General features: G+C 43.9%; 8 protein-coding genes across 17 annotated transcripts in view; 5 read left to right on the plus strand and 3 right to left on the minus strand.

Annotated features, from left to right (window-relative positions):
- LOC139385673 (BCAS3 microtubule associated cell migration factor-like) overlaps positions 1 to 16,104 on the minus strand; it is a 342,007-nt gene extending 325,903 nt beyond the window's left edge. For 7 of the 8 annotated variants that reach the window (XM_071130934.1, XM_071130935.1, XM_071130933.1 and 4 more), the window contains exons 1-7: positions 15,980 to 16,083; positions 14,065 to 14,155; positions 13,663 to 13,717; positions 13,328 to 13,403; positions 12,079 to 12,185; positions 6,426 to 6,507; positions 2,609 to 2,681 (exon numbers count right to left, since the gene is read on the minus strand). In XM_071130934.1, coding sequence (XP_070987035.1) covers positions 2,609 to 2,681; positions 6,426 to 6,507; positions 12,079 to 12,185; positions 13,328 to 13,403; positions 13,663 to 13,717; positions 14,065 to 14,135 — 464 coding nt within the window. In that variant the 5' untranslated portion in view covers positions 14,136 to 14,155; positions 15,980 to 16,083. Of the gene's footprint in view, positions 1 to 2,608; positions 2,682 to 6,425; positions 6,508 to 12,078; positions 12,186 to 13,327; positions 13,404 to 13,662; positions 13,718 to 14,064; positions 14,156 to 15,979 lie in introns of all 8 variants that reach the window. The other variant, XM_071130936.1, reaches the window with a different exon arrangement.
- Positions 16,105 to 18,720: 2,616 nt separating this feature from the next.
- On the minus strand, positions 18,721 to 24,707 carry LOC139385829 (arsenite methyltransferase). 2 transcript variants are annotated; one of them, XM_071131078.1, is made up of 11 exons: positions 24,499 to 24,559; positions 23,014 to 23,125; positions 22,480 to 22,610; positions 21,982 to 22,132; positions 21,619 to 21,755; positions 21,406 to 21,475; positions 21,167 to 21,248; positions 20,807 to 20,938; positions 20,521 to 20,663; positions 19,677 to 19,760; positions 18,721 to 19,481 (listed from the first exon to the last, which is right to left on the minus strand). In XM_071131078.1, exons 3-11 carry the CDS (start codon positions 22,533 to 22,535, stop codon positions 19,380 to 19,382), a joined length of 957 nt encoding a protein of 318 aa, XP_070987179.1. In that variant the 5' UTR covers positions 22,536 to 22,610; positions 23,014 to 23,125; positions 24,499 to 24,559; the 3' UTR covers positions 18,721 to 19,379. The 2 variants fall into 2 exon arrangements, with proteins under 2 accessions (XP_070987179.1, XP_070987178.1); XM_071131077.1 differs by lacking the exon at positions 23,014 to 23,125 and having other exon boundaries at positions 24,499 to 24,707.
- Positions 24,708 to 31,737: 7,030 nt separating this feature from the next.
- Positions 31,738 to 54,575, plus strand: LOC139386353 (pre-mRNA-processing-splicing factor 8). The gene is made up of 43 exons (XM_071131888.1): positions 31,738 to 31,941; positions 32,531 to 32,651; positions 32,867 to 33,035; positions 35,352 to 35,516; positions 35,731 to 35,949; positions 36,275 to 36,487; positions 36,648 to 36,773; positions 36,917 to 37,022; positions 37,449 to 37,639; positions 37,934 to 38,053; positions 38,231 to 38,420; positions 38,796 to 38,915; positions 39,056 to 39,190; positions 39,397 to 39,526; positions 39,831 to 40,027; positions 40,363 to 40,569; positions 40,956 to 41,119; positions 41,243 to 41,369; positions 41,577 to 41,769; positions 41,977 to 42,164; positions 42,409 to 42,647; positions 42,863 to 43,009; positions 43,789 to 43,999; positions 44,267 to 44,383; positions 44,588 to 44,835; positions 45,137 to 45,316; positions 45,605 to 45,740; positions 45,894 to 46,063; positions 46,235 to 46,364; positions 46,478 to 46,624; positions 46,887 to 47,047; positions 47,303 to 47,494; positions 47,788 to 48,025; positions 48,289 to 48,417; positions 48,584 to 48,697; positions 48,947 to 49,120; positions 49,490 to 49,683; positions 49,933 to 50,172; positions 50,796 to 50,937; positions 51,175 to 51,315; positions 51,605 to 51,744; positions 52,071 to 52,273; positions 53,723 to 54,575. The coding sequence occupies exons 2-43, from the start codon at positions 32,543 to 32,545 to the stop codon at positions 53,875 to 53,877; spliced, it is 7,017 nt and encodes a 2,338-aa protein (XP_070987989.1). The 5' UTR covers positions 31,738 to 31,941; positions 32,531 to 32,542; the 3' UTR covers positions 53,878 to 54,575.
- A 759-nt stretch (positions 54,576 to 55,334) lies between these two features.
- LOC139386354 (RILP-like protein 1) lies at positions 55,335 to 74,007 on the plus strand. 2 transcript variants are annotated; one of them, XM_071131891.1, is made up of 8 exons: positions 55,335 to 56,059; positions 57,425 to 57,548; positions 65,465 to 65,586; positions 68,870 to 69,058; positions 70,010 to 70,179; positions 70,308 to 70,430; positions 70,579 to 70,677; positions 72,418 to 74,007. In XM_071131891.1, the coding sequence occupies exons 1-8, from the start codon at positions 55,709 to 55,711 to the stop codon at positions 72,548 to 72,550; spliced, it is 1,311 nt and encodes a 436-aa protein (XP_070987992.1). In that variant the 5' UTR covers positions 55,335 to 55,708; the 3' UTR covers positions 72,551 to 74,007. The 2 variants fall into 2 exon arrangements, with proteins under 2 accessions (XP_070987992.1, XP_070987991.1); XM_071131890.1 differs by having other exon boundaries at positions 55,350 to 56,059; positions 57,422 to 57,548.
- Positions 74,008 to 74,341: 334 nt separating this feature from the next.
- Positions 74,342 to 81,437, plus strand: LOC139386319 (scavenger receptor class F member 1-like). The gene is made up of 13 exons (XM_071131841.1): positions 74,342 to 74,786; positions 74,998 to 75,059; positions 76,943 to 77,044; positions 77,224 to 77,491; positions 77,669 to 77,932; positions 78,024 to 78,242; positions 78,415 to 78,543; positions 78,738 to 78,844; positions 79,000 to 79,108; positions 79,191 to 79,315; positions 79,496 to 79,633; positions 79,740 to 79,929; positions 80,090 to 81,437. The coding sequence occupies exons 1-13, from the start codon at positions 74,686 to 74,688 to the stop codon at positions 81,123 to 81,125; spliced, it is 2,850 nt and encodes a 949-aa protein (XP_070987942.1). The 5' UTR covers positions 74,342 to 74,685; the 3' UTR covers positions 81,126 to 81,437.
- Positions 81,438 to 82,926: 1,489 nt separating this feature from the next.
- LOC139386320 (vitronectin-like) lies at positions 82,927 to 87,893 on the minus strand. Its single transcript, XM_071131842.1, has 8 exons — positions 87,495 to 87,893; positions 87,143 to 87,262; positions 86,426 to 86,941; positions 85,392 to 85,531; positions 85,004 to 85,160; positions 84,611 to 84,763; positions 83,639 to 84,331; positions 82,927 to 83,516 (listed from the first exon to the last, which is right to left on the minus strand). The coding sequence occupies exons 1-8, from the start codon at positions 87,550 to 87,552 to the stop codon at positions 83,392 to 83,394; spliced, it is 1,962 nt and encodes a 653-aa protein (XP_070987943.1). The 5' UTR covers positions 87,553 to 87,893; the 3' UTR covers positions 82,927 to 83,391.
- On the plus strand, positions 85,541 to 86,485 carry LOC139386321 (zonadhesin-like). Its single transcript, XM_071131844.1, has 2 exons — positions 85,541 to 86,326; positions 86,395 to 86,485. Exons 1-2 carry the CDS (start codon positions 85,642 to 85,644, stop codon positions 86,463 to 86,465), a joined length of 756 nt encoding a protein of 251 aa, XP_070987945.1. The 5' UTR covers positions 85,541 to 85,641; the 3' UTR covers positions 86,466 to 86,485.
- A 2,719-nt stretch (positions 87,894 to 90,612) lies between the features above and the next one.
- LOC139385866 (NAD(+) hydrolase SARM1) lies at positions 90,613 to 105,344 on the plus strand. Its single transcript, XM_071131145.1, has 10 exons — positions 90,613 to 91,803; positions 91,981 to 92,368; positions 92,526 to 92,756; positions 97,163 to 97,375; positions 98,191 to 98,282; positions 98,369 to 98,562; positions 98,808 to 98,940; positions 99,665 to 99,854; positions 102,968 to 103,089; positions 103,319 to 105,344. The coding sequence occupies exons 1-10, from the start codon at positions 91,325 to 91,327 to the stop codon at positions 103,449 to 103,451; spliced, it is 2,175 nt and encodes a 724-aa protein (XP_070987246.1). The 5' UTR covers positions 90,613 to 91,324; the 3' UTR covers positions 103,452 to 105,344.
- The last annotated feature ends 17,433 nt before the right edge of the window (positions 105,345 to 122,777 follow it).

Here is a 122,777-nt window from a genome sequence, read left to right on the forward strand (position 1 = left end):
GTCTCCATGGTGACAGAACACTTTATTTGTCAAAAATAAATAATAAAATCATGCCCACATCCTCTGTGCATCTGGAGATTTTGGGGGTGGGTGTACAGGGTAGGAAGATTGGGGGGTTGTAAATGTCAGGGGCTCTGCTGGACAAGAGCTTTTTGCCTGCCCAGACACTTCATCCACAGTTCCCAAACTCAGAGGTGGGCCCTGGTCAAAAGTAGTGCACTAATCAGGGAATAGGGTGCCATTTGGGACAGACAAGTGAGAACAAAAGCAGGCTTCTTCTTCACTGCTGAACTTTTACCCTGGGAGTGTGTGTATGCTCCCACTCCGAAAAACACCCACAAACAATTAAGATGCCTCCGCCCTCCACCCCCTGCCTCTGTGATTTGCATTCATTGACAAAGAGCAGTCTTAAATGTTCTGAATGTTAATACCAGCGGACCTAATTAAATACATTTATATAATAACAACGACCAGCAGCAGCAGGGGCTGGAAACACAAATCCTTTCCAGACACTATGTGAGGAGAGGAGGAGCAGGAAGACCAGAGCCCAGGGGCGGATACAGTATGGCACACAGGCATTCTTCACTAATTCCCCCACCAACCCAACTGGCACTGGCACAGTGCGTGAAGGGACACACATGTACTTTGCTGTCAGGAAAATCACTAGATCCATACATTGTTTTGGCTTAACGCATAATCCTTTCCATTGATAAAATGATGTTGAGTGGGTCTGGCTAGAAGCCCACAAATACAAGGATAGGCACACATGCTTTTCCCCCTTTCTGGTTTTCCTTTAATTTGCAAATCTTGTAATCTAAGCCTCGAGCTGACTGAACCAACTTCTAAACCAGCGCTGCTCTCTCGGCCAAGACTCCAATCTGTTTTCCATTTAAGTGTCAAGCCGGCATCCTTTTTGCTGGTTGACAAAAGCTGTTATTTTAAAATGATTATATGCTAAAAATTGAGTGAGGACCTTAATAAGTTTACGAATGTCCTGAATGGAAAAACTGTTCTGTGGCCATAGGGTAGTCCTCTCTTCTTTTAATGTAGTGTTATTTACCAAACACCTCTGTCGGTCGGGAGTCAGGACGGCCCCAGCCTGGCTGTGCCATTCAGCCAGAGGTCAGGGTTTGGTCTTTTAAGCATCAAGCATGTTTTCAGCATTACTGCTGAGCGTCAGTCACCAGGCCAAGCAGCCAAAACCTCCCCGTCTGTAGCTCTCTCTCCGTGTCAGCCAGGACACAGCCAGAGCAGTGGTAGAGGCAGTACGGAGGTAGACGAGGCAGTAGAGAATCGGTGGCAGAGGCAGTAGAGGAGGAGGCAGCTTTACTTTGAAAACTTGGGGAAGGTGGTCTCCATCAAAGCCCAGCCGAAGACAGACTTCCTTATTTCATTTCCCAGGAAGGAAATATCGAGTTAAATGTTTCGATGTTCTGGAAGAGGAGCAGGGACAAGGGGAGGGGAAAAAGGGAGGTCATGGCAACGTATGGAGAACAGACGCCTGGGGTTCTCTCTCTTCACCAGGGGGGCTTTGATGGCTCTTATTACGTAGGACAAATTATAGGCTTTCAAATGTACTTAAGATTTGTACCTTGTAACGTCTGAACGTCACGCAGTACAACTAAGGGCCCTAGCCTGTCTTTCCCTTCCCACACATTTTAATAAAGATCGACTCTGGTGACAGAGAAAGGACATTCCATTACCACAAGGAAGTTTCACATCTTCTCCTCTCATCTCCTCCTCCTGCTCCTCTAACCTCTCCTCCCATCTCCTCGCTCCTTTTCTGCCTCGCCATGCAGCCAGATTGGCTTATCCAAGTCTGGTAAATTAGCAAGGAGAGTCAATCTAAAATCACCCAAAATGAATTACTAATGCGCTGCCTTGTGTCAGTTCTTGCAGACCTGATTATTTCTAGTAAAAGATCAAAACAACTATTTTACTTGTTGCTCCCTTGTTAACCAGGCATGTGACGTGACTGGAAGGAAGGAAGGATGGGGAAAGGGAACTCATGTTAAGGCGTTGTATGAAATGACAGCCTGATCTATATATAGTGCACTACTAAATAGGGTGTCATTGCAGACGTGGTCTGAGTATGCAAGTCACGTTGACATGTTGTGCAATCTGGTGCCACTGTGAGTCTGTCTGAGTGACCAATCAGTGAGATGGAGGCCAGAGAAATAGAACGACTAGACCAGAAATGAGTCCATCATCATACATATACTAACTTCTGAGACGTTCGAAAACTGGGGGCGCCCAATAAAATAAAACTATGCCTGGTCGCCAACTGACGCACATCACTCCTACCAGTGGTCATGGTTACCAGCAGCCATGGTTAGCACATGTGGAAACTGGATTACAAGTGTGTGTGGCGTAGTTCAACTTTGACCCAACCAGAGAAAGGCTTTAGAGCTAATGGACTGTAACTCTAATGATGTCATCAGGAAAAATCAACTCTTTCAACATGGGAAAGACTTGGGCTTGTACATAGAATCACATTATCGGATCTCTAGGGGCTTGTACTGTAAAAAGCAGTTTGTGGATTCAGTCAGATACCACCCTCCTAAGCATATCTCCCAGCGATGTCATGAGAAATGTGTACTGTACTCACCCCGAGGACCCGGTACTCTTGCACACCCCCAGGAGAGGCCTTTTGTCCGCAAAACTATCAATCATCAGCGGACCTAGAAGAAGAAGGGGGAGAAGAAGAAGAAGAAGGAGAAGAAGGGGGAGAAGAAGAAGAAGAAGAAGAAAGAGAAGAAGGGGGAGAAGAAGAAGAAGAAGAAGAAGGAGAAGAAGGGGGAGAAGAAGAAGAAGAAGAAGAAGGAGAAGAAGGGGGAGAAGAAGAAGAAGAAGAAGGAGAAGAAGGGGGAGAAGAAGAAGAAGAAGAAGGAGAAGAAGGGGGAGAAGAAGAAGAAGAAGAAGGAGAAGAAGGGGGAGAAGAAGAAGAAAAGGGAGAAGGAGAAGAAAAGGGAGAAGGAGAAGGGAAAAAAGGGGGAGGTGAAGGAGAGAGAGAGAGAAGATGATGATGAGGGACTGGCAGAGAGCAGTGATCATTCATCATTAGGGGGCCCTATGCATGTGAGACAGGCCTGTTGTGTATTGTGCCCAGTCCAGCCGGCCAGAGCCACCCACTCCACTTAACTAGCACTACTGTAGCAGGATGCGTGTTGATTACATTACTACAGCAGCTCTGTAATCAAATGATACCCCCTAAAAAAATCTGAAGAGATGGACTCCCGAGTGGCGCAGTGGTCTAAGGACACTAGAGATCCTGGTTCGAGTCCAGGCTATGTCACAGCCGGCTGCGACCGGGAGAGCCATGGGACGATGCACAATTGGCCCAGCGTTGTCCGGGTTAGGGGAGGGTTTGGCTGGCAGGGATGTCCTTGTCCCATCACACTCTAGCGACTCCTGTGGCGGGCCAGGCGCATGCATGCTAACGCGGTTGCCAGGTGTATGGTGTTTCCTCCGACACATTGGTGCTGCTGGCTTCCGGGTCAAGTGGGCATTGTGTCAAGAAGCAGTGCGGCTTGGCTGGGTTGTGTGTCGGAGGACGCACGGCTCTCGACCTTCATCTCTCCCGAGTCCGTACGGTAGTTGCAGAGAGACAATTGGACACCACGAAATTTGGGATAAAAAGGGGTAAAAAAATAAAAATAAAAATTACACAAAATTCTGAAGAGGAAAAGGAGACAATATATTAAATAGAACATTACAGAAGTTGGACCATCTCATTCCTGGCAACATGGAGAGGACTCATCCCTGCTGACCACAGAATAATGCCCAGGTTAACATGAAGAGTTATGGGGATCAAATAGATTAACAAACCAGCATGCAAGACATTAAGAAGAAAGGAGAGGAGGGAGACGGAGGAACAGAAACAGCACTCTGCGCAACGTGCTGAACTCAAACTATCTTTCCTCTCCGTATGGAGGAGAGGATAGAGCGAGATAGATTGACAGAGAACCCCTTCAAAGCTGAGTAGGGTTCTTTTGTCTGCCTCTGTTTAATTCTTTGGGTTTGGGGCGAAATTACAGTATGGTAAAAGCCCAGCGGGCATATTTAGTTTCTTTCCCATAGGGCTCTGATCAAAGTAGTGCACTATGTAGGGAATAGGGTGCCATTTTCCCCTAATTGTCCCATTCCTAAAGATGGCGAGGGAGGGATGTGGTGTGTGTGCGTGCGTGTGTAGTGGGGGTCCAGATTGAAGAAGCTGTTAGGCCTGTGGAGGGGAGTAATTTAGCCCTGACAGTAATCAGTGCGAGTTCCTGTGGTGTGACCGTGCCGTGTGGGAGAGCCAATGTGCCGTCCTCAAACCCCTAACACTCCCAAACACAGCCTTTCTTCTGCACTCATATTTCTGTCATCAAACATCACAACGGGTCACCATATTGAGCTGTAGGCAAATATGATTTCCCCAAAAGACCAAAGGGTTTCATTTGAACAATGCATTTAGGAAAATAAACAGTTTCTGTAAATACAGTCAGGGGGAAAATGATCTAAGATTCCTTCATGACTAGTGTTGACTATGCTTTGATTATGAGTAGACTGTAATTTCAGAGATATAATATAGCTCCATTTCAAACTCGACATTTGTATGTTTGACTGTTGAGTGTGTGTTTATATCATTTATAGAGGAAGGCAAGTCTGTACTGAAGCAAACATGTTTGCTGTTATAAATGATATAATTTCCAGAGCCATTTTAGTAATTAGTCCCTTTACATGGAGGCTGGGCCTCTGGGTCATCTGAGTTCAGGTCCAACACAATACTATTACTACATCCATTCTACTGTTCAAGAGACCAACAGAAGGCTCATACTGTACATATTAGGATGACTTGTCATCAATGCTCATCTATTGTACTGTGAATCCCTTTGGTAGGCGTATATATGGCCTATACCAGAAGACGGAAGAAAAGAGCATAGGTTACAAACTCTGGGATGCTGGACAGATAAACGGATCGCTCTCTTCGGAAAAACACCACTTCCTCCTCTATTCCAGGAAGGGGCCTTTTGACTTATTTGAACCGACACCTATTTTCAGGACTTTCCAAACCCGCCCACCCAGGATCCCGACTGAAACAATTGGTCTTTTAACAGCTGCTACAGAGCAACAGTGTTTGCGCCGGCTGCGTCTAACAGATTGCAATCAGTGTCTCTCGCTCTCTCCCCCCGCTACTCTGGTAGTACAATTCATTTTTATTTTAGCAGTCAGAGAATCGTTCCCCTCATGTGTTGGGTATCTGCTGCTTCTTATTACTGTTGGTGGCTTTCATCCTTGTCCAGGGCCCTTTCAATGCTGTCATTGTGCATTGTTGAAATCTGCCAAAGGACCGGAACACAGAGCGAGAACAAAAAGCTGATTTTCTCACCAGAACGCCACATGCTAGCGTTTTGTGCTTTTCACTTAATTTCTGAATTATACCTGCAGTGACAGCAAATTCAAACTTCATGCCTAGAGAATAACGAATTGGCAGAACGAGGGAAATCCAATTGTATATGGGTTTAAGAGGATGTGAATGCTTACGGTCTTATATTAGATACAACGGTGTGTCTGTGAGGGTGGTCCATAGGCAACCTAGAGGTGATATGTCCCCTCTGCTTTCCATTGAAGTCTCTGATTGAACATGATTAGATCAGAACTTTGGACATGTTTTTCCCTGGCCTGCTTCTCTTCCATACCTAACCTTTAGAAATGCTATTACCCCTGTAATACAATGGGGCCAATGAGTGACTTGAGAGAGGGAGAGAAATAAATGGTAGGGGGGGGGGGGGGGGGGGGGGGCTCACCAGAGCTCTGTCACTTCATTCTGAACCAGTGGGGGCCAGGCCAACAGTATGATTGAGGCCAGGACTGCCTTTAATATTAGGATAGGAACAGGAAGAGAGGGGACGCTGGCATGGGGTTTCTGACTATTAACAAACAGGTAGTCTTTAATTAATCCATGACATATCACAGCAAACACACACACGCCACATCCTCAAACGACAAATTGTGCCACACTTAACTTAGTTTCAAGAGCGGTCCTTGAGCACTGGCGAGAACTGATTTGAGCTATAAGTGATTTAATTTTTCGGGGGAGGAGAGGCCGTGTTGAAAACCCACATCAGAGGAATAACAAGACCAATGTGCTTCAAAAACGCATACATTTAACTTGCAGATTGGGTGGATACATATTGACTGAAGTGGACAGAGAGGAGGTTCATGTGGCATGACAAGCTGAAAACAGCCAAGCTTTTCTACTGATTTCTAGAACGAAAGCATCTTGAGGACCTGAGTCCCTGGGAACAATCGCTTACAATGTGCATCACACTCAGATGGTCTGATGTGAACGCGTAGAACGACAGAAATACAAGACTGGGAAACGTTAGGGTAGAAGTAAAAGGTGAAAAATGGTAGAGGTAGGCAGGTTGATAGATACTCACTGATATGGGGCGCTGGCAGGATGTGGGCAGCTCTCACAGGTCCGTGGCGCACAGAGAAAAGCTCCTGGGCCTCCCCACCCAGCTACAACAGAGAGGGGGGAAAAAAGAGAGTAGAGCAAGTTCAACAACAATGTAAGAACAAGTAAATGTAACAAGTCAAAGGTAGTGTCACCAGTGAAAAGTCAAACGCTTTGAGACTATTTTACAGTGGCTGGCCAGCTTTCTCTCGCCGTCCTTCTGACATAAATGCATACAATGAACGCTCAGTCTAAGACCACTCTCATTTACTCTGATTTCTTATAAATAAAGGAAATGTAACAAATGAATTTAAAAGAGGACATTGTTGTTTTACGGTTGTTGCGGTATAGTTCCGTCAAAAACACTTGGCCAAGCAAACACCAGCTGAACAGAGGAAATAGAGCTAGGCAGGGGGACAAGCCCACCTATACAATGCTAGAACCGTTAACATTTTGCCATAGTCAACAGGGCTGGAGTTGTTCTTTCTGATGATAATAAACTCCATGCGTTCGGTGAGGTGACCGCTAGTTCTTTACGAGGCGGCCATACTTCTGATTAAGCCTCAGCGTAATGATAAGAATGATCAACGCTACACAACCACAAACTTAAAGCTCCAGTTTGGATGGAGGCTAAAGGGCTAAGAAGTCGGCAGCAGGGCAAAGTCAAAAGACAATGTGGGGGCCCCTAGCTGGAACAAAGAGAGATTTGTTCACGCTGGGAAAAAAATACAAAAATCTATTCCAACTGCGTGGAAAGGGGCTTGTCAAGGAGGAAGGGGGCCCTAGAGGGAGATTGGGGGGGTGGCCTAGAGGGAGAGGAAGGGGAGCACTAAAGGGAGTGGAGGAGGGGCTGGTGGTTGAAGTGCCAACCAAACCGTAGTGAAAGCTACCAACAAAGGTCCCCAAAGCATTCCGATGCAAACGAGCAGCCTACTCTTTCTTTCTGTGACTGAGCCAACGGGACAGAGCGGGCTGCGGTGTCGCCTGGCTGGCAAGACCAGCAGTCTGATAACCAGACAGCTCAGCTAATTGGTTTCAAAAGCGCTATGACTGATGCCAAAAATACTTTTAAAATGCTTTGAACAGAACTGAAATCAAACATAGCCTACATACAGTATCTGAAGAAAAGAATAACAGGTTAGCAGCTGGATAGTGTTCAGGAAATAGTGTTCCCACATTGACATGTTGAAAATGGCCGCCACACCTGTTGTTCACCCAGCGTGTACTCTGACGCCTGTAATAGTCAGGTCAGAACCCGTGCGTGGTACGTGGTGGCTCTGACGCCTGTAATAGTCAGGTCAGAACCCGTGCGTGGTCCGTGGTGGCTCTGACGCCTGTAATAGTCAGGTCAGAACCCGTGCGTGGTCCGTGGTGGCTCTGACGCCTGTAATAGTCAGGTCAGAACCCGTGCGTGGTCCATGGTGGCTCTGACGCCTGTAATAGTCAGGTCAGAACCCGTGCGTGGTCCGTGGTGGCTCTGACGCCTGTAATAGTCGGGTCAGAACCTGTGCGTGGTCCGTGGTGGCTCTGACGCCTGTAATAGTCAGGTCAGAACCCGTGCGTGGTCCGTGGTGGCTCTGACGCCTGTAATAGTCAGGTCAGAACCCGTGCGTGGTCCGTGGTGGCTCTGACGCCTGTAATAGTCAGGTCAGAACCCGTGCGTGGTCCGTGGTGGCTCTGACGCCTGTAATAGTCAGGTCAGAACCCGTGCGTGGTCCGTGGTGGCTCTGACGCCTGTAATGGTGCATTGTTTTAAGCTCTAAGCTCCACTTTTGTGATGTTTTTTGTGTTAAATTACAGCGAAACGTGCATTATCACATTACTGTCACCATAATCCACGTGTCTTAAGTAGATAAGCACATCCGAGGATGAATGCTCTTTTGCGCAATTAGTAGCCTCTTTTCAAAGTGGTGGATCAGGCCATTGTTTTTATTAAAAGTGCAGCTCGGTCCAGTGGCATTAAACTAGAGCATCATAAACCACTAGCAGGTTAAAGGAGCACAGAGAGGGAATAAGTGGGACTATGGTGGGAGGATGGAGGATGGGTGGGATTCCTACGGCAAATGGAGTTGGAGAATAATGGAATTTGCTGGATTGTGTGTGGTGGGTGGGCGGGGGGGTTAGGATAATGACAATACGGTGGGCATTGTGCATTACCCCACAGCTCATCCTTGCTTTACATGGCTCTGTGTGACAAGACAGCCAGCCAGGCATCAACAACATCCGTCTCTGCTTTCTGCCATTACATTAGCCGCCTGTCTACGCAGCAGCAATATGCCCAATTGCTTCTTTCTGTGTGTGTCTTTTTTTAAAAATATATCATAAAATTTTTTCAATTCAATTCTGGGTCTGGGTGGGATGTTATTTGTGGAAACTAGTGTTGTACACTGTGTTTAAATCTCTGTATTACCCCTCAGTTGTAGACAGACAGACATGCATTCAGACAGGACACACGGCAAGGGCATATTGATGGTGGATGAATATGATCAATGAATAATTTTCAACAAAATTAAGTGCTTTTGGGGATCCTAAAACAACAGCTCATTTCAATTTTACCTTCCACCATGAGAGAGACATAACACTTGGTACTAAGGCCACAAGCGGGGGCCGTTTTCACTGTTGAGCTTCCAAGCAGGCGGTGGACCAGCAGTGATAACTTTTCTCCCTCTTGGAAGCACATGAAGACAGGCTGATATTGTCCCTATCTGGGACTGTACTTCATTAATAACAGCGCCCACACAGACACCTCTCTTCAAAGATGGTAATTTCCCCCAACACCTCTTCAGGCCAACAACTTGCCCACGGTAGTATGGGCCTCATCTGTCTGGGACAGGGCAGGCGACACCAATCCAGTCAAAGATCCCTCGCTGTCTGAGGGGACAGTAATGCACACACACGGACGGTTGATATGCACATACACACTCTGTAGGGCGTCTGATGAGGAGTGTGTGTGTGTGTGTGTCTCTCCATGCAGTCAGTGCCATTACAGAGGGTGTAGGCTTAGCGACTGTCAAAAAAACTTCACAGCTACTCAGGGTTCGAGACCGAGGTGCTATCATAACTTAATATGAACCCAGTGAAATAACACGTCCCGGAAACATGCCAAAACCACAGAAAAACTACAAGAGGGGTAAGAGTGTGATATAAAGAGGAGCAACACCGCAACAGTATCGAGTGTATCGCCCAGTTGGGGCCAATTCCAATTCTACTCCTTGGTTGACTGGTATTGAAATGGAACTATACTGTACCCAACTCGAGATGGTACTAGAATACTCTATATGTAGTGCAGCAGCACATCTGTAGCTAGCTGGCTATGGCCCTTCTCCTCTCCTCATTTATTCTGGATGGTATTATGTAGGCTGGCTATGGCCCTTCTCCTCTCCTCATTTATTCTGGATGGTATTATGTAGGCTGGCTATGGCCCTTCTCCTTTCCTCATTTATTCTGGATGGTATTATGTAGGCTGGCTATGACCCTTCTCTCCTCATTTATTCTGGATGGTATTATGTAGGCTGGCTATGGCCCTTCTCCTTTCCTCATTTATTCTGGATGGTATTATGTAGGCTGGCTATGACCCTTCTCTCCTCATTTATTCTGGATGGTATTATGTAGGCTGGCTATGGCCCTTCTCCTTTCCTCATTTATTCTGGATGGTATTATGTAGGCTGGCTATGGCCCTTCTCCTCTCCTCATTTATTCTGGATGGTATTATGTAGACTGGCTAGTGTAGCACATCTGTAGCTAGCTGGCTATGGTCCTTCTCTCCTCATTTATTCTGGATGGTATTATGTAGGCTGGATAGTGTAGCACATCTGTAGCTAGCTGCATATAGTTCCTCTCTTCTTTAAGAGAGAAGAGGTGCGCTAACAACAGAGACGTTGTTCACAGCCACATCCCACCAGTGTGTGTGTGTCAGTCAGCCCCAGTGTGTGGAGGGGGAAGTGTGTCATTTTCTTGGTGGCCTGTGGATGTTTAGAAAGGACTGATTAAGGATTTAGGCTGTTTAGATCTCACAGGATGCATGTTAAGTTAGCATGTTTCTGTGACAGCTTGCACGTGGAACCTGATAGTCCTAAATAGAGGCCTTTGCAGAATTGCAGGTTATTTGTTAAGTTGTAGAGCTGACAAAATTGTCTAATGATTTTACTAGAGAATATCTCAGTTATTATTTTCAGATAATCCTGGAAATGACTTTACTGTAGTTGAAAAATGAGTCAAAAGAACAGCTCTTTCAAATAGCCTTTACATTGAAATTAAAATCAAAAGAATACAAATCTGGAAAAACATTAATGCTATTTCCACTATTAGGTTTTTCCATGAGTGGTTTCTTACTTTATTTCAATCCATATTCCTCCTTAAATATTTGACCCTGGGATGATACCAGTCACAACACAAACCACCTTAAAAGAATATCAAAAGTCCTCCATCTTGTTGGCTAAGTCTACCTCCTCAGTGACAGATGAGGAGAGAAGGAAATCAGTGGCCCTTCTCTCACCTCCATGATTCTCCTCACATTGTGGAGGCCTGCGCATGTCTCTCTATTGTTCAAGTCTACTCACTGTGGGTGCACAATAGTGATGGGTCAAAGAAAATCGATACAGTTCCACATCGGGATATTGTTTTTGATGATATCACAATATTATTTGTCTTAGTCGGCTGTACCAAAACGCCAGTATTTACTATCAAAGTTTGTTCTCCATCTTCTTTTTAAACAGGGAACAATTTGTTTCAGCACTTTTATTGTCATACCTAATAAAAATGTTGATGTCTCCCTCTTGTCCCTCTGCAGCAGACATATGGTGCTCAATTTGTTTGGAACATCGAATTGCAATAAAATCACAGTATCGAACACATATAGAATCGCAACATATCGTATCGGCACCTAAGTATTGTGATAATATCGTATCGTGAGGTCCCTTGCAATTCCCAGCCGGAGTGCACAATAGGTGCTATGGTTCCTGTAATTATGGGACCTGGATAGAGTAGTGTCTTGTGTGACCCACCCAAACTGCTCATCAAATGTAAACAGCTCTTTATTTAAAATGAATTATTTCAACACCAAAAACACAAAGATCTGTATTTCATATGTTAACAACCACAACACAGATCATAGAGAAACTGTTGGTGCAGAAGTTGTCAAGACTTGTAATTGACTGGAGCATTTTATAAAGAAAATAACTGTTAACACCCTGGTCTATCCTGACATCTAGTGGGGGACAAGGGGTACTGCAAATGAGAAACAATAATGTCTGGGGTTTTTGACCTTTATTTAACGAGGCAAGTCAGTTAAGAACAGATTCTTATTTACAATGACGGCCACCACTGGCCAAAACCGGACGACGCTGGGCCAATTGTGTGTCGCCCTATTGGACTCCTAATCACGGCCTGGTTGTGATACAGCCTGGATTCGAACCAGGGTGTCTGTAGTGACGCCTCAAGCACTGAGATGCAGTGTCTTAGAGAGCAGCGCCACTCATGTCTGTTGTTGTTCAACATCTTTCTATTCAAAATGTATTTATAAAGCCCTTCATCAGCAGATGTCACAAAGTGCTTATTCAGAAACCCAGCCTAAAACCCCAAACAGTAAGCTTCAACACCAACACCAACAACAGCACAGTAACAACAAAAACACTCACGGATATGCTCCAGATCTGCATCCCGTCTGCATAACCAATCATGAGGCAGAGGGGAGGGTCACTGCTGCCACTGTGCATCTCCAGGAACTCTGGGGAGCGGGACGTATCTGATGGACACACAGGGAAGTTAGACATTTATATTCAGTCAACTCTGTAGACTTAATCAAACTTATTTTGATTTCAATTCATATGATGAATTGACAATCAAACTACAACTGCCTGACATAGATAAATAGATCATCAGAATCAGTGAAGACGGGGAGGGGGGTCTAATCAGAACCAGTAAAGACAGGGGGAGGGGGGGTCTAATCAGAACCAGTGAAGACAGGGGGAGGGGGGGTCTAATCAGAACCAGTGAAGACAGGGGGGGGGGGTCTAATCAGAACCAGTGAAGACAGGGGGGGGGTCTAATCAGAACCAGTGAAGACGGGGGGGGGGGGGGGGGTCTAATCAGAACCAGTGAAGACGGGGGGGGGTCTAATCAGAACCAGTGAAGACGGGGGGGTCTAATCAGAACCAGTGAAGACGACGGGGTGGGGGGGGGTCTAATCAGAACCAGTGAAGACGGGGGGGGGGGTCTAATCAGAACCAGTGAAGACAGGGGGGGGTCTAATCAGAACCAGTGAAGGGGGGGGGGGGGGGGGGGGGGGGGGGGGGCGGTTTTTTAATGTATAGGAGCCATTGCTTCCGTATAAAACAATTTGCTTTACATTGAGCATGCAAAGAAGCAGGGCTGGAACAGTGAAGCTCTAAATTGAACGCCAAACAGAAGTCCTCTTCAAAAGGTTTGCGTAAATAACATTAAAGTGGTCGAAATTTTTATAAACACAGACAAAACGCTGTGTCTAATCAACACAGCTGTTGTCAGATTGAGGGAGAGATCTGGCGCACACACACACACACACACACAGACTTGTGCCATTGAGATACATCAGACCTGTCACTCAAAGTCCTTACAGGAAATGAACCATCAAATGGTTCGCAAACAACGCCTGCCAAAGGAACTACTCATGTGTCACATTTAAACAGTTTTCTACCCAGGAATTCTAACAAGAGGCCACTTATCAGCATATTTCAGGAAACTCATAATACTCAAGAACCTGTTTATATATGGTTTAATCTAATCTGTGGATTTAAAATACCAGATAATATGAAGCAAGTTATCACTTGTTATCAAAATGTGTATGCCCTCCAAGGTTGAACACAACACAGTCAAGGGGGGAAGCTTTGAAACTGTTCTTGGACTTACCATTGATGTCAGCTTTCTCAAATCTGACCCAAACTATTTTCTCTTTTTCATCAGTTGGGGGTGCGCCAGTGTATGCCTTGAATTTGGACAAAAGACAAGTAGGAGATGAGGACAACAATTTATCAGATTAAATTACTGCACTCTGTTAATGTCATAGAATTACCTATTAAAACTTTAATAAGATAAATTGTGATTCAGTTAATCCTATACTTCAACTCTCTCCGCCGTATAAAAACACCATTGACAGCCTGAGTAAGTCAATCTGAATAAGGGTAACATGTAATACACATTTCTGTTACTGTAGAAAAGATGACAATCAATGGAAACAATCTTACCTGAGGGACCACATCTTGGAGGAAGGTCACAACACTCTCCATATACGACTGCTCACTGTAACACAAGAGTATACCTATGAGGAGAATATTTGTAGTGTATGCATAGGTATAAGTATTGTCTTTGCACTTAATTCAGCTAAATTGGTTGTAGTTAACACTTTCTGTTATGCACTCCCCACCTCAAAAAGTAGCCAAGGAAATATACTGAACCAGATCATATTGATCCATAGCACTGAAGCATATGTCTGAAACGGATGGTCAATAACAACCATCATGGGACTAGCTGTTAGGCAATGTCATGTCTTTGAAAGGGGAAACTTGTGTAAGTAGGTAGACCAGACACCTCAGGTGCAATAGCTGAAAGCCTATTATTCTGTGTGTTTATTGTGTGTGTGTCCTTACGTGGCAGCTTGTGCTCGCACCACAACCCCTCCAGCACAGCGGCTTGGTCTGCGCGGAGATTCTGATGCCATTCTGTCTCCAAGTCTTTATTCTACAGAGGAAAGAACATGACGATTACAATCCGGTAATAGCTAGGTTTCATTTATGTCTCTGTCTCCATAAAGGTCGAGTCTAGTAGACTTTCATATAGGATGTAGAATGGTCATGAAAGATCTTGAACAGATTCCTACCACTTTTGGTTGTACTAATATAACATTTTGTACTACAAAATGTAGGCCTAACGGTACACCTGATAGTCAACACAGTAAACCACGCCCGGCCCCAACAAACCTGCCTAATATAACCATGATTAGGACCAAATCATTACATTCAGTAACTAGGATGAAAGTCTGTTTCTTATTTTCAATACATTTGCTGTATCACATATCAATTTGAGCTTGATTACCATTGCTACATTAAATTATCTGAAAGTTATTAAAGCAACAAAAAAAAATGAGAATTCTGTTAATTGTCTACAGCTCAGTGTTCAACACCATAGTCCCCTCCAAGCCCATCACCAAGCTAAGGTCCCTGGGACTGAACACCTCTCTCTGCAACTGGATCCTGGACTTGCTGACGGGCTGCCCCCAGTTGGTGAGGGTAGGCAACAACACATCCGCCATGCTGACCCTCAACACGGGGGCCCCTCATGGGAGTCTGCTTAGTCCCCTTCTGTACTCCCTATTCACCCACGACTGCGTGGCCAAGCACAACACCATCATTAATTTTTCAGATGACACAACGGTGGTAGGCCTGATCACCGACAACGATGAGACAGCCTATAAGTAGGTAAGTTTTGCTACAGGACAGGGTAAGTTAAGACGCCTACACATTTCTGTACTGAATGAAATTTAAAGACTACCTTTTTAAAACCATGTTTTTTATTTCCCAAACACAATTCAAAAAAAATGCTTTTTGTCTTATTTTTAAGCATATTTTAACACAGGCTTAACACCTAACAAACTGTACATTTCTAAAACACTTTAAACATAGGCCAGACCACGTTTTTACCTTATATCCCAGCCTTGCATTACACCTTGGAAGAAACATTTCAATTTGTTCAACTTGCCATTGGTTGAACTTACCCCAAGGCAAACATTTGTAATAAATTAGCCCATATAGCTACAAGGATGCACTTTCATGCTAGGTGTTGGACCCCAAATGATGTATAGAACAATCTTAAAATGATATATTTTGGTTAAGATACAAGCATTATGAAACCTCTAACAATAAATGAATTTGACTTGGTGAAAATATGGTTTCTTCCTTCAGACTACATTAAATTATGACCTCTTCCTAAATATGTGGTCAAATTATACATTTTGTGTATGGTTTCCTAGAAGGATGGCTCAATTTACCCATTTGGCGCAACTTACTCCACTCTTCTCTAGTAGCTAACATACTAACTAGAGCCATCTTAGAGTTTTAAAAAATATATAAGTTTAACTACAAATGGATCTAGAAACTTGGGTTAAAGTAACTAACAAATATATGATTAGGTACACATACACGAAATACTGTTAGCCTTAACAATGATTGCAACATTTGGTAACACTGACAGCTAACTGGCTAGCTAGCTACTCTATCTAGCTCAAATTGGTTCTTCCAACTAGCTGGTCAGCTTCAAATCACAAACTAAAGATGACTTAGTTAGCTAACAATATTTTTTTTTAAGTCAAAATTGTTTGATAAATATAGCTAGCTAACTTAGATGTCAAGAACTAACGTTAGTCTCCAGTCCTATTCTTTCTGTGACAGCAGCTAACGTTAACCACCACCAGACAAGTTATTTAATCAAACACCAGTAGCTACACCTATTTACTAAACATCATTCGCGAAGTATCACCAACTAATGTATATGTTATTCAATACGTACCTAGTGTGTTGTCTAGCTAGCTTGTTAGTTCAACGAATCTCCTAAACAATTGCCATAAAACAGTAGGAAAGACGTGGAGAGTTAAAGACCAATGGTAGCACCCTCGCTGCGTTCACCAAGCCAATCAGTGTACGACAGAGGCGGGTGTTGTAGGTCCTCGACCAATCAGAGTGAATAATAATACCCTGTTTGTCCCAGGATAATTTTGAGGAATCTCGCAGATTATTTTGGGGGTGATTGTAATATTTGATCAACAGCTACATGTTATTTGCATGAGTCACAACAACAGATAATGACCCTGTCGTGAATTTGCTCACCATGACACAAAGCCCGACTTCGAACCACACAGATTTGTTTGTTTACATCGAGTTCTCGCGTGATACTGCTTCGCATGTGTCTGAGGCAGTTTCAGCGAGAACTCTGGGCCCAGTTGCATGAAACATATTTACTTTTCTCATCTTTTAATTAAAGTTTCCTTCAATTGAATCAAATATTATGGATATACTGGGAAGATACATGTCTCTCCGCCCTAACAATGGGAGTCGTTGTCCACAAAGCGGCATGTCGGCCTGTCCAGCTCCCTACTATCCTTTCTTTGGATTGGTGGATACATTTAAATTTAAGGGGTTTTATTGGCATGGGAAACATGTTAACATTGCCAAAGCAAGTGAAGTAGATAATAAACAAAAGTGAAATTAACAGTAAACATTGTACTCACAGAAGTTCCAAAAGAATGAAGACATTTCAAATGTCATATTATGTATTTATAGTGTTGTAAACTATGTGCAAATAGTGAAAGTTCAAAAGGGAAAATAAACATAAAAATGGGTTGTATTTACAATGGTGTTTGTTCTTCACTAGTTGCCCATTTCTTGCAGCAACAGGTCACAAATCTTGCTGCTGTGATGGCACACTGTGGTATTTCACCCAGTATATATGGGAGTTTATCAAAATCGGGTATGTTTTCAAATTCTTTGTGGATCTATGTAATCTGAAGGACATATGTGTCTATAATATGGTCATACATTTTGCAGGAGGTTAGGAAGTGCAGCTCAGTTTCCACCTAATTTTGTGGGCAGTGTGCACATAGTCTTCTCTGTCTTCTCTTGAGAGCCAGGTCTGTATAACCCGGCCTTCGCAATAGCAAGGCTATGCTCACCGAGTCTGTACATAGTCAAAGCTTTCCTTAAGTTTGGGTACATCTCATTATTGTAAGACATTTTTGAATATTCGATAAGAGTGCTTCTTCAATGAGGTTTAACGGCGGTTGGCATCCAATATGTTGCATTACCGCCACATACTAGACTCCCTTATACTTTGCTTGAAATAATAAATAAACAAATACCCTACCATCAAATCTAACAAATAAAATAAAAATAACACCACCCTACTCCACTATTTAGATATATTTAGTCCTACCTCATGCCACCAACCTAAAAGGATGGGACATCACCACTTAAACACAACCTGTAACTCTTCTCACACAACCAAATACTTCTCTGCAGCTGCCACCACAATCTAAATTTTCTGCGACTTATGTCCATCCCTGCAGTAGTTGATAACCATTACTATAAATGCTAAAAATCCAATCTTACTGAAACACATATCACTTGTTGGCCTATCCCTCTGTACTGGTACAGATCTACTATTCACACCACTCCTCTTAGGCTCCCTCCCCTTGACCCATCTTCCTCTACTTTCTTCACTGCCTCAGCATATGACAACTTCTGCACTACTCTAACCTTAAACCCTTAAATGATTACCTTATCTTCAGAAATGTTTGAGGGACTATATGCAATACCCTTAAACAATTCCCTTAGGTAAGGTAACATTATTATTAAGGTAAGCCTTTAAGGGAAACACATAAAGTTGCACTTTGCAGAAATTCCTGCCATTTCCTGGTTGCTAAGATTTTAAACATAACCTTAACCACACTACTAACCCTAACATTAAGACCAAAAAGCTAATTTTAGTTTTCATACATTTTTACGACAGCGACTATTTAATCTCAGGATGCTGAAGAAATTCAGCATGTCCCGAGGGCCCTCACAGTGTTCCACAGGAACACCATCGAGAGCAAACTGTCTGGCTGCAACTCCACCACCAGGGAACGTAAGGCGCTGCAGTGGGTGGTACACTCAACCTGCCCTCCAGGACACCTAAACCAAGTGTTGCAGGAAGGCCAAGAAGATTCTCAGGGACCCCAGCCACCCGAGCTATGGCCTGTTCTCCCCGTTTCAATCACTCAGACGAGGACAGAATATGAGCATCATGGCAAAAACTGTAAGACTGGCCAATAGTTTCTACCCCCAGACCTTCAGGCTGCTGAATAGCCAACACTAAATCAGCTATCTTCTCCCCCTTTCACTATAGCCTGTAATTACATCTGCAACCCTGTACATGTGACTATTAAACTAATCTAAAATATAATCTAATCATGACTAAAGATGGCTGTGGTAACTAGTGGAAACTCTGCTAGTCTGGCTACTGCCGCATTCAAAACAACTGTGAACTAGGAAATCTCTGACTTCTGAGCTTTCAAGACAACTGGGAACTCGGAATGGTCATCCAACTCGGAATTCCAAGTCGGACACTCAGCATCTTTCTAGGACTCCGACCTGAAGATCACTGACGTCATGATTTGACCTTGTTTTAAGTATTGTGGGTCACATCAGCCAGGCCCAAAATCGCCACCACACACAGAATACTCCTAGATACAAATAAATATCTGAAACTGGCAGTTTTGTTGAATTATTTATCTTCTCTTTTGTGCGTTTGTCAAGTGATCTATGTGTATGGGCTGGTGGGACCTTCAGCCTGTGTGCATGTCATTTGAGAATTTAACAAGACAAGTATTTTTTTACAAATGTAATTTTTACATTGAATGACTGGGCGGGCCTTAGGCGTCCACATCAGTGTGTAAATAAGTTAGTATATAGGCAACAGTCTCATGTATTATCCAGGTAATGCTCCAAATGTCACATAATAAAATAACCATTGCCATTTAAATCTATGAGCTGGACATGGGAGGAAAAATATAGTATTTCAAGGCATAGTAGGCTTTTCAGTCTGAAAAGAAACACTACAACCCTTTTTATATCATTTGTGCTACATAGGTACAGACATCAAAATGTTTGTCTTTTCTGTCACATTGGGTGATCCAAATAACCTCTCCTTCAAGTGCACTTGTTCACATCCCTACACTGTTATGAAATGACTGGTATAAGAAATATGGTGGAAACTCCCAATAGCCCAGGCCAACAACAATCCAATGATTTTAAATTTGTGGAAAGTAATGAATGAGTGCACACTTCAGGAGGAAGGAGAGACTATTGGGACATACACCCTGTCATTCTGAGGAGGGTCTTTCATGGATATGATGTCATCCAGGTGTAGTGAGTTAGGTCTCCCCACAGCCTCCTGCAGCTTTGCCTGTTTTGGAGCACTGCTTCACCGAGGAGCCCAGGTTATCGGCCAGCAGAAACGGGCTGAGGTGGCCGTACTGAAAAGTGACAGTTCAAGATTCAAATGATCATCAGTAAATGCCAGTTGAGGTATTTGCAGAGTAGCTTTATTTCCTATAATAATTTTTAAAATAATAATACAGTCCCTGATTGCTTTTGGGTACCATGTTACTATTGTAATTACATGGCTATTACAGAGCTATAAGGTGTTACCTTTGTAAAGTGGTACCTACCTTCTGGATGCAGAAGTCCGGGGAGAAGCGAGAGCACTGAAGGATAGCAGCCATCTCCCCATCCACCTGCAGCGCCACGTCCTTCTGCACAGCACAACATCACAGGGTTTATTATACATCCACTTAACATATTAGGCAACCCACACAATTTGTGCATTGACCTAAAGTAGTGTGGAATCCATTTGTATGTATAAAAGGTGTGTGTATCAGTGGTCCATACCAACTACTGTATTAGTATGCATACACAAGTAAAACAATTGTTCATAAAATAAGGGAACAACATGACCTTGCTACTTAATCAAAATGCTGCCTTTATGAGAATTGCTTAGGTGAGGGTAGTCCTATTATGCTGTGTTTCAGGGCTCTCCAACCCTGTTCCTAGAGAGATACCCTCCTGTAGGCTCGCTCCAACCCTGCTCCTAGAGAGCTACCCTCCTATAGGTTCACCCCAACCCTGCTCCTAGAGAGCTATCCTCCTGTAGGTTCACTCCAACCCTGCTCCTAGAGCGCTACCCTCCTGTAGGTTCACTCCAACCTTGCTCCTAGAGAGCTACCCTCCTGTAGGTTCACTCCAACCCTGCTCCTAGAGAGCTACCCATCTGTAGGTTCACTCCAACCCTGCTCCTAGAGAGCTACCCTCCTGTAGGTTCACTCCAACCCTGCTCCTAGAGAGCTACCCTCCTGTAGGTTCACTCCAACCCCTGTTGTAACTAACGTGATTCAGCTCATCAACCAGCTAATTATTAGAATCAGGTGAGCGAGATTGAGGTTGGAGCAAAAACTACAGAACAGTAGTTCTCCAGGAAAAGGTTTGGAGAGCCCTGCCGTGTTTGCACCAACATACCTTGAAGCAGTGGGAGGAGTCAAACTCCAGCTGACACGGGTAGTCAGGCACTGTCCCCTTGTAGGTCACTATTGCACTTGACATCTCAAGCTTTTTGGGCAACTTGAAGAGCCGGTAAGTGCCAGACGCATAGCTAATATCACCTGCAACACATTGGAAATGGAAGTGACTGACTAGGCTTACATTTTTTATACTAAATGCTTCTAGACCACATTAATAAATGTGCTATTAGTTAGGTTAGCGTGAGAAGTGTATACTTTTTCCATCCTACAGTAAGCAGCCTTACCTGCTTTCTTTTTGAGCTCGCAGTTGTGGACCTCAATGTGACTGGCTGAGATGAGGTGAGGCGTGCTGAAGCCCACCTCCTGGACCAATGAGATAAAGTCGCGCCAATAGAGGGAACCGCCCATTCCCTCACCTATCACAAAACACAAAAGAAAAGAGAACATCATCAGTGTGAAGTGCAGTTCTACAATTTGCACGGCACACTCGGGTCAAGCGAAACCACTTAAGGGTATATTGAGATGTTACCAATGAGACCGAATCTGAAAAATATTTAAGATAAGAGATAGGCTTTTCTACAGAAGCAGAATATGCATTACCAAACATTCTTTGTCTGCTAGGAAGGTGCAACTTGATCACTTACCCCACAGAACTGAATCCTCTTTTAAGTGGTCAGGAACAACATTGCTGGCATACATGTCACTGTAGTACAATTCACCACCCTCCTATATCACACAGGAGAGATGGGAGAGAGACACGGGCAAAGAAAGGAGTACTTTTCAGGATACACAGTCACTGCCATCTGTATTTTAAAAGCCCAGGGATACTCTTTTTAATAATCATGTTATGCAATGATAATAGGCAGTGTGGTGGACTATTTACCTTGAGGACCTTATAGGCTTCACGTAGAACCGTTTTCTTATCAGGGCATAAACAGATGACACAGTTTGACCTGGAAGAAACAGTAGATAAAATAAGGGGATTTTTGTTCACTTTCCCAACAGATCATGACACAGTAAAACAGATAAACGATCAAAAGAGAAAGAAGGACTCATTGTTTTGATAGCAAATTAACATGATTGTTCCTCAACTTACACTATGATATCCATAGAGTCATTCTCAACGCCAGCTGCAGTTAGCTTCTCCATATACCCCTGGAGGAAGGTAGTGTTGGGTTTCTCAAAGCCAAACTTCTCCTGGTGGTATGGGATGTATTTACGGGACACTAGAATCTGAGCACAAAAAATACATTTAGTAGCCGATTTTACACATTCATTTTTGTATTGATGACCCCAGCCTGAATTTAATCCATGATGCTGGCATTGCAAGGACCATGCTCTACCAACTGAGCCATACCACAGCAGAAAGCAGAGTATCGCACACCAATGTAATAGAATGATTGTTATATTACTGAAAATATAGGGTGAGTGGATATATTGGTCTAGGTGCTATACATACCAGTTCCTCAGTCATATCAATGCCTGTGACATGGCCAGTCTCGCCAACTAGTTTACTGAGGGCATAGCAGTCTCTGCCGGAACCGCTGCCCAGGTCCAAGATTCTGCAGCCCTGAAGTTTCTCTGGAACAGGAAGACCACAGCCAAAAAACCTAGAACAAAATTATATATATAGCCTTTCGTGAACGAACACTATTCCCTTTTGCTAGCACTGACTTTGCTGATAGCTACTTTATTGAGGAAAAATGTACTTACTATGACTGTGATATGTTGTTGGCTCACCTAGCTATCTTAAGATGACTGCACTAACTAAGTCGCTCTGGATAAGAGTGTCTGCTAAATCTGGAACAAAGAGTGTGTCCTAACCAGTTTCACATTTGCTGCAATATTAGTCTTTATTCATGTATATTGGTTGGAAATTAATGTATTCTACTTCTCTATCATTATACAAATAGATACATTCTCAACAGAAGCAGTCGAATCATTGTCATCCTCATACCGTTTGGTTACTTCAGGGTGAACGAGATTGAGGGCCTCTATAGCACTCTTGGGCATTGGCCTGCAGGGTAGAGAGCAGGCAGCACTAGTCTGCAGATCACAGGTGGACTCCAGGCGAGAACCATAATATTGCTGAGGAAGAGATCAAAATATATAAATGTCACTATTAAAATACTTGGTACCAGTGTTTCCCAAACCTCTCTGTCCTTAGGTGTCCCCAACAACTGTTCCACTGATCTTGAACAAGCACACCCATTTAATTGGACATGATCATCAATGCCCTGATGTAATTTATATGCAGACCTCAAGCACTACCCTGATTGTACTTGATTCCATGTATCATGCAGCTCTTAGGTTTATTACCAACCAAAAGCATCTGACACACTGTTGGCTAGTCTTCATTGACTCTACATAGGCTTAAACATTGCTATACTATATGAATTATGATCTAAGGCAGTTTTGGTAAAACTGACACTATTTTTATTCTTAATAAAGTCTGAAAATAAATACCAGATATGGTCTCACTCCTACTTACTTTTAGCGGTTCCTAAAATCAGAACAGATCATGTCAAAAAGTGTTTTAGCTAATCAGCTCCGTGGTCTTGGAATTCTCTCCAGACCAGCTTGAAACCCCAGAATCTTGTTTCCTGGGAGGAGTTTAAAACTTTTGTTGACTCACATGTTACTGAGGAATGTGATTGTCATTAGGACTTGATGCGGTGGTACATATGATAGATTTTTTATGACATTTGTATGTTTCTGTACAGACATGTACAGTATATCTGATATTTGTCTCAAACATTGTTCCCCCAGCAGGTGTCTTGGTTGAACAAGGTCTCTCTTGAAAAATAGATTTTTATCTCAATGAGACTAACCTGGATATATAAAGGTTAAATAAATCAAAATAATAATAAATCAAGCCCTTGACGAGCTGAATATGGGGGTAGTCTCCGGACACAGATTAAACCTAGTCGTGGACTAAAAATCACTTTCAATATTGAGTTTGGTTGTTAGTTCAGGACTAGGCTTTATCTGTTTCAAAGAAATCACCCAAGACCATGTGGAATACGTTTCCAATTTCTAAATTCACCTGTCTGCTCCCCAGGCAACGTGATATGATATTGTTGCGAATTGGAACCCGTGTCCTGGGACTGGAGAGCCAATCCCCTAACCCAGAGGTAGGCAACCCTGGTCCTGGAGTGCCTCAGACACTTCATGTTTTTGATTTAACCGACCTGGATGACCAGGTGTGTTGAATTTAGGCAATCACTGAACTGATCAATTAGCTCAGCTGGGCAGGTGTGGTGCCTAGTTGGACCCAAATCCTGCAGTATACCAGGATAAGGGTTGCCTGCCCTAATCATTATTCTGATAGCAAATATGATAATACCCTTACAAAAGAAGATTGCAGTTTTGAAACTGCAGTCAACTGGAGTGTCTTGGACGCAGTAATTGCTGAATAAATTACTGTAGCCAAAAACAGTTATTTTGGACGCAGTATTTGCAGCATACTGCACTCTAACTACAGTTACTGCACTGTGAAGGCATCTTTTTTTCGTAAGGATAAACCTACCGTGACATTGTCATGCACTTGTTTTGTTGACATAATGACCGGAGGAGTCACGGAGGAAATGGTTATTTGAAGCCTGATTTGACCATGTTAATGTTGATTACTTTTGGTCTGGACACAGCAATGCGGACAGAGTGGTGGGGTAATGTCCGGGGAAAGTACTGTAGCTGTCCACTCCTCTGTTAGCGCTAAAATACGTAATATTTTGAACCCTTTTGCTTTCTTTTCAAAATGTGTAGAACAATTACTGCAAGACAATGGCGACAACATGTTGCGCGGTGTTGTGTTGAAAGATCGGTGCAGGGAACAAGGTGCAACACTTATTACACATACCTAGGCTGAGGGTAGGTACCATGGTAGGTACTCTAGGAGATCAAAACAACGTCTTTCTTTAGCTACCTTTAATAATGTGTAGCTACATGCATGGTTGGGGTCTCAAAACAAACCTACCTTGACATTGTCATGGACTTGTGTTGACATGTTGACAAAAATATTTTTTAGAGGCAGACTCAGGATGAACTTTGAAATCCTTCTTCTTCGAGGTTTAACGGCGGTTGGCATTGAATAAATGTTGCATTACCGCTACCTACTAGACTGGAGTATTAACTCTCTTATACTTTGCTGATCTATTTTTTCTACAAATAAAATACCCTACCATCTAACACTACACTCACAAATAATAATGAATACCATACTCCACTATTTAAATGTATTTAGTCCTACCTCGTGACAACAACCTGAAAGGATGGGACATCACCACTTAAACACACCCTGTAACTCTTCTGATGTCACGTCTCACGCACCCAAATACCTCTCTGCAGCTGCCACCACAACCTCTATTTTCTGCAACTTACATTCCATTCCTGCAGTACAGTTTTTTATATTTTTTATTTCACCTTTATTTAACCAGGTAGGCAAGTTGAGAACAAGTTCTCATTTACAATTGCGACCTGGCCAAGATAAAGCAAAGCAGTTCGACACAGAGTTACACATGGAGTAAAACAAACAGAGTCAATAATACAGTAGAAACAAGTCTATATACGATGTGAGCAAATGAGGTGAGATAAGGGAGGTAAAGGCAAAAAAGGCCATGATGGCAAAGTAAATACAATATAGCAAGTAAAACACTGGAATGGTAGATTTGCAGTGGAAGAATGTGCGAAGTAGAAATAAAAAGAATGGGGTGCAAAGGAGCAAAATAAATAAAATAAAATAAATACAATAGGGAAAGAGGTAGTTGTTTGGGCTAAATTATAGATGGGCTATGTTCAGGTGCAGTAATATGTGAGCTGCTCTGACAGCTGGTGCTTAAAGCTAGTGAGGGAGATAAGTGTTTCCAGTTTCATAGATTTTACTCTCTCCAGAAATAAGTCTCTCACTGTTGCCGCCTGCTACCGACCCCACTCAGCTCCCAGCTGTGCCCTGGACACCATTTGTGAATTGATTGCCCCCCATCTAGCTTCAGAGTTTGTTCTGTTAGGTGACCTAAACTGGGATATGCTTAACACCCCGGCAGTCCTACAATCTAAGCTAGATGCCCTCAATCTCACACAAATCATCAAGGAACCACCAGGTACAACCCTAAATCTGTCAACAAGGGCACCCTCATAGACGTCATCCTGACCAACTGGCCCTCCAAATACACCTCCGCTGTCTTCAACCAGGATCTCAGCCATCACTGCCTCATTGCCTGCATCCGCTACGGATCCGCAGTCAAACGACCACCCCTCATCACTGTCAAATGCTCCCTAAAACACTTCTGTGAGCAGGCCTTTCTAATCGACCTGGCCCGGGTATCCTGGAAGGACATTGACCTCATCCCGTCAGTTGAGGATGCCTGGTCATTCTTTAAAAGTAACTTCCTCACCATTTTAGATAAGCATGCTCCGTTCAAAAAAATGCAGAACTAAGAACAGATATAGCCCTTGGTTCACTCCAGACCTGACTGCCCTCGACCAGCACAAAAACATCCTGTGGCAGACTGCAATAGCATCGAATAGTCCCCGCGATATGCAACTGTTCAGGGAAGTCAGGAACCAATACACGCAGTCAGTCAGGAAAGCAAAGGCCAGCTTCTTCAGGCAGAAATTTGCATCCTGTAAATCTGCTATCTGAGCAGCTAACCGATCGCTGCAGCTGTACATAGTCTATCGGTAAATAGCCCACCCAATTTTACCTACCTCTTCCCCATACTGTTTATAGTTATTTACGTTTCTGCTCTTTTGCACACCAATATCTCTACCTGTACATGACCATCTGATCATTTATCACTCCAGTGTTAATCTGCAAAATTGTAATTATTTGCCTACCTCCTCATGCCTTTTGCACACAATGTATATAGACTCTTTTTTTTTTCTTTTTTTTCTACTGTGTTATTGACTTGTTAATTGTTTACTCCATGTGTAACTCTGTGTTGTCTGTTCACACTGCTATGCTTTATCTTGGCCAGGTCGCAGTTGTAAATGAGAACTTGTTCTCAACTAGCCTACCTGGTTAAATAAAGGTGAAATAAAATTTAAAAATTAAAAAAGTCCATTGAGAACGCACGATTATACCACGTAGCTAAGCTAAACATGACGGGAATAATCAAGTCAATTAACGTTGGGTAGTTAGTTAGATAGCCTATAGTTAATATACTGGCAAGTTTGACGTATAAGTAGCCAGCTAACGTTAGGTAGCTAGAAAACATACCGATACATACTGCTATGTGGTTCATAAGGACAGCGTAGCAAACAAATTGTCAGCCAACATAAGGTGTAAGGTAACTTAATTGAAAAGCCATTACTTTATTAAATTGCTCAACCTTTTCTAAACATTTGTCATAATTAGTTAAAGCAATGAATTTGTATGCGCTCTCGTAAATCGGCTGCATATTTTCTGCCATTTTCTTCAAATCTGAAAACGATGTAAAGCCACGCCAATTTACTGAACAATTGCATTTTGGGCCCCAAAGTACGGAAATAGTGTTTTTCTTTATTTTTATTAACAACAAATCAATACATAAAGCCCATGAGGGAACACAAGCATACATAGATTACAAACAATGGACAATCGAGCTAGGGGGTACAATATCACATTACAATTACACAAGGACCTTAAGGGACATGCATATACTTACAATTGTAACAGCTTTTTTGTTAGTAGAGCATTTAACCGTCTTAAAATACAGTTCAATTTCTTTTTGTAGGGTACGAAAATGTGGTTTTATGTTTGTAAATTTACATTTGTGTATATGAAATTTGGCCAAAAGAATAATGAAATTAATTACGTAAAAATGTTTCAGCTTATTTCTATTGTATGTAAAGAATCCAAACAGTACATCTCTCCACAATAGTGTAAAATCTTCATAAATGTGTTCAATTATAAACCTACTGATGTCTTCCCACAGTTTTCTTACACGCATACAATGCCAAAAAAGATGCAACACTGTTTCTGGGTGGTCATTACAAAAGGAGCAATTTGAGTTTATGTTTTCCTTAAACTTCTTCATATAGTGGTTGGTAGGATAATATTTATGAATAATTTTAAAGGAAACTTCCTTAATTTTGTTAACAAGTAGGTATGTGTGTGGCAACATCCAAACTTTTTTCCAACAGATATTATCAATAAATCCATTCCAATAAGGCATGACATAAGGTATAGATAGATACAACAACCTGCTGAAACAAGGTTCATATCTCTCTGTTGTTGAATGGACCAAAAGAGAAACAAATTTTTCCTACTGATGAGTCAACAGGGTCAATTGAAGGTAGGCTCTGAGGGCCAGGTCTTGACACGTTCCTGAATAATAAAGAACACCTGAGGGAATGGCACCTAAAACAATTGCAAAATCATTAGGTGTTACAGAGACCTTGTAAAGTGATAAGAACTCTTTATAACTGAGTAAAAGACCCTCTGCAGTTGGCTCACCAATAGGATATTATTTCGGAACCAATATTCTAAAAACAAAGAGGTATTTTTATACAATATATCCCGATTATTCCATATATAATATCTGTGTGGAGAAAAATTGTGTTTATAAATTAAGGACCATGACAAGAAAACCTGCCGATGAAAATCAGAAAGTTTCACTGGAACTTTGTCAATATTATAATTGTAAAACAACATGAAGTTAAGGCCACCAAAAGTAGAGAAGACATGATGAGGAATAAAATTCCACATAGAAGTGGGTCTTCTTAGGAATTGTTCTATCCAATTAGAAACCTAAAAGTATTATTTAAAGTAGTTAAGTCCAGAAAATTCAGTCCACCATTCTCATCAGTGTTCATGACAACAGTTTTCCTAATGTAATGGGTACGGTTTCTCCAAAGAAAGTTGAAAAGCATCTGGTCTATCTCCTTGCTTATTTTACTGTCAAGATATAAAGATAGAGCACCATATGTCTAGAGATACCTTCAGCCTTGGTTATTAGGACTCTACCTTTTAAAGATAAGTCCCTCTGTAGCCATTGATTTAGTTTCTTCTGGGGTTTTTTAATAAGAGGGCTAACATTTAGTAAGCCTCTAGACTTCTGATCCTTTGTAATGGTTATGCCTAAATATGTAAGTTCTTCTTTTACTGGAATACCATAATATGAAAGTGTCACACAATCTTTGACAGCCATGAGTTCACATTTATTAATGTTTAGATATAGACCAGACGCTTTGGAAAAGGATTGTATCACATTGATCGATATGGGAATTTGGTTAGTGTCTTTCAGAAAAAGTGTAGTATCGTCAGCCAGCTGGCTTATAATAATTTCTTTACCAGCTATGGAAATACCTTGTACAGGACTATTATTTAAAGAATTTGCAAGAAGTTGGGTGATAGGACAACCTTGCCTAATTCCTCTCTTTGACTCTCTGGGGCGGCAGGGTAGCCTAGTGGTTAGAGTGTTGGACTAGTAACCGGATAGTTGCAAGTTCAAACCCCCGAGCTGACAAGGTACATCATTGAAAATAAGAATTTGTTCATAACTGACATGCCTAGAGGTAAAAACAATTCAACTCAAATCTAGGTGAGGTGCCATATTTCAATTTGATAGAGCTGTTACCATTTGCAAAGCGTCTTAATAGCCTTACAGAAACTCAGTAAAACTGATGCTCTGTGTCAAATGCTTTATAAAAATGCTTTATAAAAATCTAAAGATAATATTAGGTCTGAGCAGTCAAGTATGTCTGACATTGTTAGAAATATGTATCTTCCTCATGAAGCCAGACTGTGGACTTCTTTAATTATTTTTGCAAGTAGTAAATCTTATAGTCATTATTAAGAAGACAAATTGGACACCAGTTATCAATGAGTAGCACTTATTTTTTAGGCTTAGGTATCAGTGTTATTAACCCCTGGCTCATTGTAGGAGGGAGAACATTGTTTTTAATACTCTCTAAAAAAGACTTCAAATAGGAAGGGAGCTACTTGTTCAGAAAATAATTTGTAAAATTCTGATGTAATTCCATCAACACCTGGTGATTTATTGTTCTTTAGATGTTTGATAGACTATAATCTCTTCAACTTTGATGGATTCATCATACTGTTTAGATTCTATATCACTGATAGAGTGAACAGTATTCAGTGAGTTAAAAAACATATCTGTGGATTCCTGACAGTACGTAGCGCTATACAATTTTCTGTATAAATTGCTAAAGTATTTAGCGATTAATTTTTGGTCATCTGTAATAACACCATCAATGTTTAACTTATGGATAGTGTTATTTTTAGAGTTAAATTCCTCAAGTCTAAAGAAATAGGATGAATTCTGTTCTCCCTCATCAATCAATTTTTTCCTAGATCTAATAAAGGCTCATTCTGCTTTTAATTTCTATATATTTTCCAGTTTAATTTTGTAACTCAATTAGTTCCATCTTCTCCTCCCCCAAGAGGTCGGCTGGGGACCTCTGAGAAAGGGAAGTTATCTTAATGATCACCTTTTCCTCCTCAGCTCTTCTGGTCTTAGCAAGATTACTACCATATTTTCTAAGGTATTTGGACACCTCAAATTTAAAGACCTCCCAGTTCTTGCAATATAATTTTTCTTCACAAGCCCTTCCCCAAAAGTGTGAGAGCAGATCTTTAACCTCAAATTTAACTATATAATTATTTAATAATGAGCTATTTAGCTTCCAGTAGGATGCTCTACCAAGGTTCGTATCAGGGGTAAATATTTTGATATCAATGTAAATAGCCATATGGTCTGTGAGGGGAGTAGTGCAAATATTTGTAGTAACACACTCACTATCAATACATTTGGATATAAGCCAAAAATCTATTCTGGATTGTCTGGAACCTGTTTTGTTACTCCAAGTGAATGATCTATCGACCGGAAACCTCTCTCTCCATATATCAGTAAGATACAATTTTTCCATAAAAAGTATTAAACCCAAATTCTGATTGGTTGGCCTACCTGGGGGCCATCTATCAGTTGAATTATCTATTGTAATGTTAAAGTCCCCTCCTATCAATAATAACGAATTGGGAAATTTAGATAACCAATGAAGTATATGTTACTCTATAGATTCAAGCAACTCATCATTCTCATGTTTGGTGTTGTACCCGTAGAAGTTTACAGTAATGAGCATAATGTCATTGTAACGGATCACAAGACAAATAAAGTGACCAAAGGGGTCACATTCCGAGTGTAGAATATAACCAAAGTTATTTTTCATTGTAGTGACACTGAGTTGAAATTCAACTCAACTGAAAATTATGTTCAAGACCAAACCAAGGGTTCTTGTAGTAAGAGAGACTAAAAACCCTCTTTAGTGTAATCAATAACTATTCTGAGAAATAAAACAACAAATAATCATTTAAATAAAAGGGTACCTACTATTTTAAGTACATATGAAAACTGATCATAAAATAATTGAATAAAAAATGTTTTACATATAAACGTTCCTAAGACCTTTTTTGGAAATAAGTATTAATAACTAAATAGAGCAATAACCGTGTAAAGTTAGAGCAGACCTGTATGCCCTTTAAAACAGTATCTTAGTTACTGTATACATAAAAAATAAATATAGCTTTCAATCTTCTTCGTAAGTTTGTACACAAAATAGGTATTCATTCTGGTCATACAAGAACAAACTAATAAATTGAAATACCTGAGTATTCCTGAAAAATAGTCACCTGATGCTCGTTAGGTAAACAACATAAGGAAAATGAGAATACCATGGCTGAAACCATCAACCTGTTCCTTCTGGTGAGATTTTAGGGAGGAATATGGATTTCTGAACCGTTGATGAAGCCTCGTCCTCCGACGAAGTAAGCAGCCTTCCCCTCATTTCGTGCCATCTTGATCGTTGGCCACAACTTGTTCCTTCTTTCTATGTCTTCCGGGCTGAGATGCTCGGCGAAACGCATACCATGGCTCTGAAGGAAGGCGTTCTTCCTAGCAGCTTTCCAGACAGCATCCCTGTAGAATCTGGCAGTGAATAGGATGATGTGAATAGTGAATAGGATGATGAATCGATCTTGAATCGTTTTGCTGTTGCTTCTTGTATATCCATACTATGACCAATAAGCATACGATTTACTAAACCCACGTCACAAATAGTACGGTTAGTATGAGTATCCGAACACAGCAATCCTGTCCAACTGACGAGACTTCCGTTTCTTCATCCGGGGACTTTGAATTAGTGCGCATGTCTTTTACGTTTGCGCATCTTCTTGCGTAGCTCCTTTGTTTGTGTTGGTCGAAATCCATCAAACAGCGTACTGTACGTTCGTGAATTCAAGCGAAGTGCAACGTGCGGTGTCGTTCACACTGCATGCTTTGGACAGGAGGAAGGCTAATCAATACAATCGTGAAAAGCGGGGAAAAGTTCATTTAATTTTTACAGAGAGATGTTGTTATAATCGTGTGCAAACCAAGGCAATTTTCATTACAAAGCAGTTATCCTGGACGTGGAACAGGAGGTATGGTTTGGTAGACCCTCTGGTTGTGTAATTGAGCTGGTTAGCATTAGCAGACTAACGTTAGCTAGTGCTTTCATTTTGGGCCTTCACAAAAAAGTTGTCGCCCAACCAATAACAATTACTAACCAACTAGTTGTTTAAATCAGACCATAGGTTAGTAGTTTGTTAATCTATTGGTGAACAAATTTGACCACTTTTTTTTATCTCCCCAATGAGTGTGCTAACGACGCACTTGAAATTGTACGCGTGCTACAACTAAGTTACAAAGCATTCGCACATTGGCTAAGATAATTTAGCTAGCCAGCGAACTAACGTTGGCTAGCTTTCCAGACTTTGCACTGCTAAAGAGTTCACCTACTAACGTTAACTAACATTAGGAATAATTTACCAGAAAGCAAGCAGCAGCCATGCCTTAACATGTTGGTAAATCGAAAAATGTCGTGATGAATTTGGTAGGAGCACAATAAGCTGATGCGTTACTTGTTATTGACATGCATGGACTATGTACGTTGCTGAAGTCCTAGTTAACTAATAATACATTATTCTAGTTTGCCCAATTTTTCTGTTTTTTTTGTTTACATCTTTCAAGTTGTGAGTCGCCATGGCAGCTGCCTTCCCATATAGAGGGGTACCAGGTGGAATGCCCCCAGGTATCCATCCCCCAGCCCAGGTTCCAGACTACATGTCTGAGGAAAAACTGCAAGAGAAAGGTGGGTTAAGCTCAATGGAGAACTTTTGAACCATGTGTTTTATCTAATGCACAGCTACTGGACTGGCTTCATGGAGCTGTCATCTAATAAAATGCATAACATTTCATTGCCCCTTTGGCTATGATTTCCATGGTTGTTATTCGATTCATAAAATGGAAAATTCCTTTGAATGAACATATCATATAACCATTATTGTTCTCTTCCCAATCCGACAGCCAGAAAATGGCAGCAGTTGCAGGCAAAGCGCTACTCTGAGAAGAGGAAGTTTGGGTTTGTTGACGCCCAGAAGGAGGACATGCCACCTGAGCACGTCCGTAAGATCATCAGGGACCACGGTGACATGACCAACAGGAAATTCCGTCACGACAAGAGGGTATACCTGGGGTAAGAAGCAACTTCCCAGTGTCTCTATGGAACTCTGGTGATTTGGATTAGAATTGAGAAAATGTTGTTTATGATACCCAGGGGTGAATGTAAAGCGGTACGGTGTCCTGGGCAAGATAAATAATGTGATACGCAGTACGTATAGAACATGAACCTATCGCAATAATTAAAACAAAATGGCAAGAAAACTGTAGGCTATTACACCACTATTTATCATTACTGCTTGTCAGAGGCATGGAGAATTTAGCGAATGGACTTTAACTATATATTCATGTACATACTACCTCAATTGGGCCGACCAACCAGTGCTCCAGCGCATTGGCTAACTGGGCTTATCTGCATTCTGACCCGCCACCCCCTCTTTTACGCTACTGCTACTCTCTGTTCATCATATATGCATAGTCACTTTAACCATATCTACATGTACATACTACCTCAATCAGCCTGACTAACTGGTGTCTGTATGTAGCCTCGCTACTTTTATAGCCTCGCTACTGTAGGTCTACCTACACCTGTTGTATTTGGCGCACGTGACAAATAAACTTTGATTTGAATGGACCTGAAAACGGGTGGTATAGCCTATGGTTAGATGAGAACACTGACATTTTGCTAAGGTAGCAATGAGTGGCTGCATAAATTCTGGCCTAATGACAATTGCCAAATGTTAAGTTTTGGGATGTTTTGTGTGACTTATGCCTCTTAACATTCACCATTGTTTGGAGGCTGGAAATATGTTTAGAGTGGATGAACATGCGCGGGTAGCCTAGTAAATGAGCCCTTTTGAAGTGTTTATTTGACAGAGGTCCCGTACAGGGAATACATTAATCTTACTGCTGATGAAATCTCACATTGTTTGGTTACCATTTTGAACCTGGTTGTTTTAGATGTTTAATTTCATGTGGAGAATACAATGGTGAAATCTTCAGTGAATATTTGATCAATTATTGCATGAGAGCACAAGCTGTTCTGGATGACTGTGATCTCGCTCTTTGTAGCCGATGTAAGACCTTTAAACATGTTAACATTCACAAGACCGCAGGGCCAGACGGGATACCAGGATGTGTACTCAGAACATGCGCTGACCAGCTGGCAAGTGTCTTAACCAACATTTTCAACCTATCCTTGATCCGGTCTGTAATACCAACTTGTTTCAAGCAGACCTCTATACACCCCGTGCACATGAACGCCAAGGTAACCTGCACTCACATTTACAGCGATGAAATGCTTTGAAGCTATGGTCATGGCTCACATCAACACCATCAGAAACCCTGGACCCACTCAAATTCAGATACCGCCCCAACAGATCCACAGATGACGCAATCTCTATTGCGCTCCACATTGCTCTCGCCCACCTGGACAAAAGGAATACCTATGTAAGAATGAGTTTCATTGACTTCAGCTCAGGACCCTGGGAATTAATACCTCCCTCTGCAACTGGATCCTTGACTTCCCGATGGGCAGCCCCCAGGCATTGAGGGTAGGCTACAGCGCTTCCGCCACGCTGCCCATCAACACGTGTGCTTAGTCCTCTCCTGTTCTCAGAGTGGCCGTGTACAACTCCAACACCGTCAAGTTTGCTGAGGACACGACTGCTCAACTTGAGCAAGACAAAGGAGCTGATCGTGGACTACAGGAAATGGAGGGGCAAGCATTCCCCCACCCACATCGGTTGTACTTTAGTGGAGCGGGTAAAGAGCTTCAATTCCCCGGTGTTCACATCACTAAGGAATTAACATGGTCCACCCACACCCACACAGTTGTGAAGAGGGCATGACAGCGCCTCTTTCCCTTTAGGAGGCTGAAAAGATTTGGCATGGGTTCTTAGATCCTCAGTTACACCATTGAGAGCATCTTGACGGGCTGCATCTCTGCTCAGTACGGCAACTGTAAGGCACCTGATTGCAAGGTGTTGAGTACGGCCATGTACATCACTGTGGCCAAGCTCACTGCCATCCAAAAATGGTCAGTCTCCAGCCACCCAAGTCATAGATTGTTCTCTCTGCTACCACACAGCAAGCGGTGCCAGTGCAGCTGTGTCTGGAACCAACAGGACCCGGCATACACGCATACTTACACTGACATTCTAACACACACACGACATGCGCACACATGCATACGGAAGCCACACAAAAGGAGAGGAAAGTAAGCATTTCACTGTTAGCCTATACCTGTTGTTTACGAAGCATTTGATAAATAAAATGTTTTGTGGTTTGCTAACTATGCCCCCCGTCCTCCTCTTTTCAACCAATGCTCACACCACTTCCTCTGTCTCCACTAATCTTCCCATCTCTCCTTTTTGTGCGGTCTTCTCCACAGAGCTCTGAAGTACATGCCCCACGCGGTGCTGAAGCTACTGGAGAACATGCCCATGCCCTGGGAGCAGATCAGAGACGTGCCTGTCCTATACCACATCACTGGAGCCATCTCCTTCGTCAACGAGATCCCCTGGGTCATAGAGCCTGTCTACATCGCCCAGTGGGGGTAAGACGGACTAATATTCTGTTCGTGCATGTTTTTATTTCTGTTTTGGTGTAATTTTTAGAGTGAATGAACAATTGAGGACTGTTTATGGATTTAAGCATGCCTAGTTTCCATTAAAGTCCTATTTAGAATTTTTTTAAACTAGAGTTAGCCATAGATGCCTCAAACCACCTAGATTATCCTCGTTCGCTTGCTAGTTAAATTCTCTCCGTAGCGCCATGTGGATCATGATGCGTCGTGAGAAGAGGGACCGTCGTCACTTCAAGCGTATGCGCTTCCCTCCTTTTGACGATGAGGAACCTCCGCTGGACTACGCTGATAACATCCTGGACGTGGAGCCACTGGAGGCCATCCAGATGGAGCTGGATGCAGAAGAGGACTCCTCCGTGGCTGAGTGGCTCTACGAACACCAGCCCCTCAAGGACGCCAACAAGTGAGTCACAGCAAAGCCTGTTTTGGTTTCTCTCTGGGCAGTCCTGATGTGTAAAGGACACCTGCTCACTGAGTTTCATTTTATTTTCAAATTGCACAGTTTAAACTATTGCCTGGTGGTCATCAGAATATTATCACAGCGTACCAAAGACCTGAAACCTCTTAATGTAAGCCACAATATTTAAACACAAGTCTTGGTTGGTTTAGCACAAGTTCTGAGTAAGTTGAAATCAGTCTTCTTCAAGCTAAAACACGACTAGATTGGTTGTCTATTTTCTTTTTGTCCTTGTATGAACCTGCCTTTCTCACCTTCCCTTCAACCCCAGGTATGTGAACGGGACCACGTACAGGCGTTGGCAGTTCACCCTGCCCATGATGTCCACGCTGTACCGTCTGGCCAACCAGCTGCTGACTGACCTGGTGGACTACAACTATTTCTACCTGTTTGACCTGAAGGCCTTCTTCACCTCCAAGGCCCTCAACATGGCCATCCCCGGGGGACCTAAGTTTGAACCCCTAGTTAGGGACATCAACCTCCAGTAAGAGCTGGGGTATTTAGTCTGTTACTCCTTAGTGGGGACTCTTAAGTACATTGCTGAATCGCTCAAATAAATATTTTTAGTGCTGTCTAACTTGTGGTGGCTTTTGGGCATTACACTGTGGAAGTATCTGTTCCTGAACTCTCTTCTCCCATCTCAGAGATGAAGACTGGAACGAGTTCAACGACATCAACAAGATCATCATCAGACAGCCAATCAGGACGGAGTACAAGATTGCCTTCCCATACCTGTACAACAACCTTCCCCACCACGTTCACCTCACCTGGTGAGAAAGATGCCCTCTACTGACATTACTGTCTATCTCATACAGGCCCCAGAACATCCTCCTAGATTCTACAAATGGAAACCTCCTATTGACATGCACACATTTGGGTGATATGCCACCAATGCTGACAAGTGTTTCTGTAGGTACCACACTCCCAATGTGGTGTTCATCAAGACTGAGGATCCTGATTTGCCAGCGTTTTACTTTGACCCCCTGATCAACCCCATCTCTCACAGACACTCAGTCAAGGTATGTGTTGTTTTTAATGGACAGTACGTTATGCACTGCAACCAAATTGCCCTTCACAGACAAATCCCTCTTGAATTGTAATGAACCCTGCCCAAGCAGCTCCTTTAACTCAGTCTAGCCTAGGGCACAGAAATGTTTTCTCAAATTGTATCTACCTAGCTAGTAGCCCTCCCACAAAGGCGCACTTGCATTGGTTTGCTTGCAAGTGCGTAACGACTGGAGGAAAATTGAATTGAATGGTGGGTTACTGGCTGAACAGAATCTGTGCTGCAGTTGGTCCATCAGCATTCAAACACCTATTTTGAGATTGGAGGAGTCAACTAATAGCAGATACTTCTTTATTGTAGTGTTCTCCTGTTGTTTTGTCGTCGTCGTCGTCCCCCCCCCCCTCCCAACATCTCTCACACATACTCACACCCCATACAGAGTCAGGAGCCTCTGCCAGAGGATGACGAAGAGTTTGAGCTTCCAGAGTACGTGGAGCCCTTCCTGAAGGAGACACCCCTCTACACAGACAACACAGCCAATGGAATCGCTCTGCTCTGGGCACCACGCCCCTTCAACTTGCGCTCTGGGAGGACCAGGCGGGCTATCGACATCCCACTCATCAAGAACTGGTGAGGAAACACTCAAATAACATTATTTGGTAATGTTGATGTAGGATGGGAATTGATATTGCTGTGTAAATGTATTTATTGCCTTTTTCTAAACCAGGTAAGTCATTGGAAACCTTCTCTTTTACAATAAATACTCAGTAACGTGTCATACATAGACCTTTAATGACTGAAGATGACTGCTATATCTGTGAACTCTCTTGTCTCTGCTGATATTGTAAACCTAATAAAGATGGCATGGTAATACTAAATGAAAATCTAATTAGTGAGTGTCTGCCTGACTGCCTCCCATGTCAGGTATCGTGAGCACTGCCCGGCCGGCCAGCCAGTGAAGGTGCGTGTGTCTTACCAGAAACTGCTCAAGTACTACGTACTCAACGCTCTCAAACACAGACCACCCAAGGCCCAGAAGAAGAGGTAAGCATCAATGATGATTCTCAAGTTACTAAACTAACCCCCAATTTCATCAATGATTGTTTGTAGATGTTTGATATGGAAAAATAACTGACATTTACTATTTGCAGCACAATTTTGTGGAAGAAATATACCACAAGTACAACAATCTGACCAGCCTCCTCTGTCCTCCCCTACCAGGTACTTGTTTCGTTCCTTTAAAGCCACCAAGTTCTTCCAGTCAACTAAGCTGGACTGGGTGGAGGTGGGCCTGCAGGTGTGCAGACAGGGATACAACATGCTGAACCTGCTCATCCACCGCAAGAACCTCAACTACCTGCACCTGGATTACAACTTCAACCTCAAGCCTGTCAAGACCCTCACCACGAAGGTAACCAGACAAACTAGATGCCAACTGATGTAAGAGGGGCAAGACGGAGAGAAGTCCTGTCCAACCCCCGGCTTACCGCAGACCTTCTTAGTTGTCAACATTGCGTAACTAAATCCTAATTTGTGTAGCACAATATTAACGGGTGCTTGTGACATGCTGCATTGCAAGCATGTTTTATCTAACCTGCAACGAGTTAACAATTTAGTAGTGGTGTTGACCAACTTTGGAAATTTGCAGATAGAAATGTCATGAATAAACCTTACATTATTCCACGTGTCAGAGGCATGTTTGTTCTACTTATCATATTTCTATCTAAATGCAGTCCATAACCTTGTGCCCTGCTGAATGTGCATGTGGTGTCTGTCTTTTCTTCAGGAACGTAAGAAGTCCAGGTTCGGGAATGCCTTCCATCTGTGCAGAGAGGTGCTGCGTCTCAGCAAGCTGGTGGTGGACAGCCACGTGCAGTACAGACTGGGCAACGTGGATGCTTTCCAGGTCAGCAACACAGCACTTGAATAACATCAAAGCCCCAATAAAATCTTCCTTTATTTGGTGTTAAATAGCATGATTTGATTTTGGCTCACAATTGGAAGTGCCTGTTAGAAATTCAAACCTATTTCCTCCTTGGTCTGTAGTTGGCAGACGGGCTGCAGTACATCTTTGCCCACGTGGGCCAGCTGACTGGCATGTACCGCTACAAGTACAAGCTGATGAGACAGATCCGCATGTGCAAGGACCTCAAGCACCTCATCTACTACCGCTTCAACACTGTGAGTACTGAGTATACACCCACACACTTATATCCATGTAAATGGTCACACAAACATTACCTATGTTGTCGATTTCGTAAAGGAACAATTTTCCATTATTGCCACTAAGTAACACATCTGCTCTGAAATGTATTGGTGGTTATATTGGAACACAACTAAAGGCTGAGTTTGTTGTTGAAGGTATGTGTTTTGCTGTGTGTTCTCAGGGTCCAGTGGGTAAGGGTCCAGGCTGTGGGTTCTGGGCACCAGGATGGAGAGTGTGGCTGTTCTTTATGAGGGGCATCACCCCTCTGCTGGAGAGATGGCTGGGCAACCTGCTGGCCAGGCAGTTTGAAGGTAAGGCCTTTTAACTTCCCTTTATCATAGGTGATGTTAGAACTGTTTGTGATACTAATTATCACATGAGGCACAATGGCCTATCAATTAACTACTTGCTTACCCAGTTGCATTTGAGCCCTTGAAAAGTAAATATTTCGATAAGTGTGTTTGTGAAGGGTGAGGAGAGGGAAAAAGCAGGAACATGAACTGTGACGACAAGAAAATGCAAATGAATTCACTGTGGATCGTGAGAAGCTCTCCTACTGATGGACTGATTGGGAACACCAGTCAATCAACCAATCGTGGATGTCCCCTTCAACAGGTCGTCACTCCAAGGGCGTGGCGAAGACTGTGACGAAGCAGCGTGTGGAGTCCCACTTTGACCTGGAGCTGCGTGCGGCCGTGATGCACGACATCCTGGACATGATGCCTGAGGGCATCAAGCAGAACAAGGCCAGAACCATCCTGCAGCACCTCTCTGAGTCCTGGCGCTGCTGGAAGGCCAACATCCCCTGGAAGGTATGAGATTATAGAGATGAAAAGGCATGAGGCAGCATATAGGGGGAAATGAATGTTGGGGCTTCATTCCAGGGTCTTGTGTGCTTGATTTTACTGCCAGAAAGGTAGGAGCAGTTCAGGGAATGTTTGCTTTAAGAATATTTATTGGTGACATGTTATAGAAATATAATCTTTCAACAAACTCAGTTGTCTTCAGCAATTATGATTTTGTAAGCAATAAACAGAACTTGTTTTCCTGAAAGGTTCAACATTTGCCATTACTGGAAGGTAGTTCATTTACACCTATCCAGTACTGGGACAGCTTTTGGTACATCTAATCCATGTCGTCCCTCCAGGTCCCAGGCCTGCCCACACCCATCGAGAACATGATCCTACGCTACGTGAAGGCCAAAGCTGATTGGTGGACCAACACGGCCCACTACAACCGCGAGCGAATCAGGCGCGGCGCAACCGTGGACAAGACTGTGTGCAAGAAGAACCTGGGCAGACTGACCCGTCTGTACCTGAAGGCTGAGCAGGAGAGGCAGCACAACTACCTGAAGGTAATACAGCACACACTATGATCCTCGTTTATGGCATGGAAGGCACTAGGTAAGTGCATAGCTGTTGCAACCATAGAGGTAGAACACATAGTTCTCTCTATTGTGCAACTACCTTCTCTGCTGTGAGGAGTGTAGACAATTCAGCCATGCAACAGCAAACCAGCAGAGTTAACAGGGCCACCAGTCTCTCAAGAACAGGCTGAGTCGGTAGTATAATACTCTGACACTTGTTTTAAAAAATGTGTGAGTATATATGGGACGTTTGTTTATAGAAAAATCGAATTTAATGATACAGCTTATTTATTTGTACCAAAACTGGTAACTTGGTTCCTATGACTTCATATTGCCATATGCAGTGTGTATAATGTGTCAGCTGTGTCTCCCAGGATGGTCCATACATCACAGCAGAGGAGGCTGTGGCCATCTACACCACAACAGTCCACTGGCTGGAGAGCAGACGCTTCTCCCCCATCCCCTTCCCCCCACTGTCCTACAAACACGACACCAAACTGCTCATCCTGGCGCTGGAGAGGCTCAAAGAGGCCTACAGGTAACACACACCAACTCCCTGTAGCCTTCTGTTAGGGAACATGTACTGAAAAAGATGGCTTTAGATCCTTTCTGCTAGGGTATCTTGCAGTGATTTGACCGTGTGGTTGTTTTCTCTTCCCAGTGTGAAGTCCAGGCTGAACCAGTCTCAGAGAGAGGAGTTGGGGCTGATAGAGCAGGCCTATGACAACCCTCACGAGGCCCTGTCCAGAATCAAACGGCACCTGCTCACACAGAGAGCCTTCAAAGAGGTTAGTCCCAGGACCAACTCTAAATACACACTGGGCTTTTTGCTTAAGCCACCCTCTAAATTTCATCCCTTTTCGTCTAACTATATGGAGATGATTTGAACTTTCAGTTGACCAAGTTAACTGTCCTAAGAACCAAATCTATCTCGCTTCTATGAACTTAGCACTCACCCATTCCACTCCAATTTCTCTTCTCCCCCCTCTCTCTAGGTTGGCATAGAGTTCATGGACCTGTACAGTCACCTGGTGCCTGTGTATGATGTGGAGCCCCTGGAGAAGATCACGGATGCCTACCTGGACCAGTACCTGTGGTATGAGGCTGACAAACGACGTCTCTTCCCCCCCTGGATCAAACCAGCTGACACAGAGCCTCCTCCACTCCTCGTCTACAAGTGGTGCCAAGGTGAGGACTAGGTTGGGTAGATTTTGAGTGTGTTTATAGTAGTTGTATTTATGTACTGTATGTGTATTCACAGAGCCAATGCATATTGTATAATAGGAAAAAGTATCTACGCCCTCTGCAATCGTTTCTGTTCGACGCTTTCAATAATTCTATATCCATTCATTGTAGGATACAAATCAGTGTTTTTCCCTCGTGTTTTGTAACCAGGCATCAACAACCTGCAGGATGTGTGGGAGACGATGGAGGGAGAGTGTAACGTGATGCTGGAGTCTCGCTATGAAAAGATGTATGAGAAAATAGATCTGACGCTGCTCAACAGACTGCTGCGTCTCATCGTGGACCACAACATCGCTGACTACATGACTGCCAAGAACAATGTGGTCATCAACTACAAGGTGAGACCACCTTGCTGTCTCGACGAGGGGTTTGTTGTGCAGGGTTTGGATCAAGTCAATTTAATTTGAGTCAATTCAGGAAGTAAACTGAGATTCCAATTTTCCTCATTCAAAAGCAATGACGAAGATATTGTGCTGGTCTTTTTTGTCAGTTAAATGATGGCATTGTTTGATATTCTACCTTTTACTTTTCGCTACTAACTGTTTAGTTGTTTATATATATCCTTCTTCTCTCCCATCCTAGGACATGAACCACACCAACTCGTACGGTATCATCCGTGGTCTGCAGTTTGCCTCGTTCATCGTGCAGTACTACGGCCTGGTCATGGACCTGTTGGTGCTGGGGCTCCACCGGGCCAGTGAGATGGCTGGACCCCCTCAGATGCCCAACGACTTCCTGTCCTTCCAGGATACAGCCACAGAGAGTGCCCACCCCATCCGCCTCTACTGCAGATACATCGACCGCATACATATCTTCTTCAGGTACAAAACAGCAACACAACACCTTAGATAGAAGTTAGTACTCCTTAACTGACGCTACATCAAATACCTGAGTAGGAGCAGAAGAGACACACACACACACACAAATTTTACTTGGTGCAGACTAACGGCTTAGACTTATCCATGTAGGTAGGTATCTGTTAAAATCTGTAGAAGCTCAGTGATTGACGTGTCCTGCTCTTTTCTCCTTCTTCCAGGTTCTCAGCTGATGAGGCCAGGGACCTTATCCAGAGGTACCTAACGGAGCACCCTGACCCCAACAATGAGAACATTGTGGGCTACAACAACAAGAAGTGCTGGCCCAGAGACGCCAGGATGAGACTGATGAAGCACGACGTCAACCTGTGAGTCGTTGTCGCCCCCCCCCCCCCCCCCATTGCTTGTTCTTTATATGGAACAGTAGCAGAGTAGCTGAGAAAAATAATGCAGGACTCATGTGAGATGTACTGATGTGAGACGTCCACATTTTATTTTCCCTGCTTCACCAATGTTGGGATTCTGGTTAATTCAGCTTCAGAAGTCTGCATTGTCAGTTGAGCTCTGCAGAATCACTGCATTTTGGACTTATCTTTGTTTCCAAACATTGAACATTATTAATCATTAGTTGTGCTAGACACATCAGGGGTGTGATTAGTCTACGGTCTGTACCAGAAGTTAATGGGTATCTGTAAGAGGAATGGTCAGTGCAATTAAGCTTGGAATGTACTGAGTGTAGGGGAAACGATCACATGTGGCAGCAGTGATAAGGGGAGAGAGTCGTGGTTTAGTGATGAAGGGGGTTGAGGTCAGGTCACATTAAGGGAGAAGGAACACTTTATTACCCGTATCACTTAATTTCCTGCCTAGCAATAAAGATGCAATGTTTAGTAAGAAGGAGGAGACTCCACCCCAAATTGGGGTGTGTGTGTATATATATATATATATCACCACTGGTAGAACCACTTCTTGGTCTGTTCAGCTGTTCTATCCTCTGGGATGAATAAACTTTGTTTAAGCTTTCAGAGTGTCTGTTGAGCTCTTACTCTGATATTTAGAACTTAACACCAGCAACTTGAATGGGAGGAACAGCGATACTCCTATCTTGTGAAATAATAGTTGTCCCTCCCTCTCTGTAACTGTCCAGGGGTCGTGCTGTGTTCTGGGACATTAAGAACCGCCTGCCTCGCTCTGTGACCACGGTGCAATGGGAGAACAGCTTTGTGTCAGTCTACAGCAAAGACAACCCTAACCTGCTCTTCAACATGTGTGGCTTCGAGTGCCGCATCCTGCCCAAGTGTCGCACAAGCTACGAGGAGTTCACCCACAAGGACGGAGTCTGGAACCTGCAGAACGAGGTGAGAGGGGAAACGGAGGGATGGAGAGAGAAGGGCTGGAGGAAGAGGGATGTTGCCTGGTTAACTTAGTTTATACCCAGTTTAAACTGAGTTTATACCAGTTGACCCTGTCCTTCGCCCCCATGGCGATACAGTGGTGTGCTAAATGATCATGGCAGCTGCCACCAGATAGTCAGACCTTCATCACCGTGGCTGACTGGAACTGATACGCTGCTACGCTGTTGTCCCTTGTACTAAGACAAGGCTGTTCTTGCTGTGTGTGTGTAGGTGACCAAAGAGCGTACTGCCCAGTGTTTCCTGCGTGTGGATGATGAGTCCATGCAGCGGTTCCACAACAGAGTCAGACAGATCCTCATGGCCTCAGGATCCACCACCTTTACCAAGGTAAACAACTCCTTTACAAAACATCACTGTTTCTTTCTTCACTGAGGTTCTGTAATTTTATATAGAAGTATACCAACTAAAGAAATCTGTTGTCAAAATGAAATTCATCATTAGTTGGGTTCATAACAGTAGTTATGAGAACCGTACTAATGTCGAAATACATTAACCCCCCCCCCCCCCCCCCCCCCCCCAATCTCCCCTCAGATTGTCAACAAGTGGAACACGGCTCTGATAGGGCTGATGACGTACTTCCGTGAGGCGGTGGTCAACACCCAGGAGCTGCTGGACCTGCTGGTGAAATGTGAGAACAAGATCCAGACACGTATCAAGATCGGTCTCAACTCCAAGATGCCCAGTCGCTTCCCCCCTGTAGTCTTCTACACCCCCAAGGAGCTGGGAGGGCTGGGCATGCTGTCCATGGGACACGTCCTCATCCCACAGTCCGATCTGAGGTAAGCGCAAAATGCGGAGTGTGTAGAAGCTAGGATTTGTCCAAAAAGGGCCATAAATGTTCCTGTATGAGGTTAACAAAGTCTACTTACTGCAAACTTAGAGAACATGGTATTGATAGAAATGTGAGCTGGTTAATGATGTGACATTGCTAGTTGACTAATGAAGATAGACCTGGTTGCATTACTTCCTCTTTGAAATGTAGTTATTACATATTAATGCATGTTTTAAATTACGAGTTAGAGGGAAGTTTTCCTTCCTGCCACTAACCCATCTTGTCCTGCTGCCCTCCCTCTCCCCCAGGTGGTCAAAGCAGACTGACGTTGGCATCACCCATTTCCGGTCTGGTATGAGCCACGAGGAGGACCAGCTGATTCCTAACCTGTACCGCTACATTCAGCCCTGGGAGAGTGAGTTCATCGACTCCCAGAGAGTTTGGGCAGAGTACGCCCTGAAGAGACAGGAGGCTATCGCACAGAACAGGTACTGAACACCTACACAGGCAAGACTGTTGCTCTATCTCAACCCCTGGTCCCCATGTAGGCTGGATTTAAGCTCCACTTGGCGTTCTTAATCACACACTGCACGGATGGTTCCACTTGGAGATTTTGGTACATGCCCGAATGTAGAACTCCACATTTTAGAGGTTTTGCTAAGGAGAAGACTTTTCAAAGTGTAAATGTAGCCTTCGCTCCATATTCTTTAACTAGATGGTCAAACGGTTGAGGTTTAGTACTATGAGAGTTGATAGATGTCTTGTGTTCCTGTCAGGCGTCTGACCCTGGAGGACTTAGAGGACTCTTGGGACAGAGGTATTCCCCGTATCAACACCCTGTTCCAGAAGGACAGACACACGCTGGCCTACGACAAGGGCTGGAGGGTCCGCACTGACTTCAAACAGTACCAGGTAAAACAGTAACCAGGTGGTACTCTCACAAAAGTTATTAAACTCTGGTAAAAGCCTTCAGCGTATGTCCAGGCATTAATGTGATGCTCTTTCTCATTGTGTCCTAGGTTGTGAAGGAGAACATTAACTCTGTTCTGTCTGATTGTCCTGTAGGTTCTGAAGCAGAACCCGTTCTGGTGGACCCACCAGCGTCACGACGGGAAGTTGTGGAACCTCAACAACTACAGGACAGACATGATCCAGGCTCTGGGAGGGGTGGAGGGCATCCTGGAACACACACTCTTCAAAGGGACCTACTTCCCCACCTGGGAGGGTCTCTTCTGGTCAGTACCACACACTCATTCACTACGTGACGTAGGTTATTGTTGCATGTTTGTGTGCGTGCATTTTACGTATTTATGTTATTCATGCTCAGACATTTATTGCAGTATAACATAAAGTAGATGTGGGGTTTTACCTAGCTAACCTCCAGCCTTATCTCTACTTCACCACAGGGAGAAAGCCAGTGGCTTTGAGGAGTCCATGAAGTGGAAGAAGCTGACCAACGCCCAGAGATCTGGTTTGAACCAGATCCCCAACCGTCGCTTCACCCTCTGGTGGTCCCCCACCATCAACAGGGCCAACGTGAATACCTGATTACACACACACATACACACGGATGCATATCCCAGATTGGTTTTGTGTCTTATATTGTCACTCTTAACTCACAATCATGCTCTGTACTCTGTCCTCTCTAGGTGTACGTGGGTTTCCAGGTGCAGCTGGATCTGACCGGGATCTTCATGCACGGAAAGATCCCCACCCTGAAAATCTCCCTCATCCAGATCTTCAGGGCTCACTTGTGGCAGAAGATCCACGAGAGCGTCGTCATGGATCTCTGTCAGGTACTTTTATCTCCAGCTTGATGTATTTGGTTCAATCAGGGATCACAGGAAGCCGGATGATCTTGAGACATGGCTGTGTACCTTTCTTTATACGTTTGTGTACCTTTCCCTTCAATGCCTTTCCAGGCAGCAATAACTTGCAGAACCCAAATAAATTTTATTAAGGACATTCTCTACCAACATCACAAAAAAAACGTGGTTGAAAAGTACATTTTTATCATATGAAACTTTTCAAAAAAATCTGTTTCCTCTGTCTCTGTAGGTGTTTGACCAGGAGCTGGATGCCCTGGAGATCGAGACAGTGCAGAAAGAGACCATTCACCCCAGGAAGTCCTACAAGATGAACTCTTCCTGCGCCGACATACTACTCTTCGCCTCCTACAAGTGGAACGTCTCACGCCCCTCCCTGCTCGCTGACTCAAAGTACGACGCTACAGTTTTTTTTCAGGTTAACACTGAGGCTGTGTCTTTGTTGGTTGGATATGAGCTATGTTTTGCAGGTATCCATTTTAATGTGCCATCTAAAAATGGAAACGGCTTCCAAACTTCCATGACATAATAGATCCAAGTTTTACAAGAAGCCAAGTTATTCTTGCCAGAGAGAGTACGACTCTCACGACATCGAGACCTTATTTCTGTCTTAGTACTAATTCATCCTTGACCTCTCTCCCTCTTCAGGGACGTGATGGACAGCACCACCACCCAGAAGTACTGGATTGACATACAGCTTCGCTGGGGAGACTACGACTCTCACGACATCGAGCGCTACGCCAGAGCCAAGTTCCTGGACTACACCACAGACAACATGAGCATCTACCCCTCCCCCACCGGGGTGCTCATCGCCATCGACCTTGCCTACAACCTCCACAGGTAAGCATAGCTACGCTAGCATTTCTGCTAATGTCTGCATGACAAGTAATTGATACATTTGCTAGCCTGTAGACATGAGTTCTAGCATTACCACTAATGTCCACATGATAAGTGATGGGAAATGTTGTTAGCGTAGCTAGTAGTCTTGTATAGTTGTCAACAGTTGCCCTCTCACACACGTGAGCTCAAGGGTGTTACTGAACACTTGTTTGTTTACATCTATCACATGACATAGGAACTCACCAGCCACCCTCTTTCTTTCCTCCCTCCCTACCTCTCTCCCGTCTCTCCAGTGGGTACGGTAACTGGTTCCCGGGAGGCAAGCCCCTGATCCAGCAGGCCATGGCTAAGATCATGAAGGCCAACCCTGCTCTGTACGTCCTGAGAGAGCGCATCCGTAAGGGTCTGCAGCTCTACTCCTCAGAGCCCACTGAGCCCTACCTGTCCTCCCAGAACTACGGCGAGCTCTTCTCCAATCAGATCATTTGGTTTGTGGACGACACTAACGTATACCGTGTCACCATCCACAAGGTGGGTGAGGAGTCTGGGGCTGAACTAGAATTTAGAATTATTAGAGAACCGACATTCTGAGATTCATGTCAACGTTCTAGGGCTTCTAATTTTATGGGTTGGATTCTCTGGCACAGCAGTGTACCTCCTAGAATATTTTTTACTGTAACATTTTCAGACAATGAAACATTTCTGAAAATATATACTGTTAGGTAACTAGTCTCAGAGGATGTTAAACACTGTCTATCTTCGGTCATGTAAATACTCCTGCTCTGTCCTTGCAGACGTTTGAGGGTAACTTGACCACCAAGCCCATCAACGGAGCAATCTTCATCTTCAACCCCAGGACAGGCCAGCTCTTCCTCAAGATCATCCACACCTCTGTGTGGGCCGGACAGAAACGTCTGGGACAGGTTCGTCTTCAAATGAAAAATACCTTTTACTCTCTTTAGCAATGCACAGGGCAATCAGACTCTGGAAAGGAGCAAATCAAAAATTTATGAAAGACTAGTTATGCTCAATGTCCTCACTACTTTTCCTCCCCTCTTTCTTTCCTTCTCTTCTCTCTCCCTTTTATAGCTGGCGAAGTGGAAGACAGCTGAGGAGGTGGCTGCTCTGATTCGTTCCCTTCCTGTGGAGGAGCAGCCCAAACAGATCATTGTCACCAGGAAGGGCATGTTGGACCCCCTCGAGGTGATACCCCATACCTCACAATTACATTGATTGATTACACTGCACCTCATTGATATAGACATAGCGTTAATCTGCCCAATTTACAGATCAGTACTTGACTGAGATGATAAATATTTTGACTATCACGCTTCTTTCTCTGTGATACATTTTGATACGGTTGAGATGATTGAAAAACTGAGATGACCAATGTGTAGCAATCACAATCTCTTTACAACCTAACATTTTATTTGTATCCCTTTCTCCTCCCAGGTCCACTTGCTGGACTTCCCCAACATTGTGATCAAGGGCTCTGAGCTGCAGCTGCCCTTCCAGGCCTGTCTGAAGGTGGAGAAGTTTGGAGACCTAATCCTGAAGGCCACCGAGCCTCAGATGGTCCTGTTCAACCTGTATGACGACTGGCTCAAGACCATCTCCTCCTACACCGTTAGTCTACTTCCTACTATTTTTGTACAAGAATGAGACTTAAGCAAGGTGGTGGTAGTAGACTGACTGGTTCAAGGCGTGAGTGGCTGTTCACTTCCTGTGACCGATAAGACTAGAATGAGACTAAAAAGGATTCAACAGCGATTTCTGCCAAATCTAGCCATTAGCGGTTAATGTTTATAAAAAAATTAAGTGTATTGTATACATAGGAGCCGGCTAACTGAAGAATGATGCCATAAATATCAACAATGTCTAGTCCGGTTTCTCATTCTAGAAGCTCTTCTGGAGTGCAAAACCTTTGTTGGGCGAGCCGTTTCTGTCATACCCCTGTTTAACCAGTGTCTGTGTGGCTCTGTTTCCTGTCTCTAGGCGTTCTCCCGTCTCATCCTGATCCTGAGGGCGCTCCATGTGAACAACGACCGTGCCAAGGTGATCCTGAAGCCCGATAAGACCACCATCACAGAGCCTCACCACATCTGGCCCACGCTGACCGATGAGGAGTGGATCAAGGTGGAGGTGCAGCTCAAAGACCTCATCCTGGCCGACTATGGAAAGAAGAACAAGTGAGTGGCTATAATGTCTGTGGTGGCCTTTGTAAAGCTGTCATGAAGCTTCACAACGCTGTCATATGTATATTAACTTCCATTTGCTATTATGAGAGTTCACAACACCTACAAGAAAAATCTCTAACCATCTCAATAAGCTTTTGCGAAAATGTTTATGGAATCAAGTAACATCTAGGATACCCACTACAAGCGAGCATGCCAAATCTCCCTCAACCATATCTGACCTCGACTCTCTGAACTCTCCAGCGTGAACGTGGCATCTCTGACCCAGTCTGAGATCCGTGACATCATCCTGGGCATGGAGATCTCTGCTCCGTCCCAGCAGCGCCAGCAGATTGCTGAGATTGAGAAGCAGACCAAGGAGCAGTCCCAGCTCACTGCCACGCAGACACGCACAGTCAACAAACACGGAGACGAGATCATCACCTCAACAACCTCCAACTATGAGACACAGACCTTCTCCTCCAAGACAGAATGGAGAGTCAGGTATGTAGGGGGGAGACATTTTTTGGTACCCTTCCCCAGGTCTGTGCCTTGACACAAATCTGTCTTGGAGCTCTACCGGCAATTCCTTCAACCTAATGGCTTGGTTTTTGCTCTGACATGCACTGTCAACTGTGGGACCTTTTATATAGACGTGTGTGCCTTTCCAAAACATGTCCAATCATTTGAATATACCGCAGGTGGACTCTAATCAAGTTGTAGAAACATCTCAAGGATGATCAGTGGGAACATGATAATGTCTCATAGCAAAGGGTCTGAATTCTTATGTAAATAATGTATTTCTGTTTTTTATTTTATTTGCCAAAAATTCTAAACCTATGTTCACTTTGTCATGGGGTATTGTGTGTAGATTGAGGAAGAGAAAAAAAATGAATTTCAGAATAAGACTGTAACGTAACAAAATGTCAAGGGGTCTGAATCCTTTACGAATGCAATGTATATCCTTCCAATCACCCTTGGTGCTGACAAGGGAATGTAATACAATTTGGAGCATTTTGATTGTTATATTATAGTTATTCCTCAAAGCAGGAGTTGTGAAATCAAGGCCATAGCTTCGGAGGTGAATGGAGCGCCAATAATGGCTCTTTGATAACTTCCTCCTGCAGGGCCATCTCTGCTGCCAACCTGCACCTGAGGACCAACCACATCTACGTGTCGTCTGATGACATCAAGGAGACGGGCTACACCTACATCCTGCCCAAGAACGTCCTCAAGAAGTTCATCTGCATCTCAGACCTGCGAGCCCAGGTCAGTACCTCAGCCTACTGTTTATCCTGTATGCGTCACTGTAACCTCTCCTAGTTATCTCTTTGTACATTTCTGTGGATATTATTGTAATCTTCTTTATATATGAATGAAGTGCTTAACTGCTTATACAGCTAGAACAGGATTATTTGGTACCCTCAATCATGTCTATTGTATAGTTTTTATATATCGGTCAGTCTGAATGTGTGTCGCTGACGTGTGCATCCTCTCTGCCTCCAGATTGCAGGTTACCTGTACGGCACCAGTCCCCCTGACAACCCCCAGGTGAAGGAGATCAGGTGTATTGTCATGGTACCCCAGTGGGGAACGCATCAGACCGTCCACCTACCCAATCAGCTGCCAGGACACGAGTACCTCAAGGTACAGACTTATGGGATACCATACACACACTCACACATAAACACACATGCTCAGATACAAGCTTATAATATGATTTGATGGTATGCTGTTTACTGGGTCATGTCTCATTACGTGGAAGTGATTAACCATGGACCATGGCTAATTTTCTCTGTCTATGTTTTTGAGGCTCATACCAAGTGTGCCATAGCCTTTGAAATTGGAAGTGTTCAGTTCCTGATCAGGGCAGAACACACACGCACTCCTGCTTCCCCTGTGTCTCACCTCCTCTCTACCCCTTCTCCGCCTACAGGAGATGGAGCCCCTGGGTTGGATCCACACCCAGCCCAATGAGTCTCCCCAACTCTCCCCCCAGGACGTCACCAGCCACGCCAAGATCATGGCTGACAACCCCGCCTGGGATGGAGAGAAGACCATCATCATCACCTGCAGGTAGGACAGATACTGTTGTACTTGCTTTTTATTAACTCTTATCAGCAGTGAGTCTACATATAGCAGATCAGGCTATAGAGGGCTTTATTGTATGTTGGTTGGATTGACAGACTTGGTTTAAACCCAGACTGTCTACTCGTCACTGGACTGGGTTAGCCTAAACTATGGCCTTCAGGTCTCGTCAAGGTTATTCATCGTCCCAACCACCCCAGCTACATTTGTAAACATTGATTAACTCCACCTATACATGCATCACTCTTCTTAACATTCAAGTTGCATCTGTACATCAAGGCTAACTACCATATAACATCTTTATTCATTTCCAGTTTCACTCCCGGCTCCTGCACTCTGACGGCCTACAAGCTGACTCCCAGTGGGTACGAGTGGGGCAGACAGAACACAGACAAGGGCAACAACCCCAAGGGCTACCTGCCCTCCCACTATGAGAGGGTTCAGATGCTTCTGTCTGATCGCTTCCTGGGCTTCTTCATGGTGCCTGGACAGGTCTCCTGGAACTACAACTTCATGGGTGAGTAGTGCATAGAACCTGGGATTTCGCAGACACAGATTAAACCTATTCCTAGATTGAAAAAGCATGCTAAATGGAAAGTCTTGTATAATGGCTAACGCCCGTTATCAGTGTCTTTGAATCTTAGTGTATTTGAAACAATGAAATTCAACATCTGTGTAACATATCAGGGAAATAAGCATATTAGGAGAATAAGCATTTTACAACCACATGCTTGCAGTGTTTGATTATCAACATGTTATCGGGATGTGGACAGCTGCTCGTCAAACATCTCATTTCAAAATCATAGGCATTAATATGGAGTTGGTCCCCCCCTTGTTGCTATAATAGCATTCACTCTTCTGGGAAGGCTTTCCACGAGATGTTGGAACATTGCTGGGGAGACTTGCTTCCATTCAGCCACGAGCATTAGTGAGGTCAGGCACTGATGTTAGGAGATTTAGGCCTGGCTCGCTGTCTGCGTTCCAGTTTATCCCAAAATTGTTGGATGGTGTTAAGGTTAGGGCTCTGTGCAGGCCAGTCAAGTTCTTCTACACCGATCTCAACAAACCATTTCTTTATGGACCTCGCTTTGTGCACTGGGGTATTGTCATGGTGAAACAGGAAAGGGACTTTCCTAAACTGTTGCCACTAAGTTGGAAGCGCAGAATCGTCTAGTATGTCATTGTATGCTGAAGCATTAAGATTTCCCTTCACTGGAACTAAGGGGCCTAGCCCCAACCATTTATAAGAGCACCCGACTATTATTCCTCATCCACCAAACTTTACAGTTGGCACAATGCATTGGGGCAGATTACAATCTCCTGTGATCGACCAAACCCAGATTTGTCAGTCGGACTGCCAGATGGTGAAGCGTGATTCATCACTCCAGAGAAGCGATCCACTGCTCCAAAGTCCAATGTTGGCGAGCTTTACTCTACTCCAGGCAACGCTTGGCATTGCGCATGGTGGACTTAAGCTTGTGTATGGCTGCTCGGCCATGTAAACCCATTTCATGAAGCTCTCGGCTAACAGTTACTGTGCTAACGTTGCTTCCAGAGGCCGTTTGGAACTCTGTAGTGAGCGTTGCAACTGAGGACAGACAATTTGTACACGCTTCAGCACTCAGCGGTCCTGTTGAGTAAGCTTGTGTGGCCTACCACTTTGTGGCTGAGCAGTTGTTGCTCCTAGACGTTTCCACTTCACAATAACAACACTTATAGTTGACTGGTGCAGCTCTAGCAGGGCAGAAATGTGATGAACTGGCTTGTTGGAAAGGTGGCATCCTATGACGGTGCCACTTTGAAAGTCACTGAGCTCTTCAGTAAGGCCAATGTTTGTCTTTACTCAATGTTATACACCTGTCAGCAACGGGTGTGGCTAAAATAGCCAAATCCACCAATTTAAAGAGGTATCCACATACTTCTGGCAATATAGTGCATCTCAATACATCCTCTCTTCCTCTTTCAGGTGTTCGCCACGACCCCAACATGAAGTATGACCTGCAGCTGTCCAACCCCAAGGAGTTCTACCACGAGGTCCATCGGCCCTCTCACTTCCTCAACTTTGCCTCCCTGCAGGAGGGAGAGATCTACAACGCAGACAGAGAGGACATGTATGGTTGAGACTGGCGCTCCGCTCAGAGATGAGAGGATTACCTCTCTATTGTACATTTTCTATGATATGGACATCCTTATGCGGCCTGTCTAGTACAGTCAGACGTATCATTTGACCCAGCCAGCCATGAAGTTATGAATATAACTACTGCTCCATGAAGAAAGGAAATGAGGTACAGCACAGCAATGGCAAACTCACGAGTGTGTGATCTCCATAGCTGTGATGGACTGAGTGTACCAACTGATAGGGATGGCCTGAAGATATTGGGGAATTTGTATGTAAGCCTAGTACCACCTTTTTAGGACACAATGTCACATTGTGTATGTTTTCTGCAAAATTATGTTTGTTCCATTTGGTTGCCCTCTCCCCTCTGATCTCTCCAATAAGGCTTCAGCATGTGAATTCTACTGCGTTTCATTTATGGCTTTCCTTTTGACACATTGCTGCCAATGTGTAATGGTATGTGTTTGTCTTCAGTCTGTAGTAGTTGATATAGCTGTAAGATTAATTTTTCTGTGGCATTTCTTTAAATGGGTAGTTAACCATATTCATAATGCTCTTTTTTTTCTCTCCCATAGAAACTGAACTGTGACAATGGAATTGATATGTACTGTTTATGCTAGCAGTCTCTTACCCACTTGCTATGTTGTGCATTCATTGTGGACACTTGGTTTGGGTTAAAATAAAGATCAACATTTTATAAGTATTTGCCCTTGTTTGGTTGTCTCAGTTTTTGTGTGAGAGTGCAGTTATCATGTATTTTGTGAATAGCACCATCTTATAGCAAGGACACACCAGGCATACTGACTGCTGTGGTACTTAGCATGATGTCTGCAGTCAAACTTACTGGTGGCTGAGATGGGACTCATGGGACAGGGTGCAAACTGGCCAAAGACTGAACCTTTTATTTTGTGGCATTGTCTCCATGACGAAGAATTTAGCATTCACAAAAGAAAGAAAGTACAAACGTTTTTTTTTTTACTCTGATTTGTCGTGGCAATGAAACAAATGTGGGTAGATTGTCCTTTTAATTGCATTTGATCTATTTTATTTGATTCCATTTTACCAATGGCTGCTGTTAAAGAACAGTACAGCATCATTGATCATTTCCCATGCCTTCAGAGGAAATCCAATTTGTATGCTCAGACTGTCTGATGCATTATGGGCGACCTAGCGTAACATTACATGTGGCTCTTGAAGAGGAGCTTCTTGGGCTGCTGAGTGGTGCAGTGGTCTAAGGTACTGCATCTCAGTACAAGAGTCCCTGGTTCGAATCCAGGCTGTATCACATCTGGCCGTGATTGGGAGTCCCATAGGGCGGTGCACAATTGGCCCAGCATCCGGGTTTGGCAGTAGGCCACCATTGTAAATAAGAATTTGTGGCCTACTGACTTGCCCAGTTAAATTAAGGTACAATAAATGACTCACTCCTATTACATTGGTCAGGAAAGTAGTAGGGATGTTGAAACAAGCCACCAGCAGAAATATTGGCCAACACTTGTACACTGTTTTTTTATTTGAATTGGGCCTCATATTAATGTTCTAGACTAGGGTTAGGTAAAATGTGTGACGTATACTCGAATGAGGTTCAAGTTTGAACGGGTTTGTTCTAGTCTCTGACCAAGCATGCAGAGTCAAGTTCGAGCATTGGGTGACGATTTGACGAATGCATTAAGTTTAGATGCAGCAGCATATCGCGCTGTTTATTGCTAGAACACTTTCGATTTAATTGTGTTTCGACTCTTTCGCCGGGGAACTGTCATGTCACCGTGAGAACGACGTTCTTTTTATTTCTGGGTTTCGATAGTAACACTTGTGCACTTGCACACTTGTGCAATAATGGAGAAGGATTTTGATAGAAACGATCAAAAGCAAGACGTCAAGAAGACAGAGGTGTGTTTTGAAAGGACATGTTCAGCACTAACTGTGGACGATGTATACGAAATAGCTAAATTGATTGGCTCGGAAGTGGAAACACTTATTGACGGCTACGGTAAAGAGAGCGCCACAGGACTGGTGCCTAAAATTGTCAAAGTTCTAGAACTTTTGGAGAGCTTCGCATCGCGGAACCATGCTCACAAGTCAAAAGAAGAAGAATTACTTAAAGCGTTCGAAACACTTAATGTACAGAAACAGAAGAAGACGAGAAATGTGAAAGAATGCGAAGAAAGCAAGAGCGAAATACAACGGGTGAGTCGGTGGTAATAATATGGTAGTAACATGGGAGATAATACCTCCAGTGACGTATCGTTTCAATTAGCGATATGTGATTTGGAGTTGCTGCTACAATGTAGCAATTTAATTGTTTTGACGGCTAGGGTACAATTGAATAACTATACTACTTGCTGCACGTTAGTATGCCACGTTATTCATCATGCCCATTCAGTGGCAAGTGACAGCTCACAAAACATATCTGTTATCTGTGTGACGCATTATGTGTAGAGTGTAGACCTACCACTGGCAACTATTCCCCCACACAGAGAAGGCTCCATTTTAGTTGTATTAGTAGCCTAAGCGAAATGTAGACTATATGTCGTTTTTGTTATGTAACATCACGGAATGGTGTGTTCGGAATGGACGCTCGTGCTATTGTCGTTATGATGTTCCTCGTGTGTTTTTATTGACAGGTCGCTATTGCCACAGTATGTATCACGGATTTCGGGTTTGATAAAAATAAACATTACATTAACTGCACTGTGCATTACGTTGGTCGAATGCTGTAACAACGCAGAATTAAACAATAAAAGTCCCATGCAATGGATTATGGTCAATGTAGTTAATTACCACATTTTCTGCAATGAGCTATGTAGAATATTGTCATGTTGGAAACTACAACTCCCTACTACATCGCACATTTCGGTCTTGATCAGATGTATCTCTGGAGAAACTGCATTGTGCAGTGTTTAATAAAAAATAACCCAGGCTATATCGCAGTATAATTAGGGAAGTCACTGTTATCTGGTCTGATCTCAACGATCATAGATTTGATATGATAGGAGGAAACATGTTGGTACTACAGTTTTCACTACACCACATGTCTATGCACCACACACCACACCATGGGCCCTGCCCTTCTGTCTCACACCTGATTACACTGTCGGTTATTGGTCTTGTTGGTGTAACAGTATAACTTTAGGCCGTCCCCTCGCCCATACCCGGGCGCGAACCAGGGACCCTCTGCACACATCAACAACTGACACCCACGAAGCATCGTTACCCATCGCTCCACAAAAGCCGTGGCCCTTGCAGAGCAAGGGGAACTACTACTTCAAGGTCTCAGAGCAAGTGACGTCACCGATTCTCTTTCACTTGGAACATTCTTCAGCTAGCACTCAGTAGCTATCAATATATTTGATTTAATTAGGAGCCTATTCTTCCTCACCACCAAGTACCTGTAGACTCCTCTGGTATTGGGCAATGAGTTCACTAGAAGTCAATGGTTATGGGTACCATATAAATATAACGACTAGAATGTCATTCTATTTCTATGGTGGGTATGCTGTGTGTCTCCTCCTAACCCAGAGTCTGTAACAGCTCCTCCTTGTCCCCCAGCAGGAGGTGCAGGAGGAGGTGGAGAAGCAGAGGAGGAGGTGCGAGGAGCTGCAGGCCCAGGTATTGCATCTACAGATGGAGAAACAGGAGTTACAGAGCTGCCTGAGGGGCAACCATGTCCAGGAAGGTTGGTTTAAACACATAAACACACACTGTAACGGTTTTGACTTGAGGTTATTATTTATAGGGGTGCCAGGTAGGTTGTGCCTACCAGAGAAAACATTGGTTTCTCCTTTTGGTTTGGGAGGGAATGAGTCCCATCTGGTCCGTCAAGTCTACACCAATACAAAGGACTTATGTAAAAGTCAGGATGGAAATAAACTTTTCATAAACCCTTAAAACATTGAAAATAACTTCAAAAACAACTATATTCTTTTGCGTGGGTTGTATTAGCAACATCAATGATTACACACACATATAATAATATAACACAATGAGTTCTGGTTCCTCCAGAAATGTCCTGTAACTCGGGCCTAAAAAGAGTCCAGCCTGGTAAAGGAGTTCAGGGAACTCGAAGTGACTTTTGTCACGCAATGTTTGTCCGTTCATTCAGTGTAGCGTAAACCCAGTATTAATCATACAATCAATATAACAATTATTTTACCACAGAACTTTAAAGCGTATCAACTCTTACTAAGTCCTTAACTACAACTAACTACATAAATCATCACAGTATACATCACATCAAAACAAATGAAATACCGTATACAAAAAGGTGGTAGTCAGTCGGTCAGTCAGACAATCCAATCCGCCAACAGATCTCCAGCAGAGAAAGGCCATGAAGAACGGAGAGGTGTAGTCCACGGACGCAAAGAGTGGATCCGATCCTGGGTAAACTCTATTAGGCTTCAAAACACACGTTTAACGGCAACAAAACAAACGGAATAGAGAAGCTTCGGGAACTGAGGGTTGAACACATCCTCATTCACTGCTCCATCACAACCCCACTTTTGCGCAGCTGATGCTGGCTATTTAATTGGGAATTAAAGGGAAAGTGCCCTATTGGAAGGAGAAGCACTATTTAATTGGGAATTAAAGGGAAAGCGCCCTATTGGAAGGAGAAGCACTATTTAATTGGGAATTGAAGGGGAAGTGCCCTATTGGAAGGAGAAGCACTATTTAATTGGGAATTAAAGGGAAATTGCCCTATTGGAAGGAGAAGCACTATTTAATAGGGAATTAAAGGGAAAGCGCCCTATTGGAAGGAGAAGCACTATTTAATTGGGAATTAAAGGGAAAGCGCCCTATTGGAAGGAGAAGCACTATTTAATTGGGAATTAAAGGGAAAGCGCCCTATTGGAAGGAGAAGCACTATTTAATAGGGAATTAAAGGGAAAGTGCCCTATTGGAAGGAGAAGCACTATTTAATTGGGAATTGAAGGGGAAGCGCCCTATTGGAAGGAGAAGCACTCTGAGACGGTTCAGAAAAATTCAGGGCCGTCACAACATGCGATATATAGGGAGGTTGGTTGATATAGAACAGCCTTAAACATCTGCCTTAGGGGCAACCATGCTCAGGAAAGTTAGTTTAAACATCGGCCTTAGGGGCAACCATGCTAAGGAAAGTTAGTTTAAATATTTACCTTAGGGGCAACCATGCCCAGGAAGGTTAGTTTAAACATCTGCCTTAGGGTCAACCATGCTCAGGAAGGTTAGTTTAAACATCTGCCTTAGGGTCAACCATGCTCAGGAAGGTTAGTTTAAACATCTGCCTTAGGGTCAACCATGCTCAGGAAAGTTAGTTTAAACATCTGCCTTAGGGTCAACCATGCCCAGGAAGTCTAGTTTAAACATCTGCCTTAGGGGCAACCATGTCCAGGAAGTCTAGTTTAAACATCTGCCTTAGGGGCAACCATGCTCAGTAAGGTTAGTTTAAACATCTGCCTTAGGGTCAACCATGTCCAGGAAGTCTAGTTTAAACATCTGCCTTAGGGTCAACCATGCTCAGGAAGGTTAGTTTAAACACCTGCCTTAGGGTCAACCATGTCCAGGAAGTCTAGTTTAAACATCTGCCTTAGGGGCAACCATGCTCAGGAAGGTTAGTTTAAACATCTGCCTTAGGGTCAACCATGCTCAGGAAAGTTAGTTTAAACATCTGCCTTAGGGTCAACCATGCTCAGGAAGGTTAGTTTAAACACCTGCCTTAGGGTCAACCATGTCCAGGAAGTCTAGTTTAAACATCTGCCTTAGGGGCAACCATGTCCAGGAAGGATTAGTATAAACGTCTGCCTTATGGGCATGGTACTTACCCTTTCTGTCATACATAATATATCACACACCTCTTAGAAACAATCCCCTTCTCACATGTGTGTATGCAAACATACTACCCACCACAACAGGTAAAGTACCCCAAAGTAATGCGTGTCAGGGCAATGGAGTTACTGCTAAACTGGCTCAGAGTATTTACTTCTGGTGGTAATCACACGGAAAAACATTGCTGACTGAGAAATTCTGGTGTTTGTTTATTTGGGAAGTGAATGTGTGATCGTAAATGTGACATTTGTTATGTAAATACTGAAAGAGACTATAATAGACACGTATATTTGTATTATTACACTAACTTATTAAGTATTAGTAAGATATTCATTATTGATCTCGTCCCTGCTTAGTCGTCGATACTCTCGCTATAGAAGCTGCTAAGAGCACCAACCCTAGTATCATTCAACAAGATAGTATCACGACTCAGGATATGAACCAGATGCAGACACAGGAGGTCGGATGGTTCGGTTCTCAGAATTTTTATCACAATAAAGGGGCAGGCAGAGGTTCGTAGTCCAAGGCACAGTCAAAAAAGGGACAGAACAGCAGGCTCAGGATCAGGGCAGGCAGGAGCAACAAAAGACGAACAGCAGAGGGGCTAAGGACATTAGGGATGGGGAATGGGCAAATAAAACGGGGGGAAAGTTTTTGAGACTCCACCCGGAGGGGCAGATCACGGGTGGACAGCCATACCCATTGCCCTGGCCGATAGCGGGGAGCCGGAGGCCGGTGATGCCTGGAGGTGGTCGTAAAAAGAGCGGACCGGCCTCTCTTCCAGGTACGCCGACAGCGGCGGACGAACATCTGGGCCGAGGCTATGCTGACCTCTTGCTCAGGGAAGAGCGGGGGCTGGTAACCCAAGGAACACTCGAAGGGCGAGAGTCCAGTGGCCGAGCAAGGAAGGAGTTGCGGGCGTACTCTACCCACACAAGTTACTGGCTCCAGGTGGTGGTTTTGGCAGAGACGAGGCAGCGAAGAGTAGTCTGATTGGACCACTCTGATTAGCCGTTAGACTGGGGATGAAACCCGGAGGACAGGCTGGCCGATGATGCAATGAGGGTGCAGAATGCCTTCCAGAACCTGGACGAGAACAGAGAACCCCAATCGGAGACCATGTCGATCGGAAGTCCATAAATCCAGAAGATGTGCTGCACCATAAGCTAGGTTGTCTCCTTGGCTGAGGGTAACTTTGGAAGGGGAATGAAATGTGCAGCTTTGGAAAACCTATCCACCACAGTAAGGATGGTGGTGTTGCCATCAGACAGAGGGAGAGCAGTGACAAGGTCCAGGGATATATGGTACCAGTGGCAATGAGGAACAGGGAGTGGTTGAAGGAGGCCAGCCGGAGCTTGCCGCAAAGTCATATTCGGTGTGCACACAGTGCAGGCGGCAACGAATGCGGAGATGTCCGGGACCATGGTGGGCCACCAAAAACGTTGGTGGAAGAAAGCCAGGGTCCGGCGGGAGCCGGGATGACAGGTGAGTTTAGAGGAATGGCTCCATTCCAGGACCGGGAAAATCTGGGATGAACATCTGGTTAGCCACCCCCTCCCCGGGGTCTGGCTGGAGCGTTGGCCAGACCAAACGGCATAACCAGGTACACATTGTGTCCGCTAGCCATGTTGAAGGCTATCTTCCACTCGTCTAATTCCCGTATCCGAACCAGGTGGTAGGCGTTCCGAAGGTCCAACTTCGAAAAGATGGTCACCCCCCGGAGAAGCTCGAAAGCCGAGGAGTGGTAGTGGGTAACAATTCTTTACAGTGATGTCATTGAGGCCCCGGTAGCCAATACACGGGTGCAGGGTTTTGTCCTTCTTTTCCACATAGAAAAACCCTGCACCGGCAGGAGAGGCAGGAGGATGCATGATCCCGGCAGCTAGAGAGTCCTCAATGTATACAGTGCCTTGCGAAAGTATTCGGCCCCCTTGAACTTTGCGACCTTTTGCCACATTTGAGGCTTCAAACATAAAGATATAAAACTGTATTTTTTTGTGAAGAATCAACAACAAGTGGGACACAATCATGAAGTGGAACGACATTTATTGGATATTTCAAACTTTTTTAACAAATCAAAAACTGAAAAATTGGGCGTGCAAAATTATTCAGCCCCTTTACTTTCAGTGCAGCAAACTCTCTCCAGAAGTTCAGTGAGGATCTCTGAATGATCCAATGTTGACCTAAATGACTAATGATGATAAATACAATCCACCTGTGTGTAATCAAGTCTCCGTATAAATGCACCTGCACTGTGATAGTCTCAGAGGTCCGTTAAAAGCGCAGAGAGCATCATGAAGAACAAGGAACACACCAGGCAGGTCCGAGATACTGTTGTGAATTTGGATTTGGATACAAAAAGATTTCCCAAGCTTTAAACATCCCAAGGAGCACTGTGCAAGCGATAATATTGAAATGGAAGGAGTATCAGACCACTGCAAATCTACCAAGACCTGGCCGTCCCTCTAAACTTTCAGCTCATACAAGGAGAAGACTGATCAGAGATGCAGCCAAGAGGCCCATGATCACTCTGGATGAACTGCAGAGATCTACAGCTGAGGTGGGAGACTCTGTCCATAGGACAACAATCAGTCGTATATTGCACAAATCTGGCCTTTATGGAAGAGTGGCAAGAAGAAAGCCATTTCTTAAAGATATCCATAAAAAGTGTTGGTTAAAGTTTGCCACAAGCCACCTGGGAGACACACCAAACATGTGGAAGAAGGTGCTCTGGTCAGATGAAACCAAAATGTAACTTTTTGGCAACAATGCAAAACGTTATGTTTGGCGTAAAAGCAACACAGCTCATCACCCTGAACACACCATGCCCACTGTCAAACATGGTGGTGGCAGCATCATGGTTTGGGCCTGCTTTTCTTCAGCAGGGACAGGGAAGATGGTTCAAATTGATGGGAAGATGGATGGAGCCAAATACAGGACCATTCTGGAAGAAAACCTGATGGAGTCTGCGAAAGACCTGAGACTGGGATGGAGATTTGTCTTCCAACAAGACAATGATCCAAAACTTAAAGCAAAATCTACAATGGAATGGTTCCAAAATAAACATATCCAGGTGTTAGAATGGCCAAGTCAAAGTCCAGACCTGAATCCAATCGAGAATCTGTGGAAAGAACTGAAAACTGCTGTTCACAAATGCTCTCCATCCAACCTCACTGAGCTCGAGCTGTTTTGCAAGGAGGAATGGGAAAAAATGTCAGTCTCTCGATGTGCAAAACTGATAGAGACATACCCCAAGCGACTTACAGCTGTAATCGCAGCAAAAGGTGGCGCTACAAAGTATTAACTTAAGGGGGCTGAATAATTTTGCACGCCCAATTTTTCAGTTTTTGATTTGTTAAAAAAGTTTGAAATATCCAATAAATGTCGTTCCACTTCATGATTGTGTCCCACTTGTTGTTGATTCTTCACAAAAAAATATTTATGTTTGAAGCCTGAAATGTGGCAAAAGGTCGCAAAGTTCAAGGGGGCCGAATACTTTCGCAAGGCACTGTACCTCCATGGTCTTGGTCTCCGGGGCAGACAGGGAATAAAGCCGACCCGAGGTGGTGTGGTGCCCGGGAGGAGGTCAATAGCGCATTCATAGTGTCAATGCAGAGGAAGGGATGTGGCACGAGCCTTGCTGAAAACCTCCCGGAGGTCCTGGTACTCCGCGGGAGATCCGAGGCTTTTCCCAAGCCCGCAGAAGGATGTCCCAGGGCAGGCTGCGCCGCCTTAAGGCAATGTGCATGGCAGAACGGACTCCAACCCAGGATAGAACTAGTAGCCCAGTCGATCAGGGGGTTGTGCCTCTGGAGCCATGAAAATCCCAAAACCACAAGTGTATGAGGAGATGCAATTAGTAGAAACTGTAGGGACTCACTGTGATTACCCGACACCTGCAGGTTAATGGGAACCGTACTGTGAGTAACCCTGCCAATGGAGAGTCCGTCAAAGCTCTGGCGTCCATGGGAATGGAGTTGAGTAGAGATTCCCAGCTCAGCTACCAGGGTAGCGTCCATGAAGCTCTCATCAGCCCCAGAGTCAATGAGCACCCGAAGACATTTTGACCGACCACCCCACAGCAGCAGTGGAACAGCATGGAGAGGAGTACAAGTAATGGGAGTTTGAAGACTCCCTGTATGGCCCACCAGCGTACCCATACCTACTGATGAGCCTGTTCTTTTACTGGACAGGTGGCTATGTAATGTCCTGTAGTACAACAATACAGGCAACTGTTGAAGCTCAGCCTGCGTAAACGTTCGCAAGGAGACAATCTAGCCCTGTCCAGTTGCATGGGTTCAGGAGGAGACTAGTCGCTGAGGGGGCTCGGGTGATTTCGGATTCTCTCGGGAATGCAGGCGTTGGGGACTTCCGGGGTTCTTCGGAGGTGAGGGAGAAAACGTGGACGAGCGAGTGTGCACTTAAATAAATGCACTTAGACCAAACGGCATAACCAGGTACTCGTAATTCTTTACAGCGATGTCATTGAGGCCAATGTAGTCAACACACAGGCGCAGGGTTTTGTCCTTCTTTTCCACAAAGAAAAACCCTGCACCGGCAGGGGAGGTAGGAGGAAGCATGATCCCGGCAGCTGTCCTGTATGTCCTGTAGTACCACAATACAGGCAACTGTTGAAGCTCAGCCTGCATAAACGTTCACTAAGAGACAATCTAGCCCTGCCCAGTTGCATGGGCTCAGGAGGAGACGAGTCGCCGAGGGGCTCAGGTGATTTCGAATTCTCGCAGGAATGCAGGCATCAGGGACTTCCAGGGTTCTTCGGAGGTGAGGGAGAAAACGTGGACGAGCGAGTGTGGCTGAACACAGAATTCCTCTCTCCTACGTTCCCGTAGACGCCCATTGATCCTTATATTCAAGGCTATGAGGGAGTTGAGGTCCCTGGGTAACTCCCGGACTGTGAGTTTGTCTTTGATGTCGTGGGTAGGTAGAGGTTCGTAGTCCAAGGCAGAGTCAAAAAGGGACAGAACGGCAGGCTCTCATTTTGTTTTATTTATAAAAAAGTATAGAGAATTGTGGACCACCTGCAGTACCTCTACGGGCCCAAGCCATACTACACTCTGAAAACAGTTTTCCCACCAAGAGGTCCATGTTAGCTGCTTGTTGTTAAGTTTGATTGTTTTATTGCAGTTTGGCCTAGGAACATTAGTGTCTCCAATGTCCATCCAAAGCAAAACACCATAGATCCTGAGTGGCGCAGCGGTCTAAGTCACTGCAGACCCGGGTTAGGTCCCGGGCTGTATCACTACCAGCCGTGATCGGGAGTCCCATAGGGCGACGCACAATTGGCCCAGCGTCGTCCGGGTTAGGGGAGGGTTTGGCCGGGGTAGGCCGTCGTTGTAAATAAGAATTTGTTCTTATCTGACTTTCCTAGTTAAATAAAGGTTAAATTAAATAATCTCCACCATAGGTTATGTATCAGTCATTACACGTCCAGAGTAGTGTGTCTGAATCAACAGGTATAAACCAGACCGCTTAAAGATGACCATGTGCTGAAGGATAATCCTTAAGTGTCTTTACTGTTTAACCACAGACCTTACGATACACTCCACTGAGCAGCTTTGGCTGGGGACTTAGTCTTGACCCACTGTTGATGGTTGATGAACTACTGGGTCATGTTCATTAGGGACTTCCTGGACATTCATTTCCATTTTCCGGTGGGCTTTTATTTCTTTACTTTTATTTTTTGTGCCCTACTGTGTTGTCTCTGGGCCGTCTGTTGACCATTGAAAACCCACAGTGATGATATTGTATTGTTGTGGTCCTGTGTTTCAGACCGTGTCCAACGGCAGGAGCGGGAGTTGATGCTGAAACTGAAGGAGGTGGTTGACAAGCAGAGAGATGAGTTGAGGGCCAAAGTACAGCAGATAGGAAGCGTGTCTAAGGAGGTGGAGGCGGTAAGGACAAGAAGACTACATGTACAGTCCATCTGAATACACACACACACACACACACACACACACACACACACACACACACACACATACACACACACACACACTGAGTGTACAAAACATTAGGAACACCTTCCTTATATGGAGATGCAGTACCTTTTGCCCTCAGAACTAGAGGTTGACCGATTATGATTTTTCAACGCGATATCGATTATTGGAAGACCAAAAAAAGCCGATACCGATTAATTGGCCAATTTTTTTATTTGTAATAATGACAATTACAACAATACTGAATTAACACTTTTATTTTAACTTAATATAATACATCAATAAAATCAATTTAGCCTCAAATAAATAATGAAACATGTTCAATTTGGTTTAAATAATGCAGTAAGTGTTGGAGAAGAAAGTAAAAGTGCAATATGTGCCATGTAAGAAAGCTAGCGTTTAAGTTCCTTGCTCAGAACAGAACATATGAAAGCTGATAGTTCCTTTTAACATGACTCTTCAATATTCCCAGGTAAGACGTTTTAGGTTGTAGTTATTATAGGAATTAAAGGACTAATTCTCTCTATACCATTTGTATTTAATATACCTTTGACTATTGGATGTTCTTATAGTCACTTTAGTATTGCCAGTGTAACAGTATAGCTTCCGTCCCTCTCCTCGCTGTCAACGGTGGGTGTAGCTGGTGCATGGAAGTCAGGAGCAGGAGAGCAGAGATGAATGGACAAAGCACTTTACTTAGGCAATCATAATACAGAACGCAACCGCGTCACAACACAAAATGCCCAAAGAACAAGATGAGGCAGAAAAAGTACAAAACCCAAGTACAAAGTACTGGCTGCCACAAAGCACGGGTAATAAAACAAAACCCGACGCAAACCAGCCGGAAGCGTGCCAACCTTGACAATAAACAATACCCCACACAGACATGGAGGGAACAGAGGGTTTAATACACATGTAATTAGTAGGAGATGTAAACCAGGTGTGCAGGAAGTCAAGACAAAACAAATGGAAAATGAAAGGTGGATCGGCGATGGCTAGAAGACCGGCGACGATGACCGCCGAACGCCGCCCGAACAAGGAGAGGAACCGACTTCGACGGAAGTCGTGACACTCGCCCCTAACTGGGCTCGAACCAGGAACACATCGATAACAGCCACCCTCGAAGCATCGTTACCCATCGCTCCACAAAAGATGCGGCCCTTGCAGAACAAGGGGAACAACTACTTCAAGGTCTCAGAGCGAGTGACGTCACCGATTGAAATGTTATTAGCGTGCACCCCGCTAACTAGCTAGCCATTTCACATCGGTTACACCAGCCTAATCTCGAGTTGATAGGCTTGAAGCACAGCGAAGAGCTGTTGGTAAACGCACAAAAGTGAATGAATGCTTACGAGCCTGCTGCTGCCTACCACCGCTCAGTCAGACTGCTCTTTCAAATATCAAATCATAGACTTAATTATAACATAATAACACACAGAAATACGAGCCTTAGGTCATTAATATGGTAAAATCCGGAAACTATCATTTCGAAAACAAAATGTTTATTCTTTCAGTGAAATACAGAACCGTTCTGTATTTTATCTAACGGGTGGCATCCATCAGTCTAAATATTCCTGTTACATTGCACAACCTTCAATGTTATGTCATAATTACGTAAAATTCTGGCAAATTAGTTTCCAACTTGTGTATTGATTTTAAGAAAGTCTTTGATGTTTATGGTTAGGTACACTTTGGTGCAACGACAGGACTTTTTTTGCGAATGCGCTTGTTAAATCTCCCGTTTGGCGATGTAGGCTATGATTCAATGATAAATTAACAGGCACCACATTGATTATATGCAACGCAGGACAAGCTAGATAAACTAGTAATATCATCAACCATGTGTAGTTAACTAGTGATTATGTTAAGATTAATTGTTTTTTATAAGATACTTTTAATGCTAGCTAGCACCTTACCGTGGCTCCTTGCTGCACTCGCATAACAGGTAGTCAGCCTGCCACGCAGTCTCCTCATAGAGTGTAATGTAATTGGCCATGATCGGTGTCCAAAAATGCAGATTACTGATTGTTATGAAAACTTGAAATCGGCCCTAATTAATCGGCCATTCCGTTTAATCGGTCGACCTCTACTCAGAACAGCCTCAATTCGTCGGGGCATGGACTCTACAGGGTATCGAAAGCGTTCCACAGGGATCCTGGCCTATGTTGACTCTAATGCTTCCCACAGTTGTGTCAAATTTGCTGGATGTCCTTTGAGTGGTGGACCATTCTTGATACACACAGGAAACTGTTAAGCATGAAATACCCAGCAGCGTTGCAGTTCTTGACACACTGAAATCGGTGCACCTGGCACCCACTACCATACCTCGTTCAAATGCACTTAAATATTTTTTCTCGCCCATTCACCCTCAGAATTGCACACGTACAACATCCATGTCTCAAGGCTTAAAAATAATGATTTAACATATCTCCTCCCCTCCATATACACTGATTGAAGTGGACTTAACAAGTGACATCAATAAGGGATCATAGCTTTCCCCTGGATTCTCCTGCTTTGTCTATGTCATGGAAGGATCATGTTTTGTACACTCAGTGCACATTCATGCTACACACACATCACAACTGCTACTACGAGATTCTTGTTATAATTGCTTAATAGTGCACAATTCAAACACTTGCCCCTCAATCCTCCCTTCCTCTAAACACTTGTAAATATTGGACTATAAATTGTGTATTATACATATACTAAAATGTTTATTCTATTCTACTGAGCCATTTTACTTTACGTTCGTATTCTTATCTTTTATTATTTATTGTTGTTGCATTGTCAAAAGGAACCTGCAAGTAAGCATTTCATTGGACGCTGTATACCATGTGTACATACGACTAATAAAACATGATACTGAAACAGTACTGGTATAGTTGTTATGGTTATGGGTTTGTGCAGAGCATCACCCACACCTTGGAGACAAGTCTGGGCCATGACTCCACTCCCTTATTCACAGCAGCTCTCTGTCACACAGTAATGGTTTTAAACTCCAGCTCGAGCTGGGTGTGTTTGTTGATGTTTCTAGGCTTTTCACCTTACTTAGAACCCAGGGCATCCTAAATTAACTCCCACAAAGGCCTGCTATGATATCTATCATATCATATCATCGGCCTGGATGTGAATGAGTGTATATGTATGTAATATGAGTGTTATGTTAATGTGTTGTTACATACCTGTATGTGTGTGTGTGTGTGTGTGTGTGTGTGTGTGTGTGTGTGTGTGTGTACAGCTGCAGGAGCAGTTGGAGCGCTTCATGAAGATGAATGGGGAGCTGAGACACAAGCAGAGCATCGTCACGGCCCAGGTGAAGAATGCTGTGGAGAGGAAGGCTGACATGGAGGCAGACCTCAGAGAGAAACAGAAAGAGATAGAACGCCTCACCACCCAGCTGGAAAAGGCCAACACTGCTGCTGGCACGGTAAGAAGTGTCTGTGTGAAAGCGGTGGGGTGTGTGTGCATGCATGGTGTGGGGGGTTGTATGTGTGTGGATGGGTGGCTCTGTGTGTGTAGAGGTGTGTTTGTCCCTTGTTGAAAGGATAAGATTCATTTCCATTTTTGAATTGGCCTTGGACCTTCATATTATATTTAAGCAAAAAGTCCCCCAAATCCCTAAGGTGCATTATTGCTATTATAAACTGGCTACCAACCTGAATAGAACAGTAAACAAGTACTTTTAAGTCATACTTGTGAAATGCTGTTTCAGCCAATCAGTATCCAGGACCCAAAGTACCAAGTTTATAATACTACATAACATTAGTCATCCAGTGTATTCTGACTCACTTTACTGTTTGTTACACCTTGTTGTCATTTCTCTAGAGAACTTTTAGTGTCCTGCCCTCTCCCTCAGTTTATTTTGGAGCTGAACTTTAATCTTTGAACATTTGTCACTGTCCTCTCTCTGCCAAGTCTTACACTTGGCCTTTGTTTCTTTAAACTCTTCTCCCTGTAAAAGAAACTGTAGCCATTTTGAAATATTTGTTATGACTAAGATAAGAGAAATTAAGGTAATATCTGTGACTTTTCTCTCTGACAAAGGAGTTAACTTATAGTTCTGAGAGGAAACACCGTTGGCACAAGATGTACATGTATGTATTGTCCACCTACAGTATAATGTGACTAAGACATCTCACTACAAGAAAAATGTTGTCTTGTTACTTTGTAATAGTCACACATTTTGCCAAATCTCATCATTTTGATGGGTATTATGCTTTTCCTATTGCTTTTAGACGATTTCATAGACTGTGAAGTTCACTAAATGTGTTATACCAGGTGAACAACAACATTTTGTGTCCCTTAGCCATAAAACACATGACTGTTGTTACATTAACTCAATTGTGATAGTGTACCTGTGTTTTCTCCACCCCAACAGGCCAATCCGTGTAAGACCGAAGTGGACCTGACTGACAAGCTGGTGATAGACCTGAAGGATCCCAACAGACCCTGTTTCACCAAGCAGGAGGTCAGAGAGATGCTGACAGAGAGGAACGAGCTCAAAGCCAACCTGTTCCTGGTGCAGGAGGAACTCTCCTACTACCAGAGGTAGGTACTATGGGGGATGTTTCATACCTTTTATGAGTGTGTATGTGTTTACATGTTTGTGTTTGTCTAGTTTCATATACCTGTGTGTGTCTGTACGGATGTGTGTGTCATTTGTGTCATCCTCACAGGGAGATCCTGAATGATGAGCGGTGTCCAGGCTTCTTGTTGGACGCTGTACGTTCTGCCATAAAGAAACAGAAAACTGTCATCAAGGCCAAGATGTTGGGCATGCCAGAGGACGAATGCAGCAGGTGACACTGACACACACACACACACACACACACGGGTACACACACACAGTTACACACACACACGGGTACACACACACACACACACACACACATGTACACACACACAAAGACGCAGTGCTGACTTTGTGGATGTGCTTTCCTTAAACAGTGATGAGGAGAAAGGACCCCTGTTTGAGAGGAGAGCAGAGACAGAAACCGGGACAGACAGCACTGACAGCAAACCACAAGAGTCTCGCATCAGGAACCTGTAAGTACTACTGGCCTGTTTTTACTAATGTAAACAACACATGTATTAACATAGCATTTTACATACAGAAATGTAAACATGTTTAAAGCACATTTACAACATTCAAAGAAACCCAGTCAGAAGATAGTTCTAGAAATTTGGTATGAATAGTTAAGTTGCCTGTTACAATGTTGTTACGCTGCTAAACTGATGCAGGACCTTGTTCTGTTGGAGAATTCCTGCAAAAGCCTGATTTGAAATGACAATGAGCCTCAGTTAACTATGCAGTTCCCTACCATAACCCTTACTGCGAGGCCACTGATTGGCTATGCAAAGTTGAGGCAGGTCTGTGGTAGGTTAGATAATCGTTCCATCAACTTGTTGCTAAGTCCTGAATCCTGATTATATTGTTTGTCTATGTTAAACTACCCCTGGTCTCCTGATAATACTGTTGTGTGTCTATGTTTACCTCTAGGCAGACATTCAAACACATGCTACCGCTCTGTTCACTGTTCTGCTTTTACTTTCAATGTATACATTTCACAGCACCTGCTGATGCCTCTGACTAAGCCCATTAATATAAACAAAGACTACTCCCCCTTGTGGTGTAACCAGGGAGTACCTCATATCTACAGAATGTAGTACTCACTACATGTTTTTATTTTGTATTTTCTATTTCACCTTTATTTAACCAGGTAAGCCAGTTGAGAACAAGTTCTCATTTACAACTGCGACCTGGCCAAGATAAAGCAAAGCAGTGCTAGAAGAAAAAGAAAGGCACACCTATTAGACGAGGTGCTGGCTAGCGGAGTGCAACACTTGAAAATAAAGGAGAGCCGCACACTCTAGGAGCTCAGATGCAAAAATGTAATGTCCAACGTTTCAACAGCCAAGCTGTCTTCATCAGGGTATAATGACAAACACTGCGGGATGACTCGTTTATATAGTGTCAAGAGACACAGGTGTCTGTAATCATGGCCAAGTGTGACCTAATATCATTGGTTAATTATAAATGATTAAAATGGCATACAAAGAACAGAATACAAAAAACAAATGGATAGCATACGATCATAGATTAATTTTAGACTACACAAGCTTACAAACAATTACAATGGCAAAGTCACAATAGTCACAAGAATGGCTTCAGATCAAAGTCTACGTTGAGACCGAAGGGAGCAAGGGTCTTTAAGTTAAAGATCCAAGCAGCCTCTCGTTTTAACAATAAATTGTCGAGGTCACCCCCTCTCCTATGATTACAGACACCTGTGTCTTTTGACACTATATAAACGAGTCATCCCGCAGTGTTTGATTATACCCTGATGAAGACAGCTTGGCTGTCGAAACGTTGGACATTACATTTTTGCATCTGATCTCCTAGAGTATGCGCCCTCCTTTATTTTCAAAGCAAAGCAGTGCGACACAAACAACAACACAGAGTTACACATGGAATAAACAAACATAATAAATTGAAATATATACAAAAAAAAGACGAAAAATAAAAAATGTACACAGGAGAACGACAAACAACGTTTGCACTGCTACGCCATCTTGGACACGATCTCAGAAACACTGAACCAAATCTCACATGCACGCTTCCTGTTTAATGATCACAGTCGGTCACAAGAGGCTATGTGGCATATAACCTTTCAGACAATATCTCTGACCTGTGGACTGTGTTGTTTTCTCTCCTCCTGTGTGTACCTTTAGTTTCTTCTGGTTGTGAGTTAGTATAGCTGATCCTAGACCTGTGTTGTCTCCTAGCTTTGGCTTCCTGACCCGCTCCGGCAGCAACCACAGCAGCCGTAGTCCCGGTGAAAACAACGCTGCTTCTTCCTGGGAAATCATCGACGACACTGACAACACTGCGGAGACAGAACCCCGACAATCACCATGACACCCCTCAACACCCGTCCAACTACACTTGTCCTCCATTCTGTTCAGTATCACAGGATGTTGTCATACTGGTTAGGTCTCCACAGCAGCCCTAAGAAAGGAAGAGCATTCTCTCATGCCTTCCTTCTTCATTTGTTATTACCCCCTTGTCCTTGCTCTGTATACCTTTCTCTTCCTCTCTCTCTTTCTCTTCCTCTTTCTCTTCCTCTCTCTCTTTCTCTTCCTCTCTCTCTTTCTCTTCCTCTCTCTCTTTCTCTTCCTCTCTCTTTCTTTTCCTCTTTCTCTTCCTCTCTCTCTCTTCCTCTCTCTCTTTCTATCTCTTTCTCTTCCTCTCTCTCTTTCTCTTTCTCTCTCTTTCTCTCCCTCTGTTTCTCTCAGGAATAGGTTCAGAATGGTGAAATGGCCAACTGTACACTTTGCATTGACAATAACTGTGCAGGACATTATTAAGAGGGACTTTTTTTAATGGATAATGCTTTTGTAATTGTTTTAGTATTTGTATTCAACATTATAGTGATGTGTATGGAATGTAACCATCTACAACAAATCTCTGTTGAATCTCTGAAGCAAATTTGTATTGAGATATTTTAACAAATATTTTTAGCCAAAGATACCAAGATATATTTTGAACACAGCAATCATTAGTCATTGCAGGAACACGTTTGTGCCACAGAGGGCATTCCAACTATTAACAACCACGGTGGACTTCCATGTGTTGAACATTTTACCTAGTGTGGGTGTTTTTGGTGTGCTTTGTGGTTGCTGTAATTCTTACAATCTGTCACTGTCTTGGACATGGTGTGAGTTATAGGAAACGTTTTGCAGTAAAGTATACTGTGTGTTACTTCTGAGCCTGAATGTATTGCCACAGAGTAACAGTCATTTATTGATTAGACTTTATATTCTTAACCATCAGCTCATCTTACATTTTTGATAGAGTCCTGTTATGAGTTCAACCATGTCTTCCCTAGGACCATGAATTGAGCATTGGGGTTGGTTGTTATGCGGCTGCCAAGTGTGCGTGTGCACACCTGTCTCTGTGTGTGTGTGTGTGTGTGTGTGTGTGTGTGTGTGCGTGCGTTCGTTCACTGGGGCACCAGCCCCTGTAAGTTAGTTGCTGCACTTACAGAGGAAATGTATGTTTCCTTGGGGGTAAATGGGAGATGGTGTGTGTGTGTCGTCACTATCCTTCCATCTGACCATGTCGTTAAACAAACACACACAGAAACACACACCTACAACAATGGCTGCCCCTGCCCACTACCATAACTTACCGGTACTCAGACATCTGACTCGGACGTAGTTTTCTGACATTCTAAATGAATGCTGCTGGTGATTGTGTTGAATGACGTATTTTCCTACAAACTGTATGTACATGTTATTTTTGTAAGCATGACTATTTTTAAACGGAGAAGCCTCTGAGCTACAAAAACCGAATAAATATCTGAATTTAAATCAGAAGTGTGTGTTGTGGGAGCATGTGAGTTGGGCTGTCAACATACATCTATTTGCCAAGAGAACATCCCACTTCTGATCTAGGATGGACAGTTAGGCTTTTCTTTACAACAAGGTGAGTGAGTGTGTGTTCTTGTGTGGAAGACAGGTGTACAGTACACAAACACACACAAACACATCTAAATCTGCTGCTCACCTCTTTCCCTAATCTCTCAGTATGTGGTGATGTCTTAAAAAAGCCTTACTGAGGCAGATTGAATGGGAGGAAGTGGCTCTAACTTCCCCAGGAAAGAGGGAGAGGAAACGGACGGGTTTGGACTGCTCAGTCAGGCTGGGCATACAACTACAAGACTAATGACTGAAGAGAGCTGGCTGGGGAGAAAGACAGATATAGGCAGGGAGAGAGAAACATAAAGAGAAAGACTGCCTTCCATTGGCCTACAAGACCACAGAGCTGGACTAGGGAAAATAAAGTTAGAACGAGAGAGTGGCGGGAGACAGACAGAGGCAGGGAGCGAGAGAGAAACAGAAAGAGAAAGAGAGAGAAGACTTTATTTTCCATTGTCCTCTTCTGGACTTGAGAAGAGTGACCGAAAGAGAAGAAAAGGAGAAAGGGATTTTCCTGTGAGTTGGACACGTTCTGAGACCTATTGTAGGCTGGTACCTGGTTGTGGGGTGGACATGGGCCAGTTTCTGACGGGTCTAGGACTACTGCTCTGCTGTTCCCTCTCCTCCCCTCAGAGACTGGCTCCCTCAGGGAGAAACGTCTGCCAGGACCCCAGGTGATGACTACATTACACTCTCACACTTTATTTTTCTCACTTTCGTTTTCTGCCTTTTCTATCCAGACATATATCCTTGCTTTATGAAACATTCTCATTATCTTCATAATTGTAATCTTCCATTATTTCATGAAAAAAACAGTATAAAGTCCCATCAAGAAACTTCCTACTATGCTTTACAGTATGTATTTTGTTTACCCTTTTCAAACAGGAATCCTTCCACTCTTGTCTGTTGCACTGGATGGAGACAACAGAGAGAGGAGTGTACTTTACGTAAGTATCAGTTTAGGGGAGAGGAGTGTACTTTACATGAGTATCATTTTAGGGGAGAGGAGTGTACTTTACATGAGTATCAGTTTAGGGGAGAGGAGTGTACTTTACGTGAGTATCATTTTAGGGGAGAGGAGTGTACTTTACATGAGTATCAGTTTAGGGGAGAGGAGTGTACTTTACATGAGTATCATTTTAGGGGAGAGGAGTGTACTTTACGTGAGTATCAGTTTAGGGGAGAGGAGTGTACTTTACGTGAGTATCAGTTTAGGGGAGAGGAGTGTACTTTACGTGAGTATCATTTTAGGGGAGAGGAGTGTACTTTACATGAGTATCAGTTTAGGGGAGAGGAGTGTACTTTACATGAGTATCAGTTTAGGGGAGAGGAGTGTACTTTACGTGAATATCAGTTTAGGGGAGAGGAGTGTACTTTACGTGAGTATCAGTTTAGGGGAGAGGAGTGTACTTTACGTGAGTATCATTTTAGGGGAGAGGAGTGTACTTTACATGAGTATCAGTTTAGGGGAGAGGAGTGTACTTTACATGAGTATCAGTTTAGGGGAGAGGAGTGTACTTTACGTGAGTATCATTTTAGGGGAGAGGAGTGTACTTTACATGAGTATCAGTTTAGGGGAGAGGAGTGTACTTTACATGAGTATCAGTTTAGGGGAGAGGAGTGTACTTTACATGAGTATCAGTTTAGGGGAGAGGAGTTTACTTTACGTGAGTATCAGTTTAGGGGAGAGGAGTGTACTTTACATGAGTATCAGTTTAGGGGAGAGGAGTGTACTTTACATGAGTATCATTTTAGGGGAGAGGAGTGTACTTTACGTGAGTATCAGTTTAGGGGAGAGGAGTGTACTTTACGTGAGTATCAGTTTAGGGGAGAGGAGTGTACTTTACGTGAGTATCATTTTAGGGGAGAGGAGTGTACTTTACATGAGTATCAGTTTAGGGGAGAGGAGTGTACTTTACATGAGTATCAGTTTAGGGGAGAGGAGTGTACTTTACGTGAGTATCAGTTTAGGGGAGAGGAGTGTACTTTACGTGAGTATCAGTTTAGGGGAGAGGAGTGTACTTTACGTGAGTATCATTTTAGGGGAGAGGAGTGTACTTTACATGAGTATCAGTTTAGGGGAGAGGAGTGTACTTTACATGAGTATCAGTTTAGGGGAGAGGAGTGTACTTTACGTGAGTATCATTTTAGGGGAGAGGAGTGTACTTTACATGAGTATCAGTTTAGGGGAGAGGAGTGTACTTTACATGAGTATCAGTTTAGGGGAGAGGAGTGTACTTTACATGAGTATCAGTTTAGGGGAGAGGAGTGTACTTTACGTGAGTATCAGTTTAGGGGAGAGGAGTGTACTTTACATGAGTATCAGTTTAGGGGAGAGGAGTTTACTTTACGTGAGTATCAGTTTAGGGGAGAGGAGTGTACTTTACATGAGTATCAGTTTAGGGGAGAGGAGTGTACTTTACATGAGTATCAGTTTAGGGGAGAGGAGTGTACTTTACATGAGTATCAGTTTAGGGGAGAGGAGTGTACTTTACATGAGTATCAGTTTAGGGGAGAGGAGTGTACTTTACGTGAGTATCAGTTTAGGGGAGAGGAGTGTACTTTACATGAGTATCAGTTTAGGGGAGAGGAGTGTACTTTACGTGAGTATCAGTTTAGGGGAGAGGAGTGTACTTTACATGAGTATCAGTTTAGGGGAGAGGAGTGTACTTTACATGAGTATTAGTTTAGGGGAGAGGAGTGTACTTTACGTGAGTATCAGCTGACAGTAAATTGTGTAAAACCATCCAGGGCACATAAGAACAGGCTTTTTGTCTTGTTTAGGCAGTATTGTATAATTCAGCACTGTGTCTGTTGTTTATGATTCCAGCTGTGTGTGATGGTGAGCAGGCCTGCCAGCAGGATGAGGTGTGTGTATACCCGGGCGTCTGTCGCTGTCGGCCTGGCTACTATGGAGCCCACTGCAAGACACGTAAGTCAAATCAACTCTGACGTTTAAGTTACATAGGCTGTGTCACTCAAACAATATATTTTGAACACAAGAGTCAATATAACAACTTTGGCAGTGCTTTACATTGCAGGAATAAAAGGGTAAGAACATTGTAATTAAGTGTAAACTACTGAAGTATTACAGCCTGTCTCCCTCTTCAGGCTGCCCTCCAGAGTTCTGGGCACCGGACTGCCGTGAGCTGTGCAAGTGCCACCCTCACGGGCGCTGTGACCCGATCACGGGCAAGTGTACGTGCCTCTCCAACCGCTGGGGGCCACTCTGCCAGAACACCTGCAAATGTGGCCGTCATGGACACTGCCACCCTGTACACGGCAACTGCACCTGCGACGAGGGCTGGTGGACACCCACCTGTGCCAAACAGTGCCAGTGCTACCCAGGCACCTCCACCTGCGACCCACTGACCGGCAGGTGAGAGAGAATGGGTTTATTTACAATGGGAGGCATTAGTTAGCTAAAAGCTGAATCACTTGATACAATTTAGCCTGTAATTTAATAATTAAAAGGACAGTGTTCACACATATTTTTTAACACAATAGCTACAACACAATAGAAATATATGTTTTCTTAAAAAAGGTTTGTTGGCAGGTGTCAGTGTGCCCCGGGTTACTGGGGTCAGAAGTGCAGTCTTCGATGTAGCTGCTACACATCATCCTGCCAACAGAAGACGGGGGCGTGTGAGTGCCAGAACGGGTGGTGGGGTCCGACGTGTGACCGCCACTGTAACTGTGACCTGGAGCACAGCGAGTGTAATGCCGTCAGCGGGGAGTGTGTATGTCAGCCTGGGTACAAGGGAGCCTTCTGTAACGAACCGTGTGGACCTGGGGAGTATGGCAGTGGCTGTAAACTGAGGTAAGAGAGTGTTTTTGGATATTGCAGTGATGTTTTGATGATACAGCCTTGTCATTTTGCTGTGGATGTCTCTCTCTCCCCTCCTATGTAGCTGTGGCCACTGTGAAGGAGGCCAGTCGTGCTCTGTGGTTGATGGTGTCTGTACGGCCTGTGAGCCTGGGTGGAATGGCACACACTGTGACCGGCTGTGCCCGCATGGTTACCATGGAAACTACTGCCAGGAGGCGTGCCCACGCTGCAGGAACGGTGAACCATGTGACCCCAGGACGGGGGCGTGTTCACGATGTGACCCAGGATGGACCGAACCCAGGTGTGTGTGTGTTTGATGGCTAACTACCAGTGAAACGTATCTGAGAGTTTTTACAGTAATTCCACTTCCCAGACATGCATGTGTCAATGATACTGAAAAGGTTCAGTGTTTTCTTCTAGTGCTGATAGTTTTGTTGTCTCTCTGTTATCTGGGCCACTCTGTATGTCTGCAGGTGTGACGAGCCATGCTCTAACAGGACATTCGGGGACGCCTGCCGCTCCCTGTGCAGCCCCTGTTTCCATGGCCACTGTGATCACGTGACAGGAAGTTGTGTCTGTGGGCCTGGGTTCCAGGGACGGAGGTGAGAGTACTGAGAAAGCAGACAGAGGTTCTGTTCGAATACTCTTAAAATGCATCCTTCCTCTTCCTTGAAGTGATGTGAAACAATGCTTCAAATAACTACGTTTCTCCAATCCAATGATGTCTGATTTAGACATCTTGCTGGGATTGTGTATCTTGCTGTCACTAACAGGTTTCTCTCTGTTGTGTCCCCAGTTGTAACATCACCTGTCCAGACCAGCTGTATGGCTTTAACTGTTCCTCTGTCTGTGACTGTGGAGAGGGAACCGCCTGTCACCCAGCAACGGGGGCGTGTCCATACAGTATGTACTCCTCCTATTGGATACAGCGCTAGTTGGTGGATAATGTGTAGCTAATGAATAGTAATAGTAGATGGGCCTATGGATTAAAATATTAGTTTTTCCTCAAGAAGGAATATGTGAGGTTGAATCACATTTGTTTGTGTGTGTGGTGTCAGGTGGTCACAGGGCTCTGATCACTGGTTTCCTGGTCCCTCTGCTCTTGGTGCTGCTGGGTCTGGTCTGCTGCTGCTGCTGCTGTGGAGGACCTACTGACGGCAAAGACAGGTGTGTGTGTGTATATAATTCTGATGACAAAGACAGGTGTGTGTGTGTTCCTCTGACCTCTGACCTTGCTCTGGTCCTACAGGGTAGCAGTGGGTGACGGTGGTACCTCTGTCCGTATGAAGCATCATGTGTATAACGTCCTGGCCAACGTGAGCTCTGCTGTACCCTGTATCTCTGTCTGGTCCTCTGGGCTACCCAGAGTCACAGGTCAGTACAATATCACACTAGAGATCATGTCATATGTCTGTATCTATGTAAGGAAGAAACTCCAGTACTTAGATGCTCTGAAAGTTTTTATCCATGCGCTTGGAAAAGGGACTGGTGTCCATACTATACATATTACAATATTATGACAATAATAATAATGATAAATGCTTCTCTCTCCAGTGTCACACCACGACCCTGAACTGACGTTCAACCACAGCTTCATAGAGCCTCCCTCCTCAGGCTGGGTGACGGAGGGATCCTTCTTCGACAGTGATGAGGAGACCGGAGAGGTGCTCTACTGTCCCCCCCCCAGAGAAGGTAATCAGTGTGTGTGTGTGTGTGTGTTTTCAACCCTTTGTGTTTTGATTGACTCCATTTTTCTCTCTCTCCCTGTCCCTCCATTCCCCCGCTCTTCCTCCCTCAGACATCCCTGCAGTTGCAGGCGGTGAGTTCCAGGAGTTCCAGCACGAGATGAGTTCTAAGTGTAATATGTTCCCCGACCCCTCTGCCTTCAGTATTAGTGCAGAAGACATGTCCCTCCCCTTTGGCATCCCCCGCACCTCCAGCAACGCCAAGTCCAAATGCCCCTCCGTCTCCTTCGCCGAAGGCACCAGGTAACACCAGGTCGTAGTCATCTTGATGAGGACATTGGGCACTACACACACCACACCACACAGCACTTAAATTCTCTTTTTGTGATTGTTTTTAATGTTGAGTGAATGTCAAAAAAATTACCCTTGTGGATTAATAAAGTACAATCTCATCTCATCCGAGGTTCAGTCCCAAGGAGCGCCGAGGCTCTGCCCAAGATTTGACACCCGGGGCCCCCCGCACCAAACACAAGTCCCCCTGGGGGGTCCTGATGCTGTCAGCCCTCCAGGCCCAGGGAGGGAATGCCTCAGAGGGAGAAGAGACGGAGGGGGGGGTGGATGGATGTGGAGGTGGGACTGGACCATTGGAAGACCCAGAATCCAGTGGTGAAGCAGGGGACCCCGATGTGGACAGGTGGACAGCTACCCCGACCCGAGCCATGTCTACCCTGCAGGTGCCTGGAGCAGTGGTAGGACGCACCATATCCAACGCTGCTGTTCCCAGAAAGGGAGGGCAAACACCAGGGTCCACATCAGATGGCCAGCAGGCAGAGATGGACAAAGTGACCACAGTGTATGTGACAGTGGGGAAGGCGGGGGTGGGGAGGCCCCTGTCTAAACTAGAGCTCCCCAGCTTGGAGGGCCCGGTACAGGCCATGCTACGCAGGCTAGGCAGCCTCCAGAGACACAAAGACCAGGAGGTGGGAACTAAGCCCAAGGGGAAAAGCCCGGGGGCGGAGGGGATCACCAAGCCCCCCAGGAGGAAGCTGGGGACTAGGGCCAGTGTGTGGGAGCAGGGGGCTCCCCCACCCTCGGGGGTGGAGGGTGCTGTAGGGGAAGGCGTATCTATGAGAAAACCCAGTAGGAGGAAACAGCACGCCCACCATAGCTCCCCTGCTGTCATGGGAAACACTGACACTAACACTCAACCCCCACCAGAGGACAGCCCTGCCACTGTTACACCCACGAGGCCCCTGTCCTCCATTTTGAAAAGCGTGCCAGAGGTCGCTGGGTCAGAGGTTAGGTGTGAAAGGTCAGGGGTAAGGCGAGAGAACGGCGACCCTGGGATGCAGACTGATAGTGGATATCGAACAATCGGGCCAGCTGGATTTGTAACGGACACTGTTAGTCTGAGTGAAGTCATCACAAATGAAGGAGTGGTGGCTGGTGTGGACGATGGACCTAACCTTTATGAGAACGTGATGATTATGCATTCCTAATTTCAGATGCAATAACTGTGGTGCTCTGTCTCTTCTCACAATTAAGTATGTAGTTCGACTACTAATGAATGAGGAATTTGGAAACTAGCCTACTGTACTGAGTTAACAGTCGAGTCTGACATAAACTAGCTATCTTTACAATATTGAGTAATTTTATGAATTACAATATGTATATGATGGTTCTGTACAATATGTACTGTATGTATGTATATTATACAACAATAGGATCATGTTGAAATCACCTTACCAAAAAGTTATTGACACTGTAACTGCCATGTGTAAAACAACTATGCAAATGAAAACCAAAAAATGCTCCTGTGCACTTTGTTGACTTTGACTTGTCTGTCATCACTGGGATAACATTGCTCTGTGGTGCCAGTTTGAACCATTTAAAAGTGTTGGCACTGGCAGCACCAACCCTTCCCAAACCATCACCTGTCTGTGATATGTATTATTCACTGGAACACTGAGGCTGTGTCCCAAATGGCACCCTATTCCTTTTATAGTGGCCATGGTCAAAAGTAGTGCACTATAAAGGAAACAGGGTGCCATTTGGGATGCACACTGAGTGAAACAAAACAAGTGATGAAACCTGCCATGCATCTGATGTATTGTGGTGTCTGTCAGCTGCATTCCCAATATTGTAGGGTTGAGAGCATTTTGGTTGTATTGGGATTTACAGAAAATAAGAAAATAAGCCACCATAGACATATCTGTAGAGACTATATTCATCTCTATGGTGACCACTCCCCTTCTGCTTGTACAGGATTTAAGGAGGGGTTGACAGACAGGGTTAGAATGGACGATTGATGACTTGATCTTCTTTAATCTAATTTCTGAATGTTTCCAAAAATCAGCAGTGAATCAACAAGTCTGGGCCGTGTACGCTGTGGAATTGAGTTGTAATGTAAAAGAATGCAGCACGGTGTCTCATTGGAACAGATATCCCCCGGCTACCTGGCATAGTCTACTATCAGGCTAGCATAGTCTGTGTACTATCTGTAGGTTTTGCCAAGCCTGTGTCCTCTTGATCACTGTTAAGCTTGCCGCCCACATAGCATGTCCTTCTATGCAGCCAAAAACAGTTTCATCATATTCCACTGAAAGCGCTAGTCAGGAAATGGAGACCTGGTGGTCCAGAGTTGTGTTTGTTGATGTCTTTGTAGCCTGTCATTCACTAGGTGTTAGTAGTGTTTCTGTATCACACTGTCAATCCCACCTTTAAAGACCCCTCTTGTAAACTGGGTCAGATATTAGAGAGGAGAGATAACCCACATGTCAAATTATTACAGTTTACAATAGAATTCAGTAGTATACTGTAGAATACTATACTAGACACTGTGAAAGCCTCCACTTTTATGTCAAAGATATTAAAACAAAAACACCATAGTAAATACAACAATAATGTCCGCAAAAACACTACAGTAAATACTACAGTATACTACAGTCTGCGAAAACACTACAGTAAATACTACCGTATACTACAATCCGCAAAAATACTACATTAATTACTATAGTATATACTACAGTTTTCTTTCACTGCAGTATTTATACTATAGTTAACTGTAAATACTACAGTAATTACTATAGTATTCACTGTAGTGTTTTTGTGGACTTCAGATTGCACACCAACTAACCAGCTGAACTTTGCCCCAAATCATGGGGAACAGAGGGGGTGGGGAACAGAGATGGGTGGGCCTTCATTGATCTCCAATAAGGGGAGCTACAGCGCAAATACTACAAGTCCACTTTGACTGAATTGAGGCTTGGATTAATTTCAATACCCCCAATAACACGTGGGTACCCTTTACAGCTAGAAAATGTTTAATTATAAAAGTATTACACACAAGTATTCCAGGTACAAAGAGAAATGTCCTCATAACAGAACATTTTTGTGAAGTGATTCTTCTAATTTAGAGGCGAAAGAAACGCACACCTATTTAGGCGAGGCGCTGGCTAGCGGAGTAGAACGCTTGAAAAATGAAAGGAGAGCCGCACACTCTAGGAGCTCCGATGCAATACTTTATTAACCTAATATCCAACGTCTCGACAGACAAGCTGTCTTCATCAGGGTATCAGCTTGTCTGTCGAAATGTTGGATATGAGGTTATTAAAGTATTGCATCGGAGCTCCTAGAGTGTGCGGCTCTCCTTTCATTTTTCAAGTGATTCTTCTAATTATCCAGCTTTAAATTACTGTCTATTTGAGTCTTTGATGTAAAACATGTTTCGACATACTGCATATGTTTCTTTATCCAGTTGTGAATCTATTTCTTCTCGGCCTCCAGGTGTTTTTCAGGGCAGCCCAGCCAGTACTTGCCAATGGACCTGGGGTAAGGAGGGCTGGCTGGGTCCACTTTCTTGGTCTTCAGATCCACTCTGTAGTATTTATCTGGAAAACGAATACAGAGAATATGTCTGGTGGATTTCGAGTTGTTCTGTGCCCTTAGGGTGTGTGTTTAATGGGAGGTTAAAAAGAAAAAAGCAATAGGACAATAAAGTATCCTTCCTTACCTCCCTTGAAGAAGTAGACGCTCTGCACTGGCTGGCCCTTGTTGACAAACTCCCAGTAGGCCCTCCCCTCAGCGTTGTATCTGGAGTCATAGTTGTATCCATCTCTTCTGTCCTGGTCATCCCTCCTCCTGTCCTGGTCATCCCTCCTCCTATCCTGGTCATCCCTCCTTCTATCCCTGTCTCTGTCTTCATCCCTGGCATCCGTTCGACGCATGTCCCACCCTCCAAACATCCCCTCCATAGCCATCCTCCTTTCCGCCAGCTTCCGACCGAGATCCATACCCTTCTCAGCGAATCGTTTCCCCATATCCATCCCCTTCTCTGCGAACGCCTGCCCCATAGCCATTCCCGTCCCGGCACCCCAGTAAGACTGGCGCCTACTTCTGCGGTGGCCCCACTGCTGTTCCCACTGCTGTCCATATTGTTGCACTTGTTGTCCATATTGTTGTCCATATTGTTGTCCATTTTGCTGTCCATTTAACTGATCCTGTTGACCATACTGCCCCCACTGTTGGTCCCATGGCTGGCGCCTCCCGTTGTTGTGGTCCCGTAAAGGGGGTACGGGTGGGAACAGGGGTGGGGCCAGTGGCCTGGGGGTGATGTAGAGTCTCCCTGTCATGACAGCGTCCACTGGGGCCTTGATGCCTATCCAGTCCTTGTTGATGAACCGATGCCCACCATGGTGGTTGGGGACTGGGGGAGAGAGAATGGCAGATGAGATGTAGCATTATATGGTGGGGGCTAGCTTGAAAACTTTTCTTGTTTGTTAAGCAACCACTTTGTTAAAGTCAACATTGTGCCATGAATTATTCCTTATATCCTCTTTCTTCACCTCCTCAATACGCATTGGATGAGAAGGTCCACAGGTAATAGACTTGGATCTTCTTCTCCAATGCGTTTGGAGAAGGAGGAATGGAAAGAGGAAGTGAGGTCACAAGAAAAGATCATTGAGAAAGCGCCACAGCGTCTTACTGCCTCTGAAGAGCATGTTGAAGAGTTCCTCCCAGTTGTTGTGGTAGATGTCAGTGTAGGCTGTGAACAGAGCGGAGGGAGACCCAGCTGCCATCTTGATACACTCCTCATGTGATGGCTGGTGCTTGAACTCATACTGGTAGTACTGGTCACCTGGGAACACAGACAAACAACGGGTCTGTTAACAAAACAGATTATGTGAAAAGAAATACACTGGAAACAGTGAGTTAGTCACTTCATTGTGGCTATATCTTCCATCATTTGAATACGTTCAGGAGGAGGACTATCATTGAGAGGTATTCTCAAGTTTAAACACAAAAATTAATTCAACAATTAATTCAATTAGCAACTGCCTGGTGTATTGTATGTTCTTCATTTAAGATTTGGTGTGACCTTTGAAGAAGTAGACCTTCTCTTTGCTGTGGTGTCCAGGGGCTGCTATGGCGAAGGCTGCGTCCACGTCGTCTGGTATCTTCTCAAAGCCCACGTTGATATCCCTAGGATAGTCCGCCTCCAGCACACCATCATCAAACCGCCAGTACTTGTTACCCTGTTGGAGGATTTGCAATTTGAAAAATCTGTTTGAAATTAATAAATGTCAGTTTGGAATGAATAAATGTAATTTATATCAGTGAAGTTGGCAATGTAACAAATGTATTACATTTACAAAATGTATAATAAATACAGACAGCTAGAGATATAACGTCCATTGCCAACCTTCTACCGTCCTACCAACATTTCATCTTTAATCTACGCTCTCTAGCCAGGGTATTCATCCCACCTTGAACATGTATGTCTTGCCCTGGCAGTTGATACGTGTAAAGGCAGCATCTATAGGCCCTCTGATACCCCAGATGTCCTGGATCAGTTTGGGGTAGCCGGGCATCACCGACTTCTCATCCAGCTCAAAGAACCACTCCCCTAGGAAAGGACACAAAACAAACACCTACATAGAGATACAGATAAACAAAACCTCTCCTGGTGTTTTTCTCCCACTCACCGACACCTCTGAAGGTGACGGAGTAAGACCCATGAAGACCCTTACCTCTGAAGGTGACGGAGTAAGACCCATGAAGACCCTTACCTCTGAAGGTGACGGAGTAAGACCCATGAAGACCCTTACCCCTGAAGGTGACAGGGTACGACCCATGAAGACCCTTACCCCTGAAGGTGACAGGGTAAGACCCATGAAGACCCTTACCCCTGAAGGTGACGGAGTAAGACCCATGAAGACCCTTACCCCTGAAGGTGACCGGGTACGACCCATGAAGACCCTTACCTCTGAAGGTGACGGAGTAAGACCCATGAAGACCTTTACCCCTGAAGGTGACGGGGTACAACCCATGAAGACCCTTACCTCTGAAGGTGATGGGGTACGACCCATGAAGACCCTTACCCCTGAAGGTGACGGGGTACGACCCATGAAGACCCTTACCTCTGAAGGTGATGGGGTACGACCCATGAAGACCCTTATCCCTGAAGGTGACAGGGTACGACCCATGAAGACCCTTACCTCTGAAGGTGATGAGGTACGACCCATGAAGACCCTTACCCCTGAAGGTGACAGAGTAAGACCCATGAAGACCCTTACCCCTGAAGGTGACAGGGTACGACCCATGAAGACCCTTACCCCTGAAGGTGACGGGGTACGACCCATGAAGACCCTTACCCCTGAAGGTGACGGGGTACGACCCATGAAGACCCTTACCCCTGAAGGTGACGGAGTAAGACCCTTACCCCTGAAGGTGACGGAGTAAGACCCATGAAGACCCTTACCCCTGAAGGTGACGGGGTACGACCCATGAAGACCCTTACCTCTGAAGGCGTAGACAGAGCCGTTCTTGAGCTGCATTAGGGAGTCCCAGGGCCTGCTGCTGCATGGCTCAGCATCTGGGTCTACTACCGGAGCCTTGGTGGTCGTCACCACTTCCTCTGTGGTTGTCTGTGGGACTGATGTTGCCTCGGTGGCTATAGCTGTCTCTGGGAGTGGGACTACCGCTGGGAACTGGCCTCTATCTGAGCCTCTACCTGCCTGTGTTGCCGACGGTGCCTTGGTGGCTTTAGCTGCCTCCGGGAGTGGGACTACCCCTGGGACCTGGCCTCTCTGTGGGCCTCGAGCTGTGCCTCTAGCTGGCTCTGTGACTGGGGTTATCTTTGTGGCAATTTTGTCAAGAGTAGGGGTGGTGTTGGGGGTTATGAGGCGTGTGAGTTGCCTATGTTGGCCCCCTGAGGAGCTGGATTCCCTGTCTTCAGGTTGGGTCGGGAAGGTGGGCGTTGTAGGGGTAAATGGACCATCATCATCCTCTGCAAATTCAAAGGTGTCCCCACGTGCTGAAGGAAACAGAGGTCACATTAAATTAATCACACAATGAATTAATAGCAAAATATATGAATGTTGAACATATGCAACTCATTACCATGTTAATCAGTGGTGCATTATTCAATATTACCTTTAAAGGTTGTTAAAAGGGAAATCTGGGACTTTTCTAACAATCAATATACAAACACACACACATATACAACTCTTTTTACTTTTCATATGACAGGTGGTCTCGTAGTCTGAGCAGCAGCTCTTGTAGTACCGACACATGGTGTCACACTGGCAATCCTTCTTGGAGTCGAAGCCATTCTCACAGCGGTCCATGCATGACTCTGACACAAGGACAGCACAGAGAGGTAACTTATATATGACTTATAGAACAGCAAAAATGTTTGGGAATACCTCCACCAACTCCAATATATAGTCCCTAACTGAGTTTCCAAATACTATCTTGAAATTCATGAGTTCTCCTTCACCAGTAACAACTCAGTTTAATTTCAACCAAAGCGTCACCACTACATTTTCAAGTCAATCTAGACTATTGATTTTTAATGGTATACTTACCCTCTGCAGCAAACACAGTAGCTAGCCCGGCTAGCAGGAGTATCAGCCCGAGCTTCATGCTGTCTGTCTCTCTGGGTCTCTCTGGGTGTGTGACGGAGAGGACCCAGGGAATAGAGAACAGTGTGCTACTAATCAATTACAAATGCAATGCAATGGCTACCAGTGTCATTCACCTCTACAGAATGTTTACTTAAACCTTGTTTCAACCTTGTTTTTGCTGAAGCAATCAGTAAATAAAGAGTTTCACTCAAAAATGCTTTATATCAAATGCTGGTAGTTAGCTTTCATCGTTTAAAGAACTTGTGAAAGAGATTGGTGTTTTTTATCACTATCTAATCATGGCATGGGGTTGTTCAATGACATCTATCCCTTGATGGTTTCATTTCAGTGACAAATAAGCATTTTTTGTTGTTGCAAAACGCTATATATCTGCCTCACTCTCAGAGAAATAAGTAGTACTGATGGTTTTACATAGTCAAAGTAACAAATAACGACATTTGTAATAAAGAACTGTACAAATGATACATTTGTGACATCAATAATTACAAAATGTTTTTACAAAATGAATCAATACAGTAATATGAGACCTGTAACATTTGCATTTGACACTTTAGTCATTTAGCAGATGCTCTTATCCAGAGCTGTCACAAAGCCTGGAGTGGTGGGTGCGGAGTCAAGAGCAGAGGATAATGAGGAAACCGGACTTTATTTCGGCCTCCAATATAACGCCCAAAACAACAGGCGAATAATCAAAAATTGTCCAACCCAACACAGGGGACAAACAGACTGGACCACTACACACACCAACCTCGACTGACAGAAAACAAGCCCGCACAAAAACAGGCGGGTCTAACAGGTTAAATAGTCCTGAATCAAAACAAAATAAGAGACAGGTGCAACCAATAAGACATAACAAACAGAAAAGGAAAAGGGGATCGGTGGCAGCTAGTAGACCGGCGACGACGACCGCCGAGCGCCGCCCCGCCCGAACAGGCAGGGGAGCCACCTTCGGTGGGAGTCGTGACAAAAGCGACTTACACTATTAAGATAGCTAGCTGAGACAATCACATATCATAGTCAAATATACAATATATACGAACATTCCATTCCAGCTAAACAATTAATAATTAGCGTTGAGCAAAAAAATAACACAATGTAATACACATCTAAAATCTATGAATCTGAGAACAGTAATATTTTAAACACAAATTAAGGTACCCATAACCAATCATTTCTAATGAAAAAACACAAACGTGAAAAATTGGTGGATATTTCTTTTTGGGAATAAACTTTTCAAAATGAGCGAGAGAGTTTGTGTTCCAATTGTCTAGTTAATCTACTTTGAAGAAGTTACATAAGCCTACTAGGTAGGTTGCGCAAAATCCAAAATCTCACAGTATAGATGTCCGAGTGATCAGTAGTGTAGACCTAACACAGTTTCTTTTAGTGGCCTTGTTGGTCTGGTTGATAAGAGAATCACTGACACTATTTGTAAATGTTGTAAATTATGTAAATTATAATCATTAAAGGGGCAGTCTGCAATTTGAACAATAAAAAAGCGACTACCCTACCCTGCCAATGTTTCGGTAAACAGCTGAGGGATGGGGCTGGAGAAATGTAACCAATCTAAAATTCATAGTTATCAGAGCTATGAATGCAAGGACTGACCAACCATGCTATAAAATGTATAGTTTAAACCATGTTTTGAGGCTATACAGTGTTTGTTTAAAATTACAGTTTTTCAAACAAAAGAGTCAAACAAGGTGATATTTTGGGTTGTGATGGGGTCACTCAGTTGAACTAAAACCAAGCTCATGAAGTATTTATGAATGATATTATTCAAGAATCAATGGCTATACAGTGCCTTCAGAAAGTATTCACACCCCTTGATTTCTTCAAAATGTTGTTGTTACAGCCTGAATTGTTTATCACTGACCAACACACAATGTCCCATAATGTCAAAGTCAAATTATGTTTTTCAACAATTTTACAAATTCATTAAAAATGAAAAGCTGAAATGTCTTGAGTAAACTATTATTCAACCCCTTTGTTATGGCAAACCATAATACGTTCATGAGTAAAAATGTGCTTAACAAGTTGCATGAACTCATTCTGTGTTCAATAATAGTGTTTAACATTACTTTTGAATGACTACCCCATCTCTGCACCCCACACATACAATTATCTGTAAGGTCCCTCAGTCGAGCAGTGAATTTCAAACATAGATTCAAACACAAAGACCAGAGAGGTTTTCCAATGCCTGACAAAGAAGGATACTTATTGGTAGATAGGCACAAATAAATCAGACATTGTATATCTCTTTGAGCATGGTGAAGTTATTAATTACACTTTGGATGGTGTATCGATACATCCAGTCACTACAAAGAGTTGCTTACCAAGAAGACAGTGAATGTTCCTGGGTGGCCGAGTTATAATTTTGACTTAAATCTGCTTGGAAAAAATTTGAATAATGTCTCACAATCCAGGTGTGGAAAGCTCTTAGAGACGTACCCAGAAAGACTCACAACTGTAAACGCTGCCAAAGGTGCTTCTACAAAGTAATGACTCAGAGGGCTGAATACTTATGGTGTGGAGATTGTTGAGAAAATGTTTTATTTAATCAATTTTAATTCAGGCTGTAATACAACTAAATGTGCAATAAATCAAGGGGTAAGACTACTTTCTGAAGGCACTGTGGCCTATATCATGAATTAAAAAGTCCAAAGATTGATGTAGAAATCACAGATTGACCCTTTAAGCAACAGTAAAAGGCCTAATGACTACAATGGACAACATATTGTTATTTGCTTCTGCTGATCTAGTAATTGATGTGCACGGTTTTATCTTATTGTAGCTCCATAACAACATGTTTAGCACAGTTTATGTGTGTAACACCTTGTGGATTGATTATGCTTCTACCTTGATCCACAAGGGGGCATAGTGGAGACGAGCAACATACTGGCGCTTTGTTGCTGAGCAGACCTCGGCAAGACAGTTGGTCTGTAAATATATCCTGAAGGTAATGGGCGGTCCTAGTTTCAGGATGCTCGAAGATGCTGAGGAAAGGATGTCAAAGAGAGGGCTATTTTAATAATACGGAAATAAGATATATATTTTGTGTGGTTTAAAGCATAGCAATAGAGAGTCATGTGAATAGAGAGGAAAAAGGAAAACCGTGAGAGGCATTTTGATGAACAGTGCGTCTTTGTCTGGATTAAATCTCAGTAATGCAAGCGAGAGACAGAAGACAACAGAGCTGTTTATATTTCTCCATCCAGCTGGTAAACGTCATTTGTGTAATGGGCTTTTAGAGAAAAAAATCCCGTCTAGCAGCTTTGTGAATGAACATCCGCAGTGGTGATACATTATTTCATAGTGGATACAGTGGAGGCTTGATCATTTATTTGGAGTCGGGTTATTCTGAGTAGACATAATTTGATACAAGAAGGCCTCGTGTAAATGATAGGAAAAAAACGGAGGACATCCGTGTTTAAATGCAAGCATAGTGTGACTGCTTGGTCATGATGATGCGAGATGAGTATGTCTTTATCCACTTATTTTCAAAGATGACATCAGTGTGATGGTGATGCAATTTACTAAAAGCTGTCACTTTTCATTTGAAGTTTAGTATCCAGTCCGGATTGTAATTTCACCTATTGTGGTTTGTTTATGTATCTAAACAACTCGAATGCAAGACAAACATTGTTTCCCATTCAGTTCTAACCAGGTTAATATGCACCGGTTTATTTCTCCTGAGAAATAGACAATTGATCTGTTATTGATCAGGGCCTGCCACAGGCCCTCTGGGCCCTGTCAGAGCTAGTCGGTGGATGCTCTTATCTCTAACCGTTTTCCTCTGGAGACTCTATCGATACCTCTCCATGTTCAGCTCTGAAAGACTCACAGTACCGGAATATGTCAGCCGGATTGGGAACCGGAGGTCGGGCAGCTCTAGCTCATCCTCGGAACCTAAAGCACCACCGGTCTCGCCGGGTGTCTACGGTGCCGACGTTCAGGATGTTTTGGACACCTCGCTCCCAGCCCTGCGCTCCGCTATCAAGACACTGAAATCAGCCAAAGATACCTTGGATCTAGATGAGACCCGCAGAGCCATAGCAGAGACGTTCCAGTTAGTAGAGGAGGCCTGGGTTCTACCCACTGTGGGAAGGCAGGTCGCAGAGGAGATATGCAACAGGATACGACTGGATGGAGGACTGGAGCTGCTCCTGCAACTCCTCATGACACCTGCTGTGGAGATCACCTATGAGTCTGCCAAACTACTGGAGCAGATACTGGTCTCTGAGAACAGGTGTGTATTCACTACATGCCTACATGTACTTTTTCGGTTATACAAAATATTGTCTTGGTCCTAACCGTTAGGGCCAGTTTCTAGGACCCACATACAGTAAGTCTTAGTCTTTATAAACCTAGTTGTATACTCGTCTTCTTGTTTACCCCTTTCACCTCTCTCTCTCTTCCTATCCAGAGATTACGTGGCTCGCATGGGTCTGGGGGTGATCCTGAACCTGACGAGGGAGACAGAGGATGCCCAGCTGGCACGCAGTGTCTCAGGTATCCTGGAGCACATGTTCAAACACACCGAGGAGACGTCTGCACAGCTCATCGCCAACGGCGCCCTGGATGCCCTGCTCTTCTGGTGCCGCGGTACCGACCCCACCGTCCTTCGCCACTGTGCCGTTGCGCTCGCCAACTGCGCCATGTATGGCGGCCATCGCTGCCAGCGGCTGATGATTGAGAAGCAGGCAGCTGAGTGGTTGTTTCCATTGGCGTTCTCCAAAGAGGACGAACTCATCCGCTTCCATGCGTGTTTAGCGGTGGCCGTGCTCGCCAATAACCGGGAGATTGAGAAGGAGGTGGGTCCTGGGTGGGTCCTGTGTGGCTGAGTTAGTAGAGCACGGAGCTTGTAACGTTAGGGTGGTTGGTTCGATTCCTGCTCGGGCCACCCATATGGATGTGCATAATACTGTAAATCACTTTGGATTAAAGTGTCTGTTAAATGTATTATTATAGGTGGTGAAGTCCGGGACATTGGAGCTGGTGGAGCCCTTTATTGCATCTCTGGACCCTGATGAGTTTGCCCGGAGCTTGCTGGACAGTGCAGACAGCATGCAGGGGAGGACAGCTGCAGACCTACAGCAGCTCCTGCCACTACTGGATGGGACCAGACTGGAGGGGAAATGTATCGCTGCCTTCTACCTGTGTGTCGAAACCAGCATCAAGTCACGCCAGCGCAACACCAAGGTCAGTATCAGGGAACAAAAGCACAACTGGTTCATCCTTGATGAGCAGTTGATTTACTGAATTCAGATGTGAGTGCTAGGCTGGAACAAAAGCCGTCACGCTCTCCAAGTAACGACATGGTTGGTAAGCACTATAGTCCAGCGTTTCCCAAACTCTTTCCTCAGGACCCGAAGGGGGGCGCGTTTTAGTTTGGGCCCTAACACTACAAAGCTGATTCATATTATCAAAGCTTGATGATTAGTTGATTCATTAATCAGCTGTGTAGTGCTAGGGCAAAAACCAAAATGTGCACCCCTTGGGGTCCCGAGGACTGAGCTCGGGAAACGCTGCTTTAGTGGATAGTGGATACAGGGATTTCATCCAACAACCTTATGGGGCCCAAAACTACTTCTGGTGCCCACATCCTAACTATATATCAAATCAAATCAAATTGTATTTGTCACATGCTTCCTAAACAACAGGGGTAGTCTAACAGTGAAATGTTTACTTATGGGCCCTTCCTTACAATGTAGAGAGAAATATAGAAATATAATAACACAAGGAGTAACGATAACTTGGCTATATACACAGGGTACCAGTACAGAGTCCTTGTGCAGGTGTACAAGGTAATTGAGTTAGATATGTACATATAGGTAGGGGTAAAGTGACTGGGTAACAGGATAGATAATAAACAGTAGCAGCAGCATATGTAATCAGTCAAAAGAGCAAAAAGGTTCAATGCAGATAGTCCAGGTAACTATTTGGTTAACTATTTAATAGTCTTGTGGGTTGGGGGTAGAAGCTGTTCAGAGTCCTGTTGGTTCCAGACTTGCAGTGCATCGGTACCACTTGCAATGCGGTAGCAGAGAGAACAGTCTATAACTTGGGTGGACATTTTTAGGGCCTTCGTCTGACCCAAGTGATGTACTGAACCGTACGCACTACCCTCTGTAGCACCTTGCGGTCGGATGTCAAGCAGTTATCATACCAAGCGGTGATGCAGCCAGTCAAGATGCTCTCAATAGTGCAGGTGTAGAACCTTTTGAGGATCTGAGGGCTCATGACACATCTTTTCAGCCTCCTAAAATGGAAGAGGCGTTGTCGTGCTTTCTTCACGACTGTGTTGGTTTGTGTGGACCATGTTCATTCCTTAGTGATGTGGACACAAGGAGCTTGAAGCTCTCAACCCGCTCCACTACAGCACTGATGATGTGGATGGGGGCGTACTCGGCCCTATGTTTCCTGTAGTCCACAATCAGTTCCTTTGTCTTACTGACATTTAGGGAGAAGTTGTTGTCCTGGCAACACACTGTCAGGTCACTGACCTCCTCTCGGTAGGTGGTCTCATCGTTGTCGGTGATCAGGCCTACCACTGACATGTCATCAGAAAACATAATGATGGTGTTGGAGTTGTGCACAGACACGCAGTTGTGGGTGAACAGGGAGTACAGGAGAGGACTAAGTACGTGTGAGCCATGACCAGCCTTTCAAAGCATTTCATGGCTACAGATGTGAGTGCTCTGTGCAATAGACATTTAGACAGGTTACCTTGGCGTTCTTGGGTGAAGGGACTACGGTGGTCTGCTTGAAACATGTAGGTATTACAGACTCAGTCAGGGAGAGGTTGAAAATCTCAGTGAAGCATATGCTCAGAGTACGCGTTCTGGCATCCGTCTAGTCCCACGGCCTTGTGATTGTTAACATGTTTCAAGGTCTTACATCGGCTACTGACAGCGAGATCACACAGTCGTCCGGAACTGCTGGTGCTCTCATGCATGGTTCAGTGTTAGAAGGCATTTAGCTCGTCTGGTAGGCTTGCGTCACTGGGCAGCTCGCTGCTGCATTTTACTTTGTAATCCGTGATAATTTGCAAGCCCTAACACATCTGACGAGCTTTAGAGCCGGTGTAGTAGGATTTGGTCTTAGTCCTGTATTGATCCTTTGCCTGTTTGATGGCTCGTCGGAGGTTGTAGCAGGATTTCTTATAAGCGTCTGGCTTATTGTCCCGCTCCTTGAAAGCAGTAGCTCTAGCCCGCAGCTCAGTTCAGATGTTGCCTGTAATCCATGTTATTTGATTGGGGTTACTGTAGGGAAGACGTCGTCGATGCACTTACTAATGAAGCCGGTGACTGATGTGGTAAACTCCTCAATGTTATCGGATGAATTCCGGAGCTAATGAAATAGCCCCTTAGCTTAGCATCCTCTTCATCGGACCACTTCCGTATTGAGCGCATTACTGGTACTTCCTGCTTTGCTTGTAAGCAGGAATCAGGAGGATATAGTTGTGGTCAGATTTGCTAAAGGGAGGGTGAGGTAGAGCCTTGTATGTCAAATCAAATCCAATTTTATTTATCACATACACATGGTTAGCAGATGTTAATGCGAGTGTAACGAAATGCTTGTGCTTCTAGTTCCGACAATGCAGTAATAACCAACAAATAATCTAACCTAACAATTTCACAACAACTACCTTATACACACAAGTGTAAAGGAATGAAGAATATGTAAATGAAAATATATGAATGAGTGATGGTACAGAACGGCATAGGCAAGATGCAGTAGATGGTATCGAGTACAGTATATACGTACATATGAGATGAGTAATGTAGGGTATGTAAACATATAAAAGTGGCATTGTTTAAAGTGGCTAGTGATACATTTTTCATCCATTTTTACATTTTTAAATTGACTGGAGTTGAGTCAGTATGTTGGTAGCAGCCACTCAATGTTAGTGGTGGCTGTTTAACAGTCTGATGGCCTTGAGATAGAAGCTGTTTTTCAGTCTCTCGGTCCCTGCTTTGATGCACCTGTACTGACTTCGCCTTCTGGATGATAGCGGGGTGAACAGGCAGTGACTCGGGTGGTTGTTGTCCTTGATGATCTTTATGGCCTTCCTGTGGCATTGGGTGTTGTAGGTGTCCTGGAGGGCAGGTAGTTTGCCCCCGTGATGCGTTGTGCAGACCTCACTACCCCCTGGAGACCCTTACGGTTGTGGGCAGAGCAGTTGCCGTACCAGGCGTTGATACAGCTCGACAGGATGCTCTCGATTGTGCATCTGTAAAAGTTTGTGAGTGCTTTTGGTGACAAGCCAAATTTCTTGTTCTTCTGCCATCAATCCACGGTTTCTGGTTTTGGAATGTTTTAATAGTTGCTGTGGGTACGACTTCGCCGATGCACTTGCTAATAAACTCGCTCACCGAATCAGCGTATTCGCCAATGTTGTTGATTGACACAATGCGGAACATATCCCAGTCCACGTGATCGAAGCAATCTTGAAGCGTGGAATCCGATTGGTCGGACCAGCGTTGAACAGACCTAAGCGCGGGAGCTTCCTGTTTTAGTTTCTGTCTATAGGCTGGGAGCAACAAAATGGAGTCGTGGTCAGCTTTTCTGAAAGGAGGGCGGGGGAGGGCCTTATATGCGTCGCAGAAGTTAGAATAACTTAATCAATATGCTGATAGAATTTAGGGAGTCTTGTTTTCAGATTAGCCTTGTTAAAATCCCCAGCTACAATGAATGCAGCCTCAAGATTTGTCGTTTCCAGTTTACATAGAGTCAAATGAAGTTCGTTCAGGGCCATCGATGTGTCTGCTTGGGGGGGAATATATGCGTCTGTGATTCTAATCGAAGAGAATTCTCTTGGTAGATAATGCGGTCGACATTTGATTGTGAGGAATTCTAAATCAGGTGAACAGAAGGACTTGAGTTCCTGTATGTTGTTATGATCACACCACATCTCGTCAATCATAAGGCATACCCCGTCGCCCTTCTTCTTACCAGAAAGATGCTTGTTTCTGTCAGTGCGATGCGTGAAGAAACCAGCTGGCTGTACCGACTCCGATAGCATGTCTCGAGTGAGCCATGTTTCCGTTAAGCAAAGGACGTTACAGTCTCTGATGTCTCTCTGGAATGCTACCCTTGCTTGGATTTCGTCTACCTTGTTGTCAAGAGACAGGACATTGGCGAGTAGTATGCTTGGGAGCGGTGCGCGATGTGTTTATGGCGTCGTTGTTTTGGTTCGCCGGCTGGGATCCGATCCATTGTCCTGGGTGGTGAGCAAAACAGAAGATCCTCTTTGGGAAAGTCGTATTCCTGGTCGTAATGATGGTGAGTTGACGTTGCTCTTATATCCAATAGTTCCTCCCAACTGTATGTAATAAAACCTAAGATTACCTGGGGTACCAATGTAAAAAAAAAAAATACTGCATAGTTTCCTAGGAACGCGAAGCGAGGCGGTGTTTCTGTGTATGGTGTTTCTGTGTATGGAGTAAATGTGATAAAGAGTTTTGTTGCCTGTAGTTGCACATGTGACATGGTGGTATAACATTTGGTAAAAAATAGTTAAGTTAAGTTTCCCTGCATTAAAATCACCTGTCCTACAATATCAATAGACATACAATTGAATGTGTGAGCGTTCTTCCTCCCAGATCTTCCAGGAGATAGGTGCGGTGCAGAGCCTGAAAAGGATCGTCATGTACTCCAGCAACGGGACGGCCTGTGCCCTGGCCAAGCGTGCACTAAGGATGATGGGGGAGGAGGTGCCACGACGTATCCTGTCCTCTGTGCCCAACTGGAAGGGTGGTGAGGTGCAGAGATGGCTCCAAGTGATTGGATTCAGCGCTTACACTGAGCGCTTCCAGGTGTGTGTTTCTGTGTCTCAGTGTGTGTGTGTGTGTGTGTGTGTGTGTGTGTGTGTGTGTGTGTGTGAGAGTAAGAGAGATAGCGATAGAAAAAGAGGTTTGAACAATAACGAATGAGAATGCTCTTCTATAGTCCTTGTAGAGATGTTGAAAAAATAAGGTGAATGTTTGGTTTCATATCGATTAAATATGAATACCTACATGTTACTGTCAAAATAATGGAAACACTTGAGTAAATGAGGGATACAATGTACATTGAAAGCAGGTGCTTTCACACAGGTGTGGTTCCTGAGTTAATTGCGCAATTAACATATCATCATGCTTAGGGTCATGTATAAAAATGCTGGGCAGGCCATTATTTTGGCCATTATTTTGTCTACCATGTCTATGCCCCCATAACATGACAATGGCCCCATCTACAGGGCACGAGTGGTCACTGAATGGTTTGATGAGCATGAAAACGATGTTAACCATATGCCATGGCCGTCTCAGTCACCAGATCCCAACCCAATTTAACACTTTTGGGAGATTCTGCTGCAGCGGAGACAGCATTTTCCACCACCATCAACAAAACACCAAATGATGGAATTTCTCATGTAAAAATGGTGTCGCATCCCTCCTATAGAGTTCCAGACACTAGTAGAATCTATGCCAAGACGCATTGAAGCTGTTCTGGTTTCTGGTGACCCAACGCCTTATTAAGACACTTTATGTTGGTGTTCCTTTTATTTAGTCAGTTACCTGTATTTCTCCTTAGCCTCTTGCTCACTATATTCACTCAGTCTTTCTCTCTCCTCTCTGTGCCCGTCCTTCAGGAGCTGCAGGTGGATGGCGACCTACTGCTGAACATCACAGACCAGGATCTGAGCGCTGACCTGGGTATGACTGCAGGACTCACTCGCAAGAGGTTAGTTCAGTCAACTTCAGTTAAATTGAACATTGAAGTAAAATCCCTGACTTACCCTGCCCACTCCATTTTGTGTTGTCTTCGAGGTTCCTCCGTGACCTGCGCGTGCTGAAGACCTACGCCAACTACTCGACCTGTGACCCCAACAACATGGCTGACTGGCTGGGTGAGGTGGACCCGCGCTTCCGCCAGTACACATACGGCCTGGTACAGTCTGGAGTGGACCGCAAGAACGTCCTCCACCTCACCGACCAGCAGCTCCAGTCAGACTGTTACGTAGGTGGGTGAACCAAAAGACACATTTACGTTCCCTGCGAGACAATTAAGCAATAAGGCCCGGGGGGGTGTGGTATATTGCCTATATACCACAGCTAAGTGCTGTTCTTAGGCACGACGCAAATCGGAGCAGTAAAAATAAATGTTTTGTCATACCCGTAGAATACCACGGCTGTCAGCCAATCAGCATTCAGGGCTCGAACCACCCAGTTTATAATGGAGAATAAAGTATTCATTTTCTCCTTCTAGAGAACGGCATCCACCGCGCCAAGATCCTGGCAGCCACCCGTAGGCCGATAAAGCCGTGTCTGACCGATGCCCAACCCCCTGGACCGGATGTGTTTATTAGCTACCGCAGGACCACCGGTTCCCAGCTCGCCAGGTATGGAGAGAGGGAGATGGAGAGGGAGAGGGAGAGCGGGAAAGCTAGGGAGAGGGAAAGAGAGGGAGAGGGAAAGAGAGGGAAAGCTAGGGAGAGGGAAAGAGAGGGAGAGGGAAAGAGAGGGAGAGGGAAAGAGAGGGAAAGCTAGGGAGAGGGAAAGAGAGGGAGAGGGAAAGAGAGGGAGAGGGAAAGAGAGGGAAAGCTAGGGAGAGGGAAAGAGAGGGAAAGAGAGGGAAAGCTAGGGAGAGGGAAAGAGAGGGAAAGAGAGGGAAAGCTAGGGAGAGGGAAAGAGAGGGAAAGAGAGGGAAAGCTAGGGAGAGGGAAAGAGAGGGAAAGAGAGGGAAAGCTAGGGAGAGGGAAAGAGAGGGAAAGAGAGGGAAAAAGAGGGAAAGCTAGGGAGAGGGAAAGAGAGGGAAAGAGAGGGAAAGCTAGGGAGAGGGAAAGAGAGGGAAAGCTAGGGAGAGGGAAAGAGAGGGAAAGAGAGGGAAAGCTAGGGAGAGGGAAAGAGAGGGAAAGAGAGGGAAAGCTAGGGAGCTTTGGAAGACAAACACCTTAATCAGGTTCGTCAGGATTATCTGGAGTCTAAGATCTGTAGATCGTCAATTGTTACTTTCTCCCCACCTTTTTCTCTGTCTCCCTCTCTCCACTCCCTCTCTCCACTCCCTCTCTCTCCCCTCCCTCTCTCTCCACCTCCTCTCTCTCCCCTCCCTCTCTCTCCCCCCAGTCTGTTGAAGGTCCACCTTCAGGTCAGAGGTTTCAGTGTGTTCATTGACGTGGAGAAGCTGGAAGCAGGGAAGTTTGCTGACAAGCTGATCCAGAGCGTCCAGCGGGCACGGAACTTCATCCTGGTGCTTTCTGCCAACGCCCTCGACAAGTGCATGGGCGACACTGGAATGAAGGACTGGGTACACAAGGTCAGACATAGACAGATCTATACATAGATCTGTGCTGCATACAGAAGAATACAGATCCAATAGTACACAGCTGCAGCTACCTGTCTAGATGTTCAAATCAAATTGTATTTGTCACATACTTTGTAAACAACAGGTGGAGACAAACAGTGAAATGCTTACTTAGGGACCTTTTCCAACAATGCAGAGAAAAGAATAACACACAGAATAAATACACAATGAGTAAAGATAACTTGGCTATATACACGGGGTACCAGTACCGAGTCCTTGTGCAGGGGTACGAGGTAATTGAGTTAGATATGTACATATAGGTAGGGGTAAAGGGACTAGGCAACAGGATAGATAATAAACAGTAGCAGCAGTGTATGTGACGAGGGCTCACGTGTTGAGGGTTAGCGTGGCGGATGTGTTGTTGCCTACTCTCACCGCATGGGGGTGGCCCGTCAGTAAGTCCAGGATTGAGAACAGAGGGAGGAGTTCAGTCCCAGGGTCCTGAGCTTGGTGATGAGCTTCGAGGGCCCTATAGTGTTGAACGCTGAGTTGTAGTCGATGAACAGCATTCCCACATACAGTTGAAGTCGGAAGTTTACATACTTTTAGGTTGGAGTCATTAAAACTCGTTTTTCGAACCACTCCACAAATTTATTTTTAACAAACTATAGTTTTGTCGAGTCGGTTAGGACATCTACTTTGTGCATGACACAAAACATTTTTCCAACAATTGTTTACAGACAGATTATTTCACTTATAATTCACTGTATCACAATTCCAGTGGGTCAGAAGTTTACATACACAAAGTTGATTGTGCCTTTAAACAGCTTGGAAAATTCCAGAAAATGATGTCATGGCTTTAGAAGCTTCTGATAGGCGAATTGACATAATTTGAGTCAATTGGATGTGTACCTGTGGATGTATTTCAAGACCTCAGAACAAAATTGTAGAACTCCACAAGTCTGGTTCATCCTTGGGAGCAATTTCCAAATGCCTGAAGGTACCATGTTCATCTGTACAAACAATAGTACGTAAGTATAAACACCATGGGGCCATGCAGCCGTCATACCGCTCAGGAAGGAGACGCATTCTGTCTCCTAGAGATGAACGTACTTTGGTGCGAAAAGTGACATTTCTGACATTTCACATTCTTAAAATAAAGTGGTGATCCTAACTGACCTAAGACAGGGAATTTGTACTAGGATTAAATGTCAGGAATTGTGAAAAACTGGGTTTAAAAGTACAGTGCCTTGCGAAAGTATTCGGCCCCCTTGAACTTTGCGACCTTTTGCCACATTTCAGGCTTCAAACATAAAGATATAAAACTGTATTTTTTTGTGAAGAATCAACAACAAGTGGGACACAATCATGAAGTGGAACGACATTTATTGGATATTTCAAACTTTTTTAACAAATCAAAAACTGAAAAATTGGGCGTGCAAAATTATTCAGCCCCCTTAAGTTAATACTTTGTAGCGCCACCTTTTGCTGCGATTACAGCTGTAAGTCGCTTGGGGTATGTCTCTATCAGTTTTGCACATCGAGAGACTGAATTTTTTTCCCATTCCTCCTTGCAAAACAGCTCGAGCTCAGTGAGGTTGGATGGAGAGCATTTGTGAACAGCAGTTTTCAGTTCTTTCCACAGATTCTCGATTGGATTCAGGTCTGGACTTTGACTTGGCCATTCTAACACCTGGATATGTTTATTTTTGAACCATTCCATTGTAGACTTTGCTTTATGTTTTGGATCATTGTCTTGTTGGAAGACAAATCTCCGTCCCAGTCTCAGGTCTTTTGCAGACTCCATCAGGTTTTCTTCCAGAATGGTCCTGTATTTGGCTCCATCCATCTTCCCATCAATTTTAACCATCTTCCCTGTCCCTGCTGAAGAAAAGCAGGCCCAAACCATGATTCTGCCACCACCATGTTTGACAGTGGGGATGGTGTGTTCATGGTGATGAGCTGTGTTGCTTTTACGCCAAACATAACGTTTTGCATTGTTGCCAAAAAAGTACATTTTGGTTTCATCTGACCAGAGCACCTTCTTCCACATGTTTGGTGTGTCTCCCAGGTGGCTTGTGGCAAACTTTAAACAACATTTTTTATGGATATCTTTAAGAAATGGCTTTCTTCTTGCCACTCTTCCATGAAGGCCAGATTTGTGCAATATACGACTGATTGTTGTCCTATGGACAGAGTCTCCCACCTCAGCTGTAGATCTCTGCAGTTCATCCAGAGTGATCATGGGCCTCTTGGCTGCATCTCTGATCAGTCTTCTCCTTGTATGAGCTGAAAGTTTAGAGGGACGGCCAGGTCTTGGTAGATTTGCAGTGGTCTGATACTCCTTCCATTTCAATATTATCGCTTGCACAGTGCTCCTTGGGATGTTTAAAGCTTGGGAAATATTTTTGTATCCAAATCCGGCTTTAAACTTCTTCACAACAGTATCTCGGACCTGCCTGGTGTGTTCCTTGTTCTTCATGATGCTCTCTGCGCTTTTAACGGACCTCTGAGACTATCACAGTGCAGGTGCATTTATATGGAGACTTGATTACACACAGGTGGATTGTATTTATCATCATTAGTCATTTAGGTCAACATTGGATCATTCAGAGATCCTCACTGAACTTCTGGAGAGAGTTTGCTGCACTGAAAGTAAAGGGGCTGAATAATTTTGCACGCCCAATTTTTCAGTTTTTGAATTGTTAAAAAAGTTTGAAATATCCAATAAATGTCGTTCCACTTCATGATTGTGTCCCACTTGCTGTTGATTCTTCACAAAAAAATACAGTTTTATATCTTTATGTTTGAAGCCTGAAATGTGGCAAAAGTTCTCAAAGTTCAAGGGGGCCGAATACTTTCGCAAGGCACTGTATTTGGCTAAGGTGTATGTAAACTTCCGACTTCAACTGTAGATCCTATAGTATTTTCTATGTGTATAATCCGGTCACCCTGGCCTTTACATGTCTAGATGTTCCATCTATATGTTGGTGATATACAATATTAGACATAGATTTGAGAGATTATTTGTCCCATATACCCCTGCCCCTTACGTAGACATTCCATGTCTGCGGGGGCATTCTGTGTCTGTCCGTGATTTAACATAGCTCTCGTAAATCCTGCAGGAGATTGTCACAGCTCTGGCTGGAAAGAAGAACATTGTCCCTGTAACTGATAACTTCCTGTGGCCTGACCCAAACACTCTTCCCGAGGACATGAAAACTATCCTAAACTTCAATGGCATCAAGTGAGTCACAGAGAGAGATACAGTACCGCAGAATCTGTTTGAGAATGATTGGCAGTTTGGACATTTATCTGAAGTGTACTTATTAGGAATCAAATCTCTTTCATTTTTGTTCTCCTCCTTTCTCTATCACTTTCTCTTTCCATCTCTCTTCACTTCTCTTTCTCCTTCCCTCTCTCTTCATCTGACTCCCTCTTCCTCTCCCTCCCTTCCTCTCTCTCTCTGGATACAGGTGGTCCCATGAGTACCAGGAGGCCACCATTGAGAAGATCCTACGTTTCCTCATGGGCAACCCCAGCCAAGACCTGACCGACAGCCCCAAGACAGACTGCCCCAAGGGGCCTCAGGGACCACAGAAGAAATAGAGGCCTCTGATTGGAGATCCTCTGGTCTGTGATGATGTAAAATGGTGACCAATAGTGATCAGTAATCAATAATACCAAACAGAGCGTGGTCTGAGCTCTGGTTGGTCAGCTCTAACTCTGTGCATGTGAAGACATGTTTAATAGGCTGTATTTAGATCATATGCTAATGAGATGGCTTTGCTACTAGCCGTTGATCCAGATGTAAAGTTATTATAGTCCATAGCGTTATTATAGTCCATAGCGTAAATACTAAATGTAATTTGGGGTTTCAGCACTTCTAAATACCATGTACTACTCCCTTAAACTGCAGGGCCACAGTCATAAGCTGTTATTGGCGTGGTCAGGGATATTTAGTGTCTCTCAGGAAATAACCAGTGTGATATATCAGCTATCGCTGGCACCGAGCATAACACATAATAACAATCTGGAGTATCTCTGTTGCCTCTAAATAACACTACACTCTCATTGTTTTAAATAGGCCCATACTTTCTAAGACAAAACAATATCCTGGTTTTTAATAATGATCCATTGTAAACTATATAGCGTATGGGAAATACTATATCTCTTTTTTTCTCATGGTGCTTATAAATGAAACCCTGAATGCTCATTGGTGGTCAGCTGCTGCCCGTATTTGATATGTCTCTTTATGATAGTGTAACCTAGGTGATGGCAAACAGCCTAATCCAACAGAGATGATGTACGATCTCTATATGTAACAGTGATTTGGAATCCTGCTCTCGTGATGAGGTAGCCCTGCCTGTGACTTAAAGCCAGTGTCACCCTCTGCCCAAGGGGTAATTAGTCTAATGGTTAAGGTGTTAGTTTCCGGACCAGGAGAGAGGGGTTCAGATCCGACCAGCTACATATACTCATTACAAACTTGTGCTCATGTGCTTAGCAACAACCAGAGGTTCACAAAGAACTATAAGCTTAAGGCAATGAAAACTACCATTATCAAAGCATCTTGCCGATGTGAAAACGGATAGACGCTCTCACTCTCTGTTCACAAAGATACAATTAGTTTACAAAACCAGTATCTACACTACCCCTTAAGGCTGAAGCTACTCCATGAAAACAGTTACATCATCTTCCTGTCAGAAAGTCTTGTAGTATACAGTCACAACATGCTGTTACTTTGTTCGGCTAAACCGCTGTATCTACAATACTGATTTGTGGTTTGGTTCCTTCTTAACGCTAAGAGATTCTGTCATTGATTTGGCTGCTTGACAGTTAGCCTTAGTTCACTTGCTTCTATCTATTGGATAGAAGCAGTTCAGTAGATAAATGTTACCACATTGAGGGCAGAGCTAAATACTGTATACTTGGCTCACATCGAGGATCCTTCTTAGACATGTACCAGCATGCACCTACAGTCTTACTATACTATTATCTGTGACAAGATAAAGATTCTAGAAACATCCAACCAAAACAATCATGCAGTATCTGATTATCAGTTTAAATATTACGTAAGTGTTGCAAAATGACAGCAGAAGTCATAAAATCACCAGGTTATCGTATCTATAATTAACTGAAGTGGAATGGTAAAACATTATTTTAAACATGGAATTCTTAGGTTCAGTGACATGCTTGTTTTGTAGATTCATATCTGTTAATGATGTAGATACTGTATGTGCTCATACCTTCTGCTAAATGGTGTGTAGGAAGGCAAACACAAAACGTCACCTCAGTCTAAAGCTCCAGTATTTGCTCTCAGCACTACTAGCTATATCTTGTCACTGTTTTGATGGCTCTTCTGGGCTTTTCCCCCTGTTGCCTTAATATATGTGTTGCTCTCAATACAGGTATGTTGATTAAATACTGTATACATGGACAGGACTTAGGCAGTGTTGTCATTTAACAATACAGTGACGCAATAAAAACGACTAACCTGAGGATACAGTGCATCTGTGATTCTTTTCACTGTACTTGAAATAGATTTTTATGAAGCGTTATAATGCCTTATTATAATTAACATATTCTTAGCGGCTAATAGATGCAATCGTTTTATGAAAGTGCAGACTAAATCAGTAAGGCATGAGGCAGAAGGCCCATAGTTGTGAAACGCTCATGATAAAACACAAACGTTTGCGTCTTGCTCTATTGTAGAGTTTCATATGTTCCGCGTCTGAATCTACAAGGTATGAATGTTTTATAATGTAATTTCATAAGTAGCCACAAGTAGCCACTTAAATTTAGTAGCCACTTAAATTTAAGTGTTACCAAGTATATCATCTGCATGATTTAATCATCCATTCGTTCCCTTTTTAAAGATGATAAATATCATTCACTGTATCGAAAAAAGCAGTTTTATACTGTACGGTGCAGACAAAATCAATTCACAATATCTTCTCACATAAACTCAGAGAAAAAAGAAACGTCCTCACTGTCAACTGCATTTATTTTCAGCAAACTTAACATGTGTAAATATTTGTATGAACATAACAAGATTCAACAACTGAGACATTAACTGAACAAGACATGTGACTAACAGAAATGTAATAATGTGTCCCTGAACAAATGGGGGCGGGGGTCAAAATCAAAAGTAACAGTCAGTATCTGGTGTGGCCACCAGCTGCATTAAGTACTGCAGTGCATCTCCTCCTCATGGACTGCACCAGATTTGCCAGTTCTTGCTGTGAGATGTTACCCCACTCTTCCACCAAGACACCTGCAAGTTCCCGGACATTTTGGGGGGGAATGGCCCTAGCCCTCACCCTCCGATCCAACAGGTCCCAGACGTGCTCAGTGGGATTGAAATCCGGGCTCTTCGCTGGCCATGGCAGAACACTGACATTCCTGTCTTGCAGGAAATCATGAAAAAACAAGCAGTATGGCTGAGCCTGCAGGAAGGGGAGGAGGATGTCTTCCCTGTAACGCACAGCGTTGAGATTGCCTGCAATGACAACAAGCTCAGTCCGATGATGCTGTGACACACCGTCCCAGACCATGACGGACCCTCCACCTCCAAATCGATCCTGCTCCAGAGTACAGGCCTCGGTGTAACGCTCATTCCTTCAACGATAAACGTGAATCCGACCATCACCCCTGGTGAGACAAAACCGCGACTCGTCAGTGAAGAGCACTTTTTGCCAGTCCTGCCTGGTCCAGCGATGGTGGGTTTGTGCCCATAGGCAACGTTGTTGCCGGGGATGTCTGGTGAGGACGTGCTGTACAACAGGCCTACAAGCCCTCAGTCCAGCCTCTCTCAGCCTATTGCGGACAGTCTGAGCACTGATGGAGGGATTGTGCGTTCCTGGTGTAACTCGGGCAGTTGTTGTTGCCATCCTGTACCTGTCCCGCAGGTGTGATGTTCAGATGTACCGATCCTGTGCAGGTGTTGTTACACGTGGTCTGCCACTGTGAGGACGATCAGCTGTCTGTCCTGTCTTCCTGTAGTGCTGTCTTAGGCGTCACACAGTACGGATATTGCAATTTATTGCCCTGGCCACATCTGCAGTCCTCATGCCTCCTTGCAGCATGCTTAAGACACGTTCACGCAGATGAGCAGGGAACCTGGGCATCTTTCTTTTGGTGTTTTTCAGAGTCCATAGAAAGGCCTCTTTAGTGTCCTAAGTTTTCATAACTGTGACCTTAATTGCCCACCGTCTGTAAGCCGTTAGTGTCTAAGCGACCGTTCCACTGTGCATGTTCATTAATTGTTTATGGTTCATTGAACAAACATGGGAAACAGTGTTTAAACTCTTTACAATGAAGGTCTGTGAAGTTATTTAAATTTTTATGAATTATCTTTGAAAGACAGGGTCCTGAAAAAGGGCCGTTTCTTTTTTTGCTGAGTTTATATTTTAGTCATTTAGCAGAAACTTTAATCCAAAGCAACTTTCAGTCAGCGCATTGAAAACATTGGTTGCATGATTTGGGGTAGTCTAGTGGTTAGAGCGTTGGGCCAGTAACCGATCGGTGACAAGGTCAAATCTGTCGTTCTGCCCCTGAACAAGGCAGTTAACCCACTGTTCCTAGGCCGTCAATGTAAATAAAAATGTGTTCTTAACTGACTTGCCTAGTTCAATAAAAAAATATATTTTTTAAATTCAGAAAATAGGAGGCCAGTAGGCCTATCATGGGCTTTCTTTTCCCCTAACAGCCAATCAAAATAAATCATCACAAATACTGAGTGACAGTAATGCTTCAACCCTTCCCCTGGCCTCAACCTCTCAGTTCCGTTGCACCATTTAAATGTGTTATAAGAGATCTGGTTGCCCCTCTGTGCTACTGAGGGTTGAACCCAGGTCAGTGTGTGTGGTGTGTGTGTTAGCTGAGGCCTCATGTTCAGGGGTTATCATGTGTTGCTATGTGGGAACACTTTAGGGAGCAGGAAGTTTAGACTAAGCCATCCATTGACAGACACAGAGACTTCTCTGTGTTGTGTATTATATGGAGGGGTGACAGGGTTGCTGTGTGAGGCCACTTAAGGGGTTAGACTGGGTTATCTGTTGAATGGAGGGATGACAGTAAACTGTAAGCAATGTAACTCAGTACTCCCTGACTGCTGCTAGAAGCCGATCAGTCTCGTTTTGTTAAGAGATACTAATGGTTGAGTCTGGACAAGTTGGGCTAAAGCCAATCTTTCTGCTGCTCGTATGCTAGGGTGACATCGAGATCCACAGTTATTGAATTTCATATTTTCTGAGTCATGCATTTTCGCCTACCCTTGGATTTTTGTATATAGTAGTGTGGGTATTGCAGTTTTTTACAATCACTTTGGCACTAATTTCAGAACCTTGGTCATTTTTCAAAACTCTAGACACAAAACGGTCATCACTTGTAATACAGGCTGTCCAATGTTCAAAGCATTGCATTGTACATTCATATCTTTAAAGAAACCCTGGACTTACAGAATCCTTGGTTCAAATAACTACAGTTTTGTTTTCAATTGCTAACAAGCATCCGTCAATACTGAAGCCACTTTTTCAAAACTCTTCAGTCTGCATTACCAACATGCATCTTGGCCAAACAGTTAATCTGTCCTCCAAAACTCACTCAAACCACCAAAACACTTCAAACATGTCTCAAAATAAGCTTGTTCGACCATAACACTGGCAACAATTCTCACTCAGAAAGCATACATTGTCACTCATAACACCTAAAAATCACTAACAGGGAGCATTACATAAATTAACTTTTCTCTTTGAAGTTTGAATTATTTTTTACACAAATCAGTATTTAATTATTGAATAAGAATAACACCTTTTCACATTGACTGTACTAAAGTATATGTAACAAGAATGAATCAGAAATGCAGCAATTTGCTTCAAATGCCTTTATTTTTTCCTTTATCTTTGCATATAGTCATTTACTTGTGAAAAATAAAAAGTTGAAACAAAAACAAATTCCTGAAAAAACAACGTAGTTTAATAGTAGAATCACTTGTACTGGGTGGCAAGTAGCCTAGTGGTTAGAGACAGGTAGCCTAGTGGTTAGAGACAGGTAGCCTAGTGGTTAGAGACAGGTAGCCTAGTGGTTAGAGGCAGGTAGCCTAGTGGTTAGAGACAGGTAGCCTAGTGGTTAGAGACAAGTAGCCTAGTGGTTAGAGGCAGGTAGCCTAGTGGTTAGAGACAAGTAGCCTAGTGGTTAGAGACAGGTAGCCTAGTGGTTAGAGACAGGTAGCCTAGTGGTTAGAGACAAGTAGCCTAGTGGTTAGAGACAGGTAGCCTAGTGGTTAGTGACAGGTAGCCTAGTGGTTAGAGACAAGTAGCCTAGTGGTTAGAGGCAGGTAGCCTAGTGGTTAGAGACAGGTAGCCTAGTGGTTAGTGACAGGTAGCCTAGTGGTTAGAGACAAGTAGCCTAGTGGTTAGAGACAGGTAGCCTAGTGGTTAGAGACAGGTAGCCTAGTGGTTAGAGACAGGTAGCCTAGTGGTTAGTGACAGGTAGCCTAGTGGTTAGAGGCAGGTAGCCTAGTGGTTAGAGGCAGGTAGCCTGGTGGTTAGAGCATTGGGCCAGTAACCAAAAGGTTGCTTGATCGAATCCCTTAGCTGACAAGGTCAAAATCTGTCCTTCTGCCCCTGAACAAGGCAGTTTACCCACTGTTTCAATCTGGTTACTGCAGAAAGGCACAGCATTTGCCATCATTCTGTTTTGAATGTGTTTTTAAAAGTTTTGGAAACAGTGTGTTTGCATTTGAAAACATGTGCTGCAAATATATAGTTTGCAGGTGGTGGAGTATGAATGAGAAAAGAGTTAATGGATTTTGGAGAACATGGTAATTGAATGCATTTTGTGTAAAAGCAATGAAAATGATTCACAATTTGGTCCACATACACTTCTGTTTCGCTGACTGTGAAGAGTTCTGACAATGTGACTTCAGTTTTGACCAATGCATGTTATCAATTTATTTATTTTTTATCATGAAATACCATAGGAACATTAATTTAGATCACCCACACACAAGATACCGATATTTTCACTGTGTAGTTGTTCGTACAATCATCAAATATTGCAGTACAAAATATGTGATACGTTTCATGATGGTACTACACGTAAATACATCACTGTAAAAGGACTAGTAGAGAGAATAGTACAGACACAGTGGAATCATTAAACAAAATCTGAAATGTATTGATTAAATACAATAAAATCACAACACTGGTTTCTTTGAATCAGAGCAAAAATAATTAGCTACAAAAAAGAAAACTACAGTAAAACGGCAACTACAGTGTTCCTCACCTGGCTAACTGCAAAAAGCAAAACAAAGGATTGATTACTGTACTTCTATATTTCCATCAACACTGTCTTGTGGATTCAGCCACAGGTTCTCAACCACATCACAATGGATGTTTTCATTAGCCAAACATCTTGGGAGGAAACTTCGGGCATGGCGAATCCAGGCCTGACACTGGTCTGCCGTGATGTCATTGCATGCATCATCCATGGCCTGGAGAAGGGTGGCTTGTTTGTGAGAGCACCTGTCACATTTGTCATAATGAGGAGACCAAGGCACAGCGTGATATGAATACATTCTTCTTTTAATAAAGAAAGAACACTAAACTAACAAAATAACAAAACGAATGTGACGCTATATACAACAAGTGCTGAAACAGGCAACTACACATAGAAAATAACCCACAAAACCAAAAATGGAAAATGGCAACCTAAATATGATCCCTAATCAGAGACAACGATAAACAACTGTCTCTGATTGGGAACCAATTCAGGCCACCACAGACCTATAATAAACCTAGAGTAACAAACACCCCTGTATATCCAAAAAACCCTAGACAGGACAAACAAGCATACCCACCCTCATCACACCCTGACCAAAATAACACATAAAACATAAAAAACTAAGGTCAGTGTCAACCTATCATATACCTTCCACCTCCATGTGGAGAAGAATGTCTCAATCGGGTTAAGGAAAGGGGATTATGTGGGTAAGTACAGGGTGGTAAATTGTGGATGGGCCCGAAACCATGCTTGCACCATTTGAGCATGGTGGAACCTGACATTATGAAAAATAAAGGAGAGCTGCACACCCTAGGAGCTCAGAAGCAAAAAATGTTATGTCCAACGTTTCGACAGACAGCTCGTCTTCATCAGGGTATAATGACAAACACTGCGGGGTGACTCGTTAATATAGTGTCAAAGGACACACACAGGTGTCTAATCATGGCCGGGTGTGGCCTGATATTGTTGGTTAATTCTCATATTAAAATAACATACCAAAAACATGAATGGATAGCATACGATCATATATACAATTTGGCTACATAGGCCTACAGACATTTACAACAGAAAAATCACAAGAATCACAAGAATGGCTTTAGATCAAAGTTTCGGAGCATCGTAGCACCATTAGGTGCAAAAACTTGACTTACCCAGTTGCGGCCCACTTTTTGGAAGCAAACCACTCGATTTCGTCCCTACGTTATATTTGCATCGAACATGTTACCCTCCCTAGGAGAGGGGGTGATCTCGATAATTTATTGTTAAAACGAGAAGCTGCTTGGATCTTTAATTTAAAGACCCTTGCTCCCTTCAGTCTCAACGTAGACTTTGATCTGCTATTTTAATATATGAGAATTAACCAATGATATCAGGCCACACCTGGCCGTGATTAGACACCTGTGTGTGTCCTTTGACACTATATTATACGAGTCACCCCGCAGTTCGTCATTATACCCTGATGAAGACAGCTTGTCTGTCGAAACGTTGGACATTACATTTTTGCATCTGAGCTCCTAGAGTGTGCGGCTCTCCTTTATTTTCAAGTGTTGCACTCCGCTAGCCAGCACCTCGTCTAATAGGTGTGCCTTTCTTTCGCCTCTAGTAACCTGACATTATCCCACACAATGACATAGATCACGCCATCAGCTCCACAGACCTGATTTAGCTCATCAAGGAAGGTTACAAGGAGAGCTGCATTATATGATCCAATACGAGGTCTGCATCCCACCACACCATCTTCTGTTATAGCCGCACACAGGGTGATGTTGGCCCCACGTTGTCCAGGTACTTGGATGGTTGCCTGCTGGCCAGTGAAATTCTGACCTCTCCTCCTTGTCTTGGCCAGGTTGAAGCCTGCATCATCCAAAAAGAGGCATTTGTGATGGTTTTCATCAGCATCCAGCTCCATCACCCTCTAAAAATACATTTTGGAAAGAGAATTACTGATTACAATGATGTGGAATTTTGGGGAATGTTTTACAACAGGCATCTTGAAACTGAACATACCTGAAGATACTCAATTCTCAGTTGCTTTACTCTGTCTGCATTGTTTTCAAAAGGCACATGGTATAGCCGTTTTAGAGACACCTGGTGTCTTTTCAGCATGTGGGCAATAGTCGGCAAACTTATGGCTTCCACATTGTTGAACATGTCGTCATTGTCCAAGATGTGCTGCCGAATTTCTGTAAGGCGAATATCATTTCTGGCCCGAACCAAATTGACCACAGCCCGCTCTTGTTGGTCAGTCAGAATTTTGCCTCTGCCTCCCCTTATTTGGCCTAGTCTCAATTCTGCAGGGAAAATTACAGTAAGAACACATTTAGTCACATCACCTACTCTGTGGTACACATTGGCATGCAGTATACTGTACAGTCATTTGACAATTGAGAGTAGCCTAGTGTTTAGTGCATGCTGATGACATAGCGGTTCTCATTGCGGAAAGTTCTGATGATTGAGGCCACGGTTGATCTTCTGAGGTTTGGTTGAGTCATTGTAGCTGCCTCAGTCATTGTCATGCTATGATTTACGACATGGTCTACAACTATTGCTCGGGTTTCATTGGACACCGTCTTGGTCCGTGGCCTTGTCCTCGATCACGTTCCCCCACACCTCTCAAACGAGGCCCACGACCACCTCTCAGAAGGGGTGCTTGTCCTCGATCACGTTCCCCCACACCTCTCAAACGAGGCCCACGACCACCTCTCAGAAGGGGTGCTTGTCCTCGATCACGTTCCCCCACACCTCTCAAATGAGGCCCACGACCACCTCTCAGAAGGGGTGCTTGTCCTCGATCACGTTCCCCCACACCTCTCAAACGAGGCCCACGACCACCTCTCAGAAGGGGTGCTTGTCCCCTGCCATTCCTTTGACCGCCACGTCTTCCTCGTCTTCCTCTTCCCACTGCTTGTGACTTGGATCACCTGATGGCTCCATGTTATCGCTATGTTGTTGTAGGTGGATACCACTCATTTATATACTCGTACCACAATGTGAAATCAATCATCAGTAACGAGTTGGCAGTTTTGGAAAAGCAATTACAAGGGCTTGCATACATACACTACCGGCCACTTTATTAGGTACACCTGTGTGTTAACGCAAATAGCCTGCTCCTTCAAACAACAAATCACGTGGCTGCCTGCAACTCAATATATAGAGTAGATAGAGTATATAGAGTAGAGAGCTTTAGTTTTTCTTCGACCAAACATTAGAAATGTGCAAGATGCGTATTCTAAGCAACTTTGACCTTGGTATGATTGCTGGTGCCACACATGGGGGTTCCAGCATCTCAGAAACAGCTGCCTTCCTGGGATTTTTATGCACTACAGTCTCTAGAGTTTACAGAGAATGGTGTGATAAACAAAACACATTCAGTGAATGGCAGTTCTGTGGGCAAAAACACCTTGTTAATGAGAGAGGTCAGAGGAGAATGTCCAGACTCATTCAAGCTAACAGAAAGGCCACACATGGTGTGCAGAAGGACATCTCTTAAAACGTACAACACCGTGAATAATTCAGGCTGTTGGGGAGGTAAAAGGGGGTCCTACCCAGTACTAGATAGGTGTACCTAATAAAGTGAATATAGTGTATAGTAATGTCAAATCTGAAAACATGGTCTGGAAAAGTGGTACATGAGACCATAGAAACAGTGTCTGATAAAGAATGATGATGAAATATTACATCCATAGATAATGTAGTCCAATTGGTTCATGTTCCACAGTAATGGGTGTCAATGGATCTCGTTATCCTGAAACTTTCATGATCTAAACATAGAATATTGTTTGTCAGTTTCCATAAAACTATGCATTAAGAGTAATGCAAGTTACTTATCATTTTGAGCAGTTGTATCAACTGATAGTTAGATCATTGTAATGAAATGAATAGACAGTCATCTCAGATGTAATGTGTGAATTGCATTTTGAAATGATAATACTTTGATGTCAAGTTGTCATTTTGAACAGGTGATTTTAGTTCAATGTACAAATGATCTTTGCTTTATGTGTATTGTATCCAAGCAAGTGGAAAAAAGTGTTAGAGTTTTGAAAAATGACATCAAGATTCTGAAATTAGTGCCAAAGTGATTGTAAAAAACTATATTTGACCACAATTGTATGTCAGCTCACATTAGATTTTCGGTTTAAAATACAACAGGGAACCCAGACTTCTTTCTCTTCTTGTCTCATGGGGGGTTGGCTGGTGGTTCCAGCTTTTTGGTTTTGGTCTGTTGGTGTTGAAGCCACGGAATCCAACCTCTGTGTGGTATAATGACAGTTAGACCACACTAATGACAGGTCTAATGACCTCTCATACACACTGTTGAAAAGGTGTATGTAGGGCAGCAGAAGCTGTGTTCTTCCAGAGGTTAGAGCTGTGATGTGATGTCTGACTGTCTGTCTGTCTGTCTGCCTGTCTGTCTGTCTGTCTGTCTGTCTGTCTGTCTGTCTGTCTGTCTGCCTGCCTGCCTGCCTGCCTGCCTGCCTGCCTGTGTCAGGATGTTGCAGTTCTCTCTTCTGTCTGTCCTCTGATCCCGACACTCCACTATCCTAAACACACAACAACATGCATGAATCACAAGGTGTTTATGGCTGCAGTGTTTTAAATGAGGAAAACTGAAATAGAAAATTCTGGAAAGGGAGGACTTACCCAATGATTCCTGTGGGGAGGAGGAGGAGGGCTCCGAACAGGAAAGGGAGGAACTGGGAAGGGAGGACTTACCCAATGATTTCTGTGGGGAGGAGGAGGAGGGCTCCGAACAGGAAAGGGAGGAACTGGAAAGGGAGGACTTACCCAATGATTTCTGTGGGGAGGAGGAGGAGGGCTCCGAACAGGAAAGGGAATTTGTTTTTGTTTTTCTTGTCTATTACTTTTTATTTTTTAGGTATTTTCTTAAAACTGTGTTGTTGGTTAAGGGCTTGTAAGTAAGCATTTCACTGTAAGGTAACGTCGTATTCGACGCATGTGACAAATAAAATTTGATTTGATTTGATTAGTGATGTGCAGGGTGGCTGCGTAGAGAGAGTTACTGTAAAGAGGCCGCTGGCCGCCAGGGATCACAGCCCCTTCACACAGGCCACCGAAGCAAACAACTCACCTGAAACACAAAGGACAAAGAGGATGTCTGTAATACTTAAAGCATATTCTCATGAAATGTTATGCTACATTATGAACATTTATAGCATCTTATAGATGTAGTCATGAAACTGTATACAGGCCGTGACATATTGACAACATATTCCAGCTAAGGGCCTCTCTCTCACCTTGTTCTTCAGGCCCCATCAGCTTGGCCCTGGGGACTGGAGTGGCTGCCATGTAGAGGAAGCACAGCCCATAGCCTATTAGAAAAGGGGAGTGGATACACATTTACCTGTTAAAGGTACGCTATGGAAGTTTACTTGGGGATTTTCCATGTATTAATCTATCACCATCACTAGAGGGCAGTGAATAAGCGAAGAGTTTTGTGACCTTTACCCAGCTGTGTGTTTTCTGTGGAGGAAACAAGACAGGAGGAGAGAGAAAACAGAACTCCTCCAGGGCAGGCTTATTGATCTATTACTCTGGGAGACATGTGTTTTACTGTGTGATACTAGAGCATTTCCCCCTGTGCACTGTTCTCCAAGACACACCACCAGATAATACTGCTGACTTATACTGTAGCTCAGCCAAGAACACATGTTCATAACAATGAATACATCTATTCAACTCTAAACTGATGTAATGATGACATTTTAACTGATTTTATCTTCTGGGATAGCCTCTCACCTGTGAACAGGAGTTCAGTAGTGTTGGCCAGTGAGATGACCACCAGGCCAGTCATGTTTGAGGCCAGTACCACCAGAGACACCCAGAAGTCCTCTAGGCATCGCTGCATGGTCCTTAACCCCAGGAGGATGCTGAGGTAGGCCAAGTTCTGGGCTGCAGACCCCCAGCCGATCAGCCGTGGGCCCCAGCACAGCGGAGAGCTCAGCTCATACAGAACATACAGCTTGTGGCTGTAGGTGGACCACCACCAGGAAGAAGCAGGAGGTGTAGAGCCACAGTTTGTACCTCCTCCAAAAGTCCCCATGAGAAGTATAAGTGTTATCTAGTTACATTACTGTATCACAAGTTCAGACATGTATAAACATACTGTAATCAAAATATGAATTGAAGAAGAATAAGACAATGATATGTTTTCAGTCCACAGATTGTTAGCTACCTTAGGCCATCTTAACGTTGAATAACCTATGTTTGAATAACCTACAATGATGAAAATAATCATGGCCTCTAAACCTTCAAGCTGCATACTGGACCCTATTCCAACTAAACTACTGAAAGAGCTGCTTCCTGTGCTTGGCCCTCCTATGTTGAACATAATAAACGGCTCTCTATCCACCGGATGTGTACCAAACTCACTAAAAGTGGCAGTAATAAAGCCTCTCTTGAAAAAGCCAAACCTTGACCCAGAAAATCTAAAAAACTATCGGCCTATATCGAATCTTCCATTCCTCTCAAAAAATTTAGAAAAGGCTGTTGCGCAACAACTCACTGCCTTCCTGAAGACAAACAATGTATACGAAATGCTTCAGTCTGGTTTTAGACCCCATCATAGCACTGAGACGGCACTTGTGAAGGTGGTAAATTACATTTTAATGGCATCGGACCGAGGCTCTGCATCTGTCCTCGTGCTCCTAGACCTTAGTGCTGCTTTTGATACCATCGATCACCACATTCTTTTGGAGAGATTGGAAACCCAAATTGGTCTACATGGACAAGTTCTGGCCTGGTTTAGATCTTATCTGTCGGAAAGATATCAGTTTGTCTCTGTGAATGGTTTGTCCTCTGACAAATCAACTGTAAATTTCGGTGTTCCTCAAGGTTCCGTTTTAGGACCACTATTGTTTTCACTATATATTTTACCTCTTGGGGATGTTATTCGAAAACATAATGTTAACTTTCACTGCTATGCGGATGACACACATCTGTACATTTCAATGAAACATGGTGAAGCCCCAAAATTGCCCTTGCTAGAAGAATGTGTTTCAGACATAAGGAAGTGGATGGCTGCAAACTTTCTACTTTTAAACTCGGACAAAACAGAGATGCTTGTTCTAGGTCCCAAGAAACAAAGAGATCTTCTGTTGAATCTGACAATTAATCTTAATGGTTGTACAGTCGTCTCAAATAAAACTGTGAAGGACCTCGGTGTTACTCTGGACCCTGATCTCTCTTTTGAAGAACATATCAAGACCATTTCAAGGACAGCTTTTTTCCATCTACGTAACATTGCAAAAATCAGAAACTTTCTGTCCAAAAATGATGCAGAAAAATGAATCCATGCTTTTGTCACTTCTAGGTTAGACTACTGCAATGCTCTACTTTCCGGCTACCCGGATAAAGCACTAAATAAACTTCAGTTAGTGCTAAATACGGCTGCTAGAATCCTGACTAGAACCAAAAAATTTGATCATATTACTCCAGTGCTAGCCTCTCTACACTGGCTTCCTGTCAAAGCAAGGGCTGATTTCAAGGTTTTACTGCTAACCTACAAAGCATTACATGGGCTTGCTCCTACCTATCTCTCTGATTTGGTCCTGCCGTACATACCTACACGTACGCTACGGTCACAAGACGCAGGCCTCCTAATTGTCCCCGGAATTTCTAAGCAAACAGCTGGAGGCAGGGCTTTCTCCTATAGAGCTCCATTTTTATGGAACTGTCTGCCTACCCATGTCAGAGACGCAAACTCGGTCTCAACCTTTAAGTCTCTACTGAAGACTCATCTCTTCAGTGGGTCATATGATTGAGTGTAGTCTGGCCCAGGAGTGGGAAGGTGAACGGAAAGGCTCTGGAGCAACGAACCGCCCTTGCTGTCTCTGCCTGGCTGGTTCCCCTCTTTCCACTGGGATTCTCTGCCTCAAACCCTATTACAGGGGCTGAGTCACTGGCTTACTGGGGCTCTCTCATGCTGTCCCTGGAGGGGGTGCGTCACCTGAGTGGGTTGATTCACTGATGTGGTCATCCTGTCTGGGTTGGCGCCCCCCCCCCCACCCCCCCTTGGGTTGTGCCGTGGCGGAGGTCTTTGTGGGCTATACTCAGCCTTGTCTCAGGATGGTAAGTTGGTGGTTGAAGATATCCCTCTAGTGGTGTGGGGGCTGTGCTTTGGCAAAGTGGGTGGGGTTATATCCTTCCTGTTTGGCCCTGTCCGGGGGTGTCCTCGGATGGGGCCACAGTGTCTCCTGACCCCTCCTGTCTCAGCCTCCAGTATTTATGCTGCAGTAGTTTATGTGTCGGGGGGCTAGGGTCAGTTTGTTATATCTGGAGTACTTCTCCTGTCCTATTCGGTGTCCTGTGTGAATTTAAGTGTGCGTTCTCTAATTCTCTCTTTCTCTCTCTCGGAGGACCTGAGCCCTAGGACCATGCCCCAGGACTACCTGACATGATGACTCCTTGCTGTCACCAGTCCACCTGGCCGTGCTGCTGCTCCAGTTTCTTTCAACTGTTCTGCCTTATTATTATTCGACCATGCTGGTCATTTATGAACATTTGAACATCTTGGCCATGTTCTGTTATAATCTCCACCCGGCACAGCCAGAAGAGGACTGGCCATCCCACATATGCTCTCTCTAATTCTCTCTTTCTTTCTCTCTCTCGGAGGACCTGAGCCCTAGGACCATGCCCCAGGAATACCTGACATGATGACTCCTTGCTGCCCCCAGTCCACCTGACTGTGCTGCTGCTCCAGTTTCAACTGTTCTGCCTTATTATTATTCGACCATGCTGGTCATTTATGAACATTTGAACATCTTGACCATGTTCTGTTATAATCTCCACCCGGCACAGCCAGAAGAGGACTGGCCACCCCACATAGCCTGGTTCCTCTCTAGGTTTCTTCCCAGGTTTTGGCCTTTCTAGGGAGTTTTTCCTAGCCACCATGCTTCTACACCTGCATTGCTTGCTGTTTGGGGTTTTAGGCTGGGTTTCTGTACAGCACTTTGAGATATCAGCTGATGTACGAAGGGCTATATAAATAAATTTGATTTGATTTGATTTGATTTTGTGCCTGTCACCACTGCCCCCCTATGTTACTGGCCAGCATGCCAGCCAGTCCCAGATTGGCCTCCAGCATTGCCACCCTGAAGGTCTGGGAGCCCCTGTCGCTGATATCAGACACATAGGCAATGCAAAATGCCTGGATGGTGTTGAAGTCGCCCGAGAGTAAGGATGAGTTAGTTGATTCATCGATAAGTCAGTCAAGGGTGCCCACAATGATAAAGCAGATTCATTGGTTAATTGGCACTAGCAACTAATTGATTCTGGACTGGAGCGTGGACCTCAGTTCGCCTTTCAATCACCCACGTGGGTATATGCTCCTAAAAAACATTTGGTTTTGAATGATGAAATGAGGTTCACACTCTAGTCCAGGTGGTACTGGTAATGCAGCTTAAAGTTGGTTACCAACCACCATATAAAGTCCAAAGAAGCTGAAGATGAAGCCTGACGGAGGAGAGGACCTTGTTCCTATCAGGTAAAATAACAGCCCAATCTTTATATCCCAGGACAAATTAGCTAGCAACAGCAAACTTGCTAGCCAAATTGCCATAAATGTTTAATGTTTTTCGACCTGTCCCCAAATTAATATAGTTGGTTCAGAGTTCGTTTTTATATTTCAACCTGAGTGACCTGAACGCGTCTGGTGTGGGTGGACAAGACCGCACACGCATGCGGTCTGTTCAGCATGTAATGGTCTCGAGATCGCTCCATCTGGACAAAGCTTTAAACTGCACCTCGAACTTCTGTTGCTTTCTGATTTCAGGACAATTCCATGGTATCAGAGTCACACAGATGTCACTTTAAAATGTATGTCAAACAAAAACCAATGATTACAAACCACACACCTCTATGCACAAGGACTACTTTTAACAATTTCCACTGAAAAATGTACAAAAAATAAATTTACTTGAAGAACAGCGCAGATGCAAAGTTTGATAACAAAATGATGGTTTGTGCTGTCAACGATTTTTTAGATGTAACCCAAGATAGACAACAGCCTCTAGGCGACCCCACCTGTAAGCAAATGAATCATAGCGGGCAGAACAAGCAAGGAAGTGGGCAGAGCAAAGCACGAGCTCGCAAGAGCCTATTGGTGCATTCAAGCATGTATTTCAATATTTCCGTTAGAGAACGCCTACTTTGTGAAGTGCAGTGTGCAATAACTCAATTCGCCCTTGCACTCCTTCTAAACAACGCAATTTATTGGCACATTGGCAAAGGGTAAACTCTACAAAACTTTGTCTACTCTGTTAATAACAGATTCTAGCTTTGGAAACAAAAAATTTATTTTCGATGAGAAAATGTGCAGAATGTCAGCCAAAATCCATCTTGCTTCATTTTCCGACTGCCACTGGGCTTCCTCTCAACATCATATTTGGTAGTGAGTGGAAAAGCCAACCAAATGCTTCACATTTATACATCTGGTGAAATATCTGTCTCGTGGTTTTATTTGTGGTGCTGTCATTCTGTTACCAAACTTTGCATTTGCACTGTTCTTCAAGTAAATGTATTTTTGTAAAATGTTCTGTTGGAATTGTTAAAAGTAGACCTAGTCCTTGTGCATAGAGTTGTATGGTTTGTTTATCTTTGCAATCATTGGTTTTGGTTTGACATACATTTTAAATAGAAAAGGCTGAGGCTTTGTCACTCTGTTACTTTGGAATTGCCCATCAACAAATTGTCACAATGTCACCACATGCATTTGTTTTATTTCGTCAAGTAATTTCAAAATAACGGTCAAACATTTAGACATTTAATCTACGAATGATTACACATTCTGCACTCTTTATGTTATTAGATAGTTATTACACATGTAGCGTTATAATAGCTTAACAGGCCTAGACCATTGTATAAACTTATTTATTTACATTTATTTAAAAAGTTTCTTAAAAATATATTTGTTGCTATAAAATCCAAGTCTGTTTTTTCCCCTCTAACAATTGATTTTGTCACGCTTTGACCTTTAATATCTATGTTTTCTTTATATTTTGGTTAGGTCAGGGTGTGACGAGGGTGGGTATGCTAGTTTTTATATTGTAGGTCTAGGTATTTATATGTCTATGGTGGCCTGATATGGTTCCCAATCAGAGGCAGCTGTTTATTGTTGTCTCTGATTGGGGATTATATTTAGGTGGTCATTTTCCCTTTTGTGTTTGTGGGTTCTTGTTCTATGTTTAGTTGCCTGTCTGCACTACTCATATTAGCGTCACGTTTCGGTTTGTTATTTTGTTTGTTTTTTCAGTTTTTTTTATAATAAAGAAGAATGTACGCTTACCATGCTGCTCCTTGGTCTACCTTCGTATGACGAACGTGACAGATTTAATTAATCAAAATAGATATTAAAGGAGCGAACAACAGGTGAAACTACTACAAAAGTTCACCCGTCACTGTTTAAAACTTTTGGGAAACACCTGAGAGATGGGGCTGGAGAAATGTAATCACGTTCTCAAATTCATAGACAGAGCTATTGATGCAAGGACTGTCCATGATCCATTATAACAAAATAATAGTTTTAACCATGTGTTGAGGCCATACAGTGTTTGTTTACAAACAATGGAGTAAAAGAAGCTTATATTTTGGATTCTGGTGGGGTATGACAGTTGTACTCATGAGGCATTTAAACGTTTTCAAGAATCAATGGAAATACACTGAGTGTACAAAACATTAGGAACACCTGTGCTTCCCATGTCATAGACTGACCAGGTGAATCCAGGTCAAAGCTATGATCCCTTATTGATGTAACCTGTTAAATACACTTCAATCAGTGTAGATGAAGGGGAAGAGACAGGTTAAAGAAGGATTTTTAAGCCTTGAGACAATTGAGAAATGGATTGTGTATGTGTACCATTCTGAGGGTGAATGGGCAAGACAAAATATTTAAGTGCATTTGAACGTGGTATGGTAGTAGGTGCCAGGCGCACCGGTTTGAGTGTGTTAAGAACTGCAACGCTGCTTGGATTTTCATGCTCAACAGTTTCCCATATCAAGAATGGTCCACCAGCCAAAGGACATCCAGCCAACTTGACACAACTGTGGGAAGCATTGGAGTCGACATGGGCCAGCATCCCAGTGGAACACTTTCGACATCTTGTAGTCCATGCCCTGACTAACTGAGGCTGTTCTGAGGGCAAAAGGGGCTGCAACTCCATATTAGGAAGGTGTTCTTAATGTTTTGTACACTCAGTGTATATGTTATCAATTTAAAAGTCCAAAAATTGATGTACCAAATGGACCTTTTTTAAGTATTACACTGAAAAAAACTTTATTGGGTGATGGTTTATCATTTTCAATAGCCTTCTGGATGCTGTCACAGTATTGCCTTAGCTTTAATGTGCTACAAGTTGATACAGGTATTTGTGTAGGTATTTGATACAGGTCCAATTCCGCAATCTTTTTGCCAAAGTTTAAATCAGTTTATTTGCATAACAGGGCATTTTCATCCTGCATGTGCCCTCACAGGTTTCACCAATCCCTCTCAGAAATATCCTCACATATCCTGTTGTATTAAAGATGCATTCCAGAACATGTCCAAGTAATGTCTGAGATACAGCATCTGTACGTTAAAGACACAGAATTCCAGAACATCATTTCAAACGAGTTTACTATCAGAATTGCCTAAAT

Source organism: Oncorhynchus clarkii, chromosome 27, assembly GCF_045791955.1.
Source record: "Oncorhynchus clarkii lewisi isolate Uvic-CL-2024 chromosome 27, UVic_Ocla_1.0, whole genome shotgun sequence".
Classification (NCBI taxonomy): Eukaryota; Metazoa; Chordata; class Actinopteri; order Salmoniformes; family Salmonidae; genus Oncorhynchus; species Oncorhynchus clarkii.

What these genes read in the sequence shown, in the direction of transcription:
- LOC139386321 (XM_071131844.1), top strand. Translation starts at nt 85,642, where the DNA reads ATGAAGACCCTTACCTCTGAAGGTGACGGAGTAAGACCCATGAAGACC. An exon ending in GAAGACCCTTACCCCTGAAG is followed by an intron (nt 86,327 to 86,394) that starts GTGACGGAGTAA and finishes TTACCCCTGAAG; the next exon opens with GTGACGGGGTACGACCCATG.
- LOC139386353 (XM_071131888.1), top strand. Translation starts at nt 32,543, where the DNA reads ATGGCAGCTGCCTTCCCATATAGAGGGGTACCAGGTGGAATGCCCCCA. An exon ending in TCAAGACCCTCACCACGAAG is followed by an intron (nt 38,421 to 38,795) that starts GTAACCAGACAA and finishes TCTTTTCTTCAG; the next exon opens with GAACGTAAGAAGTCCAGGTT. An exon ending in GCATGTTGGACCCCCTCGAG is followed by an intron (nt 48,698 to 48,946) that starts GTGATACCCCAT and finishes TTCTCCTCCCAG; the next exon opens with GTCCACTTGCTGGACTTCCC.
- LOC139386320 (XM_071131842.1), bottom strand. Translation starts at nt 87,552, where the DNA reads ATGAAGCTCGGGCTGATACTCCTGCTAGCCGGGCTAGCTACTGTGTTT. An exon ending in GAAGGTCTACTTCTTCAAAG is followed by an intron (nt 84,764 to 85,003) that starts GTCACACCAAAT and finishes CTGTGTTCCCAG; the next exon opens with GTGACCAGTACTACCAGTAT. An exon ending in CGTCTACTTCTTCAAGGGAG is followed by an intron (nt 83,517 to 83,638) that starts GTAAGGAAGGAT and finishes TTCGTTTTCCAG; the next exon opens with ATAAATACTACAGAGTGGAT.
- LOC139386319 (XM_071131841.1), top strand. Translation starts at nt 74,686, where the DNA reads ATGGGCCAGTTTCTGACGGGTCTAGGACTACTGCTCTGCTGTTCCCTC. An exon ending in CCAGGATGGACCGAACCCAG is followed by an intron (nt 78,243 to 78,414) that starts GTGTGTGTGTGT and finishes GTATGTCTGCAG; the next exon opens with GTGTGACGAGCCATGCTCTA. An exon ending in TGGGCTACCCAGAGTCACAG is followed by an intron (nt 79,316 to 79,495) that starts GTCAGTACAATA and finishes TTCTCTCTCCAG; the next exon opens with TGTCACACCACGACCCTGAA.
- LOC139385829 (XM_071131077.1), bottom strand. Translation starts at nt 24,609, where the DNA reads ATGCCAACCGCCGTTAAACCTCGAAGAAGAAGGATTTCAAAGTTCATC. An exon ending in AAGCCTATAAGGTCCTCAAG is followed by an intron (nt 21,249 to 21,405) that starts GTAAATAGTCCA and finishes TGTGTGATATAG; the next exon opens with GAGGGTGGTGAATTGTACTA. An exon ending in ACTCCTCCCACTGCTTCAAG is followed by an intron (nt 19,761 to 20,520) that starts GTATGTTGGTGC and finishes TGTGCTGTGCAG; the next exon opens with AAGGACGTGGCGCTGCAGGT.
- LOC139386354 (XM_071131890.1), top strand. Translation starts at nt 55,709, where the DNA reads ATGGAGAAGGATTTTGATAGAAACGATCAAAAGCAAGACGTCAAGAAG. An exon ending in GCAAGAGCGAAATACAACGG is followed by an intron (nt 56,060 to 57,421) that starts GTGAGTCGGTGG and finishes CTTGTCCCCCAG; the next exon opens with CAGGAGGTGCAGGAGGAGGT. An exon ending in GGGCAACCATGTCCAGGAAG is followed by an intron (nt 57,549 to 65,464) that starts GTTGGTTTAAAC and finishes CCTGTGTTTCAG; the next exon opens with ACCGTGTCCAACGGCAGGAG.
- LOC139385866 (XM_071131145.1), top strand. Translation starts at nt 91,325, where the DNA reads ATGCTCTTATCTCTAACCGTTTTCCTCTGGAGACTCTATCGATACCTC. An exon ending in ACCGGGAGATTGAGAAGGAG is followed by an intron (nt 92,369 to 92,525) that starts GTGGGTCCTGGG and finishes GTATTATTATAG; the next exon opens with GTGGTGAAGTCCGGGACATT. An exon ending in TGAAGGACTGGGTACACAAG is followed by an intron (nt 99,855 to 102,967) that starts GTCAGACATAGA and finishes TAAATCCTGCAG; the next exon opens with GAGATTGTCACAGCTCTGGC.